Source organism: Salmo salar, chromosome 24, assembly GCF_965601325.2.
Source record: "Salmo salar chromosome 24, fSalSal1, whole genome shotgun sequence".
Classification (NCBI taxonomy): domain Eukaryota; kingdom Metazoa; phylum Chordata; class Actinopteri; order Salmoniformes; family Salmonidae; genus Salmo; species Salmo salar.
This window is the reverse complement of record NC_138314.1, coordinates 28,860,139-28,971,372: the sequence shown is the minus strand read 5'-3', so window position 1 is coordinate 28,971,372 and position 111,234 is coordinate 28,860,139. Positions and strand designations below refer to the sequence as shown.

Sequence of the window (111,234 nt, the reverse complement as noted above, 5' to 3'; positions counted from 1 at the left end):
AACACCCCCATAACAGGATACTGCCACCGTCTGGCTTTACTGTAGGCATGATGTTCTTTGGGTGTAAAGACCTATTGGGATTTTGCAAGAAAGTTCCATTGTGGTCTCATCTGACCACAGAACCCTTTGCCACAGCCTCAGAATCTACAATGTGTTTTTTGGCAAAGCTCAAATGAGACTTGACATGACTTTTTCTGAGTGTTTTTTTTCTTGCCACCCTCCCATAGAAGCCAGATTTGTGGAGCTTGTGATATTGTGGTCACATGCACACATTGACTAGTGTTTGCCAAACAGGCCTGAAGCTCCTTCAAAGTCAACATTGACTTCTTGGCAGCCTCTCTGATCAGTTTCCTTCTTTCCCAGTCATCCAGTTTGTAGGGACGGCCTGATCTATGCAGGGTCTGGGTGGTGCCATATACCTTCCACTTCTTAATAATGGTCGTAACTGTGCTCTGAGGGATAGACAAAGCCTTCAAAATCTTTTCATATCCATCCCGACTCGTGCCTTTCCACAACTTTATCTCGTAGATCTTTTGAAAGTACCTTTCCACCCATAGTGGATTCTTTGCTTTGAATTGCACTACTAAGCAATGGAGTCCTCTATGAACACTCTGCTTTTATTCTGAACGAATCAAAGTCACTACAATTGGTCACAGATGGAAGCCAATTAGCTTGATTTGTGATCTGGAATGTGATTGGTTATACCTCAGCATGTTTGCAATTACAATTCTAGGGGGGGGGGGTCACCTATCCAAATAGGGTATTTTACTATTTTACTTTTAATTAATTTTCATTTTTTAGAAAGAAAAATTTACTTGGATATTGTGGGCTACTGTCTGTAAATAATTGTATGTGTTTTCATTTCAGGCTGTAAAGCTACAACAAAAGGTGAACATTTTTAAAGGGGGTGGTGACTTTCTATACCCATTGTATTCGTTTTACTGTTTAGAAATGAAAACACTATGTATCTAGTCCCCCCATCTGGACAAATTCACTTAGTGTATTAAAGTAGTCAAAAGTGTAGTATTTCTTGCACGCAAGAACTACATCAAGCTTGTGACTACAAACCTTTTGGATGAATTTGCAGTTTGTTTTGGATTATGTTTTTCCCAACAGGAACTGAATGGTGAATAATGTCTTGTGCCATTTTGTAGTCTACATTCATCCTAATTAGAAAAATCATGAATGAATCATTCAGTCATATCCTTGAAGAAACATTAAGTGGAAGCTACCATGATTATGGATAATCATAAATGAATCGTGAATGTATGAGTGAGAAGGTTACAGAGGCACAAAAAATGCTTATCTCCCGTTATTGGTAATTGTGAGAGGGTAGCATTTTGTTGTAGCCTCTGAATGGCATCATTAGTCATGATTTTTCTTATCAGGATTAATTTAGAAGTGTTCAGAAACATCTTAACTCAATTAGAAATAAAATTACTCTAGTCATCATTCAGTTACTATTGGGCAAAACATAATCCAAAACACAACCAAAACAAACTGCTTGATTAGATAAGCGTTCAACCACCTGAGTCAATACATGTTAGATGCACATTTGGAAGAGATTACAGCGTGAGTCTAAGTCTCTAAGAGCTTTGCACATCTGGATTTTACAATATTTTGCCCATTATTATTTTTTAAATACTTCAAGCTCTGTCAAGTTGGTTGTTGATCATTGCTAGACAACCATTTAAGTCTTACCATACATTTTCAAGACAATTTAAGTCAAAACTGTAACTAGGCCACTCAGGAACATTCAACATCATCTTGGTAAGCAACCCCAGTGTATATTTGGCCTTGTGCTTTAGGTTATTTTCCTGCTGAAAGGTGAATTCATCTCCAAGTGTCTGTTGGAAAGCAGACTGAACCAGTTTTCCTCTAGGATTTTGCCTGTGCTTAGCTCAATTCCATTTATTTTTATCCTAAACAACCTACCTTGTCCTTTCAAATTACAAGCATACCCATAACATGATGCAGCCACCATCATGTTTGGAAATACTGAGCGGTACTCAGTGATGTGTTGTGTTGGATTTGCCCCAAAATAATGCTTTTTATTCAAGAACAAGTGTATTTCTTTCCCACAGTTTTTGTAGTATTACTTTAGTACCTTATTGAAAACAGGATGCATGCTTTGAATGTTTTTTATTCTGTACATGCTTTCTTCTTTTCACCCTGTCATTTAAATTAGTATTGTGGAGTAACTACAATGTTGTTGATCCATCTTCAGTTTTATATCACAGCCATTGAAGTTTTTAACGGTTTTAAAATCACCATTGGCCTCATCCCTGAGTGGTTTCCTTCCTCTCTGGCAACTGAGTTAGGAAGGACGCTTGTATCTTTGTAGTGACTGGGTGTATTGATACACCATGCAAAGTGTAATTAATAACTTCCCCATGCTCAAATGGGTATTCAATGTCTGCTTTTTATTTTAACCAATCTACCAATAGGTGACCTTTGTAAGGCATTGGAAAACCTCCCTGGTCTTCTTGGTTGAATGTGTGCTTGGGACCAACAGATAATTGTATGTGTGGGGTAGAGAGATGGGGTAGTCATTCAAAAATCATGTTAAACACTATTATTGCACACAGCAAGGGTCCATGCAACTTATGTAACTTGCTATGCACATTTTTATTCCTGAACTTATTTTGGCTTGCCATAACAAAGAGGTTGAATACTAATTGACTCAAGACATTACAGCTTTTCATTTTTAATTAATTTGTAAAAATGTCTAAAAACATAATTCCACTTTGACATTATGGGGTATTGTGTGTAGATCAGTGACACACAATCTCAATTTAATCATCCATTTTAAATTCAAAATATTGAAAAAGTCAAGGTGTGTGAATACTTTCTGAAGGCACTGTATGTATGAAAATACCCTCAAATAAGATCTGACATTCTGTACTGTCGCTTCATTTGAAACATTTGATCTCAAATCCAAAGTATAAAGTATGCAGTATAAAGCCAAATAAAAAAAAAGTTATTCAATGTCCAAATACATATGGAGGGGAATGCATGTAGACACATTTGAACAAATAGAAGAATCTGTCATAATCTTTGAAAATGTCAGTAAACTCGTACCTGGGTTTATTCACTGACCAGTTGTGACCCCTGGATTTGATACACTAGTTTGTAACACTCCCATTTTGTAATGACGTGGGGAGAAAATGCATGAGATGTTGCAATAATAAAGTAGCTTTAGGAAAAATAAAGCATCCCTAGGAACTTAAAGGCAAGTAGTGTCAAATATTTGAAAGGGATTGTGTAGGACTATGCACCATAATGTCGAGATAGAGTTCAATGTTAGCTGACAAACCCAACTAGTGAAATTGAAGAGCTCATGTCACACTAAGATTATACTGATAGTGTGACCAAATACAAATGAAAGAGATTAGTCTTGTGATTTGAGGAGTGATATGATGAGTGGCCTGTTTGGTTGAAGGGATATTTTTAGAATGGGCATGGGATATGGAAGGAATGAGTGTCACACACACTCTCAACTACTGTTGAACTATCCTCAAGCATAGTTCTGCCTGTGTACAAAATATCAGAACAGTCCTATAATCTGTACTGACCTTGAACATAATATTATTGACTGTAAGGCCAGCAGAAAAAGTTACTGACCCCACTAATGGGTTTTTGAAAGACATTCTACAACCCTTTTTCATATGGCATTGATATATATTTTAATCTTACAACACCTGCTTCACAATGGAATTTTAAATCAATGGATTTTTAAATCTCTAAATGTACTTCATTTACACTGACTTCTTGTCTAACATTTCAAATACAGACTGCAGTGTATTCATTTCATTTTATAAAATTATAAAATCCTCTTGACATATGTACACCAATATATGTATATACATACATAAAACGACACAAATCAAAAGAAGAAACATTCCGTTCCATCAGTCCAGCATACTTTCATTTTTCAGATGGGGGGACAGAAAGGTGAAGGCTAGCCCTGCTAGCTTAGAAAACAAAGGGCTGGAGAAGAAGAAAAAAAAACACACACTCAAGAAAAATGAGACCTTGTTTGATACAAGTGTCTCTATAGTGTCCTGGTAGAAGATCTTGTTCTCAGTCCAATCTATTGCCACACTGCAAAACGACAGGGCCGGGGGGGCGGTCACACACACACACACACACACACACACACACACACACACACACACACACACACACACACACACACACACACACACACACACACACACACACACGGCAACCAAGTGAATGCAGAAAAACAGTCTCTTAGCAGAGGGGCACTTAGGGTGTTTGTCTACGTCTCCTTGCTGTCACGGAACAGGTCGACACGCAGGGCCAGCTCCTTGAAGGAGGGCCGCAAGCATGGGTCTTTGTCCCAGCATTCCTGCATTATCTCATGCATCTGAGAGAAAGAACCAAAGATATGTTTATTTGGGATGGTCACAACAGGTAGCCTTCCTATGGTATATATTCATTGAAATCTGATTGTAACATAAACATGTTACCATTCACTCACATTGCTCAGTTAAGGTACTACGTTAACTGTGGAAACCGCAACCCCTCTTTTATACATGTTATGACACTGTATCATTAAGGAAGGCAAACACACTATAAAGACTGAACAATGCAATACAAAATGGACATAATGACTAGAACCCAGCCCTTACCTCCATGGGACAGCCCACAGGTTGAGGCAGCCTGCTGCCTGACTTGAGGAGCTCAATGAGATGATAGACAATCAGCTGGCCCTTCTTGTCATTACCCATCATGCCCATGAACATCTGAGGATGTGGAGAAAGGATGGTTGGTCAGGTGTGAAGTACAAATGATCAAACACGTATATGTAAACTAGGTCAGTGTAATGCAAGAAGTGCAGGGATGTTTGCAGTTTTTTAGGTCTCTATTGCACACATACAGTATACTTTCCTTTATGTGCAGGCTCATGTGTATACAAGTAGACTCAAGTAGAGTCTGTGACAATGTGTCTTAACATACAGTGCCTTCAGAAAGTATTCACACTCCTTCAATTTTTTCTTATTTGATGGTGTTACAAATTAGGATTAAAATGGATTTCATTGTAATTGTTGGTCAATGATCTACACAAAATACTCTAATGCCAAAATAAATAAAAATGCTAATATTTATAACAAATGTATGAAAAATAAAACACATATATCTTGATTAGATAAGTATACACCCCCCTGAGACAATACATGTTAGAATCCCCTTTGGCAGTAATTACAGCTGTGAGTTTTTTGGGGGTAAATCTCTTAAGAGCTTTGCACACCTGGATTGAACAATATTAAAATTATTTAAGCTCTGTCAAGTTGGTTGTTAATCATAGCTTGACAGCCATTTTCAAGTATTGCTATAGATTTTCAAGCCGATTTCGGTCAAAACTGTAGCTAGGTCACTCAGGAACATTCAATATCGTCTCGGTAAGCAACCAGTGTAGATTTGGACTTGTGCTTTAGGTTATTGTCCTGCTGAACGGTGTAATTTTCTCCAAATGTTGTCACGTCCTGACCAGTAATAGGGGTTATTTGTTATTGTAGTTTGGTCAGGACGTGGCAGAGGGTATTTGTTTTATGTGGTTCGGGGTGGTGGTTTGTTTAGTAGGGTATTTGATTTATGTATTCCGGGGGTTTTTGGGCACTGTTATATGTTAGTGTATTTCTATGTTCTGTCTAGTCTTTCGTATTTCTATGTTTTGTTAATTGGGGTTGGACTCTCAATTGGAGGCAGGTGTTTTCTAGTTGCCTCTGATTGACAGTCCTATATATAGGTGTGTGTTTGAGTACTTTGTGGGAGATTGTTCTGTGTATAGCCTTGTGCCTTACCAGCCTGTGAATAGTCGTTGTGTTTTCTTTGTGTACGTGTTTATTTTGGTTCTCCTTCTTGTCCGATTATAATAAAGAAGATGAGTGCACATTTCCCCGCTGCATTTTGGTCTAAATCCGACGACAGTCGTTACAAATGTGTTGGAATTAATTAGACTGAACCAGGTTTTCCTCTAGGATTTTGCCCGTGCTTAGCTGTATTCCATTTCTTTCTATCCTAAAAAACTCCCTAGTCCTTGCCATGACGAGCATACCCTTAACATGATGCAGCCACCACCATGCTTGAAAATATGAAGAGTGGTACTCAGTGATGTGTTGGATTTTCCCCAAATATAACGCTTTGTATTCAGGACCCAAAAATAATTTTGTTGCCACAATTTTTGCAGTATTACTTAAGTGTCTTGTTGCAAACAGAATGCATGTTTTGGAAAATGTGTATTCTGTGCAGGCATCCTTCTCTTCACTGTCATTGGCCTCATGGTGAAATCCCTGAGAAGTTTCCTTCCTCTCCGGCAACTGCGGTAGGAAGGATGCCTGTATCTTTGTGGTGACTGGGTGTATTATACACCACCCAAAACCCAATTAACAACTTCACAATGCTCAAAGGGATATTCAGTGTCTGCTTTTGACATTTTTTACACATCTACCAATCGGTGCCCTTCTTTGCAAGGCATTGAAAAACCTCCCTGGTCTTTGTGGTTTAATCTGTGCTTGAAATTCACTACTCGATTGAAGGACCTTACAGATAATTGCATGTGTGGGGTTCAAAAATCCTGTTAACCACTATTATTAAACACAGAGTGAGTCCATGCAACATATGTGATTTGTTAAGCACATTTCTACTCCTGAACATGCCATAACAAAGGGGTTGAATACTTATTGACACAAGACATTTCAGATTTTCATTTTTTATGAATTTCTAAAATGTTCTACAAACATAATTCAAATTTGACATTATAGGGTATTGTGTGTAGATCAGTGGCACAAATCTCAATTTAATACATTTTAATTCAGGCTGTAACAACAAAATATGGAAAAGTAAAAGGGTGTGAATACTTTCCGAAGGCACTATAGCTCCAACCTTGGTTCATAGCATGTTTATACTGTGTGAGCAACTTATTCTTATTTTTCTGTCCCTTTCTAGCTTTTGGGCATCATAGTTTGTTTTAACAGGCTATGTGATCTTAACGTAGCCTGTTAAAATTACCCTGATGCTGTAACATACACCATCTTTGCCTGAGGTCAGTAGGCTTGGCATATACAAGTAGCAAGTATTTAATGAGACAACATATTAGATGTATTTGAAGAAGAAAAAAAATCAGAAGGGAGAGAGAGAGAGATGAACTCACTGCAGGAGGGCTGCAGTTCTTGTCGCTGTGGGTGAACAGTTCATAGAGCACTACGCCAAAGCTCCAGATGTCAGAAGCCACAGAGAACTTGCTTTCCGTCAGAGACTCTGGGGCATACCTGCACAACAACACAAAAAAGTGTCCCAAATCTCTCTCTTATTTTTCTCTCAAAAAAGGATGACTATGAATTACACCGCATAGGAAGCCAAGGAAATGGGTGAAAATAAACAGCCAAAGCACAAATCTAACACAGGAACTAACAATAAAGTCAGGAACAAGATTGCACAGTTCATAGAACTCTAAACTAGGGCTGGACGATATGTTCAAAATACAGTATTATATCACAATATTATCCAACATTTTTTACAGAATGATGGCATTTAACAGTTGTTTTTGAATAATAAGTTCTAAATAAGCTTTGAGTAGTGCATGACCCTAGGGTGGCAACACAAATTCTAAGTGGATTTAACAGGGCCTTCTCTATTCTGACTGTTTTAAAACAGGGGTGTCAAACTCATTCCATGGCCAAGTGTCACACTCCGGCGCCGACAGAGATGGCCGCCTCGCTTCGCGTTCCTAGGAAACTATGCAGTATTTAGTTTTTTTATGTGTTATTTCTTACATTGTTACCCTAGGTAATCTTAGGTTTTATTACATTTAGTAGTGAGGAACTATTGGATATAAGAGCAACGTCAGCTCACCAACATTAAGACCAGGAATACGAATTTCCCGATGCGGATCCTCTGTTTTGCACACCACCCAGGACAATGGATCAGATCCCAGCCGGCAACCCAAAACAACGACGCCGTAGAAGGGGCAGACGGAGCGGTCTTCTGGTCAGGTTCCGTAGACGGGCACATCGCGCACCGCTCCAGAGCATACTACTCGCCAATGTCCAGTCTCTTGACAACAAGGTAGACGAAATCCGTGCAAGGGTAGCCTTCCAGAGAGACATCAGAGGCTGTAACGTTCTTTGTTTCACGGAAACATGGCTCACTCGAGACACGCTATCCGAGTCGGTACAGCCAGCTGGTTTCTTCACGCATCGCGCCGACAGAAACAAGCATCTTTCTGGTAAGAAGAAGGGCAGGGGGTGTATGCCTTATGATTAACGAGACGTGGTGTGATTATAACAACATACAGGAACTCAAGTCCTTCTGTTCACCTGACTTAGAATTCCTCACAATCAAATGCCGACCGCATTATCTACCTAGAGAATTCTCTTCGATTATAATCACAGCCGCATATATCCCCCCAAGCAGACACATCGATGGCCCTGAACGAACTTCATTTGACTCTATGTAAACTGGAAACCACATATCCTGAGGCTGCATTTATTGTAGCTAGGGAATTTAACAAGGTTAATCTGAAAACAAGGCTCCCTAAATTCTATCAGCATAACGATTGCGCTACCAGGGCTGACAAAACCCTAGATCATTGTTATTCTAACTTCCGCGACGCATATAAGGCCCTCCCCCGCCCTCCTTTTGGAAAAGCTGACCACGACTCCATTTTGTTGCTTCCAGCCTATAGACAGAAACTAAAACAGGAAGCTCCCGCGCTCAGGTCTGTTCAACGCTGGTCCGACCAATCGGATTCCACGCTTCAAGATTGCTTCGATCACGTGGACTGGGATATGTTCCGCATTGCGGCGAACAACATTGATGAATACGCTGATTCGGTGAGCGGGTTTATTAGCAAGTGCATCGGCGATGTCGTACCCACAGCGTCTATTAAAACATTCCCAAACCAGAAACCGTGGATTGATGGCAGCATTCGCGCAAAGCTGAAAGCACGAACCACTGCTTTTAAACAGGGCAAGGTGACCGGAAACATGACCGAATACAAACAGTGTAGCTATTCCCTCCGCAAGGCAATCAAACAAGCTAAGCCTCAGTATAGAGACAAAGTAGAGTCGCAATTCAACGGCTCAGACACGAGAGGTATGTGGCAGGGTCTACAGTCAATCACGGACTATAAAAGGAAAACCAGCCCCATCGCGGACCAGGATGTCTTGCTCCCAGACAGACTAAACAACTTCTTTGCTCGCTTTGAGGACAATACAGTGCCACTGACACGGCCCGCTACCAAAACCTGCGGGCTCTCCTTCACTGCAGCTGACGTGAGCAAAACATTTAAACTTCTCAACCCTCGCAAGGCTGCAGGCCCAGACGGCATCCCCAGTCGCGTCCTCAGAGCATGCGCAGACCAGCTGGCTGGTGTGTTTATGGACATATTCAATCAACCCTTATCCCAGTCTGCTGTCCCCACATGCTTCAAGAGGGCCACCATTGTTCCTGTTGCCAAGAAAGGTAAGGTAACTGAGGTAAATGACTACCGCCCCGTAGCACTCACTTCCGCCATCATGAAGTGCTTTGAGAGACTAGTCAAGGACCATATCACCTCCACCCTACCTGACACCCTAGACCAACTCCAATTTGCTTACCGCCCCAATAGGTCCACCGACGACGCAATCGCAATCACACTGCCCTAACCCATCTGGACAAGAGGAATACCTATGTGAGAATGCTGTTCATCGACTACAGCTCAACATTTAACACCATAGTACCCTCCAAACTCGTCATCAAGTTCAAGACCCTGGGTCTCGACCCCGCCCTGTGCAACTGGGTCCTGGACTTCCTGACGGGCCACCCCCAGGTGGTGAGGGTAGGTAACAACATCTTCACCCCGCTGATCCTCAACACTGGGGCCCCACAAGGGTGCGTTCTCAGCCCTCTCCTGTACTCCCTGTACACCCTTGACTGCGTGGCCATGCACGCCTCCAACTCAATCATCAAGTTTGCAGACGACACTACAGTGATAGGCTTGATTACCAACAACGACGAGACGGCCTACAGGGAGGAGGTGAGGGCCCTCGGAGTATGGTGTCTGGAAAATAACCTCACACTCAACGTCAACAAAACAAAGGAGATGATCAAGGACTTCAAGAAACAGCAGAGTGAGCACCCCCCATTGACGGGACAGTAGTGGAGAGGGTAGAAAGTTTTAAGTTCCTTGGCATACACATCACGGACAAACTGAAATGGTCCAACCACACAGACAGCGTGGTGAAGAAGGCACAGCAGCGGCTAAAGAAATTCGGCTTGTCACCAAAAACACTCAAACTTTTACAGAAGCACAATCGAGAGCATCCTGTATCACCGCCTGGTACGGCAACTGCGCCGCCCATAACCGTAAGGCTCGCCAGAGGGTAGTGAGGTCTGCACAAAGCATCACCAAGGGCAAACTACCTGCCCTCCAGGACACCTACAGCACCCGATGTCACAGGAAGGCCAAAAAGATCATCAAGGACAACAACCACCTGAGCCACTGCCTGTTCACCCCGCTATCATCCAGAAGGCGAGGTCAATACAGGTGCATCAAATCAGGGACCGAGAGACTGAAAAACAGCTTCTATCTCAAGGCCATCAGACTGTTAAACAGCCATCACTAACATTGAGTGGCTGCTGCCAACATACTGACTCAACTCCTGCCACTTTAATAATGGAAAAAAATGACGTAATAAATGTATCACTAGCCACTTTAAACAATGCCACTTCATATAATGTTTACATACCCTACATTACTCATCTCATATGTATATACTGTACTCTATACCATCTACTGCATCTTGCCATCTTGATGTAATGTATCACTAGCCACTTTAAACAATGCCACTTTTATATGTTTACATATCCTACCTTACTCATCTCATTTGTATATACTGTACTCTATACCATCTACTGCATCTTGCCTATGCCGTTCTATACCATCACTCATTCATATATTTTTTTTATGTACACATTCTTATTCATTCCTTTACACTTGTGTGTATAAGGTAATTGTTGTGAAATTGTTAGGTTAGATTACTCGTTGGATATTACTGCATTGTTGGAACTAGAAGCACAAGCATTTCGCTACACTTGCATTAACATCTGCTAACCATGTGTATGTGACAAATAAAATTTGAAGTGTCTGCTGGTTTTTGGTTTCACCTTTCAATTTGTGTCCAATTAAGATCTAGACAACCAGGTGAGGGGAGTTCCTAACTAATCAGTGACCCTAATTAATCTATCGCGAACATGGAAGGAGCGAAAACCTGCAGACACTCGGCCCTCCATGGAATGCGTTTGACACGTGTTTTAAACTGGTTTAGTCAACTTCAACCCAAAATAATTTTCAGCATTAATCAATTTTTGCATTTACTGCACTCGTTTGCTCTGTCTTTATCATCAAAAAGTCACTTTTCCCTTATTTTTCTCTGTAACCATGTTTCCAGCCACAGTTTTTATGCAAGTAAAGGCATACTGTATAAATAATCATCACGACAGCTTTGTTAGAAACAGGAAGTTTCGGTACAATTTTATAAATGCTGGCAGATGATTTCTTCATTCGACATGTTGCAATCCTTTAGTGTCAGTAAAATCGTGCGAGAAATGGCGGTGGAAATGCCTCAATACCGGTATGTAGTAAATATAAGTAAACCGCCTAGTCCTACTTTAAATGATTATGTTGGTTGACTTCAAGCAATATCATTGGTCACAATGAAAATAAAAACTGTTATTTCTGGCAGTGACCGAATAAAACTGTCCCTCCAGGATTTGCAGCGTTTTTTAACCTGTTAGGGCTAGGGGGCAGTATTTACACGGCCGGATAAAAAAACGTACCCGATTTAATCTGGTTATTACTACTGCCCAGAAACTAGAATATGCATATAATTATTGGCTTTGGATAGAAAACACCCTAAAGTTTCTAAAACTGTTTGAATGGTGTCTGTGAGTATAACAGAACTCATATGGCAGGCAAAAACCTGAGAAGATTCTGTACAGGAAGTGCCCTCTCTGACCATTCCTTGAGCTTCTTGACTCTTTTTATTGAAAACGTAGGATCTTTGCTGTAACGTGACACTTCCTACGGCTCCCATAGGCTCTCAGAACCCGGGAAAAAGCTGAATGATGTCGAGGCAGCCCCTGGCTGAAAAACATTAGCGCGTTTGGATAGTGGTCGGTCAGAGTACTATGAGACTGAGGCGCGTGCACGAGGCGACCCCATGTTTTTATTTTCTCTCTCTTTGTACTAAAACACAGATTCCCGGTCGGAATATTATCGCTTTTTTACGAGAAAAATGGCATAAAAATTGATTTTAAACAGCGGTTGACATGCTTCGAAGTACGGTAATGGAATATTTAGATTTTTTTTGTCACGAAACGCGTCGTGCGCGTCACCCTTCTTTACACTTCGGATAGTGTCTTGAACGCACGAACAAAACAGAGGATATTTGAACATAACTATGGATTATTTTGAACCAAACCAACATTTGTTATTGAAGTAGAAGTCCTGGGAGTGCATTCTGACGAAGAACAGCAAAGGTAATAACATTTTTCTTATAGTAAATCTGACTTTGGTGAGGGCTAAACTTGGTGGGTGTCTAAATAGCTAGCCCTGTGATGCCGGGCTATCTACTTAGAATATTGCAAAATGTGCTTTCACCGAAAAGCTATTTTAAAATCGGACATAGCGAGTGCATAGAGGAGTTCTGCATCTATAATTCTTAAAATAATTGTTATGTTTTTTGTGAACGTTTATCGTGACTAATTTAGTAAATTCACCGGAAGTTTGCGGGGGTATGCTAGTTCTGAACGTCACATGCTAATGTAAAAAGCTGGTTTTTGATATAAATATGAACTTGATTGAACAAAACATGCATGTATTGTATAACATAATGTCCTAAGTGTGTCATCTGATGAAGATCATCAAAGGTTAGTGCTGCATTTAGCTGTGGTTTGGGTTTATGTGACATTATATGCTAGCTTGAAAAATGGGTGTCTGATTATTTCTGGCTGGGTACTCTGCTGACATAATCTAATGTTTTGCTTTCGTTGTAAAGCCTTTTTGAAATCGTACAGTGTGGTTAGATTAACGAGAGTCTTGTCTTTAAAATGGTGTAAAATAGTCATATGTTTGAGAAATCGAAGTAATAGCTTTTCTAAGGTATTTGAATAACGCGCCACAGGATTCCACTGGCTGTTACATAGGTGGGACGATTTCGTCCCACCGACCCTAGAGAAGTTAAAATGATTTTCACATTTTGCAATATCCAATGATTTCAATGATGATAATAAGCAGGGAATTGTTAATTTTGCTAAAAAAGATAGCAGAATCCTGGAGGGACTGCTAAAGGTGTCTAACCAGAAGATGGGGCTCTCTCCAGGCTCCTTGACCATATAGTACTCCTTGTCCTGGGGCAGGACCTTGCTCAGGCCAAAGTCCCCTATCTTCACCCTCAGCTCACTCTCTACCAGGATGTTCCGGGTTGCCAGATCTCTGTGGATGTAGCGCTTGGTTGCCAGGTACTCCATACCCTGCACACACAAAAGAACAAAGACAAAAACGTTCAGATCTCATACATGCTTTACCTTTACTTCCCACTAGATTGCAGTCTGTATTAGTGTGTATTAGAATGTTATGAACTATCACCATATGGTATCAACATCAGGCATTTAGCTGAGGGTAGATATCTGGATATGGAAGAGTGAAACCATTATAATCAAAAGGTTAATGTTACTTTCATATCTGGTCACTATCAGTACCTTACATATCTGAGCGGTATAATGCACCAGTTTCATGTGGTCTATTCTCGGCTTGTTCTTGATGAGGTAATCTCTCAGACTCCCATAGGGCAGGTATTCCATGATCAGTCGCAGGTTTCTCCGGCCTGCAGACAACAAACAAATAGAGAAACATTCACCTCTGCACTGACTTAGGAATCTATGAATAACTTGCTGAACTTGTCTTGTCTTCTGACTGGATTAAAAGGATCTGTTGGAGTTACAATACTATTCACCTTCTGTGACTTCCAGAGAACATAAAAACACTGCCAACTTTCCTGCTGACTCAGAGTTCCCACATCAATAGTGTATTCTAGAGACTTGTCTTTTCAGAAGCAAACAGGTTACTAATGATCGGATCCTGGACTAACAGGTTACTGGAATTTTGACTTCCTGACGGGTGGAGCCCAGGTGATGAGGGTAGGCAACAACACCACCAACAACCCTTAACACAGGGGCCCCACAGGTGTGTGTGATTAGTCCCCTCCTGTACTCCCTGTTCACCCACGACTGTGTGGATACTTCAGGGTTTTGGCAATGAAGCGTTAGCGCAATGGCTGGAAGTTTATGGGTATCTTCTAGCATGCTAGTACATTGAACAAAAATATTAACGCAACATGTAAAGTGTTGGTCCCGTGTTTCATGAGCTGAAATAAAAGATCCCAGAAATGTTCCATATGCACAATAAGCTTCTTTCGCTCAAATTTTGTGCACAAATTTGTTTACATTCCTGTTAGTGGGAATTTCTCCTTTGACAAGATAATCCATCCACCTGACAGGTGTGGCATATCAAGAAGCTGATTAAACAGCATGATCAATACACAGGTGCACCTTGTGCTGGGGACAATAAAAGGACAGTCTAAAATGTGCAGTTTTGTCACACAACCCAATGACACATATGTCTCAAGTTTTGAGGGAGCGTGAAATTAGCATGCTGACTGCAGGAATGTCCACCAGAGCTGTTGCCAGATAATGGAATGTTCATTTCTCCACCATAAGCTACCTCCAACTTCGTTTTAGAGAATTTGGCATTATGTCCAACCGGCCTCACAACCGCAGACCACGGGTAGCTGTCCACCAGGACAGCTGATTAAACTGAGTATTTCCGTCTGTAATAAAGCCATTTTGTGGGGAAAAAATGATTCTGATTGACTGGGGCTGGCTCCCCAGTGGGCGGCCCTATGCCCTCCCAGGCCCACCCATGGCTGCGCCCCTGCCCAGTCATGTGACTTCCATAGATTAGGGCCTAATTAATTTATTTCAACTGATCGATTTACTCAGTAATATCATTGAAATTGTTGCATGTTGAGTTAATAGTTTTGTTCAGTATAAATACCCATAGATTTCCAGTCATTGCGTTAATGCTAGTTAGCATTGGCTCGCATAACTACTGTACCTCTAACTTCCTTCATACTGGACACAGAGACATAAGTTGTTGCCATATGTAGGACAGTGACTTGTAAAGTGAACTGAGGAGTTTGCTCCTCTCCTCGATTGCCTCCTCTGGCCAAAGATACTCAGGTGTATCCTATTGCAGAATTGTTTTGAAATCCACCACACCCCCTTTGAATCACCTGTTGTTTTCTCGGAGGAGAAAATCATGCACATGTAAAATGGTATGCTACTTATCCATGTATAGATCTATACATGGATGTACCCTACCACTTTACATACGTATTTTGGTATTCCTCCTCTGTAAACGTAATTTGCCTGATGATGCACTAGTGGAGAGTCATTTCAATTTGACCTTTTTCGAAAGGAGGAGAGGACACGAGGAATCAAGCCAATCCCACACGTCACACTGTACCTGCGCTGTAACACACTCCTTTGTATTTGACGATATTCTCATGCTGAAGAGACTTGAGGATCTCGATCTCCCGCTCAAAGTCCCGCATGTGCTCTTCCGTGCTGTGCTGAAGCTTCTTCACAGCCACGACCTCCCCCGTGTTGTCCTGGAGTGGGTCGTACCGGCACATCTCCACACTGCCAAAGTTACCCTGATGGAAGAAACCAACATGATTAAGTAGGGCGGAAGAGATTACATTAAAATCAGCTGATTACTTAATGAAGCGCTTTGGGATGGAATCAGAAACATCCACAAACGAGAACAGTGTGTGGTGTTCAAAGACCATGAATGATCATCTGTGGTCATCATTGTTCATGACAATGAGTGTGATTCCTTAGCTTGTGGCCATCATTGGCTGTGATACTGTGGTTCCTTACCTTGCCTAACTGCTGTAGGAAGATGAGGTGTCTTTCCTCAAACTGGACTGGCTCCTGGTTCTCAAACGCCCCAGTGACCCACGGTGACGCTGATGTTCTGTTTGGCAGGAGGTCACTCTCCACAATCAGCTCATATTCTGTGGGCAAAAACAGCACAATGTCAAATCACACAGACATGTTCAATAATGACAGTATTTTTTTCAGAGACTTGTATTTGTTCCATGTCTGCTTGGATTCTCCCCATCTCTTTTAAGCCCCTAGCAGCACTTGGTCCACCTAAAACACAAACACCGGTAACAGCCTGGATATAATATAGGCTGGTAATATGGCCACCATTACACCCATCATTTCCTCTTCCTATAACAACATGATGTGTGACAATTATAATAATCATGACCTCCTTGAGACAATCAACTCAATGAAGAGACCCTAGGACCCATCAGTATGACCCAGTTTAAATCTGCAATGACTGTAGCAATGCACTGACCAGGTGTGAACAGGCTGTTGAGGTCCCTGATGATGACCCTGAAAGAGGGTCTGAACGTGGGCTCATAGTCCATGCAGCTGGTGATCAGGTTAGCAAGCTCAGTCCACTTAGGAGCAGGCAGCTGGTGGCGGTCCTCGTAAAATAGGTTTTTCTGAACCAAAGAATCATTAAAAGGTACGTTAGTTTGAGACTCTTTGTAGTAGGACTGCATATCAAATTGCATTAGTGTAAACATACTGCTATATATTTCTAAAACATAACCTACTGGTATAGCTGATGTGATCCTCACCTTAGAGTTGTCCAGTGTCACCAGTGGTTTCTCCCCTCCACTGCAGATCTCCCACAGCGTTGTGCCAAAGCTCCACTTGTCTGCTGCAAGGCTCAGGTTGGTAGAATCCTCAATACATTCAGGAGGCACCCAGGGGATTCGCTCAACCAAAACTGGACCAGACCACAATATGTAATTAATGACAATCAATTCACACAGCATTTAGTGTTCAATAATCATAACTCTGAAATAGTACAATATGTTTTGAATATAATATCTAGGTTGTAATATTTTAAGATGGGAAAGGTTGTAAAAACTGAGGTATTCAAGGATTTTTGGAGGTGTGGCTCAGGTCATAGCTGGGGTAACTTTGTGCACACAACTGAGTTTTGATGGATAAACGTTGCCTCCTTCTGGCAGCCTAGTGGTAACACCGGTGTATCAGAGGAAGAGAGAGGAGAACTCACTATCTTTGGGCAGGACAGTGATACTGACACCAGGGTCACTCAGCTTGATGAAGGGTGGATTCCCAGTTTTCCGGTCCTCTTCCCGGATCAGCAGGACGTTCTTGGCACAGACGTTCCCATGAGCAAGGTTCTTTTCCTCCTGCGGGATTGAGGGGAGGGGACAGTCAGGAGGAGAGGGGACAGTGAGGAGCAGAGGTGCATCACACCAACTAACTAAACATTCACAAACTTCCTGCAGGGATTGATGGACTGGTGCAGTCTGTGGCGTGTAACGCTGAGAATGTATAATTATCCATAGAGTCCCTTTATCAATGAGCAGCCATGTCTGTAGCACAGGTTGGTTTCAGCCTTACCAGGAAGTGCATGGCCCAGGCAAGCTGCTTGGCCACTTCAAGCTTCCACAAGATGTTGACTGAGTTTTTGTTCTTTTTCAGGTATGTGTCCAGGGAGCCAAACTTCACATACTCCTGCACCATGATATCTGTAAGAGTTAACAGCATTTTTACAGGGGTTAAAACACAAGACATTTTCCCAAAGGATTAATCAAATGCCACTATTAATGAACCTTTTTGCAATAAAGCATAAATATCGCTATATCAGCTTTCATCGAATCCAGCCCTCCAGTAATGTAGCAGTACATTACATACCAGAGACAACATGGGCCAATCTAAAAGCAGCAGAGGAACACTCATAGGGCACAGAGGCTGGCAGATTAAGAATGGTCAGGTAAGAGGGTTTTGATGAAACAGCTCGGTATTGTAATCCCCCTAAGAATAGCCCACCTTGACTCTGCTGTGGTCTCTTCTTCAGGTTACACAGATTATTACAGCGGGTCAGAGGATCAGCAGTCACAGTAGGGTAGTGGACATTAAAGGATAATAACCTAAGCTTAAAAAGCAGGCAGGTAGTATGGATGGAGGGACACACTCATTCACTTGCTTAATCTGTTATATACATTTCCCAACTTGGACAGACTGATTGACTCACTCTCCTCCCCGCACACACACACGCCGTAGTTCAGCACCAGGTGCTTATGGGATAGCTGGCTCATCATGCTGGCCGCCTCAAAGAAAGACTGTAGAGAAGGAGAGACATAATCATCATTAATAAACACTGTCACCATTTATTATAGCCCACCATAGACAACGGCTGATTTAAGACAATAATGCCAATAAACATGACCACAGGCAATTGGTCACCTGCTCTTACTTTTTTTGTAGAAAGATTAAGTACTTTATTTTTTGCCAATCAACTCAGGAAAAAATGTAATGTCTGATATGTATATATATATATATATAATCTATGTGTATATAATCTTAGTTTCTTACCTCCGAGTAGTTCCTGTGGGCCTTGTCCAGGACTTTCATGATGACGTCTGTTTGGTGCATCTCCCCGTAGTCTCCCAGCTCCTTGCGGACCCCTTTGAAGATCTTTGTGAATGTCCCTTGGCCTTGACTCTCAGTCTAAAAAACACACAAACAAGACAGTGTCTACAATAAAAAGATGCATTCCTGAATCTTTCATTGATAAGAAACAGACACTGCATGCTGGTTATCCAAAACTGTACTAAACAGTGAGATGATGACATCTACAATTTTGCTGTATGAATGAAAATAAGACTGTGTGTCTGTGTTGAACGTGAAATGCTTACATATTCCAGGTCCTCTTTCCTGATCTTGTGGAACACCATTTGGTTGATGTTGCGTCTCTGTAGGGAGGGAGAGAGCGGCACGTCTGAGCCCTTGTTACTCCTGGATACCAGTAAACTGGACTTGTCTGTCAAGAAAGACAAGAGGACCGTATAAATCAGCCTTAACCATTGACAGTATATTGAGTTGAAGTGGAGCAACGCCTCAACATGTCAAAGAACTTCTCTGCCGATTTAGAGGCAATAAATCAAGATTTAAGGTGGCACTCCAGTCTCCTTTTCACCTCATTTATCACCTCATTTACTTAACAGAAGGCACATCTCAATAGCTGGTCTTGGTATGACATGACATGGCACAAGTGGGCAAGCAAGGGGGAGCCCGGTGACATCACATCAGACAAAACACTTGCATGGCCTACACCTTGAAGTTTCCTGTTTTTATTTTGTATTTTTTTATTTAACCAGGCAAGTCAGTTAAGAACAAATTCTTATTTACAATGACGGCCTAGGAACAGTGGGTTGAACTGCCTTGTTCAAGGGCAGAACGACAGACATTTACCTTATCAGCTCGAGGATTCGATCTAGCAACCTTTCGGTTACTGGCCCAATGCTCTAACCACTAGGCTACTTGCCGCCCCAGTTGTGTCTAGAAAAATTATATTTTGCAAAACCTATATTTTTACCATTAAGTGTGTGTACATTACTGTATTTATGCTTGGGATATTGTTTTTGTTTTTCAACAGGAACAATTCCAACATAGCTGGAGTGAGTCTTTAAACTCAGTTACCTTTGGATTTGGGTGGGCAACACTTGCTGAACTGGAAAATGATGCCATCAGAGCGCACAGTCTCCTTCTGATAGCAGCTCAGCAATTCCTGGAGGTTGCTGAAGTTCCTTTTGGTTCCACTTAGATTGAACTCTCCATTAGCAGCCTTAGTGATCTGGCAGTGCTTGTACTCAATGCCATCGTATACCTAAAGGAAAGCACAGGAGCAAGAAATTATAATCAAATCAGTGTTCCTGTGACATGATAGTTAAATATGTTCCAAACTGCTTATATTCTACACAAAGGTTTTCCAATATGGCAAAATTCATTCATTTATTTTTTTATCTGTTATGTACTAAAATTATAACTTAAAAACAGTACATACCCCCACGGTGAAAGTCAAAAAGTATTTGTTAAAGTCCTTAGGGCTGCATCGCAGGATGTACAGACCCCGCTTGTTCCCAGATTTTTGTAGTCTATTAATTGCAAAATCCATTCTGTGGAGAAGAACAGAGTGTATGTATGTGTGTGTCTCTGCAAGTTATTGATTCACAATCAGATGATGCATAGTGCTCTATAAGGGTAGGATTCCAAACTTCACTTACGAAATGGGACCATGACAGTGGCTTGTAATGGCCTCCACCAGTGCAGGAGGTGCCACTTCTTTACAGAGGTAGTGGTGTGCATCTGTCGTCAAACGATAGTAGCCATCAATCAGCGATATAAAGGACAGAGCTTCAGAGAGGCAATTGAACTCCAGTTCCTGAGACAGTGCAAAAAGGATGAGAATACAACTGTCAAGATATTTATCCAATCCAAGAAAAACTGGAGTTGATAGAATGAGGTTTCAATACTGTGGCCGTTTCAATGTGAATATTAAAACTTCTTAGGGATAGGGGGCAGTATTTTCACGTCCGGATGAAAAGCGTGCCCAAAGTAAACTGCCTGTTACTCAGGCCCAGAAGCTAGGATATGCATATAATTAGTAGATTTGGATAGAAAACACTATGAAGTTTCTAAAACTGTTAGAATAATGTCTGTGAGTATAACAGAACTGATTTGGCAGGCGAAACCCCGAGCACAATCCATCCAGGGATTTTGTTTTTTGAGGTCATTGTGTTTTCCAATGCTTTTCTATGGGAACCATGATTTATTAGGGCCCAGATTGCAGTTCCTATGGCTTCCACTAGATGTCAACAGTCTTTAGAAATTGGTCGATGTTTTTCTTTTGAGAAATGAGGAAGTAGTGCTGTTCTTTGTACGTGTCACTCTGAAGGCCTCTAGTATTTTGGTGCGCAGGAACAGGAGTGCGCTCCGTGTTATTTTTCTTCGGTATTGGAAACAGATTATCCCGTCTTAAATTTGATTGATTATTTACATTTTAGGATACCTGAGGTTGGATTAGGAACATTGTTTGAAATGTTTGGACCAAGTTTACAGGTAACTTATTAGATATTTTGTAGTCATGTTGGGCGAGTTGGAACCGGTGTATTTCTGAATCAAACGCGCCAAATAAATTGACATTTTGGTGATATAAAGAAGGAATTTATCAAACAAAACAACCATTCATTGTGTCACTGAGACATTTGGGATTGCAAAAAGAAGATCTTCAAAGGTAAGGCATTTATTATATCATTATTTCTGACTTTTGTGTCACACCTGCCTGGTCGAAAAATAATTTTCATGTGTTTGTATGTGGGGCGCTGTCCTCAGATAGTCACATGGTGTGCTTATTTTTAAGCTTTATTTTGATGTATTACACTTATATTTTCGTGAATGTTGAATATTGATATTTCTGTTTGAATTTGGCACTCTGCAATTTCACCGGATGTTGTCAAATCTATCCCGTTAACGGGATTGGCGCGTTAAGGGATCACTAAGAGGTTAAGAAAGGCTGGTGAAGGTGAAAGGCTGACGTCAGTCTTACCAGAGTCTTGCCGTCTTGTTTATTGATGGTAACCACTCGACTCTCCATCGAGCCCTCCTTATTGGCCTGTTTAATACTGATGTCAGTAACGTCTGGGAAATCACAGTAGGTCTGCAAGTCCTGCTCGGAAAAAGGTGGGAAAACAAGATGTAATTTCACTCAATCTAGAGGATATCATTCTTCTGAAACAAAGTAAAATGTGTTGATTGAATAACCTTTAGTGCCAAGAAGCAGAAAATTGCATGAAAATTGCATGAAATGACTAAAATGTAGTTCTAAGCCAGCAATGAGCCAAGTACAGTATTTGCTTTTGCCTATCTTCACTGGAGAAAATTAAGTCCTTGAATATTTTAAATTGTTAAACACCACAGACTGATCTGATGCAATCCATTGGCATTAGATTCAATTAGCAATGTAAGCCACTGTTGACCTACTGTAACAGCTCTTAAACCCATTAATTACTCAATTATACATTAACACCTCTAACCGTGGATTAGGAAAGAATAAAACGGCCAGGCCAAAGCTACAAAATAGCATGACTTTACCACCCTAAATATAAACTTCACAGTAAAACCCTCCTGACAACAGCATGAAACCATCTAAATAATATTGGATACATTTTGTAGGTAGCTAGCTAAATCACTGGGATTACTGTATGAAATTATTTCATAGGCTATACGAGGCAACCAGGAGTTCAGTCATGTTTCCACTAAGTAAGAGATTGCACTCAAATCATAGTGTACTCATTTACTGTATTGATCCTTCCACTTTCAAGGAAATATAGTCAGTGATAAGTCTGATAATTTATGACATTTCAGCAAATTCCCCTTAGACAAGTGAACATGAACAACCCGGACAACACTGCTGTGAGTACCTGCTCAGAGTCTTTGTGCCCGTCTCTGCACCACTGGATGCCATGATCAGCCGTCACGATGATGGTGACCTGCCCTGCCGAGGATTCCCTGACCTGGAAGCGTTCGGTGTAGAAGGCCTGCTCGAGAGACTCCATGTTGATGAGGTATTTGAGCTTCAGATCGCGTGCCGTAGCCCGGCACTGGCTGAACTGCTGGATGAACTTCTTGAAGCGGTAGCGGATCCTCTTCCTGGTCACGAAGTTGCAGTCCTGGATGTGAGCCCTCATGTCCTTGGGCAAGAAGGACTTGTAGCTGAGGTGACAGCGGGGAAGAATAGGATAAGTCAAGCCATATAGAATAGGTTAGTATAATAGGTACCTGTAGAATACCAAGATACACAATAGACCATAAATAATTTACATTGCCAATTCAAGTCATACTGTTGGCCATACTACTTACAGTATTGTTTTAGGTATGGCCTTATGGCATTGTTGTAAATATCCAGCGGAGACATTTGTCTCTAGCTACAACTGACCCCCAGTACTACCAGGTTAAAACCACTTAAGTGGTTGGACATGTATTTAGCTTTCCTCTGCACCTTATGGAATTGTAGATATCCAGCGGAGACATTTGTCTTTCCTTGGCTATCCTCATCATGTCCAATACAGCCATGCCAAGGCACTCCTCCTGAGTCTCATGTGTGTTGGCGATCTTCACCCAGCCATTCACAAAGTCACTCCTCCACTAAACACAGAGACAGAGGTGGGCTGGTTAATATATTGTAGTTGTCATGACTCTCCTGTGAGGATGCAAAGATCAGGTTACAATGGATCAACGTCTACAGATCCCTCTCACCCGCAGAGGGGAGGAGGGATTGGTGTAGGGGTTTTATGACACCTCACGACAATCGTAAATTGTATGCAGCAGACGACTCCTTTTGGTCTCTAGTATTGGGATTGGAATGTCCCTTTGTCTCCAGAAGATTTTGCCGCCCAGAAACTCTAAGTCCAAAAGTGAACACTGGGACAATATTTCTAGCATCTGGATGTGTGGAATGATGAGATGGGAAATTAATGTCTATTTTGTCTTGTCATTAAATATGGTATAAAAATATATATTTTTTAAAGTAACTTCTCCAACCAATCTCCTGATTCTGCCTCCTCAACCCTCCTCTCCTCCCTTTCTGCATCCTTTGACTCTCTATATCCCCTATCCTCCCGGCCGGCTCGGTCCTCCCCTCCTGCTCCGTGGCTTGACGACTCATTGCGAGCTCACAGAAACAGGGCTCCGGGCAGCCGAGCGGAAATGGAGGAAAACTATCCTCCCTGCGGACCTGGCATCTTTTCAATCCCTCCTCTCTACATTTTCTTCCTCTGTCTCTGCTGCTAAAGCCACTTTCTACCACTCTAAATTCCAAGCATCTGCCTCTAACCCTAGGAAGCTCTTTGCCACCTTTTCCTCCCTCCTGAATCCTCCTTCCCCTCCCCCCCTCCTCCCTCTCTGCGGATGACTTCGTCAACCATTTTGAAAAGAAGGTTGATGACATCCGATCCTCGTTTGTTAAGTCAAACGACACCGCTGGTCCTGCTCACATTGCCCTACCCTATGCTTTGACCTCCTTCTCCCCTTTCTCTCCAGATGAAATCTTGCGACTTGTGACAGCCGGCCGCCCAACAACCTGCCCGCTTGACCCTATCCCCTCCTCTCTTCTCCAGACCATTACCGGAGACCTTCTCCCTTACCTCACCTATCAACTCATCCTTGACCGCTGACTACGTCCCTTCCGTCTTCAAGAGAGCGAGAGTTGCACCCCTTCTCAAAAAACATACACTTGATCCCTCCGATGTCAACAACTACAGACCAGTATCCCTTCTTTCTTTTCTCTCCAAAACTCTTGAGCGTGCCATCCTTGGCCAGCTCTCTTGCTATCTCTCTCAGAATTACCTTCTTGATCCAAATCAGTCAGGTTTCAAGACTGGTCATTCAACTGAGACTGCTCTTCTCTGTGTCACGGAGGCTCTACGCACTGCTGAAGCTAACTCTCTCTCCTCTGCTCTCATCCTTCTAGACCCATCTGCTGCCTTTGATACTGTGAACCATCAGATCCTCCTCTCCACCCTCTCCGAGTTGGGCATCTCCGGCGCGGCTCACTCTTGGATTGCGTCCTACCTGACAGGTTGCTCCTACCAGGTGGCATGGCGAGAATCTGTTTCCGCACCACGTGCTCTCACCACTGGTGTCCCCCAGGGCTCAGTTCTAGGCCCTCTCCTATTCTCGCTATACACCAAGTCACTTGGCTCTGTCATATCCTCACATGGTCTCTCCTATCATTACTACGCAGACGACACACAATTAATCTTCTCCTTTCCCCCTTCTGATAACCAGGTGGCGAATCGCATCTCTGCATGTCTGGCAGACATATCAGTGTGGATGACGGATCACCACCTCAAGCTGAACCTCGGCAAGACGGAGCTGCTCTTCCTTCCGGAGAAGGACTGCCCGTTCCATGATCTCCCATCACGGTTGACAACTCCATTGTGTCCTCCTCCCAGAGTGCTAAGAGCCTTGGTGTGACCCTGGACAACACCCTGTCGTTCTCCAATAACATCAAGGTGGTGACCCGATCCTGTAGGTTCATGCTCTACAACATTCGCAGAGTACGACCCTGCCTTACACAGGAAGCGGCGCAGGTCCTAATCCAGGCACTTGTCATCTCCCGTCTGGATTACTGCAACTCGCTGTTGGCTGGGCTCCCTGCCTGTGCCATTAAACCCCTACAACTCATCCAGAATGCCGCAGCCCGTCTGGTGTTCAACCTTCCCAAGTTCTCTCACGTCACCCTGCTCCTCCGCACACTCCACTGGCTTCCAGTTGAAGCTAGCATCTGCTACAAGACCATGGTGCTTGCCAACGGAGCTGTGAGGGGAACGGCACCTCCGTACCTTCAGGCTCTGATCAGTCCCTACACCTAAACAAGGGCACTGCGTTCATCCACCTCTGGCCTGCTGGCCCCCCTACCTCTGCGGAAGCACAGTTCCTGCTCAGCCCAGTCAAAACTGTTCGCTGCTCTGGCACCCCAATGGTGGAACAAGCTCCCTCACGACGCCAGGACAGCGGAGTCAATCACCACCTTCCGGAGACACCTGAAACCCCACCTCTTTAAGGAATACCTGGGATAGGATAAAGTAGTCCTTCTAACCCCCTAATTAGTATTACTGTGAGCGTAGTTACAAGTGTATAAGTGTTGCCTTTCTTTGTCCCCTTTGTTTCGCTCTTTTCTGATAAACAAGCAGTCATGTTGTCGTTAGTCTCCTAGGGACCTGTTTTCATCGTATTAAGTTTCTAATCAATAACCTATACTGTGTGTATCCTGTGTCATCATTTAGTTAGCAAATAAATAATTACATCAATTTGTGTGGTACGGAATGATCAGTAACACTCGGGTTTGTGCAGATACAAGGAGTATGCGACGTTCAGAATTATGAGACTGATATGAGGTAATGATTAATAAATGACTGTTATCGATAAATATCTTATATCATCTACACTGCGTGCACAATTATTAGGCAAGTGAGTATTCTGATCTTATCATTATTTCTAGTCACATTTTCGAACTCCAAACCATATAAACTTGAATGCTTATTGGATTTAATCATTTTCAGGTGATATGTATATGTGTAATGAGGGAGGGTGTGGCGAAAGTGAATAACACCTTATATCAAGGTGTGCATAATTATTAGGCAGCCTCATTACCTCAGGTAAAATGGGCCAAAAAAGAGGTTTAACTGACACTGAAAAGCCAAAAATGTAAAATGCCTTTCAGACGGATGTGACACTCTTTAAATAGCTAAACTATTGAGGCGTGACCACCGGACAATCAAACGTTTTGTTGCGAATAGTCAACTGGGGCGCAAAAACGCATGGGGAAGAAAAGGCGCAAATTAACTGCAAAAGACTTGAGAAGAATTAAACGTCAAACTACCAGGAACCCATTGTCCTCCAGTGCCACCGTATTCCAGAACTGCAACCTACCTGGAGTGTTCAGAAGTACAAGGTGTCAAGTGCTCAGAGACATGGCCATGGTCAAGAAGACTGAAACAAGACCACCACTGAATAAGATTCACAAGTGAAGTGTCAAGATTGGGCAAAGAAATACCTGAAGACAGATTTTTCAAAGGTTTTATGGACAGATTAAATGAAAGTGACTCTTGATGGACCAAATGGATGGGCCCGTGGCTGGATCAGTAATGGACACAGGGCACCACTTTGAGTCAGGTGCCAGCAAGGTGAAGGAGGGGTACTGGTATTGGCTGCTATCATTGAGGATGAGGTAGTTGGACCTTTTCGGGTTGAAGATGGACTGAAACTCAACTCCCAAACCTACTGCCAGTTTCTGGAAGATTCTTTCGTCAAACAGTGGTACAGGAAGAAGTCCTCAGCATTCTAGAAGGCTATGATCTTTATGCAGGACAATGCTCCATCACATGCATCCACTGCTTGGCTAGCCAGCAAGGGCCTCAAAGATGCCTGAATAACGACCTGGCCCCCTTCCTCACCTGACTTAAATCCTATTGAGAACTTGTGGGCCCTTCTCAAACGTGAGATTTACAGTGAGGGAAGACAATACACCTCTTTGAACAGCATTTGGGAGGCTGTGGTTGCTGCTTCAGTGAAAATTGATCGTGAACAGATCAAGAAACTGACAGACTCCATGGATGGAAGGCTCATGGCAGTTCTTGAAAATAAGGGTGGCTATATTGGTCACTGAATATTTTTGGAAGGCCAAAAATGTTATATAATTGTCATTTTGTGTTACTTATCTGTTACACTTACTCTAAAAATTGAGAATCAACAAGTGAGTTGAGAATAAATTATTTTTGTAATTTAGTTGCCTAATAATTGTGCACACTAATAGTTGCCTAATAATTGTGCACACATATATTTCCCTGAGAAAGACAAAACTCACTTTTCCTTTGTTAAACATTCAGGTTTGAGGTTCAATAACATTTTGGATTGATTGAGAGCATTGTGTTTTATCAACAATAAAATTAATCCAGAGGAATACAATTTGCCTAACAATTGTGCACGCAGTGTAGAGTTCAATTCGGGAGATGGTTGGTAACTCGTTAAACAACTTCTTCGGTGGTACCCCAAATCCTAATGAGTTAGTTGTTACACGATTAATTTAATCGAGTAACAATTAAACCTAGTTAGTTGATTCGATACATAACAGTCATCAAATTAATGAAAGTCACGTCACGACATAGTTATACAATATAATGCTATAAAGGACAGATTATTATTATTTTTTATTTATTAACCTTTATTTTGACAGGGAGTCAATGCTGAGACCAAGGTCTCTTTTCCAAATGAGCCCTGTGTAGCACCACTAGTGGTGTAACGGACCGTAGTTGATCCGTGACCCGTACAGATCACCCCCCCACGGTTCGGCACTCATGTGAACCGCGGATCACTTGCAAAGTTTAACCAACATAGTGTGAAACAGTTTTACTGCTGCTGTTACGTATTTAAAGTAATAATTCCCTAAATCTCGATGCATTGAAAAGATAAAGACAAGACAGTTGTGTGCAATGTTTTACTCTGAAGCCTGATTTGATATATTTTTTAAATCAGTTGCGTGTACTGTTCACGTGAACGGGGCATGTCGAATCCCAACGAATCAATCCTGGATGCTCGCGTTGCAAAAAGCAAAGAAGAAAAAAGAGCAGTGACAGCCATGGCTTGCGGAGGAGCTGAAAAACTGGAAAAGCCTCCCGCTTCATTTAAGTCTCATGTATGGGAGCATTTTGACTTCCCTGTCAAATATGATGACGGAAGAAGGGTGGTGGACAACACCATTACGGTGAGGAGCCATTGTGCCACAAGAAAGTCGTATGATCATGGAAATACATCGAGCATGGCCACACATTTAAAGCGTCATCACTCTGGTGTGTCCGTGACGGGAGCCAACTCAGCCAAGATACAACAACTTCTCACCGCGGCATTTAAGAAGCCCTTTGCTGCGGAATCAGATCTGGCTAAAGCCATCACCAAATCTATTGGGATGTTTATCGCTGCAGACATGAGTCCATACTCTGTTATGGAAAACAAAGGGTTTAAAAATATGGTGAAAGTGCTTGAGCCACGCTACGAAATCCCCTTGTGCACCCACTTCAGTATGAAGATCATGCCAGATCTTTATGAACAGGAAAATATAAAAATTGTGACAAATTATCCAAGACATCCTAAGTTGCCCTAACTACAGACGGGTGGACCTCCAGGGCAACGGAAAGCTACGTGACTGTGACTGCTCACTACACCACAGAGGAGTGGGAGATGTGAACTCTGGTGCTACAGACACGCCCCTCTATGAGAGTTACACAGGCACAAATCTGGCACAGGTACTGCCTGGAGCAGTAGCAGAGTGGAAGGTAGAGAGGCCCAATAGCAATATCCCAGTCACCACAGATAATGCCAAGAACCAAGTAAATTCAGTGATAGAAGCTGGACTGAGCCACAGATAGCTTGCTTTGCAAGTGATCAATTTAGCATCCCAAAGGGGAATCTCAGTGAACCAGATGGACCGCCTTCTTGGGAGGATCAGGAAGCACAACAGCCGCTCATGTGCTTAAGACCAACCAAGAAATGCTACAGCTACCGACCCACAAGCTCATACACCATGTCACAACAAGATGGAACTCCACTTTTGACATGTTGGAGCGCTATCTTGAGCAGCAGGCAGCTGTATACTCTGCACTGACAGACAAGACCCTGAAAAAAAATAAAGACATCGTCACCTTGTCTGATGATGACGTGAAAGTGGCAGAGGAGGTCCTCCAGGTGCTCAAACCCCTCAAAATGGTTACAACCCTATTGAGCACTGAAACTGCACTGTCCATGATCCTACCTCTGAAAACAAGGATTCTACAATCCATGGTCCCAAGTGAGGAAGACAGCACCATCACTAGAGATGTCAAGGCTGCCATTAGAGAGGACCTGAACCCCAGATACCCCCCTAATGTACAGGACTACCTTCATAGATCTACTGCACTGGATCCAAGGTTAAAGTCCCTGTCTCACCTAGACCCTGCCCTATGCCAGAGGACATACAGTCATCTCACCACTGAGATTGTGGCCACTGAAGATGTAAAAAAAATAAAAAATAAGAGTGAATTACTTAAATAATAAATATAGTGCAGTCTAATCTTAGTCTATGCTATTGCTATTAGAATCATCCATTTTTTATTTGGAATAATAATGGATTTTATTAAATGTTATTGCCACAATTCTAGTTCTATGAAATATGGAAATATATAATTAGTTAGTTTAATAGATCAAGTAATTTCTTTCTGCAGGGTCAAGCCACAGAGCCGACAGAAGCAGACTCAGAGGCATCTCCACAAAATCATTCGGCCATGAAGGAGCTTTTCGGGGAGACATTTGCGAGCAAGGACACAGGCAAGACGTTTGCCAATACCATCAAAGAGGAGGTGGCATCAAGTGTCATTCCACTGGATGGTGATCCACTGGCATGGTGGAAAAGCAATGAGTGTAAATACCCTCACATTGCCATGATGGCAAGATGCTACCTGGCTGTGCCTGGCACTTCAGATCCCAGTGAGAGGGTGTTCTCCACGGCAGAGGACATAGTGACTGCAAAGAGGTCTTCCCTCTCCCCAGACAATGTAGACATCCTCATCTTTTTGAAAAATAATTTCAAGTTTCAGCTCAGGTCTGCTTTGCTTCTTTCTTTACTTTTTTTTATGATGTAGACACAGGCTATTGTTTCGTTCACTATTGTTCAAAGGAAGACGGTATCATGCCTCATATTACACTTTAATTTAACAATTGAGTATTGAATATTTTATTTAAACATTGAAAAGTTCCTTGCTTTAAGTAATAAATGGAAAGCAAAGTTATATTTATCTCCCTTTTATTTTTGCTGATCAGAAAACTGATCCAATCCGTGAGTTTTGTGATCCGTTGCACCACTAAGCACCAAAATACACATCAAAATATAAAAAACACATTAAACTACACATTCATACACACAATAAAATGCAAAACAACACACGAAAAGCAAAACAATCATAAAAACAGACACATTCTTCAGGAGAAAAGTTCCCCTAACAACCATCTGAAATGCCCTAGAGGCACCAATTCCTCCCATTTTAAAGTGTATTGTAGATCATTCCACACATAAGGTGCAAGGATATTAAAGACTGATTTACCTATTTCTCTAGAAACCAAAGGAGTGAACGGGTTTGATAACTTGTCATTTTAAATCTTAACAGTGATGTAATGTAAGTCGGAAGTTTGTAGATCAAGGCTTTGTAAACAAAAATAACGTAATGATGTGATCTACGTGATTTCAGAGGTCCAGCCAACCTTTTGGTAAAGAATACATATTCTTGCCCAGAGACTCTGGGTTAGAGCCCAGGCTCTGTCGCAGCCTGCCACGACTGGGAGGCCCATGGGACGGCGCACAATTGACCTAGCGTCGTCAGGGTTAGGGAGGGTTTGGCCGGGAAAAAAGTATTTGATCCCCTGCTGATTTTGTACGTTTGCCCACTGACAAAGAAATGATCAGTCTATAATTTTAATGGTAGGTTTATTTGAACAGTGAGAGACAGAATAACAACAACAAAAAATCCAGAAAAATGCATGTCAAAAATGTTATAAATTGATTTGCATTTTAATGAGGGAAATAAGTATTTGACCCCTCCGCAAAACATGACTTAGTACTTGGTGGCAAAACCCTTGTTGGCAATCACAGAGGTCAGACGTTTCTTGTAGTTGGCCACCAGGTTTGCACACATCTCAGGAGGGATTCTGTCCCACTCCTCTTTGCAGATCTTCTCCAAGTCATTAAGCTTTCAAGGCTGACGTTTGGCAACTCGAACCTTCAGCTCCCTCCACAGATTTTCTATGGGATTAAGGTCTGGAGACTGGCTAGGCCACTCCAGGACCTTAATGTGCTTCTTCTTGAGCCACTCCTTTGTTGCCTTGGCCATGTGTTTTGGGTCATTGTCATGCTGGAATACCCATCCACGACCCATTTTCAATGCCCTGGCTGAGGGAAGGAGGTTCTCACCCAAGATGTGACGGTACATGGCCCCGTCCATCGTCCCTTTGATGCGGTGAAGTTGTCCTGTCCCCTTAGCAGAAAAACACCCCCAAAGCATAATGTTTCCACCTCCATGTTTGACGGTGGGGATGGTGTTCTTGGGGTCATAGGCAGCATTCCTCCTCCTCCAAACACGGCGAGTTGAGTTAATGCCAAAGAGCTCCATTTTGGTCTCATCTGACCACAACACTTTCACCCAGTTGTCCTCTGAATCATTCAGATGTTCATTGGCAAACTTCAGACAGGCATGTATATGTGCTTTCTTGAGCAGGGGGACCTTGCAGGGGCTGCAGGATTTCAGTCCTTCACGGCGTTGTGTGTTACCAATTGTTTTCTTGGTGACTATGGTCCCAGCTGCCTTGAGATCATTGACAAGATCCTCCTGTGTAGTTCTGGACTGATTCCTCACCGTTCTCATGATCATTGCAACTCCACGAGGTGAGACTTGCATGGAGCCCCAGGCCGAGGGAGATTGACAGTTATTTTGTGTTTCTTCCATTTGCGAATAATCGCACCAACTGTTGTCACCTTCTCACCAAGCTACTTGGCAATGGTCTTGTAGCCCATTCCAGCCTTGTGTAGGTCTACAATCTTGTCCCTGACATCCTTGGAGAGTTCTTTGGTCTTGGCCATGGTGGAGAGTTTGGAATCTGATTGATTGATTGCTTCTGTGGGTGGACAGGTGTCTTTTATACAGCTAACAAGCTGAGATTAGGAGCAGTCCTTTTAAGAGTGTGCTCCTAATCTCAGCTCGTTACCTGTATAAAAGACACCTCTGAGCCAGAAATCTTTCTGATTGAGAGGGGGTGAAATACTTATTTCCCTCATTAAAATGCAAATCATTTTATAACATTTTTTACATGCGTTTTTCTGGATTTTTTTGTTGTTATTCTGTCTCACACTGTTCAAATAAACCTACCATTAAAATTATAGACTGATAATTACTTTGTCAGTGGGCAAACGTACAAAATCAGCAGGGGTCAAATACTATTTTCCCCTCACTGTATATTGGTTCCTTACTTCCCTGAAAAGTTGCATATCGCGGGGGCTATTCGATGCCAATGCAGTACACCACAGGATGTTTTTGTGCTGGTCAAGGGCAGTCAGGTCTGGAGTGAACCAAGGGAGAGAAGTTTTGACTTTTTATCTTATTATATCTGTTCTTAGTTCTACATTTTTTGAATGGGGCATGTTTATTTAAGATGGTGAGGAAAGCACTTTTAAAGAATAACCAGGCATCCGCTACTGACGGAATGAGGTCAATATCCTTCCAGGATACCCGGGCCAGGTCGATTAGAAAGGCCTGCTCGCTGAAGTGTTTTAGGGAGCGTTTGACAGTGATGAGGGGTGGTCGTTTGACAGCGGACCCATTACGGACACAGGCAATGATCGCTGGTTGAAGACAGCAGAGGTGTATTTATAGGGCAGGTTAGTCAGGATGATATCTATGAGGGTGCCAGTGTTTACGGATTTAGGGTTGTACCTGGTAGGTTCCATGATAATTTGTGTGAGATTGAGGGCATCTAGCTTAGATTGTAGGAAGGCCGGGGTGTTAAGCATATCCCAGTTTAGGTAACCTAACAGTACAAACGCGTGCTTTAGTGATCAAATCTTAACAAACATCATCACAGTGAATAGTGAGACAATTTGCTAGTTTGCTAGGTTCCGCATGTTACAGACTGACTCTTACCTGGGCAAAGAGGTATGCCATGACAAAGTCATCGAGGACAGGACTCTCGGAGCCCTTGGTGACTCCATACCGATATGCCCTCGTAGCCCCACTGCTGTACCAGCCAGGGAAATAGTACCTGAGAGACAGAGAGCGAGAGAGAGAGACAGAGAAATTAATAGTTTATTATTAGAGAGAGTGAGATCTAGCGAACAAAAATGCAGAAACCATGAGCACAGAAAACACTACACATACCTTATTCTGAAGACCATGTCCTCATTGGCATATTCATCTAGCTGGAAGACATGGTTCGGGGAGAACCACATGCCGTCTCTCTCTCTGAAGAGCCCAAACAGGCTGCAGTACAGAGGCGACACACCTAAAGAAGAGTGGAGACAGAGGATACATCATGAGATAGCATTCATTGTAGAACTGTCTTCATAAATACAGTGCTTATGAAGCACTTCCACGGTACACATTTTTAGTTTCAATAACTAGGTTCCATCCAATTGGCGACAGAATTTCATGTGAATATTCTAAAATCCTCATTAAGAAAATATGCACATTTTTCCACCAGTGGTGTTTCCACCAAACAGACTTGTTGTGAATAAAAATCAGTGTGTGAAGACCAATGCTCCGTGAAATATTTTTCCGGCACTGAGCAAATTTCAGGTCTGCTCTACGCAAAATTTTACATTGTGAAATTTCTGTGCAACTTCCAGCATTTACTGCGAACACTGAGGCTGTACCCGCTTTAAGTTAATGTTTTAATAGTGGCTATTTGATCATCATGTAGGCCTACCAGAGTTGCCTTCCATAAAAAAACTATGGAAAATGCACCCCATAACATCTTAACATGGAAATAACTGTTCTATCATTCAGCCTACAGTAGCAGCCAATGTGTGGTGTTCAATCTAGGTCTACATTTCAAAACATACAGGGCTTGACTGTTTATCCACTTGTCCTTCAGACAAGGAGGTGACTGACAATGCTGTTGTGTTGTTTGATGCAAGAAACCCCTTTACAAAATAAAATCCATTATTATTGTCATACCATTATTACAGAGAATCAGAAAAATGATGCTACCCTCTGCCTATTGGCTACTTAGCCTGTCTCAAAATACAATACTGCCCCTTTAAGACAAAAAAAAAGCTCTTTACCTGTGTCCCTTTTCAAAGGTGTCTAGAAATGTACACGTTTTGTGCTCTTGTAGGAAACAATCACTCCCCTTTTGCTGACTACAAATTATCTATAACTGGGCTAATAGCTCTCACTAACTAGTAAAGGATATTAACTAAATTTGCACATGTGGCTACATGCAGCTCTCGCTTTGCTCTCAAAACAAGCGCATCTACTCACGAACTCCCATGCTGTAAACAATCCAGTTCCAAGTAAATGGCACAGATCCATATATGGCAATGGTCTATTTGCATATAAGCTTACTGCAACTCTGATTGTTTATACCGCACCGGTCTGTGTAGTGTGTCAATGCAATAGAATCCTACTCCAATGCGTTCTGCCTGTATGTTGCATTGAAAGTGGCTAATATTGCGTTGATTCGATCACAATTGCCACATTAAAGGGAAACGTTGATAGCGCTAACAGGGCAAACTCTAGAACTGTGGTCACCAACCTTTTCTGACTCGAGATCACTTTCTGAGACAAAATGCAACCAGAGATCTACCTCTCAGATTTTTTTTTAACATGACTTAAAAAACGTAAGCCTTTGCAACATTAACCAATTAAAAACAGTACTGTAGCAATGAGGTTTGTGCAGTAAGCTATAGTCCCAACACATTAACACTGCATATTAGCTTTGCTTTAACTGCCCTGTCAATGCATTTTTGTTCTTGTTCGGGACACTTTTTAAATTATATTTCAAAATTTGAGGTAGGCTATATGATCACACCGGTACTAGATCTGTTGTTGTATTACTTGTGAGGCACAGCTGAGGGAGCATACATTTAAATAATTTGCTTTTTATTTTACTGGGGTGAGGGTCCTCGATATTAAAAAATACCCAAGCCGCTAAAAATGTTGAATACAAAGTGTTGTAAGAACTTAAACATTACCTAATTCATAAAAACAGCAACACTTTTCTGTATTCGTTGAGTGTCTCTCTCTAGTCACGGTTTTAAAAGTTTTGAAATCTCACAGTATCAATTTTGCTGTAGCCTGTAACATTACTGTAGACACGGTAATCTGAGCCATCCAATTGGCCAACGGTAAACCTATAGTGCACTTGATTTGCTCTTTGGGCCCACCGGGAAGAAAGAGTTTGTACCTTCAGATAAAATTGCAACAGTTTGCCTACCCGGCACGCAGCACAGCTGAATCAGGTGCACATACCGCCAACTGCCCGAGACTAATACAAAAAATAGAAACACAAGTCTTTATCATTGGGTTTTTTACAGACATTTTGGGCGATTGACTAGGAATGCATTGGATCAACCACTGCTCTAGAAAGTTGAGAGAAATTCAATCTCAGTGCTTCTTCTCTCTGTGAGCTGATATTTCTGCAAGGGCAGTCTCGGGGCACGTGCGCAGTTTAGAGGGAACATTGGTGATGACGTAGTGCACACAAATACATTTTTTTGCTAAAAATCTAAAGTTAAGTGTTTCCATTGCATTTTCAACTCTACCGATAGGTTAGTCACAAAAACAGTTATGTTAAATAGCAAATGTGCCAACTCTGGTCTTGGCATGTGTACGCCAGCAAACGGCTCGCAGACACAGTGCGGGTAGGCTGTGCAGGTACTGGATAGGATGGTCTACATGATGAGATTATTATGGATAAGAGTGACAATATTTTATTTGTCAAACGCCAGTCAAGCATCGATCACCATGTCACCAGAAAAAGACCCTTGATATTTATTGGAAAGGAGCATCACGCTCATCACCGTGAACTTTCAACACCCTGTGAAGTTCTTCATAATTTATATAGCCTAATAAACTGCATGGTTTCCAACTTCAAGACGTAGTGGGAGGACCACACTAGAGGTCGACCGATTATGATTTTTCAACGCTGATACTAATTATTGGAGGACCAAAAAAAGCCGATACGGATTAATCGGATGATTTTTATAAATATATCTGTAATAATGACAATTACAACAATACTGAATGAACACTTTTATTTTAACTTAATATAATACATAAATAAAAATCTATTTAGTCTCAAATAAATAATGAAACACGTTCAATTTGGTTTAAATAACGCAAAAACATAGTGTTGGAGAAGAAAGTAAAAGTGCAATATGTGCCATGTAAAAAAGCTAACGTTTAGGTTCCTTGCTCAGAACATGAGAACATATGAAAGCTGGTGGTTCCTTTTAACATGAGTCTTCAATATTCCCAGTTAAGAAGTTTTAGGTTGTAGTTATAATAGGAATTACAGGACAATTTCTCTCTATATCATTTGTATTTCATATACCTTTGACTATTGGATGTTCTTATAGGCACTATAGTATTGCCAGCCTAATCTCGGGAGTTGATAGGCTTGAAGTCATAAACAGCGCTGCATCAAGCATTGCAAAGAGCTGCGGGCAAACGCAGGAAAGTGCTGTTTGAATGAATGCTTACAAGCCTGCTGCTGCCTTCCACCGCTCAGTCAGACTACTCTATCAAATATCAAATCCTAGACTTAATTATAATAAACACACATAAATACGAGCCTTAGGTCATTATTATGGTCAAGTCCGGAAACCATCATTTTGAAAAAAAAAAGTTTATTCTTTCAGTGAAATACAGAACTGTTCCGTATTTTATCGAACGGGTGGCATCCATAAGTCTAAATATTCCTGTTACATTGCACAACCTTCAATGTTATGTCATAATTATGTAAAATTCTGGCAAATTAATTACGGTCTTTGTTAGAAAGAAATGGTCTTCACACAGTTTGCAACGAGCCAGGCGGCCCAAACTGCTGCATATACCCTGACTCTGCTTGCACAGAACGCAAGAGAAATGACACAATTTCCCTAGTTAATATTGCCTGCTAACATGAATTTATTTTAACTAAATATGCAGGTTTAAAAATATATACTTGTGTATTGATTTTAGAAAAGGCATTGATGTTTATGGTTAGGTACATTGGTGCAACGACAGTGCTTTTTGGTGAAGTAGGCTGTGATTCGATGATAAGGCACCACAACAGGCACCGCATTGATTATTTGCAACGCAGGACAAGCTAGTTAAACTAGTAATATCGTCAACCATGTGTAGTTAACTAGTGATTATGTTAAGATTGATTGTTTTTTTATAAGATAAGTTTAATGCTAGCTACTTACCTTGGCTCCTTGCTGCACTCGCGTAACAGGTGGTCAGCCTGCCACGCAGTCTCCTCGTGGAGTGCAATGTAATTGGCCATAATCGGCGTCCAAAAATGATGATTACCGATTGTTAATCGGCCATGCCGATTAATCGGTCGACCTCTAGACCACACAACATATCAAAGTAAACTTGGAGTCCCGCGATGAGATGATGGTTATTATACGATGGTTTCCACCACCCTTTCTCGCAAAATTAATTTTACCGACACAAAAAGATCTGACCATGTCGAACTAACAAATGATCTTTTGGTATTTATATAATTGTACCGAAACGTCCTGTTTACATCACAGCTGTCGTGATTTTTTTTTAATGTACTGTATGACTTTACTCGCATAAAAACTGTGGATGGAAACATGATTAATTTCACAACAACACGAAAATATTGTATCTATCATCAACATTTAGGAGACCAGATAATGCCTTGAGTCTTACTAAAAAACTTGAAAAGGATTCGAATGTTACGATAATAAAATGTTCTACCTACAGGGTCACCAAAAGGTCATTAAACACAAGACCTGTATTTGAGCCGTTGGAACTTGGGACATATTCCAACAAACGTACCTGTTGCCGTTTGCTTAAAGGGCAATTGTGAAATGTTTCAACCTCATATTCATTATCTCCTGCACCATGTGTCTACATATGTTAAAACAGCATGTTTGTATGATCTGTGATTAAAAAGATGAGAAGGTTGGTCTTAAAAATATGCTTCTCTGTGACATCACAGGGTAGGATTAAACGTTTTTTTAAACATAGAAATGTGCAGTTTTCACATACTGTATGTAGACACTTATTTCCAGCACACTGTTATTGTGCTGGAGATAATGAAAATGAGGTTGAAAAGTGGTTGAATTGTCCTTTAAAATGTCCCTCATGTTTTGCTTTTCAATAAATCTCTTGCGGGCATTTAAAAACATGCGGGTTTAGTTTCTCCTCGCTGACATTTTTATTGACCATTGGGAGTGCAGCTTATGTCACAACTCACTCAACCTTAGTTATTATACTTTTACGTGTCCATGGCAACAGCACATAAAGGTAGACAGGCTGGAACAAAGTGTATAATATAGTTTATTTTTGCAATCAACCAAGACCATAACCTCTGTGTCTAGTCCCCTATGTCTGAGCTAGTACCGAGTACATTAACTCAATGAGCATGTAAGTTACATGGGGATCCTAATAAATGGTGATCCTAATAAAATACTGTACCAAAATACCATTCAAACCCAATTCCTTCTATCCCTTTTCAAAGGAAATGTAACGAAACATTTTGGTGCAGAAAGGACACCTCATGCCAAACCCACAGGACCTAACCAAAACCTATGGTTTTAAGTTATTAAAGTTACAAGTCTATAACTAGAGTCCAGAGGTCTTCTTGGCCAGGTCACTAAGTGAGGACAAACTCATGACCGTTATCATGCTGTTTTGAAAGAATTTGACTGGTACTCACTGCACTCCTTCGCTGCATTGACACACAGTTGCTCGACTACGTAGTCCCCCGGTGGGTAGCTGAGGGGGGTGGAGTCTACCCCAGCCAGGCTGCTGTGGTAGAGGTGGACCCGCAGCACCGGAGCAGCGGCTGGCCTGGACCCCCGAGGCTCCCGGTGAGCAGTTCCGTTCTGGTGCACAGGGACCGGAGGGCATGAAGGCATCTCCATGTCCAATACAGAGACACCGGCCATCCGCAATCAGCTGCCTGCATTGAACAGCAGATGGGGAAAGAAGAAGAAAAGGGAAGGTGATGAGTTCTTTTGTCAGACAATACAAGACAGGTTAGTTAGAGCATTTTGAAAGCAGTACAGCCCAGTGTTGTTCCACCATACTGCCGAGCATCTCATGTTGTGATTAGCTTAGCAGGGAAACCGTGAAACAAATGTCTGCAGAGAGCTACAATACAGAGGGGCCCAAGAGAGGGGTTTCATAACAAACAAACATATAACCTTGAAACAAAGATGCCTTAGAGCAGAGGAGCGCCTTCTTCTGTTGATGACTGGATGTTTTGGCCTATTGACTACTGTAAATCCTCCACCAGTACCCTCGGAGTTCACACACACTGTACACACACACACAACCTCCTGACACTGCCTGTGGGCCCGGAGATGAGCAGCTCATGATTGGACTGCCCTACTCAATTAACAGAAACACTTCGACCAAAGCAGGAGTTAAGCCCTTGGCAAAGTTTTGAGCTGAGATGAAAAACTTCTGATCGGAAGAAGTAAATGACAAAAGCTGCCTCTGGGCAAAAGCTTGTAATATGATTACAGAGAGGAGCACAAGACCTTATAATGGGGCTGAATCAAAATCACAGAAGACTGGTGTATAACACCATCAAGAGTTTGTATAAGGCTATTACTTAGCAACTCATCAAAGGAAAACCTTTGTTAGCAGCTTGGAGAAACTGTTGTGAAGATGCAGGCCTTATCATTCCTTTACACAATATTACAACTTTCCACAGTATATCTGTGCTGGAAGCAATCTGAACTGGCTACAGCCTACAGCCCATCACAGACACATACACAAGGAGCAAATGTTCACCACACTGCAAAGTGAGTACATGTAATGTGAGCTAAAGGGAGGTTGAAATAACTGCCAATTAGATTTTAAAAGCATGGGCAAACCCAAATCCTTATGAGTGCCTATGTTGCATGAGTACATGCAGAATAGGTAATGTCATTGACTCATGGTCTCTTGGATCTTCATGGTGACAGGGTGGTGTATTGAGTGATTTCAGTGCAAACAGAAACTGTATTTGAATTAAATATTTTCAATGTGTACAAGATATTGCACTTCAATTCAATACATCGAATTTGTAATGCATAAATGTAATCATTGAATTCATAACATTAACTTGTATTTCCTGTTTTGAAAATGAATTGAATGAATATTGCATTCAGTTTTGATGAAGTGCAAATTATGTTTGAGTGAATTGTAGGCTGTGGCAGTGTGGGTGACCAAGAGACATCACCCAGGCCGACACTGCAAAGAATGTGTGAGTGACTCAAGGTGTCCGAATTACCTAATGTTCCACCTATTCATTACTAGATGTAAAAAACTAAGCAGTCCATACTTTACTGGGTATATACGTAGCTAGCTAGTTATCGCGCAAGAGTTACGCCCCACTTCCGGTAGAAATGGGAGCAATAACCTCTACATCAGCACAGAAAACTTGTGTAGAAACTGTTAACCACCATACAATTCAAACAGAAAACACATTATGCATAAAACCAAATGACAAATGTGTGCCTGACAACTTGCTTTCAAGCTTATTTAGTTGGCTAATGTTAGCGAAACAATTAGCTAGCTAACGCTAACTTAGATAGCGCGTTAGCTAGTAGCTAAGTAACCTGTTGACGTCAGCTAGTTAACTACACAAACTGGGCCTTGATTGCTAGCTACTAGCAAGTATATGCGATTGTAATTACAAATTAGCTACTTTTCTTAAGATATATAGCTAGTGGAACAAAATGTCGTCTTGCAATTCAACTTGAATATGGTAACAATATTCGCTTCGACTTTATCTTAACAACGTTAGTCAGCTAGCTTAATGTAGCTTTCTAGCTCGGGTCAACTCAATCTTACGGGCTGCACCTACAACTTCAGAAAACACAAATCCATACCATGTAAAGTTACTGTACAGTGCGTGACATTTTTATAGCTACGAGCGTTAAAAGTGTTGAGTTAGCGTAACGCGTTATAGAACTTACTCGGTTGTTGACGCCAGTCAGCTACCGTTAGCCCACTTAGCTAGCTAGTAGGGCGAGTTTACAGCTTGCTTGTCAACACCAGGTCCGATCCAATTCTTGTAACTCAATCTTTGCCAGATGAAAATTCATTTATCAATGTATCTCAAAATAGTATCCCTCTCCATTCTTCCCCTTCACGAAACAAAAAAAACTACAGTAGCGAGGACTAACGTTAAGCTAAAATGTTTTGTTCTTGTCGTCAGGCTAACTAGCTATCGATTCCATGTTGCTACACCAGTTTACCTGAAACGATTTATCTAGCATTAACAGTTAGCTAGCGATTATAGCTATCTAGTTAACCTGCATTGTTGCAGTACCGTTAGCTAGTAAACGTGACCAATAACATTAGCTAGCTGACTGGTAGTAAGTGGCTAGCAAGCCAGCTGGTCAGCTCTCCAAGTCTGATCCCCAGTGCCCATCCCCGGCTAGCTAAACTAGCTAACAGGCTAAGTTTTCAAAAGCAGGCACAACTTGTCAAGCTCCCACAACGCTATCAACCTCGTTAATAAAGACAACGTTATGTCGAAAACAGTTTATAAACTACAATTTAGTTATTATCAGAAAAAATAAGAATACGGCATAAGGTAACGTTAATAGCTATCCCAGCAAGTCAGCTAGCAATATTATGTCAGTTCTAGCTACCACCCTTATGGAGATCTGCATAACAGTAACACCAGCCAATTGTAGCTTTAAACTAAACTAGCCAGAGAGGACGAAATTGACGAGCTGTGAGTGAAGGCCATCTATGTCAGTTATTTGCCCTGCTTTGAAGACTTCTATTTCGTAAGTTTTACTTTGTTTCGATTATAAACCCTTACCATTCAATTTCTATATCTATGTCAATTTCAATGTAGTTTTTTTCTGAGGCTGGCCAAATGTTGGAACACATTTTGTCCAAAATGACCATTCAATGGAACTGATACCCATGGGAAGGAAACACCATTTTTCTAAATTGACAAATATTTTATAAAACAGTTTTGTTTTCATTAGCGTTCTGTGCCCTATATTACTGTGTTATATGTGTTATCCAATGACCAACGTTGTAATTGTTTAGTTCAGGATATAAAGGAATAGCTAAATGGCCTAATTGAGTTTCACAGTGTACAGTTACTGGCCTCTGCATTCCCAGCTGTTCCCCATAATTTGGTGGAAAGTGCAACATGAGTGTCATCACAGTCACTCTGGCCTTGTTGGAAGCAAGACCCGTTTTGTGTTGGCATTTTCAGCATACCACCTAAAAAGTGAAATAGTTATAAGTGTATTATCCCATTAGTGCACTTGGTATAACTATGGATTTATTGGTTCAAGCCCCAGAACCAAGTTGTTTCCCTTCTACAGATACACTCGTTTTCACACACTGTCTATGGATCTATTATGGGAGGACATTTCTTAAAAAAACTAAAATCATGGGCTATACTGACATTGAATGAACACTGACAAAATTATTAAATGGCTTTGTTAAGACCCACTAGAGGGAGCTGAAATTGTTTGGTAAAATGTGGGGCAGATTTGCTCAAGTACAATTAGACAAATACACAAGTTCCTTTTTTTTTTTTTCACCAGGCAAGAAGTTCCCTCAAGGGAAAAATAAAGTTATTCTATTCAAAATCTTGTTTATTGTTGATTTCTGGACCTGTGTATACAGTATAAATTGTGTATATTTGCTTACAGAAAACCTGAGATTTAAATAGAACGGTTTAATGATGTAAAGCGATGTTGAGTGGTCCAGCAATAATGTTAAGCAGGCCTCTGTTTTCCCTCAGGTAATAGGGTTATATTGATAGCTTCCAATTTCAACCTTCAAGACATTTCAACCCACTATCCCATATTAAATACGTGTGTTGTATTAACAATCATAACCTCCGGTTTTAAAAGATTCTTCATGTACAACACGTTAGGCAGTGGCGTATATGAGTAATATGACTCAGACCTGTATGGCAACAGTTCTCTGTGTATTCAATAGTGTTATTGTACAATACATGTATGTAAAGCAGAGAGCGAAACAGAAGACCCAGGATATGTAAGGGTGATGCGCTCTTATCTTGGTCCAGTATGATGGTGTGGAGTTCTTTAACCAATGTTTGCTGTTAGGTCCTTAAAAAGTGAGCAGATTGTATTATATAAAAAGCAGCACATAGAAACGCTCAGAAAAACCCCATTGCTATAGAAATGTTATTCTCATTTAATGTAATTTCTACTCACTTAATGTCCGCAATCAGAGCAGGGATCTGTATAAGTAGTAGAATAAAAACATGAAAACAATAAAAGGTGACATTTTAAAGCATAACATTTTTTGAAACTGGGACAAAGTTTATATACAGTTCAATGGCACCAGTCCAAGTCCTACGCTACTTTCAGTTGACAGTTTGTGCTGTGTTTGATCAGTCATATTTACCTACGAACAATGGGGTCAGAATGGAGTCTGCAGAGAAGCCCAGAGACAGAGAATAGTTTCTAAATCTCTCCACCAATTCTTTTCTCAGTGTTGGTGAGCGACCTTAAGAAAAACAGAGTGGGAAATAGTGAGAAAAACATACTTTTTTGATAATGACTAGAATAAATGTAGGAGTAAGGGGATCCACATGAAAGAGACAATTCTGTATGTAAATTATCTTTACCATAAAGAGACACCTGGGAGAATTCTTTCACAATCTTCTTGTATTTCACCACCAGACCATATTCAGTGTAATTGCTCTCCACCACGGTGATGTCCTTCAATATCTGATGACCTGTCAATTAGGTAACTTGTTAGTTAGAATACTTTATGGTTTGAAATTGTTTATCTTTACAGGCTCAGGACATGATACCATAAGGACACAAATGAAACTGCACAGCAACAAAAATAGCACAGATAATAGTGGATCAGCAACCTTCATCATACATTGAAACACAAATGGATTATGGGAAGGGTTGGGGTTAGAATCTAACATACATAGGAAATGGATGTCTGTACTCCCCCTCCCACTGCAGTGTCAACATCGGCGTGTCTATTTCTACATTTACCCCATGCTTTACTGTGTCTCCACTCTCATACCATCTACTCTAACCAGCTCGAGGCAGGAAGCATAACTTACGGTCACTAAAGTAGTTGAACTGGCCTGGGAGGTCAGTCTTCTGGTAGTAGTACACACGGCACATGCAACCTTTTAACCTCACAACAGGAAATTGAGAAAGGGGTTATGGGTTTGTGTGTGCTGCAAGTATTTATAACATGTATTAATAAGTATGAATACACATATAGTGTGTACTTTTACTACTTGAGTATTTAAGCATTTATAAACATCAATAAGCATTTACAATGGCCTATTACTGAAAGTCATAAAGTCAGTATAAAGTTTATCCCAGTGTTAACTTATTGACTGGTATGTGTAATGTTCCTAAAAACGACAATGTTTTTATTTGTTGGAGTGTAGATCTCATTTAAAAGACAAAATAGGGTAAATACCCTGTCCCCCATACGGTTAGGTTGGCATTGCCATCCATATCAGAGGTTATATTCCCATTGGAGACCTGCACATAACTTCTCCATGGCACAAATTCTGGCGAGTCATATGCCAGGCCAACACGATACCACTGTCCTGAGAACTGAGCAAATCACTGTAAGAATTTTTATAAAGACAATACATTATTCCCTACGACATTATTAAATAGGGAAATAAAATCCTTCCATCAAAATCCACCAAGTGTAGTAATAACACAATTCAATAACACAATTGTGTTTTTAAACATAGTGACGATAGGAACAGGATTGTTTAAAATGAAGAACAAATAATAATTGCTTTAAAATAATATTTCAGGGTACACGTTACAATAAATATGCACAAAACAGGATTCAAAACACAAAAAGACCAATCTTATGTAATGGTCTAAACAAACAACAACTAAGTTGAAATTCCGCTGTTCTTTGACCTCGCTACTGTTTGTTTTTCAATTCAGTAACGTTTCTGTTTCAAACAAGGTTTTCCATATACTATGGTTAGACACAGACATTTACCACAGATACATTTCGTTAATCAGATTTCAGAGCATAAATAAAATGGTCTAAAGCAGGCATTTAACAAAGCGTAAAACACGTAAAAATGATCAAAGAACCACAGTGCTTTTATCAGAAAAAACAGCCTACCACAGCACATTGACAAATATACCATTGTTCTCACCCTTTGTAGATCAAAGTCCTGTTGTGGCTGAATATCAGCATTGATACACTGAGTCCATAGCATCACGCTGAAGACGGTCACCACTAAAAACATGACGAACAAACAGAGAAACACAGACCCTGCTGTGAGACCAAGCAGGTAGAATCAAATAGATAAGAGTGGGAGGTCTCCTGGATGTGGACCTTTATATCTTCCTCTAAGTACTTGGAAATGTTCCTAATGCCGCCTTCACATTCACCAATTAGGTAATTGCACATTCCTGTACCCTGTGGGTAATGCATAATCACTTTTCAAAGGATAAAGTAGTGATGGGGAATACTGAAACATACCATGTTGTCCAACAAAAAAAAGAAACCTTATCAGAATGTAACTTCCACATTGTAATGATGCATCTGTCTTTTAACAGAGGTGATCAAATATGCTTAACATAATGGAGACTCATTCCTAACGCGAGAGGCCAGGAAACAAAGAAGCTGACATTTCCATTCAAAGTTGAAAGGATTTAAAACATGATAGACATACTGTAACATCTCAGAAAATGTTAATGACATTAAGTGTAGAAGTCAGTCTTACAAGTTTATACAAATTTAAGATGGGAAATAAGGCAGATAATTGCAGGTGTAGGCAATCAAAAGAAGACCCACCACAAGTTTGAGAAATCTCTCAAGGGTTAGTCACTCACACTCCTGTCATTGCAATAGTAATTTCATTTTTTTTTAAAAATAAATACAAATAAATTCACTTTATTCAATTATACACAAAGTCGACTTCTGCTTCTATCCCAACCCCTCCGACAGACACGCAGGTTGGAGGGGGATGCACACTGGGCACCCATGGAGCAGTTGTACTCAAGGGCACAACAGCAGGCAATGGCATCTAGGATTTGATACCAGCAAATCTCCGGTTGCCAGCTCACTTCCCGCCAGAATTTTCCCGTCAGACCTGGGTTTCCAACTGGAAACCCCTCTCACCGCTAGGCTTCCATACAGTTGAGTGCCCACTGAACAGACCCCATAACCCCTAGAACTATTCAGAATAAAAAAAACAAATAGAATGTCTATGGAGAAAGAAAAAAATGGACAGTGCTAGTATGGATGAAATAGACAAGTCTTTATTTAACATGATATGACCATTCACTACTGTAGCACATTTAGTTTCAATGTTTTGGCACCGGTAATAGTATACCACATATTAGTGTGCATTGATACTTCATGTGTAGTCACACAGCCATTCTTACCAAAATTATACTTTTCTCCCCCTTTCTAAAATGTTTCAGTAAAAACATTTAGTGATTTCAGAAGAAAAACATGACAAATAATTCCAACAGGACATTTGTGCACACTTACAAATGTAGACCCCCATGGTACAAAGAGAACATTAAATCAGTAAATTATCTAATAATCATTATGGGCCAAATTCTTACTTACATGCACAGAGCCTTAATTGTTCTCACATTTGAAAATGTAAACTGTTCTTGTACTGTAAACAAACAAAAAAATACATAAACATAATGAAATGCAAGCATTGTAAGTAGAATTGACCAATATTTCTGGAGCACACATATTTTGTGAATCTTCAAGTGTGATGTGTGACCTGAACTACTCCAGCAATTTTGTTGTAAAAGTACCCTTAAAAAAAAGGGGGCTTAAGAGGTCCAGCATTCATTCAGGATGGCCAAAAGGCCAATGGCTCAGAATGCAAGGCCCACTTAAGTCTGAGAGTATCAAATAGGCATAAGTCAGCCACAACCATTTATACCTTTTCAAGTCACAGAAAGCGATAGATTATCTTAAAGGACCATCCAGATAGGACTACCCAGAAAACTATTGACCACAAAGTATCATGAGATGCTCGAAACTGTAGTTCTGTCCTTGTTGATGTTATATTTGGGGTTGTCATTAAGTTTGTCTATTGTAGTTTAATTATTCTGGAGTCCCTTTGAATTGTGCCTGGATCTGCTCCAGACTTTTGCCTTTGGTCTCCGGGACAAAGAGGATGGTGAAGACTATGTTGAGCGCACAACACCCAGAAAACAGCCAGAAGGTCCCAGCACTGGTTAGAAGGTCCTGAAATACATTTATCATGGATTGTTATTACAATTCCCAAATTCATCCTTACAGTTACCAGTATTACCTCCGACATCTTAGCTGATCCTCTAAACTGTTTTGTCTTGACACTGCAGCGTAAACTACCTTGTTCGACACGTTTAGTGTCCAACTGTATACATTGCAATTTTTGTGTATCTGCAATAAAACATTGTTGAAGTTTACATATAGACATTTGTCTCTGCTAGGCTAAGAACATGCAAACCATAACTGCAAAATGGCTTCCTGCCAAGCCCTCTATCTGCCTGCTCAACATCCCTTTATCCCCCATGTCTGCCACATGATGCCCCAAATCAGCACCAGCTCACCATCAGGTCCTGGAAGGTCTTGGTGATGATGAAGGCAGAGCCCCAGTTGGTGAGGACACAAACAGAGCTGGCAAACCCCTTTACTCGCGAAGGAAAGATCTCTGACATCACCAGCCAGGGGATGGGACCCCAACCAAGAGAAAAACCTGAACAGACAACAGGGTATGCCGATGAGAAAACATATCACACGAGGCAAAAATGTCAGATCTGAACTTAAACTCACATTTTATGGTTAATAGTAATTTCAATTTTATAGACAAAAAGACATGGAAAAAACTTATAGGTGACTAAAGTGCATTTGAAAAGTATTCAAAACACTCAACTTTCTCCAGATTGTTACTCTACAGCCTTATTCTAAAATGTATTAAGTTGTTTTACCCCACAATAATTAAAAATGCAAACAGGTTATACATTTTAGCAAAACTGAAATCACACATTTACATAAGTATTCAAAGCGAAATGCTTGTGTTTCTAGCGCCGACAGTGCAGTAATATCTAACAATTACACAACATATACCCAATACACAAATGTAAGTAAAGGAATAGAATTAAGAATATATAAATATATGGACGAGCAATGTCAGAGCGGCATAGACTAAGATAGTAGAATACAGTCGTGGCCAAAAGTTGAGAATGACACAAATATTAATTTTCAAAGTCTGCTGCCTCAGTTTGTATGATGGCAATTTGCATATACTCCAGAATGTTATGAAGAGTGATCAGATGAATTGCAATTAATTGCAAAGTCCCTCTTTGCCATGCAAATGAACTGAATCCTAAAAAAAAAAAAAAAAATCCACTGCATTTCAGCCCTGCCACAAAAAGGACCAGCTGACATGTCAGTGATTCTCTTGTTAACAGGTGTGAATGTTGACGAGGACAAGGCTGGAGATCACTGTCATGCTCATTGAGTTCAAATAACAGACTGGAAGCTTCAAAATGAGGGTGGTGCTTGGAATCATTGTTCTCCCTCTGTCAACCATGGTTACCTGCAAGGAAATACGTGCCGTCATCATTGCTTTGCACAAAAAGGGCTTCACAGGCAAGGATATTGCTGCCAGTAAGATTACACCTAAATCAACCATTTATCAGATCATCAAGAACTTCCAAGGAGAGCGGTTCAATTGTTGTGAAGACGGCTTCAAGGCGCCCAAGAAAGTCCAGCAAGCGCCAGGACCGTCTCCTAAAGTTGATTCAGCTGCGGGATCGGGGCACCACCAGTACAGAGCTTGCTCAGGCAGGTGTGAGTGCATCTGCACGCACAGTGAGGCGAAGACTTTGAGGATGGCCTGGTGTCGAGAAGGGCAGCAAAGAAGCCACTTCTCTCCAGGAAAAATATCAGGGACAGACTGATATTCTGCAAAAGGTACAGGGAATGGACTGCTGAGGACTGGGGTAAAGTCATTTTCTCTGATGAATCCCCTTTGCGATTGTTTGGGGCCTCCAGAAAAAAGCTTGTCCGGAGAAGACAAGGTGAGCGCTACCATCAGTCCTGTGTCACGCCAACAGTAAAGCATCCTGAGATCATTCATCTGTGGGGTTGCTTCTCAGCCAAGGGAGTGGGCTCACTCACAATTTTGCCTAAGAACACAGCCTTGAATAAAGAATGGTACCAACACATCCTCCGACAGCAACTTCTCCCAACCATCCAGGAACAGTTTGGTGACGAACAATGCATTTTCCAGCATGATGGAGCACCTTGCCATAAGGCAAAAGTGATAACTAAGTGGCTCAGGGAACAAAACATCGATATTTTGGGTCCATGGCCAGCAAACTCCCCAGACCTTAATCCCATTGAGAACTTGTGGTCAATCCTCAAGAGGCGGGTGGTCAAACAAAACCCCACAAATTCTGACAAACTCCAAGCATTGATTATGCAAGAATGGGCTGCCATCAGTCAGGCTGTGGCCCAGAAGTTAATTGACAGTATGCCAGGGCAGATCGCAGAGGTCTTGAAAAAGAAGGGTCAACACTGCAGATATTGACTCTTTGCATCACCTTCATGTAATTGTCAATAAAAGCCTTTGACACTTATGAAATGCTTGTAATTATACTTCAGTATTCCTTAGTAACATCTGACAAAAATATCTAAAGACACTGAAGCAGCAAACTTTGTGAAAATTAGTCATTCTCAACTTTTGGCCACAACTACAGTATATACATAGATGAGTAATGCAAAATATGTAAACATTATTAAAGTGACTAGTGTTCCATTTATTAAAGTGGCCAGTGATTAAGTCTAAGGCATTAGCCTCTAATGTGCTAGTGATGGCTATTTAACAGTGATGGCCTTGAGATAGTGGTTTCAGTCGGTCCCAGTCGGTCCCAGCGTTGATGCACCTGTACTGACCTCGCCTTCTGAATGATAGCGGGGTGAACGGGCAGTGGCTCAGGTGGTTGTCCTTGATTATCTTTTTGGCACTCCTGTGACATCGGGTGCTGTAGGTGTCCGGGAGGGCAGGTAGTTTGCCCCCGGTAATGCGTTGTGCAGACCGCACCACCCTCTGGAGAGCCCTGTGGTTGCAGGCGGTGCAGTTCCCGTACCAGGCGGCGATACAGCCCGACAGGATGCTCTCAATTGTGCATCTGTAAAAGTTTGAGGGTGCCAAGCCAAATTTCTTCAGCCTCCTGAGGTTGAAGAGGTGCTGTTGCGCCTTCACACTGTCTGTGTGGGTGGACCATTTCAGTTTGTCAGTGATGTGTACGCCGAGGAACTTGAAGCTTTCCACCTTCACTGCGGTCTCGATGTGGATAGGGGGGTGCTCCCTCTGCCGTTTCCTGAAGTCCACGATCATCTTTGTTTTGTTAACTTTGAGTGAGGTTATTTTCCTGGCACCACACTCCGAGCCCTCACCACCTCACTGTAGGCTGTCTCGTCATTGTTGGTAATCAAGCCTACTGTTGTGTCATCTGCAAACTTGATGATTGAATTGGAGGTGTGCTTGGCCACACAGTCATGGGTGAACAGGAAGTAGAGGATGAAGGATCAGCGAAGTGGAGGTGTTGTTCTCTACCGTCACCACATGGGGACAGCCCGTCAGGAAGTCCAGGACCTAGTTGCAGACCCAGGGCCTCAAGCTTAATAATGAGCATGGAGGGTACTACGGTGTTGAATGCTGAGCTATAGTCAATGAACAGCATTCTTACATACGTATTCCTCGTCCAGATGGGATAGGGCAGTGTGATGGCATTGTCTGTGGATCTATTGGGGTGGTAAGCAAATTTAAGTGGGTCTAGGGTGACAGGTAAGGTTGAGGTGATATGATCCTGGACTAGTCTCTCAAAGCACTTCATGATGACAGAAGTGAGTGCTACGGTGTGATAGGGAGCGATTGAATATGTCCGTAAACACACCAGCCAGCTGGTCGGCACATGCACTGAGTACACGGCTAGGGATGCCGTCTGGGCCGGCGGCCTTGGGAGGGTTAACACACTTAAAATGTCTTACTCACATAGGCCACGGAGGAGAGCCCACAGTCATTGGTAGCAGGCCGTGTCGGTGGCACGGTGTTATCCTCAAGGTGTTTAGCTTGTCTGGTAGCAAGACGGTGTCAACGAGTCTTCTTGGGTATGAAGCTACAAGCTTGGCACCCCTATATTTGGTGAGTTTCTCCCATTCTTCTCTGCAGATCCTCTCAAGCGCTGTCAGGTTGGATGGGGAGTGTTGCTGCACAGCTATTTTCAGGTCTCTCCAGAGATGTTTCATCGTGTTCAAGTCCGGGCCACTCAAGGACATTGAGACTTGTCCCAAAGCCACTCCTGTGTTCTCTTGTTTCATAAGACCAGAGAAGCTTGTTTCTCATGGTCAGAGTCCTTTAGGTACCTTTTGGCAAACTCCAAGCAGGCTGTCATGTGCCTTCTACTGAGGAGAGGCTTCCATGAAACCACTACCATAAAGGCCTGATTGGTAAGGTGCTGCAGAGATGGGAGAACCTTCCAGAAGGACAACCATCTCCACAGAGGAACTCTGGAGCTCTGTCAGACTGACCATCAGGTTCTTGGTCACCTCCCTAACCAAGGCCCTTCTCGCCTGATTGCTCATTTTGGCCAGGTGGACAGCTCTAGAAGAGTCTTGGTGGTTCCAAACTTCTTCCATTTAAGAATGAGGCCACTGTGTTCTTAGGGTACCTTCAATTCTATAGAAATGTTTTGGTACCCTTCCTCCAGATCTGTGCCACGACACAATCCTACAGCAATTCCTTCAACCTCATGGCTTGGTTTTTGCTCTGACAAACAATTGAATTCGCCACAGGTGGACTCCATATCAAGTTGTAGAAACATCTGAAGGATAATCAATGGAAACATGATGTACCTGAGCTCAATTTCGAGTCTCATTGCAAAGGGTCTGAATACTTATGTAAATAATGTTTTTTTTTTTTTTACATAAATGTACAAAAAAATGTTTTTCGTTTTGTCATTATGGGGTAGTGTGTGTACATTGATGAGGGATAAAACAAAAAGTAATACATTTTAGAATAAGGCTGTATGTGGATAGAGGGAAGGGGTCTGAATTCTTTCCAAATGCACTGTACATTGCTGACAATTTGTTTTAAATGTGTTTATATAGGTCATGATAGTTTGCTGGGTAACAATAGTCACTGTTTTCTAGACTAGACAGAGCCCAATCTAAGTGTGGAGCTCACCTGTGATGAAGAAGCCCATACTGGCCAGTGCGAGCCAGGACAGCCCAGCCGCAGGGTCCTCTGCTAGGGGACTCTCTACTAGGAAAAGTCCTGAGGAGTTACCATGGGTTTCACTGGACAACTTGAAGTAGACACCAAAGGCAGCAGTGCTTAGGCACATAGAAACTCCTTTATATATATAAAAAGGGAGGGAGGGAGAAATTGACATTTTTCACAATGGTGAATGTGCATAACAATGGCAGAGTACAGACATGTCATTGTTCTAAAAACAGAGTTTTTAAAACTATGGCATGCGACATGGCTCAATCTACTTTTTTCCCCCCTCTTCTTTTTGAATTGCTAGTGTCTTTGGAGATTTGGATCGTGTACTGTGCTAATGGCGATACAAAAAAATAAAGTGTAACGGAGAGCAATCTACAATAGAGCAAACGAGGCATTTGTGGTAAGTGCATGAGGCCTCCATATTTATGCATGTCCGCCATCGAACAATTATTTTTAGGGAGTTGGGGCCCAGTTTGGGTGAGATAATCTGATGTCAAGCTTGACACTGCCTTATTTCCGCCCCCTACATTTTGAGTGGGATTGTCACAAAGGACTCAATTGATGCATCATAATCAGTGGTGGAGGAAAGTTAAGTCTGATATTACACAGACACGCTTGTGAGACATATGCACCTGAGAGGATGAGGAGAAGCTTTCTTCCAGCGCGGTCCATGACCAATGCTGCTACTGCAGTGAACACTACCTGGATTGCTGCTACTACCACCGTAGCAACATTGCTGTTCTGAAAAACAAAATCACCATCTGCCATTTAATACATTTAACCCCACTGGCATGTCAATATCCATAGTATCGATATGAATAGTAATGTGAAAAGACAAATAAATCTACACTGAACAAAAATAAACATGTAAAGTTTTGGTCCCATGTTTAATGAGCTGAAATAAAAGATGCCTAAAAAGCTGATCAAATTTTGCGCACAAATTTGTTTACATCCCTGTTAGTGAGCATTTCTCTATTTGCCAAGATAATCCATCCAGCTGACAGGTGTGGCATACCAAGAAGCTGATTAAACTGCATGACCATTACACAGGTGCACTTTGTGGGGACAATAAAAGGCCACTTAAATTAGCAGTTGTCACACAACACAATGCCACAAATGTCTCAAGTGTAGGGAGCGTGCAATTGGCATGCTGACTGCAGGAATGTCCACCAAAGCTGTTGCCAGAGAATTGAATGTTAATTTCTCTACCATAAACTGACGCCAACATCGTTTTCGAGAATTTGGCAGTACGTCCAACCGACCTCAAAACCGCAGACCATGTGTAACCATGCCAGCACAGGACCTCCACATCCGGCTATTTCACCTGCGGGATCATCTGAGACCAGCCACCCAGACAGCGGATTAAACTGTGGATTTGCACAACCAAAGAAGTTCTGCACAAACTATCAGAAACCGTCTCAGGGAAGCTCATCTGCGTACTCGTCGTCCTCACCCGACTGCAGTTCGGCGTCGTTACCAACTTCAGAGGGCAAATGCTCATCTTTGATGGTGTCATGACTGTCCTGTGAGGATCAGAATGGGTCAGATCAGCTTGGCAATGGCTGACAGTAACCAGGCCCGCTCTCACCCACAGAGGGTGGGGTGGAGCTGCTGGATGGTCGACAGTTCACACCCTGTTGTAAGTTACAGGAGAAGGGGACTCTTTATTCCCCTCCAGTATGAACAAAAGGAATGTCTTTGTAAACAGGCTTTTCCCACTGAAACTCTAAACAGTCAAACGTGACTACTGGAACAATAATTCTAACATAAGGTGGGGAATGTTCTGTCAGGAGCTATAGAAAACTAATGTCATGTTTTTGTGATGTCATTAAAAATTGTATGGACAAAATACTGTAAGTATATCCCCTTTATTTGTCAAGTTTCCATCAATATGTTGTGCATATAATAGTAGCAATTGTGAACTTATTTTTGTTAAGATAGGAATGTGACTTTAGGAGCTAAACTGGTAAAAAAAAGGACCCCGTCTTTCAAAGATAATTCGTAAAAATCAAATAACTTCACAGATCTTCATTGTAAAGGGTTTAAACACCGTTTCCCATGCTTGTTCAATGAACAATAAAAAAAAAAGTATGAACATGCACCTGTGGAACAGTCGTTAAGACACTAACAGCTTACAGACGGTAGGCAATTAAGGTCACAGTTATAAACTTACGACACTAAAGAGGCCTTTCTACTGACTCTGAAAAACACCCAAAGAAAGATGCCCAGGGTCCCTGCTCATCTGTGTGAACGTGCCTTAGGCATGCTGCAAGGAGGCATGAGGACTGCAGATGTGGCCAGGGCAATAAATTGCAATGTCCGTACTGGGAGACGCCTAAGACAGCGCTACAGGGAGACAGGACGGACAGCTGATCGTCCTCGCAGTGGCAGACCACGTGTTTGCTCATTCGGTGTGTGAATTCCTGCAAGTCAGGAATGTCAGTGTTCTGCCATGGCCAGCGAAGAGGCCGGATCTCAATCCCATTGAGCACGTCTAGGACCTGTTGGATCGGAGTGTGAGGGCTAGGGCCATTCCCTCCAGAAATGTCCGGGAACTTGCAGGTGCCTTTGTGGAAGAGTGGGGTATCATCTCACAGCAAGAACTTGCAAAGCTGGTGCAGTCCATGAGGAGGAGATGCACTGCAGTGCTTAATGCCGCTGGTGGCCACACCAGATACCGACTGTTCGTTTTGATTTTGACCCCTCCCCTTTGTTCAGGGACACATTCAATTTCTGTGGCACTTGTTCAGTTTATGTCTTAGTTGTTGAATCTTATGTTCATACAACTATTTACACATGTTAAGTTTGCTGAAAATAAACGCAGTTGACAGTGAGAGGATATTTCCTTTTTTGCCGAGTTTATAAGAGAATCTCTCCCCTATAAACTGCCTTAGTAAGTAGCCAGAGAGCATATCAGACTAACGGAACCGTCCCCTTTGGCCAGAGTGCATAAAAGGATTGCCAACAGAAATTAAAATTAGACCAGGAAATGTTAGGAGGGAGTTACACGTTTGAAATGGTTGGAACTTTAAACCTCAACACGAGGTGAAGAAAATACCTCACCTCCTAGACGAGACCAGAACATTGCCAGGTTGCAGCTGTGCATTAAAGTGGTCGGAATCCTGAACCCCGAGTATCAACACGAGGTGTTGGCGAGAAGTTCACCTTCCAGACAATCACTGTACGTTCTCATCACCCAGTGGGAACCATAGACACGGCTGGCTAGCTAGCAATCTCCCAGAGTGAATAACAGTAGAAGACGGGAAAGGGGAGACCCCTTTCAGACAATCAGAGCCATACAGCTTGCCGCTGAAAGGACAACAACCTTCCTAAGGAGGGCTGGTTCTGACAGATAAATGGCAAACTAAGGCACTCACACATAAATACATTCATGATTTCTTATTTCAAACGGGCGGTGGTTCGTGTGCAAACTATATGATTACGGAGAATAGTTCTGAAATGTATCCACGATAAGTATCTTTCGCTCCCCCTCCATGTCGTCGTGTAAAAAGCCACCATATTGTAAAAGTCCGCTAGGGACTTTTGTCTCATGTATTAAGTGTGCATGTTATCCTGCTATTATTTAGTTAGCTAGTAAATAAATAAACCAATTTGTGTAGTACTGAATCATGAGTAAGGCTGGGGTTTTTGCAGATGCATGAGATTACAACTGTTCAGAATGATGATATGAGGTAATAATTAATAAGAAGACTATCTTCCGTGGTGTACCAAATTCCTTCTGAGTTAATTGTGACATGATAATTTCAAATCGGGTAACAATTAAACATAGTTAGTGGATTAAATAAATAAATCAGATTAATGAAAGTAAAGTCACAATAGCCACTGGTAAGCTGGAGAAGACTGCTCTTCACAGATGAATCCCGGTTCCAATTGTACCGGGCAGATGGCATCATGTGGGCGAGGGGTTTGCTGAAGTTAACATTGTGAACAGAATGCCCCATGGTGGCGGTGGGGTTATGGTATGGTCAGGCATAAGCTATGGACAATTAACACAAAAGCATTTTATCAAATGGAGATTTGAATGCACAGAGATACCATAACGAGATCCTGAGGCCCATTGTTGTACCATTCATTCGCCACCGTCACCTCATGTTTCAGCATGATAATGCACAGCCCCACATCGCAAGAATCTGTACACAATTCCTGGAAGCTGAAAATGTCAGTTTTAATTTATTTAAATTGACTGATTTCCTTATACGAACTGTAACTGAGTAGATTCTTTGAAATTGTTGCATTTATATTTTTGATCAGTGTATTAAAACCTTTGTAATCATAAAAAATAACAATAAAGAATTGCTCATTCCAGCAGCCAAAATACCTCAAATAACACTTAATTCTTACCTTAAAATGGGCTTCCTCGAAGATAGTCTCAGCATAGAACATGATGGCGTTGATACCGGTGAGCTGTTGGAAGAGCATCAACATGATGCCCACTCCAAGGGGCTTGTATACTCCAGGGTCCTTAAGATCAGACATCCCCAAACTACCTCCCTGGGTTTAACAAAGTACACAGTCATCACACCCTCTTATTCCCATTTAGAATGAGTCAGATGTGTTAGCATGCTTCTTTGTTCCTGATTTTCCTCAGCCTATTTCCACAGAATGGATGACAACCGTTTCTCAGCTCTGCCAAGTTTATCTCTGCTCCCCTATAGTAGTGGGGCTGACCAGAATATGCTCACTCAGATACAAAACTATGCTAGTAAAGTTCCTTCAGCTAAAAGTTTTGGATTTTTCCCTCATGTTCTTATTGATTTGGTTAAGTGCAACAGAGGTGACTCAATATTTCACAATCCATACCTTTGTCCCTTGTATTATGCCATTGCACAATGTCTTTTTCAAAGCAAGTCTCATACCTCATGATTATTAGGGAATACACAAAGCTCACCTGGTTGTCAGAGGCTTCCTCAATGCGGGCACACTCCCACTCTGCAGGGGCATCTGGCCCCCTCAGAAAGCGCACTGCCTCCTCAGCTTCCCTCCGTTTACCCTGAGACAGCAGGAACCTGGGGGTCTCGGGCATGAAACACATGAACACCATCATCATGGTGGGTGGGATGGAGCAGCAGATTGCCAGCCAGCGCCAGTCCAGAAACATCCCTGGGATGTTAGTAGAGTAGAGAATGAGAGAGGACAGTAGTGGGATGACCCTAGTTGGATCCTTCCCTTTGAAAATGAACCCCTACTGACGTTCTGGATTGCACATACAGTGGTGTTGTTGATATTATGTAACTCCAGAAAATGAACAATGAAAATCTATAATATCGAGTATTAGTATCCATCACCCCTCTTCACTAAATTGAAATAAATGCATAATTGGAAGACCATATACAGACTATGGGATAATGAAAAGCCTCTGCCTTACAACATTCCTCAGCCAAAGACCATTCCTTCTAAACATAAGACAAAACAGCCTACCACGCCTGAAATAGTACTGTCTATTGAGGAAAGTATCTTGAGAAACAAGCATGTCATGTCAGTAACTTGATTAGGCATAGCGGTGGCTTGGGAGCCTGGCACAAATGAGAGCTCTCAGTTAGCAGGGTGGAATCTTTATCATTCCTGGTGATGATGATCACATGACATGATTATCAAGGTTCGGTTGCCAATACTGATTGGGATTGGAAAAACCTTGCACCACATCATTAAAACATGAACCTCTACCCGTATGACTACTGTTGTAACCTCAGTTGTACAATACTGAGAAATCCTTAGTGACATGGTCAGAAATCCTCTCCGCTGACCAGATACAGTATTAAAAAAATTAAAATTAAAAAAAGACTTTCTCATGAGATTCAAAACGATAAAGTCATAACATCCAAATACCGCTAACGAATGGACATCTACTGTTGCATACCTGCTATATATGCCCCCATGATTCCTGTGACCACCATGAGTTGAACACAGGAGCCCATTGTCCCACGGACACGCTCATGGGCAATCTCTGAGATGTACAGCTAGAGCACAGAGGAAGAGAAAAGTGAAAAACAATTACACAGGAAGAGTACGCAGCATGGCATATCAATAGAAATAATTAAACATTTGAGGTGCTATGTAAAATAGGAATGTATGGTGAAATAAGATCATTAGAATGCAGGCATTCACATAGTACACTTAACGTCATGCATCTTGGTCAATTGTAACTCCCTCTGACCTTCAACTTAAGCTGATAGCATAAGAGTAGACATTCCATATTACTTACTGGCACCACGAGTGACGTAACCCCACTTGCCAGTCCTGTGAGTACCCTCCCAAGATACAGCATCCAGACATTCTGAGCAGCAATGACGATAGTAAAACCAAAGATATAAGGTAGGGCGCAGAACATAAGACTCAGCTTCCTCCCGATCTTGTCCACCATCCAACCGCCGAGTAGACCTCCTATAGCAGCTCCTATCGTCACGATAGACTACAAAACAAAAACAGTCAAATAAGTGGCTAATGTCCACTTTCATCCACTCAGGAATGATTAGGGCTCTGAGTCCCCCCCTCCGCAAGAGTGGCGTGGCCTGACCAAGAAAAACTCTGGGTCCTTGTTATAGCATGACAAGGATTCAAAGCATATCCTGGTGGGGTTATGAGAGAGGGAAAAAAAAACATTCTTGTCATGGGGCCCAGAATTTATCTTACCCCAAACCACGAAGCCTCGTCATCGTCTAGTCGTAATCTTGGGTCAGTGATTGTGCTTAGTTCAGGGATGGCAGGGGAACTGTACCCCAATACAAACCCAAAACTCAACGGACCAAGGACTGCTGCAAGAGAGGCCAGGAACAACTTTCCATTCTTCACCTTGCTGTTGAAAGACAGAACAGGTGGGTTTACAAATCAGCATCTATTGTAACAATAACATTATATATAAGACTTCACCATCTCAACAAAACGAGACCATGTTTTTAGTAAAGAACAACATGTTAGGTGGTATAGAGCCACCAAAGACATTGGGTTAAAACTTGTCTTGCAGACACGTTTCTAACAATCAATAACAAACTTACTCAAGATATGCGTCCTGTTCTGATCTCACTCCTGTGTCTTCATCTTCTGTATCAAGCAATCGTCTTGACTCATTTTGGATTTCAATCATGGTTTGTCCTGTTCGCAGTCACTTGACAACCATGAATGTTTGACATGCAGAGCCAGCGACAGATAATTTAGCAAACCTGTGCAAAAAAATATACGCGAAGGGAAAACTACCACCGCGCGTGAGACTAGAACCCCTTAATTCAAAACGACAATGATCAGGAAAGAACAAAAATCATAATTATATTACAATTTTTAAAGCAATATATCCGTTTCAATGTTGTCAACTGACCGACAGACCAACCAGCGGATTGGCAAATCTGGTTTTATGTTTTCATATAATCAGCTGATGCGCATGCTAGCAATTAATTGCAATTTCCGGTTTCGTTTTTCAAAATAAAAGTGCATCTGTTCCCAGGACCTAGTTTAGTTCGTTTCACAGGGAAGGCGTTCCCTAACGGAAATATGGAAATACCTGCTACAACGCGCCAATAGGATCTCGCTAGCTCGTACATGGCTTTGCCCACATGCTTATTTTGCTCCAACTGTAAACGACACAGATTAACTATCTTGTGCTAGTTATAAATATTTTTGGCGTATACCACGGGTATGACAAAACATTTATTTTTACTGATCTAATTACGTTGGTAACCAGTTTATAATCGCGATAAGGAACCTCAGGGGTTTGTGATATATGGCCAATATACCACACTCGTGCCTTATTGTTTAAAGATCCTCTATCTAGCTCTAACAGGCACAGTTCTCATTTAAAGTAATAGTTTTTTATTGCCGAAATGCCACGTGCGTCCACTTATATCAGTACATTTGTAACAACCTAACTATTACGAAACGTATATTCGATCAAATACGCCTCATGAAGGAAATTGCCAAATAATAATTGTTGTTGACCAAATTCACTGTGGAGATTCGATTAATCTGACCCGGGTGAAAGTTGATTGTATTCGTTTCGAACCGGGCTGCCTCCTGGGCGTGTGCCAGGAGCCCCGTTCGAAGACCACGGCGAAATCGCTTCAAAACAAAATGTCCGTAATTAACCACGAGGAGTAATGATAAGGATGCTTATTTTCACATGATTGCCTTTGAAAAAACGTATTATCTGCCTTCCAATGAAAACTAGTTTGAAAATCCAAACATTTATTTAGAAAATAGATAGTGTGTTTATGAGCGGAGCAGATTACTGTTCGATTTGAGAAGGGCGCGACTCCCGCTTTTGCACGTCACGAGCAATATACAGGGGTCCCGGGGCTCAGCATAATCGAATCAGCCCACTCTCTCCTTGACTGCCATACAAAAATTCCTCACTTCGTGTGGCTATTTTCATGGACCGATTTTGGGCAGAGTAAAACAAATCGCTTCTTCTTTGCCTTTCAGGTTAAAGTTCGAAAGACTTCTCAAAACATAACATTTGTAATTATTTATGCAACAAAAGCTTGTGATCAGACAGAATGGGCGTGGTAAATCCACTAGCCGCTCATCCACATGTTGTTCGCTCCCTTGGTTACATGGCGCTATCAACAGTGACTGAAAGCAGAGAGAAAAACAACTGTGCAGAAACTTTTCGCACTAATAGCTAAGTAGCTAGCCTGTTATATGCAAATACTTTGGTACGTTAGAATTATGAAGTAGGCAATTTTGCGATCCCCTACATTAGCTATGAATTCCAACAAATTGCTAGCTAACGTTAGCTGCATAATATAAGGCATGGCTGTTCCTGCTCTGAAGATGGACCAACAGGTCGACGACGACAGGGTTTTGTTCCCCACTGCTGTGTCGGAGGAAGTGCTCGTTGAGGCTCGGCGTAAACAGGCCATCTGCCGGCTCTTTGGGTCCAGCAGCATTTTCCTATCATCTGAAAGCCGGAGAGGGGACCGGCCTGATCTCATTAACATTTTAACAAACAAAGCCATTGAACAGTGAGTTTGACATGGCAACAGATTGATGCAGCTTCGTTGACAATGTACATTCGTGGCCAAAAGTTTTGAGAATGACACAAATATTAATTTTCACAAAGTTTGCTGCTTCAGTGTCTTCAGGTATTTTTGTCAGATGTTACTATGCAATACTGAAGTATAATTACAAGCATTTCATAAGTGTCAAAGGCTTTTATTGACAATTACATGAAGTTGATACAACGAGTCAATATTTGCAGTGTTGACCCTTCTTTTTCAAGACCTCTGCAGCCCACCCAGGCATGCTGTCAATTAACTTCTGGGCCACAGCCTGACTGATGGCAGCCCATTCTTACATAATCAATGCTTGGAGTTTGTCAGAATTTGTGGGCTTTTGTTTGTCCACCCGCCTCTTGAGGATTGACCACAAGTTCAATGGGATTAAGGTCTGTGGAGTTTGCTGGCCATGGACCCAAAATATCAATGTTTTGTTCCCCGAGCCACTTAGTTATCACTTTTGTCTTATGGCAAGGTGCTCCATCATGCTGGAAAAGGCATTGTTTGTCACCAAACTGTTCCTGGATGGTTGGGAGAAGTTGCTATCGGAGGATGTGTTGGTACCATTCTTTATTCAAGGCCGTGTTCTTAGGCAAAATTGTGAGTGAGCCCCACTCCCTTGGCTGAGAAGCAAGGGAATGATCTCAGGATGCTTTACTGTTGGCATGATACAGGACTGATGGTAGCGCTCACCTTGTCTTCTCCGGACAAGCTTTTTTTCTGGAGGCCCCAAACAATCGCAAAGGGGATTCATCAGAGAAAATTACTTTACCTTAGTCCTCAGCAGTCCATTCCCTGTACCTTTTGCAGAATATCAGTCTGTCCCTGATCTTTTTCCTGGAGAGAAGTGGCTTCTTTGCTGCCCTTCTCGACACCAGGCCATCCTACAAAAGTCTTCACCTCACTATGCGTGCAGATGCACTCACACCTGCCTGCTGTCATTCCTGAGCAAGCTCTGTACTGGTGGTGCCCCGATCCCGCAGCTGAATCAACTTTAGGAGACGGTCCTGGCGCTTGCTGGACATTCTTGGGCGCCCTGAAGCCGTCTTCACAACAATTGAACCGCTCTCCTTGGAAGTTCTTGATGATCCGATAAATGGTTGATTTAGGTGTAATCTTACTGGCAGCAATATCCTTGCCTGTGAAGCCCTTTTTGTGCAAAGCAATGATGACAGCACGTGTTTCCTTGCAGGTAACCATGGCTGACAGAGGAAGAGCAATGATTCCAAGCACCACCCTCCTTTTGAAGCTTCCAGTCTGTTATTCGAACTCAATCAGCATGACAGAGTGATCTCCAGCTTGTTCTTGTCAACACTCACACCTGTGTTAACGAGAGAATCACTGACATGATGTCAGCTGGTCCTTTTGTGACAGGGCTGAAATGCAGTGGAATTTTTTTTGGGGGATTCAGTTCATTTGCATGGCAAAGAGGGACTTTGCAATTAATTGCAATTCATCTGATCACTCTTCATAACATTCTGGAGTATATGCAAATTGCCATCATACAAACTGAGGCAGCAGACTTTGTGAAAATTAATATTTGTATCATTCTCAAAACTTTTGGCCATGACTGTTTTACTTTGATCACATGTCAATAGGATCTCTGAAGATGAGTTTGCCAAGGGTCACTCACCTTATTTATCGATTTGCAGCTATGAGAATGGAGAAGAGGCAATGGCAGAGTCCCAATTTTCAAAGGCTGTGACATGCTTTGCTAAAGCTATCAATCTTCAGCCGAAACAGGTACAGAACCACATAAATTGACATCAAGTACCAAATCATTCTGAATGTCTACAGTAACTGCTGTTGGAAGGAGAACAGATGGGAGTGAGATTGATTGTTTAACTGAAATATAGTCAGATTTTTCTGAAAGAATTGTTTGAAGTTGTCATATGTGTCCTGACATCCAGACCCAGCTCTATGTGAGCCAGGCGGAGGCCTATTTACAGTTATGTGACTTCCAGTCTGCAGTGGTCAGCTACAGGCATGCCTGCCTCCTGGAGCCTCAGGCTAAGACCTTACACACACGTCTGGCCTTCATCTATTACCTACAGGTGAGAGTGAGGAGGGAGGTTGTCCCCCAAAGCGGCCTGCTGTGTGATGCTGTGAACTTCTTATAATAGTCTCAGATTCAAACAGGATGATCATTCCTACACAGTCAAGCAAGCATCCAGCACTATTGAAATACCTCTTGCTTTCACTTGAAAACAGTTTGTAATATATATATAAAATATTGTCCACTCCACAGGGCCAATGTTTGTATGATAAGGGCATGTTCCTGGATGCTCTGGAGTCGTTTGCCAAGGCTGCCGAGCTAAAGCCTAGCTGCAGGTCATATCACATGAGGAGGTCGGTGTGAAATACGAGTTATTCACATGGAGAGCTATGTGCATAAAAATAATAGATGTGTTACTGTTTCCCTCTATTTACAAACACTTTCTTTGGCTCCATATGTTATCTGCCCAACGCCTCATGCATACAGGTTACGTCAAACTGTAACCATTCCGGCAGACGTCCATTAATTTAATTTGGAGGCAATCTGCACCTCTGCAGCTCATCTGCGGGACTAGGTTGCGGTTCGTGGCACTGCATGCAGTGTGTCGCATGCGTTGGATTTTTAAAACTTGTGTGTTGCTTTGCCGTGTGGTGTCAGTAGTAAACCACAGAACAAGTCGCTAATGTGTGGTGTGAATCTTTTTGTTGTGATGCGGCACATGGATTGTGAAGACTACGTAAAATGTACCGTACGGCAATAACCTGTGTGGACGCGGCGTAAGGAGGTCATGTGAGATCCTTCGACCTCAGCCCTCTCTACAGATAGACAGACGCCTTGTACAGCCATGTGATGGTGCTATTCGCCTAAGATTTAAAGTGTGAACCACTGAAGTGTCCCTCTTTGTTGCTGTTGTAGCCTGGCATGTCTGACGGCCCTGGGCCGTTATACTGACTGTCTGAGGCTGGTCAGTAACTGGCTGGAGGCAGACTCTCAGACCGCAGATCTGTTCACCCTCAGAGCACGGCTCCACAAACAGCTCAACCAGGTCAGTAGTGCACTCTCACACTCCGTTACCTCTGTGTTAAACACTGGGCAATATCTGACAATACCATGCCAGAAAGAACAAAGGTGTGGCGATTTCTAGTTTTAACCCTAGGGATAAATAGCTTATGTACTAGCTCAACACGTGTGACGTCATTGCCACTTTTATCTATATAAATGATCAAAAGTCTCATTTACATGCATTCTAATGTAATGACAGCACAATTCTCTATACAGGTAAAAATGTGCTACCATGATCTGAGGTCAGCTTTGACTCTCAGTCCGTCGTGCCCAGAGGCAGGTGCCCTGCTGGGCCAGCTAGAGGAGGCCAGTGAAAGGGCCAGGCAGCAGGCCGTCAGCAGGGCCCTGGCAGGGGAGCTCACAGAGGCCCTGTCCAAGATCAACACAGCCCTGGAGAATTGCCCTGAGACTGGGCGGCACTACCTCTTCAGGTGTTGATGGCAGAGTATTTATCAGGTTCTGATACACCAACCAAGGGGGTTGATTGGGCCTGCTTATCTGATACATACCTGACCCCATTTTACCATACCATTCTCCGCTACCACTGAAGAGATATACATGTACTTGTTAGAAGCTTCTCTACCAATCTGTAGTAAATGAGGATACATACTGTCTATTATCCACTAATATGTAGTATTTTGCACCATAGGGGTATTCTGTACCGCAGGCTGAAAGAGTTTACTGCTGCCATTGAGGACTTGGTCCTGGCTGTGGAGCTGAGTGAGGCTGGAGACAAGGGAGACCAGGGGTCGGAGCTGAGCGGACACACCCAGGAAGACTGGAGGGCCGTGCAGGGGGAGGCCCAGGTCCAGCTGGTGCTCACCTACAATGACTTTGCTGTGCAGTGCTTCTCCCGTAGCTTCTACACAGAGGCAGTCCTGCTGCTCAACAAGGCCATCCAGGAGCAGAAGGAGGAGAGTGGCCTCTACATCAACAGAGGAGGTGAGAAGAGATGAGGGGAGGGGATAATAGAGGAGGGGAAGATCAGGGAAGTGAGGTATGTCTGAGGGGGTGGAGGCGAATGAGGTGAGTTTGGCTGAGGTGAAATTAGGTGAGGAAGGTTGTGGGCTCCCTCTTGAAAAAGGTGCAATTGAAGTCTGGCCCAGTGAAATAACAATATTGTGTGACTATAGATGGTGGACAGGAGTCTCTGAGATCAAAAGAGAATGTGTTTGAAGTGACTGGTGATGTGGTTTTTATATCTCCTCGTACAACTTGAATACGTTAATGCATAAAGTCAGTACCTATATCCATGGGAAGATGTTTAGGGGTCGGGGTGCTGAGAATAGTTTTTCTCCCTGCGCTGCTGAAGGCTATTTTTGTTCGCTCATACCGGAGTAATAAAGGGCCAGGGCACTAATTTTGTGGATTTCTTTTATTTTTTTTAAATTCGGATTTATCAGGGGGCGCTGCAGCACCCTCAGCACCCCTACCTTCTGTGGCTATGCCACATCCATAACATCCAATTTCAGGAATGAGTGCATCTGGGTAGACCGCACACATCACCTCTTATATTTATAAAGGTGGTTGTGGTTTCTGCAGACTGTTTCTTCAAGCAGGACGAGTGGGAGTTTGCCCTGGCTGACTACCAGCAGGCGAAGGAGATGTCTCCTGATGACCAGGTCATCTGGATCCGCCTCGCTGTCATCCACAACACCCTGGGAACACACTGCTACCAGGACCGGTGAGTGTCATCCACCACACCCTGGGAACACACTGCTACCAGGACCGGTGAGTCTCATCCACCACACCCTGGGAACACACTGCTACCAGGACCGGTGAGTCTCATCCACAACACCCTGGGAACACACTGCTACCAGGACCGGTGAGTCTCATCCACAACACCCTGGGAACACACTGCTACCAGGACCGGTGAGTCTCATCCACCACACCCTGGGAACACACTGCTACCAGGACTGGTGAGTCTCATCATCAACACCCTGGGAACACACTGCTACCAGGACCGGTGAGTCTCATCATCAACACCCTGGGAACACACTGCTACCAGGACCGGTGAGTCTCATCATCAACACCCTGGGAACACACTGCTACCAGGACCGGTGAGTCTCATCATCAACACCCTGGGAACACACTGCTACCAGGACCGGTGAGTCTCATCATCAACACCCTGGGAACACACTGCTACCAGGACTGGTGAGTCTCATCATCAACACCCTGGGAACACACTGCTACCAGGACTGGTGAGTCTCATCATCAACACCCTGGGAACACACTGCTACCAGGACCGGTGAGTCTCATCATCAACACCCTGGGAACACACTGCTACCAGGACCGGTGAGTCTCATCATCAACAACCTGGGAACACACTGCTACCAGGACCGGTGAGTCTCATCATCAACACCCTGGGAACACACTGCTACCAGGACCGGTGAGTCTCATCATCAACACCCTGGGAACACACTGCTACCAGGACCGGTGAGTCTCATCATCAACACCCTGGGAACACACTGCTACCAGGACTGGTGAGTCTCATCATCAACACCCTGGGAACACACTGCTACCAGGACCGGTGAGTCTCATCCACCACACCCTGGGAACACACTGCTACCAGGACCGGTGAGTCTCATCCACAACACCCTGGGAACACACTGCTACCAGGACCGGTGAGTCTCATCATCAACACCCTGGGAACACACTGCTACCAGGACCGGTGAGTCTCATCCACCACACCCTGGGAACACACTGCTACCAGGACCGGTGAGTCTCATCATCAACACCCTGGGAACACACTGCTACCAGGACCGGTGAGTCTCATCATCAACACCCTGGGAACACACTGCTACCAGGACCGGTGAGTCTCATCATCAACACCCTGGGAACACACTGCTACCAGGACCGGTGAGTCTCATCCACCACACCCTGGGAACACACTGCTACCAGGACCGGTGAGTCTCATCCACAACACCCTGGGAACACACTGCTACCAGGACTGGTGAGTCTATCATCAACCTGGGAACACACTGCTACCAGGACCGGTGAGTCTCATCCACCACACCCTGGGAACACACTGCTACCAGGACCGGTGAGTCTCATCCACCACACCCTGGGAACACACTGCTACCAGGACCGGTGAGTCTCATCATCAACACCCTGGGAACACACTGCTACCAGGACTGGTGAGTCTCATCATCAACACCCTGGGAACACACTGCTACCAGGACCGGTGAGTCTCATCCACCACACCCTGGGAACACACTGCTACCAGGACTGGTGAGTCTCATCATCAACACCCTGGGAACACACTGCTACCAGGACCGGTGAGTCTCATCATCAACACCCTGGGAACACACTGCTACCAGGACCGGTGAGTCTATCATCCACGCCACTGTTTCTTGTCTTCACCGCAGGAAGTACCAGGAGGCAGCTGACAAGTTCTCTGAGGCTATCAATTATAACCCTGGAGTTAGCCGGTACTATGAGAACCGAGCCAAAGCCCACAGTAAACTGCCCAACGTTGAGGGGGCCAAGCAGGATGCCATCAGTACCCTCATCCTGGACCCCACTAATGATCAGGCAAGACCCTCAACACCTATATGTCTCATCCACTCTATCCATAAAACTAACCTTGGCCTGTACAAAACTATGGACCAGATATTCTGAGCTTTTATGGCAAGTGCTTAACGTGACTTTGTCAGGAAATACGAAGGGCCCTAGTTATGCAAGTACAAAGCTCTCACTACTTGTTTCCTGATTGGGGGGGAAACCAAACATGTTTTTTTATAAATATATGAATGGTTGATTCTTTCTTTTAACCAACGTTTCATTTTATGTAATAAATGTTTCATAAAGTGGTGCGGAACTCCCACGGTGCAGAACTGACTGCTGTAGTAAATCTGTGTGTGTGTGTGTGTGTGTAGGTGGTCCCTCTGCTGCTGAGTCTATTCCCAGGCTGCTCCGTGTCAGATGTTCTGTCCAGTGAAACGGCCAGGACGGTCAAAGCCCAGCTGATGGACAGCATCCAGGCCTGCAAACAATCTGCATCCTCCGTGCTAAGGTTAGGCTAGCACTGTTTGTCTGCAACCCCTCCCTGTTACTGCTAAAACAGGTCAGACCTGAGTCAGAAAGATATATGTCCAATACTTAATCTTCACTTGGTTTAGTTTGCCAGGTACAATAGAACCAGTGGAATAGTTCCCAAAGTGCAGAAACCAAGCTAAATTAAGCACACTTCAGGTACTTTTTTGACATATTTTGTTTAAAGGGCAGTTGCACAGGTCCAGATGAAGCCTTTTCCTGGACTACAAATAAGCTTTTTCAACAGTCTCAATTGGAAGTGATTTGTATTTCTTTCATAGGCTAAATATGGGTGTGTTCACCAGTCCCAAAGTGTACAAACTAACTGTGGTGGATGCTAATTACAGATCTCCTTAACTTGTTTCCCCAGAATGTGCACTGGGCTTGACAAGATAACCCTGTCGCATGATGCAGACAGCCAGTCTGACAGCCAATCCTCAGAGGACCAGTTTGACCAGGGGGCGGAGCCTCTTAAAGCCTGTGTGGCCCCGCAGGAGGTATACCAGCAGATTGTCAGGATCAATCAGCAGGTACAAGACCAGGAAGACATCCAGACACTGGGACAGACAAACTCATGTAACCTCATCTAATGAGGTCACTCAATAAAGCCCTTCAATTCAAACTCTTTTCCATACCTTATTCACCAAATCACATAAAATGCTCATGCTTTCCAGTCACATTCACCATTGATCAATATTTGTTTTAGTTGGATCTTCCACCTGTTGAGAGCATCTCTCACACTGACCTAAGGTGCACTTCCTGTGTTGGCTGTGCCAGGTGAAGCGAGCAGTGCGATTGGCCCTCGAATGGCGGCAGCCTCTACAGTATGACGGGCCCCGTCTGGCCCCCGCCCGCACAGTGGAACAGGAGCAGTCTTCACTGGGCTCAAACGACAGGCCATACCACTGGAGGAAGTTTGGGGGGTTTGGAGTGAATTCCAAATGAGCAGCAACACTATGGCATTTACTACTGTTCGGTTGAAATGGTGGAACTGTTGATCCACTGTTGCTCTTCAACCCTCTGAGCTTGAGTAAAGCCATAGTAATGTAGAGGCTGTGATGGTACCATATTGTTCTTAATCCAATAGGTGTCAGTAGAGGCACAATTTTCCATAGTTCCACCTCACCTGTTTGGATTTAATTGATCCATTAATCTAGATTGTCAGGGCACAAGGATTTTGTTATGGTATTTTCCTCAAGTTTTTGTATTGTTTATGTCCATAGATTAACAGGCATATGTAGACGTGACGGGCGTGAATGACAAAAGGGAATAAGTGGGGCAGTTCAGTGATATGACAGACTTAAAGGACGGAGATACTGTACTGTAGCTCTATTGTGTCGATTCTATAAGCTTGAGAATTTAGTTGAATGGTAATACCATTGTCTGTTTAGCAATTTTTTTTAACAGTATACAGTAAATCTTTATTTTTAACAGATTGTTTTGCGTTGGAAATTTGTCTGAAAAGTATGTTTTGCCAAATTAAAAGATATTTATCCAGATTATAGACAATTGTATAGATTGAATTCATACTGGTCCTGTAAATAGATCTAGAGTTTAAAATATTTTATGCGTGGCAATAAAGTGGTTCACAGTGTGTAATAGTTGGGGATTGTAGCATATTGTACATGGGAGACTGGAGAGAAGTTGTCGTTTTGAGAGCGAAGCAGCTGCCCCCTCCCTGAACTGTAGTAACATCTGAGGAGAAAGAAGTTGTGACACTCAACCCTGGAGAAAACACCCCAGCAGTAGCTGATCACATGCACTCCATCCATCCATACCAGCTATTTCAATTGCTGTACAAACAATGCTTTATTTGTGACCAGAATGAACGAACAGTACAAACAAGCTCCCCTTGCAGGTATAAGAATTTGAGAGCAGTGGCATAGTCACATGCTGAGTGGAACAGCGGAGAAAGTAGTATAAAAGTACATGTTCATACACCGTATGCCAGGTACCACCCAAATCTTCTCAATGGTGTTCGTCCAATGTTGGTGCAGACGACCACGGAGCCCATGCCCAGACTGATGTCAATCCTCAGATGTAGTGTTGACTTTCAGTCGCTCCATTTGGAGAGCGTGGTCGGGCCGCCGCCTTACAATGTGGTGTCTCAGTGGGGATGGTGCTTGGTGCCTGGTTCAGCTCCCTCAGACAGTGTGTGTGTGTGGGCTGCAGCCCCTGAACAAAGTGGTCTGGGACAGACGGTGGTCGTAACGGAGCTGAAAGTGTTTGACACCCGCGTAATAAAAGTTTCAGGTTACTGTCCTGTCAGGAATGGGAAATGCGTCCAGGAGATCCCAGTGGCCGTCAGGTTTTACCTCAGACAAAAACGCCTTTCTCTGGGCACAGGAGCTGGTGGCTTGGCACCCTGTCAAAGAATTTATGGTGAACCGGAGAAGTTTCATTCACGTTTGGCTGGAAACTGTTTTGTCTAAGACATTCAGAACACGTTTGAACTCTTTGGGTAGTGTTCGGAGCAGGTGACGTGCAGCTAATGCACGCCACTATGTCATCCTGAAAGGGAAATGTAGCAGTCTTGCCGTTTTATGATGTGTAGGGCTTTAAGTGGATTAGCGCTGCTTCATTTATTTGCCAGTTATGGTGTATATCAATGGTGATACAAAATTACTCAGATACAGGTAGTTATTTTCCATTCACATGAGGTGTCTCTGCTCAAGGATGCAGAATCAGATCAAATGAAGCAAACACTTTATTTTCAAATATTTCTTACAAAAAATATTTACGTACATGATAGTGAAACACAGTTAGATACAAACCTTCCCATTACAATAAATAGGCATTATATAAAGTATAGTTCATCATGGTTAAAGAGAGTGAGGCTGCAAAGTAAGGAAATAAAGTGAAAGTTGCTTGTTCACTCACTTTACTGGAATAAATACCTGCCGCCTCAAAAACATTCTAAAGCATTGCAGTTGGTTTACAGCCTAGTGTCTGGACCGGATTCCGCTACACTCAAAAGTCTGATGCACCAGATGACATGTTTGGCACCTAGGGGATATATTAAAGCGAGTAAAATGTGCTTTCACAATCTTGTAATTTTCATAACCGTATTTAACTGCATATTTCCTTTCTCAGAGAGAGAGAGGAGCAGACATTAGGTTCTTCTGAGAAACGTTTGAAAGACAATTTATTCATCTTGGAGAGAGAAAATGTCTGCCGGTTTGTGCTACTCACAAATTTTCCAGTCAGTTTTACTGGTTTGCCTCAGGAACCCTCTCCCTGTCAGTCTCCCTGTGTTTTGAAGTAGAGGGCTGATCGCCTGTTTTCTGTACAGGGGGAAGAGACAGCCATACTCTTCAGGTCCTTGAGGGCACAGTACAGGGCTTGACCTTTGTAGATGTCTGTTTTCCCTGTAACCCTTAATTGTATGACATCTTTGTCCATTTGCTCTCTCTGGACATCACCAAGACCAATTGACTTATAAAAGTATCTGTCTTGTGGGGTCACTTCCAGCCATTCTGTTCTTTGAGCATGCTGATGTCCAGTCCTTTATGAACAGGTTTAGTGCTGCTGAAGTCCAGTCCTTTCTTACTAGGTGAGTTGTACAGAGAGAGAGTTGGTGAGCTGCAGGCCCGTGTCCAAGGCTTGTTCAGTGGGAATGGTCCAAATGGTTAGAGACGGGGTCTTCTTGTCCTCCTTCGTAGAAGCAGGAAAGGGTGGCTGATAGTAAATGACAGAGTGTGACAAGTTAGCGCATTGTTTCCCAAACTCGGTCCTGGTGACCCCTAGGGGTGAACATTTTGTTTTTGCCCTATCACTGCACAGTTGATTTGAATAATCAAAGCTTAATGATGTGTTATTTGAATCTGCTGTGTAGTGCTAGAGCAAAAACTAAAACGTGCACCTCTTGGGGTCCCCGGGACCGAGTTTGTGAAACACTGAGAGAAGGGAATAAGAGACAAGTAATATTTTTCAGTGCTGAGTTTAGAAACAAAGGTGTCTATTGGAGCTTACAGCACATTATATCTGACTAGCAATTTAGCAAGTATGTTTGTTCAACTGTAGACATGGCAGCTCTGGTACAAGCACCATTGAAGTCACTGTGAATTATTATCTAAGTCAGGGCTCTCCAACCCTGTTCCTGGAGAGCACACTCCTGTAGGTTTTCACTCCAAACCCAGTTGTAACTCACCTGATTCAGCTTATCAACCAGCTAATTATTAGAATCAGGTGCACTAGATTAGATTTGTGTGTATTAGGTAGTTGTTGTGGAATTGTTAGATTAGATGTTAGATATTGCTGCACTGTTGAAACTAGAAACACAAGCATTTCGCTACACTCACAATAACATCTGCTAACCATGCGTATGTGACTAATACAATTTGATTTGATTTAGATTAGGGTTGGAGTGAAAACCTACTGGACGGTAGCTCTCTAGGAACAGGGTTGGAGAGAACTGATCTAAGTGCAGTATAGGCACAATTCAACCACTCATTGAACAAGCTGAAATTAACTTGTTCTGTGCTTCCTGCAATATGTTTCCAGCACTGAAACCATGTGCATTGTTGAGGTAAAAAGTGTGTAGCAGCTGAGCTTGGCAGGGTCGTCTGTCCCTGCATAGCGTTTCATCTTGGGTAGCAGCAATACGAAGGACACAGCCACAGACAGGTGGTAGAAACTGTGGACATAGGCATATTCCCACTCGTGTAAAACTAATTGAAATCAGTAATAAAAAACAACAACTTTTTGATGTCAATGTGTTCACACTTGTGCAAGCCGAACACATCTCAACTAGGTTTGACATTTAGTATTGCCTTCATTGTGAATGGAACGGGGAAGGAGGGAGATTGCGTTGTGATGATACCTGAAAGTAGAAGCGGAGCATCAGAGCCAGGGCACCGAAGCAGCATCCTGCTCCGACCAGTTGGGTGTATACACGTCTCTGGTAGAGGTCCTTTATCTATTTCATTATCTGTAACTGAAATATGATACAGTACACAGGATCAGTTTAGAATAAAAGGTTCAGTTGAAGAGATAATCAATGCAATGTTGCTAGGCAGTACCTAAAAAACCAAGTATGAACTTTGGTATACATTTCACATTGACAAGATTATGAGATATCTATTAAATTACTGTAAATATGACAATTTTAGGGCATATTGTTATCAGTGTTTGTCATAGTCATATTGTAAGTTGTCCTCACACAACCCTGACAGTGACTATGAATACTGCTGGTCCTATTGGTCCAGAGTAGATCCCATCAGCCCAGCGGTCCTGGTATATCCCCACAGCACAGGTCAACACCCCAAACATGGTCGGAGTAGAACTTTGGCTCATCAAAATCCCTTGAAACTAATATAAAAATATATAGAGGGGGTGAACGTGTGTGTCCGCACATGCATGCAAGTGTTAATGTGTGTGTGTGCAGTAGAGAATGAGAGACAGACACAGCACATTCTTCCAAACAATTGTTCAGTGATACTGCATTGCAGAGCTCACTTGCCCTCTGAACATAGTTTTATGCCACTTAACAACGCACCCTGAGGATGGGCCATTACAGTGTCACGATACAATGCTGTTTACATTCACCTATCAGTGTGACCCAGATAGAGATGGCTGTTCCGTACACGATGAAGTACTCCAGGACACTTAATGAAACATGATGGAGAGGCCTGGCCGTCACATGCATGGTAAATCTAGGTGCGTCGTGGTAAATCTAGGTGCATTGTGGTAAATCTAGGTAGGTCGGGGTAAATCTAGGTGCATCGTGGTACATTTAGGTAGGTCGTGGTAAATCTAGGTAGGTCGTGGTAAATCTAGGTAGGTCGTGGTAAATCTAGGTGCATCGTGGTAAATCTAGGTGCGTCGGGGTAAATCTAGGTGCGTTAGGTGCGTCGGGGTAAATCTAGGTGCATCGTGGTAAATCTAGGTAGGTCGGGGGAAAATCTAGGTGCGTCGGGGTAAATCTATGTGCGTCGTGGTAAATCTAGGTAGGTCGGGGTAAATCTAGGTGCGTCGGGGTAAATCTAGGTAGGTCGTGGTAAATCTAGTATTAAACAGATCCCATAAATTTGAAGTACCATTGTATTACACGGTAACTTAATTTCTGTCCATTTCAATTCTGACAGGACACAGTGCCATCAACAAATACTGTCTCTGGTAGGTTAACAGTGATAGAAACGCAACATAAAGGTAGACCTACACTTCAAGTTGTAAACATATGTGCCCCTAATAAATGACACACATGACTCTACAATGCATTTTCTTCAGTATTAATATGATAATCATAACCTTTTCTTAGTTTGTATTGTATGGACAATGTTTTTCCAGAGGCAGTTGTGAAGTAGTGAATATAAATAGTGCATGGATCTAACTGAGTTAATAGAAAGAGTGGTAGAGAGGGTGAGCCCTTTAATTACTGCAGGGTGCTAAATCAGGGTCACAGTGTTTCTTGGTAGTCTTACACAAATCTACTTTAAAACAAAAGTATACACCTCACACACATGATTATGGGCTTAAAAAAAGAAGACACCTGTAACATGTCAGATATAGAGTTTTAACGTATTCAATTTTGAGTTTACATCCGAATATTCCACTTTAAATATACCATAGAGAACTGAAATATAACCAAAACGTTTGACATAGAAACACCAGATTTTTGGCTGTTTTTTTAAATAATGTTTATTAATTATGAAATGATGAAAAATATTAAACACACTCCCCCCATGAGGCCACTCGAGGGCAATTTGGTCATTTGACTGCAGGAAAGGGCTACGTCCTTAGAACTAGCTGGTGGTGGTCCTCATCTCTCCTCAATGGTTGCACTTGCCCTGTGGGGCTGATGAGAGAACACAAAGGGGTGCAGTGTAGTTGGGAACACACCCTCATGCCTCAGATTCCAGGAGGGGATGTGACATTAGCACTCGGCACACGACCAAAATGCCACTCAGGCTTAGCTTGGGGACCCCAGTGGGCGGGTCTGTGTCCTCCCCATACCAGCCCATTGTACAACCTTTGGAATTTGTAATGGCCCCTGGAAAGGGGCTGACCCCCAGAATTCTGAGGTTAAAGGTCATGGATTGAGCCTGTTGAGAGTGCAATGTGAGAGGAGGGGGAAAGCAAACAAAATGAAAGTGTATCATGCTTATTTTCACCTCAACAGGCCCATACCCCTGCTCTGTCCCTGTCTAAACATAGTCATGGATAGTAGTGTGGGAATGTGGCTGCCAGGGACTTCCTGTAAGCATCTGAGAAAACACTGGGCTTCCTTTTGATTTGCTCATAAATAGTTCTGCCTTCTGCCCTCCAGTTCTTTTACAAATAATAAAGAAGATGTTTTAGTTAGTCAACTCTGTGAACGCATAATACAACTAAAAACTGTTTTAAAGCTGTGGGAATATACCCAAAGTATATTTGGAAAGTGACTTGGAGATACATTGAGTATACAAAACATTGAGTTGAACCCCCTTTTGCCCTCAGAACAGCCTCACTATGTTGGGGCATGGACTCTACAAGGTGTCGAAAGCGTTCCACAGGGATGCTGGCCCATGTTGACTCCAATGCTTTCCACAGTTTTGTCAAGTTGGCTGGATGTCCTTTGGTTGGTGGACCATTCTTGATACACACAGGAAACTGCTGAGTGTGAAAAACCCAGCAACGTTGCAGTTCTTGACACACTCAAACCAGTGGGCCTGGCACCTACTACCATACCCCGTTCAAAGGCACTTAAATCTTTTGTCTTGACCATTCAACCTCTGAAAGGCACATATACACAATCCATGTCTCAATTGTCTCAAGGCTTAAAAATCCTTCTTTAACCTGTCTCCTCCCCTTCATCTACACTGACTGAAGTGGATTTAACAGGTTACATCAATAAGGGATCATAGCTTTCACCTGGATTCACCTGGTCAGTCTATCTCATGGAAAGAGCAGGTGTTCCTAATGTTTTGTACAGTCAGTGTACATACTGTATGAGTATAGAATAGTTATCTGTTAAACTCCCATGTAGAAAATATATCCAGGGCACATGCATGCTTTGTGTGTGTGTGTAGGTATGTAGTTATATTTTGTGTGTGTGACTGACTGTCTATGTGCTTGATGATGTGTAGGTCTGCCAATCTGTCTGGCTGTCTGTCTGTGAGCATGAATGTGTCTGTCTAAAGAGCCGTACCAGCCTGAATAAACTTGGGCTGTGAGCCAAGAGGACATCAGAGAATGTTATGACAGCTCCTCTCCTCTCCTGCTGAAGAGGAGCAGTCACTGTGCTTCTGAGCTCAGAGGAAGTAGGTGAGAACCATTGAAATGAACCACTAAAATGAATTTATCAAGTACCTCAATAGCTTACATAATTTTAAGAGAAGTGAGGCAGTTTCAAATAAACTGTTAAAGACACCTCAGAAATAAATAGAGCTTAACAATTCAGATAAAATGTGTTATAATTCAGATTTCAGACATATAAATGATGACTAAAATGAATGTAAATAAAACCTAAAAAATAGCCAGTATTGTTTATATCTCAGTTTTGGAATATACCTTTTTATTCTAGAATCTCTCTCTCACTGAAAGAGCGTCATTGACTGAAACAGTATATATTTATTTTCCAACATCTGTGGAGGGAAAAAAAACTCTGTTTCCTCTTGTCTGTGTGTACTAACCATACTGTCTCCAGACCGTTTCTCCACACAACACCAAACCTCAGGAGTATTGTTAGCCCTCCACAACACATTTCCTCTGTTTGCTGCCTCGTAATTTACACTTTTATAGGAGAAAGAGAGAGAGAGAGAGAGAGAGAGAGAGAGAGGGGGGGAGGGAGACAATATCACTCAACTTGCAGTATGTGCAGTTCTCTCTGAACTATGTCTATCACCATATATACACTACATGACCAAAAGTAAATGGACACCTTCTTGTTGAACATCTCATTCCAAAATCATGGACATTAATATGGAGTTGGTCCCCCTTCGCTGCTATAACAACCTCCACTCTTCTGGGAAGGCTTTCCACTAGATGTTGGAACATTGCTGCAGGGACTTGCTTCCATTCAGCCACAAGAGCATTAGTGAGGTCAGGCACTGATGTTGGGCGATTAGGCCTGGCTTGCAGTCGGCTTTCCATTTCATCCCAAAGGTGTTCGATGGGGTTGAGGTCAGGGCTCTGTGCAGGCCAGAGCCCTGACCGATCTCAACAAACCATTTCTGTATGGACGTTGCTTTGTGCATGGAGGCATTGTCATGCTGAAACAGGAAAGGGCCTTCCCCAAAATGTTGCCACAAAGTTGAAGCACAGAATCATCTAGAATGTCATTGTATGCTGTAGCATTAAGATTTTCCTTCACTGGAACTAAAGGGCCTAGCCCGAACCATGAAAAACAGCCCCAGACCATTATTCCTCCTCCACCAAACTTTACATTTGGCACTATGCATTGGGGCAAGTAGTGTTGTCCTGGCATCCACCAAACCCAGATTTGTCCGTCGGACTGCCAGATGGTGATGCGCGATTCATCCCTCCACAGAATGCGTTTCCACTGCTCTAGAGTCCAATGGTGGCAAGCACTCCAGCCGACGCTTGGCATTGCGTATGGTGAACTTAGGCTAGTGTGCAGCTGCTCAGCCATGGAAACCCATTTCATGAAGCTCCCGACGAAGAGTTCTTGTGCTGACGTTGCTTCCAGAGGCAGTTTGAAACTCGGTAGTGAGTGCAGCAAACGAGGACAGACGATTTTTACACACTACGCGCTTCAGCACTCGGTGGTCCCCTTCTGTGAGCTGGTGTGGCCTACCACTTTGCGGCTGAGCCGTTGTTCCTCTTAGACGTTTCCACTTCACAATAACAGCACTTACAGTTGACCGGAGCAGCTCTAGCAGGGCAGAAGTTTGACGAACTGACTTGTTGGAAAGGTGGCATCCTATGACAGTACCACATTGAAAGTCACTGAGCTCTTTAGTAAGGGCCATTCTACTGCCAATGTTTGTTTATGGAGATTGCATGTCTGTGTGCTCGATTTTCTACACCTGTCAGCAACGGGTGTGGCTGAAATAGCCGAATCCACTAATTTAAAGGGTTGTCCACATACTTTTGTATATATAGATTATCTGTGTGATTGCATGGAGCATGTGATTGAAGCCTAGCAGTGTAGTGTAGTAGAGGAATCCTAATGCACGTAGCAGACACAGAGGCAGCGTAGCAGAGAGAACATGTGGCTGCTGGGTGCAGACGTTGTGGGCAGGCATGGTGGTCCTCCCAGTCCCAGTCTCTCACTCTCTCTCTGCTGCTCGAGATATTCTAGAGATTCAACCTATCTCACTTTCGCCTTTTTGTCTCTCTCTCTCTCTCTCTCTCTCTCTCTCTCTCTCTCTCTCTCTCTCTCTCTCTCTCTTTCTTTCTCTCTCTCTCTCTCTCTCTCTCTTTCTCTCTCTCTCTCTCTCTCTCTCTCTCTCTGTGCTGCTCAAGACATTCTAGAGACTCAACCTCTTACTTTCTCCATCGTCTTTCTCTTTTTCGTTCACTCTCTTCATATCTGTAACTTTGATATGCATAATGCTTTCTAATTGAAATGTTTGTTCATGTATAGGGCCTTAGATATTCTGGATTCACCTCAGTGATATGTAGGGTCCTGCTCTGAAACTCATCACAAACTACTTCCTGGTGTGTTCTCTCCACATGGAAACAAGCACACAGGGCAAGATATCAGCACCTGAAGAGGAAATGGGAGAAAGGATGTTCAGGGGACTGAGAAGATGAGGGGAAGGGGTGATGGGAGGGGAGGTTGGGGGTTTAGGGGAGGGGGGTGTCCCACTGTTGGAAATAGCAACATCCTCCTCTGTCTGACCTGCAAGTGGAGTGGAGCAAAGTGAAGTAGAGGGCGAGAGCAGAGACAGAGTTGAGCTGCCAGGCTTGCGCTGGCCTGTCAATAGGACAGAGTCCCCACCACATACAGCAGCAGCAGAGGCAAGAGAGGCAGACCCCAGTGCTTGGCACCGTTCGGGAGCCTCCTGTTTGTAGGCGTTCCTCAATCCCTACTGCCACTCTCTTCCTGCTGCTGGGAGGAGAAGGGGGTGGAGGGGAGGAGAGGGGGTGAGGGAGGGAGGGAGGGGAAGAGGGATGCAAGGCACACACCTTACCTCTCTCCCTCTCTCTCCCTCTGCGCACACATCTCCACAGCAGCACCACCACCACACCACCCACTCTGACACAGCATCACACAACTCGGCGGCCCCTGGACTGCAGCTAGGTGAGTGGGTAAATATTTACACTCCTCCAGCCTGTCTGTGTGTAAAAGTGTGTGTGTGTGTGTGTGTGTATATATAATGTGTGTTCATAAGTGATTCTGTGTGTGTGTCTACCGTGAAATATGTTTTGTGATGTGGTAGTCGAGCCAATGAGACTTGTCTCCTGTTCCTGGCCAAAACAAATATGTGTGTGTGTGGTTGTGAATGTGTGTGTGGTTGTGAATGCGTGTGTGGTTGTGAATGCGTGTGTGGTTGTGAATGCGTGTGTGGTTGTGAGTGCTTGTGTGGTTGTGAATGCGTGTGTGGTTGTGAATGTGTGTGTGCTGATGGAGAGACTGATGAGGGGGAGGCTCTTTTTCATGCTAATTCAAGTTCTGAAACTGCACAATGAAAAAGTGATTTGAACAATAAACTATATAATGTGTTATAGCATTCTAAATGCATTAGTTTTGAAGATGTCATAGGTATTCTGTTAAACGTGTGAAGACGATCAAATCTAGTTCTCATCTGCTGCAGCAAAATTAGGATCTTGAGTAGAAATCTACACAAATTATTACTCAATGATTGTGGATCAATATTGTGAAAAGCACCAGTCTAAGATAGTCAGTGTACATTCTGTAATTATTATTTCTTAAACAATAGTGAAATTAAGTAAATTGCTTGGCGTTAAGAGTGGTGATTGTAGAGATTGCAGAATTTTGCACTTTCTTACATTAAAAATGTTAGTCATTTAGCAGACGCTCTTGTCGCATTCATCTTAAGCTAGCTAGTGACAGAAAGTTTACCTGGTAAAGGAGAAATCCCCACCAGCTGCTCTGAGGATGGTAGGCTCAGCTGTTTGAAAGTGCCTCAGTGTGAAGGAGAAGGATTTGGTAGCTAGACCATTACTCACGAAGAACACATCAATTACGGTTATGGTCACTGAGGAAAAACAATGCACAGAATGAGGCATGGAACAAACTACTTGAAGGCACTCTGGCACAAAGATGGCGGAGTCCCCAACGTGGTGGTTATTAGAAACAATGTCTAAAGTGTCACTCATTCCGCAAAGATAGACCACATGCACTCTCTCTCCACTCCAAAACGTGAGTGACCTCTACTTAACTTCTCTCAGCCTCTATGTGTCTGTCTGCCTGCGCTCCTCTCTCTGCACTTGGTGTAAGCAGAGCGAGGTTGAGGACTCGTGGAGAGCAGCGGAAAATTGAGTTGGAGCAACATACATTTTCCACTTCACATATGAACGTGAGAAGGCTTGCTAAGAAAGGTAGGAGGATGGAGGAAGGAACCCCAGTCTGGTTAAACAGCTCCTCCAGAAAGGATGAGTCTGCCTGGGCCTTCCATCCAGACCAGACAGCCCTGGTCGGAGCAGCCCCAGCTCCCCACAGCCTCCCCAGGGACTGTCCGCTGTCTGTCTGCTGCCAACGAAGGAATAACACCCCTCCTCCCCTGAGCAGTGGGCTCCAGGGGGACAGAGGGGAGGGGGATGCTGGGGGTGTGGCTATGGGGAGACACACAGGGCTGTGTTTACTCTTCTCTGTGGCCCTGGGACGCCTTATGTGGAGGAAGGCCTGTCTCGCGGGCGACAGACTGAGGGGTCTGTGAGAGACTGCGTTGTCTGTGTGGGGAGAGAGAGAGTGAGTGTGTGTTTGGCAGCTGGACGTACTCCAGCTGTGTCTGGGAGGATAATGAACTCCAGGTGTTCCAGTGGGTAGTTTAAGACACCTGTCACCAATATATAGTGCCAGAAAAAGCCAGACTGCAAACAGGGCTAGACGATCTGTTTGCTTATTTTAAGAAGTCTACCTAAGTGGAGCTGATGAGGAGGAGAGACGGGACAGGGGGATGTGCAAGGGGGCCTTTCCTAGAATCGGAGCGTGACTGGATGTTTATGTCACTGGTGTGTGTGTGCTTGCATAAATGTATGTGAGTGTGTGTTTGAATGTGTGTGTTTGTGTTACCTTACAGTAAGCACCTGGACCAGCGTGTGCATTCACACTGAGGTGGAGGAAACAAAGGCCTACCTGTGTGGAAGCCTAGGCCTCGAGTCAGGAAACGTACCTTAGTCAATCCAGCACTGAGACTTGTTTAACTTTTACATGCTGCTTTCATGGTCTAAATCCTGTCTCCAACACCTATGCTAACTCAACAGCCTGCCTGTGTCACCACCTGACTACCTCAAGGTTTTATCCAAGTATACAGTGATTGCCAGTGCACTAAAATGTTTCAAGACATTTACGTTGAAGCCAACCTGGGTCTGGCATGAATATGTTTCCTCTGAAACACCTGTAAGTGCTCTAATTTGGTCTGTTTAACACATTTGCATGGATAGTCGACCCCTGATATGTGATAGCTAAGGACTGTTATAAAAGCGTGCTTTATACCGCAGCAGAAGGATATCTGGAGTAAGTAAAAATGTTGTGTTTGAATTGGGACTGGTGAACTTCTGTGAACAGAGTTTGCTCTTATCTTATAGTGCATCAGTACATCACGGTGGCAAGCTTCCTGCCATCCAGGACCTATATACTAGGAGGTGTCAAAGACTCCAGTCACCAAAGTCATAGACTGTTCTCTCTGCTACCAGACGGCAAGTGGTACCGGAGCACCAAGTCTAGGTCCAAAAGGCTCCTTAACAGCTTCTACCCCCAAGTCATAAAACCGCTGAACAATTAATCAAATGGCCACCCGGACTATTTACATTGAAACCCACCTTTGTTTTTACACTGCTGCTACTCGCTGTTTATTATCGATGCATAGTCACTTTACCCCTACCTATATGTACAAATTACACTGACTAACCTGTGTCCCCGCACATTGACTCTGTACCGGTACCCCCTGTATATAGCCTCATTATTGTTATTTTATTGTGTTACTTTTAAAATATTTTTTTTTACTTGAGTTTATTTAGTAAATATTTTCTTAACTCTATTTTCTTAAAACTGCATTGTTGGTTAAGGGCTTGTAAGAAAGTATTTCACGGTAAGGTCTACACCCATTGTATTCAGTGCATGTGACAAATAACGATTTGATATGATTGTGCCCTTGCTAAGAGTCGACTGTATCAGATATACCAAGTGTTTATTGAGGATGTCTTTCAAAATCAAAGTGTTTTCCCACTCCATTTGTCAGTACCTGATGTAGGATCTTAATTTGAGCCAGTCTTATACAGCAGGAAAATAAGGAAATTATAATTATTATGTGTCTTATAACTTCAGAAGCCTTTTTAAACCTCACATGCATGGTAAATGTTCTCCTGCAACAGGGTGATCAAATTAAGATCTTACATCTGTAGTTAACATTTATGGGTGTGAGTCTTCAGCTCTTACTCTTCTGTCCCATTGAGGTCTCTCTGTATATTTTCTCTTGTCAGGATGCGGATCTGGTCGTGGGAACAATGTGGGGAGACCAGCCTGGTGTTACTGGGGTTCCTCACCCTGGCTTTGTCTGTAGGGAACCTCTCAACCAGGGGACAGGTACGCTCTCCACCTCTCTCTTACTTTGTCTATGTATATGATGGCCCATCTCCGGCCTCTCACTTACACACACACACCTCTATCACTGACCTAATATCAGTCCATCAGTCACGTTTGTCTTTCTTTCTCTCTGTTTTTCTCAATTTGCCAGTTGTTCACTCACGCACTCTTGCTCCGTCTTTCTGTCCCTCTCATCTTCCGACTGGTCCTTCTTACATGAGTTCTCTTATAAAAACCCACAGCTGTTTTCTCTCACTCCTTTTACAAGGAAAGCACAGTAGATATCATTTGTCTCCACTTCACTCAGATTGTCAGAGTGGCTAGACATGCTTATAATTAGTCCCACTATGTGTACAGGGCCCTGTCTGCTGTTGTTCTCTAAGGGTGCTGTGTTGTGTCTAGGAGGAAGGGGCAGCCTCCAACAGTCTGGAGGATGAGCTGGAGTCCACCACATACTGGTGGGGGGAGTGGGCCAAGTGGACCGCCTGCACGCGCACCTGTGGAGGGGGGGTCATGTCCCAGGAGAGGCACTGTCTCAAACAGAGGTCAGTCCACTGAAAGAAATACTCTATTCTATACTGTTCTGTTCTATTGTTATTCTATTCAATTATATTCTAACCTGTTATTTTCTATTCTATTATACTCCATAAAGTTATTCATTTAGCACATGTATTAAATGTATGTATTTTCTATCCAAAGAAAGAAAGCAGCCGCTGGTAGAGACAACATGACCTGCACTGGCACTTCGAAAAAATACCTCCTCTGTAACACCAAGGTTAGCATGCATCTAGTACTGCCACCCCTTTTCCTGTCGTTAGCAAAATGCGAGTTGACACAATACCCCACAACCTGAAGTATATGATGGAAAAGTTAGCACAGCTCTTTTTCTTATCATTTGCAATATAAATAGCTTAAAAGGGTAATCTGCAGGTATTATATACATTTCTGGACTTATAAATTAATGATATGTACCCACTGATTTTTGAAGAATATAACTTATTATCAGGGCACAAGGCGAGACCCAGATGCAGACACAGGAGGCAGATGGTTGGAGTCTTACAATGTTTATTAATCCAAAAAGGGGTAGACAAGAGAATGGTCGTGTACAGTCAATAGGTCTAAACCAGCTCAGAGTCCAATAGGTACTGAAGGGCAGGCAGATTCAAGGTCAGGGCAGGCAGGATGATCAGGCACGCAGGAAAGTAGTCCAGAGTCAGGCAGTGGTCAAAACCAGGAAGACTAGCAAAGAGAATAGAAAAGGAGTATGGGGAAAAACCACGCTGGTTGACTTGACTAAACATACAAGACGAACTGGCACAGAGAGACAGGAAACACGGGGATAAATACACTGGGGAATATAAGCGACACCTGGAGGAGGTGGAGACAATCACAGGGACAGGTGAAACAGATCAGGGCGTGGCACTTAGAAATGCTTCAGGAGCTTAGTTCAACTGTCGTACCAATCAGAACCCCAAATATGACATTGTTTAACTCCAAAGTTTGTTAACAAACACTGTCAGCCTATAGCCTCAAAACATGATTAAAACTATCATCTATGAATATAGTCTATGAATTTGAGTGGTTACATTTTTCCAGACCCATCCCTCAGCTTTTTACTGAAAGAGTGGAGGGGAACCCCCTTTTGTTATTGTTTCAACAGCGGATTGCCCCTTTAAGGTTTAGTGCTGTGGCCATTAACCCTGGTCCTGAAGAGCAACAGGGGGAATAGGCTTTTGTTCCAGAGTTGCCACACCCTGTCGCACCCTTTTATTACATATTGTAAAACCATTATAAAATAAAAAATACATGGAACAGACAGAAAAGTGTGTGTATATTTTCTGTCTTGTGCAGGACTGCCCTCCCTCTGGGAGAAGCTTCAGGGAAGAGCAGTGCTGGTCGTTCAACTCACAGGTCTACAATGGCAGGAACTACCACTGGAAACCCCTGTATCCGGGTAAAACAACCACATTAAACCCACTCAGCTCTGTGTCATTCCCTCCTGTGTGTCCTGTCCTCGAGGCTCGTTATTATACTGTGAACGCTGACCTTTGGGTCCATCCATCCATCCACAGATGACTTTGTCCATATCTCCAGTAACCCATGTGACCTGCACTGCACCACAGCCGACGGCCAGAGACAACTGATGGTTCCTGCTCGAGACGGAACATCCTGCAACTACAACAACTACAGAGGGGTCTGTGTGGACGGCAGATGTGAGGTCAGGGAACGCTTGTTTCTTCGTCTGCCGAGGAAATGGCTTTGCATATTCTGGGAGAATGGCCGAAAGGCTTATTTTCCTGGTCACATGATAAAAGTGTATCAATACTTCTTCAACTGGCTTTGCATGTGCTGAAATGATTCAAGAGGATAATCATCCTGTTTGTGTTAACATCATTTCTGCAGCCAATCGGGTGTGATGGAGTGCTCTTCTCGCCCAATACACTGGATATGTGTGGAGTGTGTCAGGGGGATGGCAGCAGCTGCAGCAGGGTCAATGGAAACTTCCGCCGCGGGGCCACAAGTTTGGGTACGAGTGTGTTCAACCTCAACCACAGACTCAGATAGCTTGGGTGTGTGGGTGGGTGCGTGGGTGTGTGGGTGGGTGGGTGGTTGGGTGGGTGGGTGGGTGGGTGGATGTGTGTGTGGGTGGGTGGGTGGGTGGGTGGGTGGGTGGGTGGGTGGGTGGGTGGGTGGGTGGGTGGGTGGGTGGGTGGGTGGGTGGGTGGGTGGGTGGGTGGATGTGTGGGCAAGGATAGAGGGTACTGATGGAGGAGATGTGGCTATCTATTCCAAACTTTGAACAGACCTATCAGGGACAAGCCCCCCCAAATATGCCACTGAAAGATAACTACAGACAGTTCAGAGCTGAGTCTGACAACAAGGTCTATGTGATTCTTAAGCCGACTCCTCTGATGTCCAGGCTATTTAGTTGCAGGTAAAATGGAGTCATCATAATGTTTCCTGTTTCCTGTCTCAAAGGTTACTCCTTTATCACAACAATCCCTGAGGGCTCCTGGGACATCCAGATCATTGAGAGGAAGAAGTCAGCTGACGTTTTGGGTGGGTACTTCCTTTTTATCCTGCTCCCTATGCCTCCAACATTTCTAATGTCTCCTGTTGGTACAGTGTGATGTCATTAGGATCCATATAATTTAATGACAAAAAGAAGGTGTAAAACATTTTATTCAAGATTTTCAGCAAATACAAAGGATATTTTCTCCCCCGCAAAGGGATAACCATTCATCTTGATAGTGGGACAGTGGGAAGTTAGTAAAGGAAGTACATTAATCAACTGAAATTAATCAGATCATCTATATACTTTCATTTCCTTCGTGATCTCTTGAATTGACTTTATAGTATTCATTTATGGTCATGTATGGGGAGTAGAAATTCCAGTTTACAGTGAACATCAAAGATATGACCTTTCCATAGAGTCAACCAACCGGTCCTCCTCCAATGGTCCTCCATCCCCTCCATGAGACCATGTTCTATCCTATCTCCTACACAGCTGTGACTGATCAGGCGGGGAACTTCTTTTTCAATGGAAACTACAAGGTGGACAGCCCCCAGAACTTCCATTCGGCGGGTACCGTCTTCAAGTACCGGCGGCCCATGGATGTGTATGAGACGGGAATCGAGTACATCGTAGCCAAAGGGCCCATCAACCAGGCCATCAATGTTCTGGTACTGTATCCTGCTGAGGTCTGCTCTGCTCCCTCCCCTCGCCGAGCAGCCAGGGCCTCTGGGTAATCTCTAATTTAGAAGTAGTGTACACGAATCCAGTAACTTGTAGGTGCAGGGTACAAAATCCCACGTAATTTCAACCAAAAAAGAATATGTGATGACGTTTAATCAACGTGGAAAACTGATTGAATTTGCAAAAAGTAATCAACGTAAGGGAATTGCTTCCTTTATATGTGCAATTGACTGAGTTTGGTAGGAGAGAGCAGGAGGGAATGGGTGAGCTCTCTGGTGCTATTTTGTCTGCTCATAGGTGTGGAACCAGAATGGTCGTATCCCTTACATTACGTACGAGTACACCGTCCTACGGGAGTCCCTGTCCCCCATCCCTCAACCCCCTGTCTACACCGGCCCCGACAGCACCGCCCCTGGGGTTTCCGTGGAGATGGGCAGTATGGTGGCCCCCAACGGGAGCACGTATGACAAGGCGATACCTGAGACTCAGCAGAACCGTTTGTTGAAGAAGGGGGCCGAGGTGGCAGGGGCCGAGGGCCAGGAGACCAATGAGGTGTATGAGGAGACAGCAGCTATTGACTGTGTCCAGGACAGCCCAACCCCACCACAATACACAGGTAACACCAATATACTACAAACCAATATACCAATACAATAACTTAGAGAGAGAGACAGAGAGAGAGAGAGAGAGAGAGAGAGAGGGGGGAAACAACACTGAGCTGCTGATGCGGGCCCCCGGCGCTCAGGACTATGTGCTATTGCTATCTGTAGCTGATGTGAGTAAGTTATTTAAGCATTTTAACCCCCGCAAGGCTGCCGGGCCATACGGCATCCCAATCCGCGTCCTCAGAGCAAGTGCAGACCAGCTGACTAGAGTGTTTACGGACATATTCAATCTCTCCATATCCCAGCCTGTTGTCCCCACTTGCTTCAAGATGTCCACCATTGTTCCTGTACCAAGAAAGTGAAGGTAACTGAACTAAATGTCTATCGCCCCATAGCACTCACTTCTGTCACTATGAAGTGCTTTGAGAGGCCAGTTAAGGATCATATCACCTCCACCTTACCCCACACCCTAGACCCATTACAATTTGCATATCGCAGCAACTCATCCACGGACTACACAATTGCCATTGCACTACACACTGTCCCATTCCACCTGGACAAGATAAATACCTATGGAAGAATGCTGTTCATCGACTACAGCTCAGCTTTCAACACCATAGTGTCCTCCAAGCTCATCACTAAGCTCAGGGCCATGGGTCTGAACCCCTCCCTGTGCAACTGGGTCCTGGACTTCCTGACAAGCCGACCCCAAGTGGTGGAGATAGGCAGCAACAACTCCGCCACGCTGATCCTAAACACGTGGGCCCCGCAGGGGTGCATGCTCAGCCCCCTCCTGTACTCCCTGTTCACCCATGACTGTGTGGCCTCGCACATCTCCAACTCAATCATCAAGTTTCCTGACGACACAACAGTGGTAGGTCTGATTACCAACAACGACGAGACAGACCACAGGGAGGAAGTGAGAGCCCTGTCGGAGTGGTACCAGGAAAATAACCTCTCCCTCAACGTCAACAAAACGAAGGAGCTGATCGTGAACTACAGGAGACAGCAGAGAGAGCACGCCCCCATCCACATCGACGGGGCCTCATCCGAGAGGGTCAAAAGCTTCAAGTTCCTCGGCATACTGAAATGGTCCATTCACGCAAACAGGTGCAACAGCGCCTCTCAAGCTCAGGAGGCTGAAGGAATTATGCCCCTAAGACCCTCACAAACTTCTACAGATGCACCATTGAGAGCATCCTGTCTGGAGTGGTGTAAAGCTCCCCACCATTGGACTCTGGAGCAGTGGGAACTCATTTTCTGGTGTGATGAATCACGCTTCACTATCTGTCAGTCCGACGGACGAATCTGGGTTTGGCGGATGCCAGGAAAACGCTACCTGCCGGAATACATAGTGCCAGCTGTAAAGTTTGGTGGAGGAGGAATACTGGTCTGGGGCTTTTTTTCATGGTTTGAGTTAGGCCCCTTAGTTCCAGTGAAGGGAAATCTTAACGCGAGGTCCACACAGAAATGGTTTGTCGAGATTGGTGTGGAAGAACTTGACTGGCCTGCACAGAGCCCTGACCTCAACCCCATCAAACACCTCTGGGATGAATTGGAACGTCGACTGCGAGTAAGGTCTAATCGCCCAGTGTTCAGTGTTCAACCTCACTAATGCTCTTGTAGCTGAGTGGAAGCAAGTCCCTGCAGCAATGTTCCAACATCTAGTGGAAAGCCTTCCCAGAAGAGTGGAGGCTGTTACAGCAGCAAAAGGGGGACCAACAATGAGATTTTCGACGAGCAGGTGTCCACATACTTTTGGTCATGTAATATATACAGTACCATTAAAAATGTGTGGGTCACTTAGAAATTCCCTTGTTTTTAAAGAAAAGCACTTTTTTTTTGTCCATTAAAATAACTTCAAATTGATCATAAATACATTGTAGACATTGTTAATGTTGATTCAGCACAACCATTTTCAGCTGTGCTAACATAATTGCAAAAGGGTTTTCTAATGATCAATTAGCCTTTTAAAATTATAAACTTGGATTAGCTAACACAACGTGCCATTGGAACACAGGAGTGATGGTTGCTGATAATGGGGCTCTGCACGCCTATGTAGATATTCCATTAAAAATCTGCCATTTCCAGCTACAATAGTCCTTTACAACATTAACAATGTATACACTGTATTTTTTATAAATTTTATGTTATTTTAAAATGGACAAAATAAATGTGCTTTTCTTTCAAAAATAAGGACATTTCTAAGTGACCCCAAACTTTTGAACGGTAGTGTATAACAAATACATACTGTACAAATAAAAATTGAGAAATTAAGAAATATCAGAACGAGCAATGTCAGATATTTGCTCGTTCTGTAACCGGAATATATATATGTTCTGATATTTCTTAATTTCTCAATTTTTATTTGTATGTATTTGTTATTTTTATTGCTAGGTATTACATGCACTGTTGGAGCTTGAAACACAAGCATTTTACTGCACCTGCATTAACATCTGCAAATCTGTGTTCGAAACCAATAAACTTTGATTTGATTTGAGAGAGAGAGAGATTACAGCACGGTTCACCGCTCAGATATCAGATGAGATCAAAAATAAATAAATGTAAGAGCATCTTCTCTGCTGGCCCTTTTGAGTCCTGCATTATTCACAGGCGTACATACAAAGATGAGCTAGGATAGATGAAAAATTTAGGGAGCCCCAGAATTTTCTCCTTTTTAAAAATGGCTGCATCACAAACATGAGCGGTAATGGGTGCAGGCCTGCCTGCCTGCTTACCTGCCTGCAGCAAGGTCTCAGACAGCCCCTCTACTCGGACTGTGGAACAGTTCTGCAGGGAGTTTGGCCACTGGGTGAGACTGACACCGAACCCAAACCGGCTGTGAGCGTGCGTCATTGTGCACCATCGTGCATACATTTATTTTGTCCCCCTACACCAAACGTGATCACGACACGCAGGTTAAAATATCAAAACAAACTCTGAACCAATGACATTAATTTGGGGACAGGTCGAAAAGCATTAAACATTTATGGCAATTTAGCTAGTTAGCTTGCACTTGCTAGCTAATTTGTCCTATTTATCTAGCTTGCTGTTGCTAGCTAATTTGTCCTGGGATATAAATATTAGGTTGTTATTGTCGCGACTTCCGCCGAAGTCGGCTCCTCTGCTTGTTCGGGCGGCGTTCAGGGATCGACGTCACAGCTTTCTAGCCATCGCCACTCCATTTCTCATATGTCCATTTGTTTTGTCTTGTTCCGTACACACCTGGTTTTCATTCCCCAATCAATCTACATGTATTTAGTCCTCTGTTCCCCATCATGTCTTTGTGTGTAATTGTTTATTGTTACGTGATTATTTTTGTCAGGCGCTGCACTTTTGTTATAGACCATGTTTGTGGCACTAGTATGCTTTATGTGCTGTCGTTGTTGACCGGTATTAAAGTGCGCCTGTTTAAAATACTCCGCTCTCCTGCACTTGACTTCGCCTCCCATATATACGCCTAACAGTTATTTTACCTGAAATGCACAAGGTCCTCTACTCCGACAATTAATCCACACATAAAAACGGTCAACCAAATCGTTTCTAGTCATCTCTCCTCCTTCCAGGCCTTTTCATCGTTTAACTTATGGTGTTTGGCATCTAAACTTTCATAGTATTACCACGACAACCGGCAACAGTTCATCTTTCAATCACTCATGTGGGTATAACCAATGAGGAGATGGCACGTGGGTACCTGCTTCTATAAACCAATGAGGAGATGGGAGAGGCAGGACTTGCAGCGCGATCTGCGTCAGAAATAGAAAGGACTTCTATTTTAGCCCTTGGCAACGCAGACGCTCGCGATCAGTGTGGGTGCAATAATTGAATTCTGCGAGCGGTGTAGTCAGGGTATGAGGCCCTCTCTACTACCGTTAGGAATGTGCAGAAAGGCTTTGTGTGTTGTTTTGTTGTTGTGCACAAACTGCACATAAAATGTCTCTTTACATCTATAAAAAGCACCAGGAGTTCTTCTTGACCACCTGACCAGGAAACACCTCTTGTTCGGCTTAGTAAACTCAGCAAAAAAAGAAACGTCTTCTCACTGTCAACTGCGTTTATATTCAGCAAACTTAACATGTGCAAATATTTGTATGAACATAACAAGATTCAACATCTGAGATAAAAACTGAACAAGTTCCACAGACATGTGACTAACAGAAATTGAATAATGTGTCCCTGAACAAAGGGGGGGGGGGGGCAAAATCAAAAGTAACAGTCAGTATCTGGTGCGGCCACCAGCTGCATTAACTACTGCAGTGCATCTCCTCCTCATGGACTGCACCAGATTTGCCAGTACCTGCTGTGAGATGTTACCCCACTCTTCCACCAAGGCACCTGCAAGTTCCCGGTCATTTCTGGGGGGAATGGCCCTAGCCCTCATCCCTCCGATCCAACAGGTCTCAGACGTGCTCAATGGGGATTGAGATCCGGGCTCTTCGCTGGCCCAGCGCAGAACACTGACATTCCTGTCACGCACAGAACAAGCAGTATGGCTGGTGGCATTGTCATGCTGGAGGGTCATGTCAGGATGAGCCTGCAGGAAGTGTACCACATGAAGGAGGAGGATGTCTTCCCTGTAACGCACAGCGTTGAGATTGCATGCAACGACAACAAGCTCAGTCCGATGATGCTGTGACACACCGCCCCAGACCATGACGGACCCTCCACCTCCAAATCGATCCCGCTCCAGAGTACAGGCCTCGGTGTAACGCTCATTCCTTTGACGATAAACGTGAATCTGACCATAACCCCTGGTGAGACAAAACCGTGACTCGTCAGTGAAGAGCACTTTTTGCCAGTCCTGTCTGGTCCAGCGACGGTGGGTTTGGCCCATAGGCGACGTTGTTGCCGGTGATGTCTGGTGAGGACCTGCCTTACAACAGGCCTACAAGCTCTCAGTCCAGCCTCTCTCAGCCTATTGCGGACAGTCTGAGCGCTGATGGAGGGATTGTGCATTCCTGGTGTAACTCAGGCACTTGTTGTTGACATCCTGTACCTGTCCCGCAGGTGTGATGTTCGGATGTACGATCCTGTGCAGGAGTTGTTACACGTGGTCTGCCACTGCGAGGACGATCAGCTGTCCGTCCTGTTTCCATGTAGCGCTGTCTTAGGCGCTCTCTCCGATCCAACAGGTCCCAGACGTGCTCAATGGGATTGAGATCCGGGCGCTTCGCTGGCCATGGCAGAACACTGACATTCCTGTCTTGCAGGAAATCACACACAGAACAAGCAGACACGTGGTCTGCCACTGTGTGGACGATCAGCTGTCCGTCCTGTCTCCCTGTAGCGCTGTCTTAGGTGTCTTACAGTACAGACATTGTCATTTATTGCCCTGGCCACATCTGCAGTCCTCATGCCTCCTTGCAGCGTGCCTAAGGCACGTTCACACAGATGAGCAGGGACCCCGGGCATCTTTTTTTTGTGTTTTCCAGAGTCAGTAGAAAGGCCTCTTTAGTGTCCTAAGTTTTTACAACTGTGACCTTAATTGTCAACCGTCTGTAAGCTGTTAGTGTCTTAACAACCGTTCCACAGGTGCATGTCCATTAATTGTTTATGGTTCATTGAACAAGCATGGGAAACAGTGTTTAAACCCTTTACAATGAAGATCTGTGAAGTTATTTTGATTTTTACGAATGATCTTTGAAAGACAGGGTCCGGAAAAAGGGACGTTTCTTTTTTTGCTGAGTATATAAGGCTTTCTCCCACTTTTAATCATTTCTCTAACTTTCCTCTCCCTTCCTGCCATCCCAACAGATGGCAACAGCAGTCACACAGGCGGTGTAGCAGTCCCTGCCCCGGCAGCCAACAGGCCTTTAGAGGAGGTGCCAGACCCAGAAAACCTCATCTGGAGAGTCTTGCTGGGTGAGCGGATTGGTCCAGACGCGAGAGAGGGACTGTTCTCGTCAGAGGTGGGGCCATTGGAGGTAGACCACAGCAGCGTGAAGTTCCCCCTCAAAAGCTCACTGGGGGAGTTCAGTCTGGGCCGGCGGAGTAATGATACTGGAGACCTGCTGTTCCCCAATAGGACGTTGCTGACAGGGATGAGGAGCAACAACCGTACCAACAGAACCAGGTAGAGTAAGGAAGGATCCACACAATGAGCAAAAGTAAATAGGCACATATTGTTATAGTTATAGCAGATATAGTTGAAAAGGAAAACCCAACGCTGAGCCAATGTTGGCCCAACATCAGCTTGTTATCAGGTATAGGAACCCATCCAAAAAAAGCACTTCAGAATCCCATCCACAACCCCTCTGATCTTCCTCTTCCATCTACCAGACACTACCTCTCTTCACTAAGGGATGCTGCTGCTGAGGAGTTAGAGTGAACACTACTCTCTCTAAGTGAGGACCAGAGTGAGTCATTTCAAGGTCCTGAGCAGAGGGGCATTTAAAAGTGCTGTATAGTCTCACTGGGGACAAGGGCCTGTGCTGCTGGCTAGGGGAATGGAATGTGCTCCATGCTGGCTTCTGGACCGATCCAATGCTAGCTTCTTTTTTCCTTCTGAGACATCCCAAGAATCGCATGGAGAGGAGACAGCTAAAGCTTAGAGCTGGCCGGGATTGCATTCCATCATATTTATAATTCATGTTGGCTTCCCTGCGCTGTGTCCAAACACCGCTTTGCCAGTTCTTCTGCCAGTGCCCCATAAAACACATCACATAACCCACCCTGTCTTCCCCTGCACTGGGGAGAAGAACGGATTGGACGAGGAGAAGGATAGGAGGTGGAGGAGGGGAGTAGAGGAAGAGAAGGACAAGTAGGAGAAGGAGGGGGACAGATTATTTGAACATACGCAGGAACTTTGAATCATACTTCACTGGCATATCTCAGTGTAACTGTGACTAATTTCTGCACATTTCTCCCAGAGGTGAATACAGTCTGACAGTATGTTTCTTCCCAGTCATATGTTTCACTTCGCCGCAAATACCTTGAATTATTTGTTTAAATGAAAGACTGTATCCCTTTTTCTCTTCTTCTCTGCCTCCTCCTCTTTCTTTTCCGCACCCAAATTCTTCCTTCTTTTCCTCATCCTCTTCTTCATGCTCTTCCTCCTAATCCTTCTCATTCTCCTCCTACCTCTCTCTCTTGGTCCCCCTTTTCCTCTAACATCTCTGCTCTGGTAATAAAAAACAGCCAGTGATATTTTGGGGTATTTTTTTTATTAGGATCTCCATTAGCTGTTGCAAAAGCAACAGCTACACTCCCTGGGGTCCACACAAAACATGAAACATGACATAATACAGAACATTAGCAGACAAGGACAGAACTACATCAATAAACATTTTGTAAAAGGCACACGTAGCCTACATATCAATACCAATACATACACACAAACTATCGAGGTCAAATAGGGAAGAGGCGTTGTGCCCTGAGGTGTTGCTTTATCTGTTTGTTGAAACCAGGTTTGCAGTTCATTTGAGAAATATGAGATGGAACAGAGTTCCATGCAATAATGGCTCTATAAAATACTGTACACTTTCTTGAATTTGTTCTGGATTTGGGGACTGTGAAAAGACCCCTGGTGACATTTCTGGTGGGGTAAGTGTGTGTGACAGACCTTTGTGTAAGTTGACTATGCAACAATTTGGGATTTTCAACACATGAATGTTTCTTATAAAAAGAAGTGATGCAGTCAGTCTCTCCTCAACTCTTAGCCAAGAGGGACTGGCATGCATAGTATTTATATCAGCCCTCTTATTACAATGAAGAGCAAGACGTACCGCTCTGTTCTTGGCCAGCTGCAGCTTAACTAGGTCTTTCCTTGCAGCACTCGACCACACGACTGGACAATAATCAAGATAAGACTAAACTAGAGCCTGCAGGACTTGCTTTTTGGAATGTGGGGTCAAAAAAGCAGATAATCTCTTTATTATGGACAGACCTCTCCCCATCTTTACAACCATTGAATCTATATGTTTTGGCCATGACAGTTTACATTCTAAGGTAACGCCAAGTAATTTAGTCTCTTGTACTTGTTCAACAGCCACACCATTCATTACTAGATTCAGCTGAGGTCTAGAACATAGGGAGTTATTTGTTGCAAATACAATGCTTTTAGTTTTAGAGATGTTTAGGACCATTTTATTACTTGCCACCCATTCCAAAACAGACTGCAACTCTTTGTTAAGGGTTTCAGTGACTTCATTAGCTGTGGTTCCTGATGCTTATATGGTTGAATCATCAGCATACATGGACACACATGCTTTGTTTAATGCCAGTGGCAGGTCATTGGTAAAAATAGAAAAGAGTAGCATGCATAGAGAGCTGCCCTGCGGTACACCACACTTTACATGTTTGACATTAGAGAAGCTTCCATTAAAGAAAACCCGTTGAGTTCTATTAGATAGATAGCTCTGAATCCATGATATGGCAGAGGTTGAAAACCCATAACACATATGTTTTTTCAACAACAGTTTATGGTCAATAATATTAAAGGCTGCACTGAAATCTAACAGTACAGCTCCCACAATTTTCCAATTATCAATTTCTTTCAACCAATCATCAGTCATTTGTGTCAGTGCAGTACATGTTGAGTGCCCATCTCTATAAGTCTGTTGTTGATTTGTTTACAGAGAAATAGCATTGTATTTGGTCAAACACAATTCTTTCCAACAATTTGCTAAGAGCTGGCAGCAAGCTGGTAGGTCTGCTGTTAAAACCAGTAAAGTCCGCTTTACCACTCTTGGGTAGCGGAATTACAGTGGGGGAAAAAAGTATTTGATCCCCTGCTGATTTTGTACGTTTGCCCACTTACAAAGAAATGATCAGTCTATAATTTTAATAGTAGGTTTATTTGAACAGTGAGAGACAGAATAACAACAAAAAAATCCAGAAAAACGCATGTCAAAAATGTTATAAATTTATTTGCATTTTAATGAGGGATTTAATCTGATGTTAGCAAGTTATTGATTTCATTAACATTATTTCTAAGGCCATATATATTAATATGGGCTATTTTCAGCCCTTTCCTGGGTAACTTATCAGAGATAGACATAATATGGAAAAGAGCAAATAAAGCAATGGAAAAAAATATATACATTCAGCAGTCCATTAATCAATTGATATGTGTGTGTGTGTGTGTGTGTGCTGCGGGGTTGAAGCTACAAACCCATAAGCTTGGCTCTCTCATCCCTTCTAGGCTTCTGGGAAGGAGGGTGGGTGGACAATGAGCCTGTCAAAGCGGATGTAAGCAATGTCCTCATGCGCTCTGGCAGCTTTCATGGCTGGGATAAGTTATTCCCTCTTCTGGCGCACAGCTTCAGGATAGTCCTCATTGAGGAAGATATACGTTCCTCTCAAGTTTTTGGCTCTTTCCAGAACAGCTACCTTGTCCTTGAACCTCAGGAACATGACCACTATTGGCCTGGGCCTGTCACCTGGGCCGGTGGTGGGTTTTCCATTCCTGTGGGCGCGCTCCACCTCAATCTTCCGGTGGTCCATCTTCAATTTCTCAGATATCAATTCTCTTACTTTGTCCTCAGGCTCCGTCCAGGTCTCATGTGGGGATTCTGCAATTCCATCCACAGCCACGTTGTTCTGCATTGATTGTCCCTCGAGTCTGATTTATCCGTCATTGTTATCATGATTCACACACAGAACTGATGTCCTCTCTCAATGATTTACAGTTTGCTGTCATCTTGCTCTTCTCCTGTTTCAACTCATTGAGCTGACCCTGGGAGAACTGCAAACTGTTCTTCAGGTCCCGGACCTCTCTGGTCAGGTCGTCCATTCTTTTATTAGTTGAATCGACCAGTATTTGGACAAAACACAAAGCTATTTTCTCGTTGTTTTAACAACTGCTTGTAAAACTCTTTTTTTGTTTAAAAGATCCTTCGCCTGTGATAGACACCAGTGTCCTCAACGGTACTCCCGCCGGCTTTGGTCTTTGTTATAGTAGCTAGCAACGTAGGTTACGCTGTTACTCTTCGCAGTTCCGACAGGGTAGGTCACAGGGAAGATTGAACACAACAAACAGCAAGGATCTAGACAGCCACAAACCCGGCACAATCCGCGGTCCCAGCCACAATGGCTAACCGCGTCGCAGGCTGCGTTCAAGCACTCAAGAAACCCCCCTAGCTTGATAGGCAGCTAACTAGCAGCTAGGCTAACTGCTAGGGCAAATAGCTCCTCAGACCCGGCCTTGGTCAGCAGGATCACTGGACAAAGAGAAGCAGTCCCAGCAACTGATGCCAAATGCGTCGCGGGATCCAAACTAAAAAGTTACCTAGCTACTAAGAAACTTTCAAAACAAGAAACTTTTCAAATCAACAAACCGAGCTCTCTGGATTGGACACAGCAGTTCCAGTACACGTATGGCAAGAATGTCACTGTTTAAAAAACAGAATGTCGCTGGTTGTTATGATTTTGATGGTGAGGTTAATCAGCCGTAGTAGTGATGCAGCAATGTGTGTGTGAGAGAGAGAGCTGGGGTTCAGTGGGCTCACTGTGAAGGCATGGTTATGTCGTGTTTGAGACCTTGTTGTCATGTCATGTTTGACAGGACAAATCGTCTGAGACCTTGTTGTCATGTCGTGTTTGACAGGACTAATCGCCTGAGACGTTGCTGTAATGTCATGTTTGACAGGACTAATTGTCTGAGACCTTGTTGTCATGTTGTATTTGACATAACCATTCGTGTGAGACCTTGTTGTCATATTGTGTTTGACATAACCATTCGTGTAAGACCTTGTTGTCATGTTGTGCTTGACATAACCATTCGTGTAAGACCTTGTTGTCATGTTGTGTTTGACAGGACCATTCGTGTGAGGTCTTGTTGTCATGTTGTGTTTGACATAACTATTTGTGTGAGGTCTTGTTGTCATGTTGTGTTTGACAGGACTATTCGTGTGAGGTCTTGTTGTCATGTTGCGTTTGACATAACTATTCGTCTGAGGTCTTGTTGTCATGTTGTGTTTGACATAACCATTTGTGTGAGGTCTTGTTGTCATGTTGTGTTTGACATAACCATTCGTGTGAGGTCTTGTTGTCATGTTGTGTTTGACATAACCATTCGTGTGAGGTCTTGTTGTCATGTTGTGTTTGACATAACCATTCGTGTGAGGTCTTGTTGTCATGTTGTGTTTGACATAACCATTCGTTTGAGGTCTTGTTGTCATGTTGTGTTTGACATAACCATTCGTGTGAGGTCTTGTTGTCATGTTGTGTTTGACATAACCATTCGTGTGAGGTCTTGTTGTCATGTTGTCTGACAGAACCATTCGTGTGAGGTCTTGTTGTCATGTTGTCTGACAGAACCATTCGTGTGAGGTCTTGTTGTCATGTTGTCTGACAGGACCATTCGTGTGAGGTCTTGTTGTCATGTTGTGTTTGACAGGACCATTCGTGTGAGACCTTGTTGTCATGTTGTGTTTGACATAACCATTCGTGTGAGGTCTTGTTGTCATGTTGTGTTTGACAGGACCATTCATGTGAGACCTTGTTGTCATGTTGTGTTTGACAGGACCATTCGTGTGAGACCTTGTTGTCATGTTGTGTTTGACAGGACCATTCGTGTGAGACCTTGTTGTCATGTTGTGTTTGACAGGACCATTCGTGTGAGACCTTGTTGTCATGTTGTGTTTGACAGGACCATTCGTGTGAGACCTTGTTGTCATGTTGTGTTTGACAGGACCATTCGTGTGAGACCTTGTTGTCATGTTGTGTTTGACAGGACCATTCGTGTGAGACCTTGTTGTAATGTTGTGTTTGACAGGACCATTCGTGTAAGACCTTGTTGTCATGTTGTGTTTGACATAACCATTCGTGTAAGACCTTGTTGTCATGTTGTGTTTGACATAACCATTCGTGTGAGATCTTGTTGTTATGTTGTGTTTGACATAACCATTCGTGTGAGGTCTTGTTGTCATGTTGTTTGACATAACCATTCGTGTGAGGTCTTGTTGTCATGTTGTTTGACATAACCATTCGTGTGAGGTCTTGTTGTCATGTTGTTTGACATAACCATTCGTGTGAGGTCTTGTTGTCATGTTGTTTGACATAACCATTCGTGTGAGGTCTTGTTATCATGTTGTCTGACAGGACCATTCGTGTGAGGTCTTGTTGTCATGTTGTGTTTGACAGGATCATTCGTCTGAGACCTTGTTGTCATGTTGTGTTTGACAGGACCATTCGTGTGAGGTCTTGTTATCATGTTGTCTGACAGGACCATTCGTGTGAGGTCTTGTTGTCATGTTGTGTTTGACAGGACCATTCAGAGGTTCCTGCAGAAGAACTTCAAGCTGAGCCCTGCAGACATGTACCGCTGGAAACTGTCTTCTCAGGAACCCTGCACCTCCACCTGCTCTATAGGTACACACACACACACACACACACACACACACACACACACACACACACACACACACACACACACACACACACACACACACACACACACACACACACACACACACACACACACGTATATGGATAAATTATGACATTTTAAGTTATTCCTTAGCTTGCCTGTAATAATTTCCGCTGCAGGAGTGTCAAAGTCCTTTGCCATGTGTGTGCGCTACGATGGAGCTGAGGTAGATGACATGCAGTGTGACAATATGACCCGACCTGAGCCTGTTCATGACTTCTGCATTGGGAGGGAGTGCCAGCCCAGGTATGCACCAGAAAATAACACGCTTTCAGCTTGATTCATTTGGTCAGTCTATGTCATGGAAAGAGCAGCTGTTCTTAATGTTTTATATACTCAGTATATAAGGACTGTTTACCAGTTGGACGATGTGGCAATCAAAGTTAATTGAGGACAATGTTTCTCTTTTCCACATTTACATTACATTACATTACATTTAAGTAATTTAGTAATTTAGCGACTTACAAATTGGTGGATTCACCTTATGATATCCAGTGGAACAACCACTTACAATAGTGCATCTAAACCAGGAACAATAAACTGGTGTTGGCCGCTACCATACCATTTACAGTAATACTATTTGATTTAATTGACTTTAGAAGATCACTAACTATACCTGAACTCTACTCTGTGTGCATTCCCTCACCCTCAGGTGGGAGGCCAGCAGCTGGAGTGAGTGTTCTCGTACCTGTGGTGAGGGCTTCCAGTTCCGTCTGGTGCGCTGCTGGAAGATGCTGTCCCCCGGGCTGGACAGCTCTGTGTACAGTGATCTCTGCACCCTGGCAGAACTGGAGAGGCCCCTGGAGCGCCGCGCTTGTAAGAGCCCCACTTGTGGCCCCCAATGGGAGGTGGCCGAGTGGACTGAGGTGGGTGGAGCTATACTGTGGGAGTTGACGGTGGGACAGGGCTTGTGTGTGTGTGTGTGTGTGTGTGTGTGTGTGTGTGTGTGTGTGTGTGTGTGTGTGTGTGTGTGTGTGTGTGTGTGTGTGTGTGTGTGTGTGTGTGTGTGGTTTACATTACAGGAATTACTGCGTGGGAACACTGTAGTAAGTACATTGTTGCATCCTACTTACAACTGTTTGGGCAGCTGTAGATGATATTAAAAGTGAGTCTGTCCTATGCCCTCTCCTCTCTCCTGTCCTGTGCCCTCTCCTCTCTCCTGTCCTGTGCCCTCTCCTCTCTCCTCTCCTGTGCCCTCTCCTCTCACCTGTCCTGTGTCCTCTCCTCTCTCCTGTCCTGTGCCCTCTCCTCTCTCCTCTCCTGTGCCCTCTCCTCTCACCTGTCCTGTGTCCTTTCCTCTCTCCTGTCCTGTGCCCTCTCCTCTCTCCTGTCCTGTGTCCTCTCCTCTCTCCTGTCCTGTGCCCTCTCCTCTCTCCTGTCCTGTGTCCTCTCCTCTCTCCTGTCCTGTGCCCTCTCCTCTCTCCTGTCCTGTGTCCTCTCCTCTCTCCTGTCCTGTGCCCTCTCCTCTCTCCTGTCCTGTGTCCTCTCCTCTCTCCTGTCCTGTGCCCTCTCCTCTCTCCTGTCCTGTGTCCTCTCCTCTCTCCTGTCCTGTGCCCTCTCCTCTCTCCTGTCCTGTGCCCTCTCCTCTCTCCTGTCCAGTGTCCAGCCAAGTGTGGCCGCAGGGCCCAGGTGACCCGGGAGATCAGGTGTTCAGACGAAACCAAGTTATGTGATCCCCTGACCCGCCCCCCAAACATCAAGAACTGCACAGGCTCGCCCTGCGAGCGCCAGTGGACTGTGTCAGAGTGGGGGCCGGTGAGTACACTGCTTTCACTACACTATTCCATCTCATTGGTACATTGATTACGGATAGGAATAGTGATCGCACTGACAGTAAGTCGCTCTTGATCACTAATACTTTTGCTGTGTCATTCCTGTTAACCTTTGACCTCTTCAGTGCTCGGGGTTGTGCGGCCAGGGGAAGATGGTACGCCACGTGTACTGTAAGACACCAGAGGGCCGTGTGGTGCCTGAATCTCAGTGCTCTCTGGAGAATAAGCCCCTGGCCATCCATCCCTGTGGGGAGAAGGACTGTGCCCCACACTGGCTCACCCAGGATTGGGAGAGGGTAAGGCAACTGGGTCCTGTTGATGTTCTCTTAATGCTCTGTTGGTGTTCTAGTTATGTTTTATTGATGGTCTGTTGATGTTATGATGAGCAGTTTGTCAATGTTTACCTGATGTTCTCTTGATGTTTTATATATGTTCTCTTGATGTTTTGTTTATGTTCTCTTGGTTAGAGATTCGTTAGCTGAGAGCAGTCTTATTTTCCTCTCAGTGTAACACGACATGTGGCCGCGGTGTGAAGCAGAGGATCGTGCAATGTGCCAGCATCACCGCTGGGAAGTTCCAGACCCACGACGATGAAGACTGTGGTGCCAGTGAGAGGCCAGAGGACGAGAACACCTGCTTTGAGAGGCCCTGTTTCAAGTGGTACACCACACCCTGGTCTGAGGTGAGATACCATTTCAACCATGATATTGTATCTGAAAACATCATGACATGAGCAATAAATTGTATTTACACACCTCACATATATGGTGTCCTATCAAATCGCAACTGTGAGCAGTGCTGTTGTGTTCATTCCTCAGTGCACTAAGATGTGTGGTGTTCATTCCTCAGTGCACTAAGATGTGTGGTGTTCATTCCTCAGTGCACTAAGATGTGTGGTGTTCATTCCTCAGTGCACTAAGATGTGTGGTGTTCATTCCTCAGTGCACTAAGATGTGTGGTGTTCATTCCTCAGTGCACTAAGATGTGTGGTGTTCATTCCTCAGTGCACTAAGATGTGTGGTGTTCATTCCTCAGTGCACTAAGATGTGTGGTGTTCATTCCTCAGTGCACTAAGATGTGTTGTGTTCATTCCTCAGTGCACTAAGATGTGTGGTGTTCATTCCTCAGTGCACTAAGATGTGTGGTGTGGGTGTCAGGATGAGAGATGTAAAGTGCTACCAGGCTAGGGAGATCGTGAGAGGTTGTGACCCCCTGACCAAGCCTGTGGCCAAGCAGACCTGCGCCCTGCAACCCTGTCCCACTGAACCCCCAGGTATGTAAGCAATGGCATGGTCCCAGATAGATATGTTTGTGCTGTCTTCCAACACCAATGACCATAGGAGTTGGCAAGACAGCACAAACAGATCTGGGATCAGGCTATACAAGCAGCACCTAACCACAGCCTATGGCAACTTTAGGAGAGTAACAATACTTATGTCAAGTCACAGGCAAAAGTAGACCGGAGAACACGGCATCGTCAAAGCACTTGTTTTTTATTGTATTATTTGCAGTACTTTTTTGCTTTTCACAACTGAGATAATTATTAGTGTGGGCAAGCCCCTCTTTCTTTCATAACAGCCCAAAGTCCTGAGTGTTTAGATTATTGAGGTAAAAAGGCAGATTGATTGATTCATTGATAGATTTGTCATTACAGTATTTCCTGATTGTGATGGGGCTACTTTTTCCATATGATTAAACATATCATAAATGTCTCTGTCATGCAGATGAGAGCTGTCAGGACAGACCCACCACCAACTGCTCTCTAGCTCTGAAGGTGAACCTGTGCAGTCACTGGTACTACAGCAAGGCCTGCTGCCGTTCCTGCAGGGCCCAGCACGCCTCTTAGTACTGCCTGACACCCCCAAAACCTTTCCCCCATAGTACACTACTCTACTTCACCACAGTAAGTTATTCTACTACACTACAGTAGACTACTCTACTTCACCACAGTAAGTTATTCTACTACACTACAGTAGACTACTCTACTTCACCACAGTAAGTTATTCTACTACACTACAGTAGACTACTCTACTTCACCACAGTAAGTTATTCTACTACACTACAGTAGACTACACTACTTCACCACAGTAAGTTATTCTACTACACTACAGTAGACTACTCTACTTCACCACAGTAAGTTATTCTACTACACTACAGTAGACTACTCTACTTCACCACAGTAAGTTATTCTACTACACTACAGTAGACTACTCTACTTCACCACAGTAAGTTATTCTACTACACTACAGTAGACTACTCTACTTCACCACAGTAAGTTATTCTACTACACCACAGTAGACTACTCTACTTCACCACAGTAAGTTACTCTACTACACCACAGTAGGCTACTCTACTACACCACAGTAGGCTACTCTACTACACCACAGTAGGCTACTCTACTACACCACAGTAGACTTGTCTACTACACCACAGTAGACTTGTCTACTACACCACAGTAGGCTAGTCTACTACACCACAGTAGGCTAGTCTACTACACCACAGTAGACTTGTCTACTACACCACAGTAGGCTACTCTACTACACCACAGTAGGCTAGTCTACTACACCACAGTAGGCTAGTCTACTACACCACAGTAGGCTACTCTACTACACCACAGTAGGCTACTCTACTACACCACAGTAGGCTACTCTACTACACCACAGTAGGCTAGTCTACTACACCACAGTAGGCTAGTCTACTACACCACAGTAGGCTAGTCTACTACACCACAGTAGCGTAGTCTACTACACCACAGTAGCGTAGTCTACTACACCACAGTAGGCTACTCTACTACACCACAGTAGACTTGTCTACTACACCACAGTAGGCTACTCTACTACACCACAGTAGGCTACTCTACTACACCACAGTAGGCTACTCTACTACACCACAATAGACTTGTCTACTACACCACAGTAGGCTACTCTACTTCACCACAGTAGGCTACTCTACTACACCACAGTAGACTACTCTACTACACCACAGTAGACTACTCTACTACACCACAGTAGGCTTGTCTACTACACCACAGTAGACTTGTCAACTACACCACAGTAGGCTACTCTACTACACCACAGTAGGCTACTCTACTACACCACAGTAGGCTTGTCTACTACACCACAGTAGGCTACTCTACTTCACCACAGTAGGCTACTCTACTACACCACAGTAGACTACTCTACTACACCACAGTAGACTACTCTACTACACCACAGTAGGCTTGTCTACTACACCACAGTAGACTTGTCTACTACACCACAGTAGACTTGTCTACTACACCACAGTAGGCTACTCTACTACACCACAGTAGACTTGTCTACTACACCACAGTAGGCTACTCTACTACACCACAGTAGACTTGTCTACTACACCACAGTAGACTTGTCTACTACACCACAGTAGGCTACTCTACTACACCACAGTAGGCTACTCTACTACACCACAGTAGGCTTGTCTACTACACCACAGTAGGCTACTCTACTTCACCACAGTAGGCTACTCTACTACACCACAGTAGACTTGTCTACTACACCACAGTAGGCTACTCTACTACACCACAGTAGACTTGTCTACTACACCACAGTAGACTTGTCTACTACACCACAGTAGACTTGTCTACTACACCACAGTAGACTTGTCTACTACACCACAGTAGGCTACGGTATATCCAAAGGGATATGATCTAAATAAGGAAGAAACAGTAGAATATGATAAAGGCTTCAGTCTGAACCAGAACCACATACCTTTCTTTCAGAGGTTGTCAACTGGGCACATGCAAAGACTGAAACCCTGAAGTATTAAGAGTCAAGGGGGGAGACGAGAGAGCAAAGAGTGAACAGGTGCATCTATTTGTCTTTTGAAGAGAGAATCCTACATCAGAAATCTCTTAAACCACACTTAAGGGCCATACTTATGTGGAAAGATGCATCAAATTATTTCCTGGTTGACTATACTGCATGTCTAGACTGTATTTAAGGTAAATATTGATTAGGAATATTATTTAATTATATTTTTAATAATGTCTGGCACAAGAAAGGTGGCCTTACTGAGTGATATCATTGGCTATGTTATAACAAATAGTACAATATGTCAAAGAAAAGCTTTAAAAAATGTCTCAAGACTCATTTCTGCTTCATCTCTTGTAACTGCCCCATTCTATTGTTATTCTGCCCATTCTATTGTTATTCTGCCCATTCTATTGTTATTCTGCCCATTCTATTGTTATTCTGCCCATTCTATTGTTATTCTGCCCATTCTATTGTTATTCTGCCCATTCTATTGTTATTCTGCCCATTCTATTGTTATTCTGCCCATTCTATTGTTATTCTGCCCATTCTATTGTTATTCTGCCCATTCTATTGTTATTCTGCCCATTCTATTGTTATTCTGCCCATTCTATTGTTATTCTGCCCATTCTATTGTTATTCTGCCCATTCTATTGTTATTCTGCCCATTCTATTGTTATTCTGCCCATACTGCTATTTCTATATTATTAGTTATTTTTGCAGGACATACAATTTATTTATTGCTCATCACACATGATTTTATCAATCATGGCATATAATTCTTGAAGTTACTAAATGCCAGTTAGCTAAATGTGAATGAGAGGGTAAGACAAAAGACATACAGTATGACCATACAGTCATCCCATTTATGAACTGAAAGATTCCTGACAGTTGAGAAGGTTGAAATACATAAGTGTGTCTCATTTTGACAATATCTTTATCTAGTTTACTGGTTTTGTTAACTGATACCTCTTTGTACAAAAAAGTTGACATTTTGTACTGTTATTAACTGAAATGCTCAATGTATCTACCTGTATTTCCATTAAAAGGTCTTAATTATAGCTGTTTCTTTGATTGCTATGTTGGGTTCAGAATATCAGGCATACAAAACACTTATTTTTCCAACAGTTCATTATTGACACTATTCCACATGTGGTTCATCCAAAGTAGTAGTATCTATGATGGGAAAAGCATGGATTAGGACCTGATGCCACCTGCTGGTTTCTGTGTGTTTTCCTTCTCACATTTACTGCTGAAATAACAAACAAATATCCTATACACTAAGAAGACAAAACCCTGTTAAAGCAAACAAGACATGCCATGTTACGTTTCTTCACAAATCAAAAAGGGTTAGGCCACCCATACTTGCCAAGTGAACATTACTCACATTACTGGAGAAACCAACAGTATCTCACAAAAGTGAGTACACCCCTCACATTTTTGTAAATATTTGAGTAAATCTTTTCATGTAACAACACTGAAGAAATGACACTTTGCTACAATGTAAAGTAGTGAGTGTACAGCTTGTATAACAGTGTACATTTGCTGTCCCCTCAATAACACAACACACAGCCATTAATGTCTAAACCGCTGGCAACAAAAGTGAGTACACCCCTAAGTGAAAATATCCAAATTGGGCCCAAAGTGTCAATGTTTTGTGTGGCCACCATCATTTTCCAGCACTGCCTTAACCCTCTTGGGCATGGAGTTCACCAGAGCTTCACAGGTTACCACTGGAGTCCTCTTCCACTCCTCCATGACGACATCACGGAGCTGGTGGATGTTAGAGACCTTGCACTCCTCCACCTTCCGTTTGAGGATGCCCCACAGATGCTCAATAGGGTTTAGGTCTGGAGACATGCTTGGCCAGTCCATAACCTTTACCCTTAGCTTCTTTAGCAAGGCAGTGGTCGTCTTGGAGGTGTGTGTGGGGTCGTTATCATGTTGGAATACTGCCCTGCGGCCCAGTCTCTGACGGGAGGGGATCATGCTCTGCTTCAGTATGTCACAGTACTACATGTTGGCATTCATGGTTCCCTCAATGAACTGTAGCTCCCCAGTGCCGGCAGCACTCATGCAGCCCCAGACCATGACACTCCCACCACCATGCTTGACTGTCGGCAAGACACACTTGTCTTTACTCCTCACCTGGTTGCCGCCACACACGCTTGACACCATCTGAACCAAATAAGTTTATCTTGGTCTCATCGACCACAGGACATGGTTCCAGTAATCCATGTCCTTAGTCTGCTTGTCTTCCGCAAACTGTTTGCGGGCTTTCTTGTGCATCATCTTTAGAAGAGGCTTCCTTCTGGGACGACAGCCATGCAGACCAATTTGATGCAGTGTGCGGCGTATGGTCTGAGCACTGACAGGCTGACCCCCCACCCCTTCAACCTCTGCAGCAATGCTGGCAGCACTCATACGTCTATTTCCCAAAGACAACCTCTGGATATGACGCTGAGCACGTGCACTCAACTTCTTTGGTCGACCATGGCGAGGCCTGTTCTGAGTGGAACCTGTCCTGTTAAACCGCTGTAGGGTCTTGGCCACCATGCTGCAGCTCAGTTTCAGGGTCTTGGCAATCTTCTTATAGCCCAGGCCATCTTTATGTAGAGCAACAATTCTTTTTTTCAGATGCTCAGAGAGTTCTTTGCCATGAGGTGCCATGTTGAACTTCCAGTGACCAGTCAGTATGAGGGAGTGTGAGAGCAATGACACCAAATTTAACACACCTGCTCCCCATTCACACCTGAGACCTTGTAACACTAACGAGTCACATGACACCGGGAGGGAAAATGTCTAATTGGGCCCAATTTGGACATTTTCACTTAGGGGTGTACTCACTTTTGTTGCCAGCGGTTTAGACATTAATGGCTGTGTGTTGAGTTATTTTGAGGGGACAGCAAATTTACACTGTTATACAAGCTGTACACTCACTACTTTACATTGTAGCAAAGTGTCATTTCTTCAGTGTTGTTACATGAAAAGATATACTCAAATATTTACAAAAATGTGAGGGGTGTACTCACTTTTGTGAGATACTGTATGTCAAATGTATTGTGGAACTTGAAGTATATGACTTGACAATGAACGACATGAAAATCTCGTCAAATATATATTTAAGCATATTTTCCCTTTAAATTGTCACTAAATTAGCTCTTAAAATAGTTCCGTTTCCACACTCTATTAAGAAGCTGTTAAGAGGACACTCAGAACTTTAACCAAAACACTTCAGATGATTGGGGAATCAGGTCATTTTCTGTCTACTCTAGTGGGACTAAAATATTACTTAGGGTTCTGGACGTATTTTAGCAGCTTTCAGTAGCTTATGTGTCATCACCTGCATAAACCCCAAGAGAATGTACAGTACGGGTATCACACAACATACACAGTACCAAAGTTATTCATCTGCCTGCTTAAGCTTCTCTTGAGAAAAAATGTCTCCCTCATAATCACAGATCCTATATGCCTATGATATTAAGCCCTTTAAAAAAAACTGTTCATGTGAATTCAGGAGTAGGTGTCCATATATCTGCATGTGACACCAAAAACCCTCTCTACATCATGTGAGCGAGTGAACGTATCCATCGGTTTGGTGAGGTGGAAAATATCTACAGTAAGTAAGAGCGCAATAAAATTCCCTTCAGCCAGGTCAGGTCTCTGACATTAGTCCTCCCAGCCACCAGGGGGCTACACATCGGTGCTGACACTGTGGCTGTGGGTGACCACCTCCCTCATGGTGACAGAGCGGATGAGGTTGAGCTTGTGGTTGAAGCTGGCCAGGTCCATTGGCAGGTCCAGCTCCTGCTGCTGCACAGTCCTGTAGCTGATGCGGCCGCCACCGTTATGCAGTCTCTCAGAGGAGTGCTGCAGGTAGAAGGGCAGGGAGTAGCGAGTGCAGGATGGGCAAAACCTATGGGAGCGTGTCATTGGTTTGCGGATCAGGGGAGGAGTGTAGACAAAGGCGGGCCCGTTGGGCTCAGAGGGGGGCGTGGTCATCATGTCCTGGTCATCAGCCGTGTGCACTGGTGTGGGGAGAGAGGACATGATGGTGAGGTCCGGTTGCTCCTCCTCCTCCATCTCTGGCTCCTCCCTCTTACAGCAATAATACTGCCAATGGAGCAGAGAGAAACATGTGACAGAGTGATCAAGCTGGTCACCGTAAAACCGTATGCACTCATCACAGCTAAGGTAGAAAAAACATGGCTACTTCACAAAATCAAATTCTTCATGGCAAGACTTTAGCCTACCTGCAACCTACAGTAGCACAGTACTGCAACAATAGTCAGTAAGATGACTGTAGCTAGAATTCCACCACAGATAACCACTGTCCCGGCTGACATTCGAAGTCCTCTCCATCAACACTCTACAGAGAGAAAAGAATAGAAGGAGAAAGGGGGACAGATTGAAGGGGGGTAGTGCTTAAACTTACATAACAGAGAGAGACGATATAGATTTGTATCCTTGACAACAGCCCTCATTGGGAATTTGATGTTGCTGCTTTTAGTGATCACTTCCACTCTTTGAAACAAAGGACCAGGGCATAGTGCAGTAATGGCAAATTCCTTCAAATCATCAGGTTATTTCACGGAAATATGTACATTAGAGGGGAATTGAAAAGCCATCGATATACTTGTTGGAGAGAATATTCAAGCTCAAGTAATGATGAATTTCAAAAGAATCTACTGGTCTACGCAGTGACATGGTAAAAGAGACAAATGAACTGCGGCTCATACTATAAATGCACACGTTGTATGGTTTTTAACACACGTTGTATGGTTTTTAACACACGTTGTATGGTTTTCTAAGTCCATCTTAGTTTACTTTCCTTCTTGTTGAGACTATTTGGCACTGTGGGAAAGGTCCCAAGAACGTGTCATTCAGTGTAGGACCATAGTGGAATAATGCATGGGAGTTACACAGCAGACATGACATCAAACCCAGAAATAGCCTCAACACTAAGGCAGAGACAGACTTCCAGTGAATTTCAAGTAGATACAGTGGAAAGAAAAAGTATGTGAACCCTTTTGAAATACCTGGATTTCTGCATAAATTGGTCATAAAATTTGATCTGATCTTCATCTAGGTCACAACAATAGACAAACACAGTCTGCTTCAAATATTAACAAACAAAAAATGATATGTTTTCATGTCTTTATTGAACAGACTGTGTAAACATTCACAGTGCAGGGTGGGAAAAGTATGTGAACCCTTGGATTTAATAACTGGTTGACCCTCCTTTGGCAGAAATAACCTCAACCAAACGTTTTCTGTAGTTGCGGATCAGACCTACAGTACACAACGGTCTGGAGGAATTTTGGACCATTCCTCTTTACAAAACTGTTTCAGTTCAGCAATATTCTTGGGATGTCTGGTGTGAACAACTCTCTTGAGGTCATGCCACAGCATCTCAATCGGGTTGAGGTCAGGACTCTGACTGGGCCACTCCAGAAGGCGTATTTTCTTCTGTTGAAGCCATTCTGTTGTTGATTTACTTCTGTGTTTTGGGTCGTTGTCCTGTTGCATCACACAACTTCTGTTGAGCTTCAATTGGCAGATAGCCTAACATTCTCCTGCAAAATGTCTTGTTAAACTTGGGAATTCATTTTCCCGTCGCTGATAGCAAGCTGTGCAGGCCCTGAGGCAGTAAAACAGCCCCAAACCATGATGCTCCCTCCACCATACTTTACAGTTGGGATG

General features: G+C 43.3%; 6 protein-coding genes and 1 pseudogene across 8 annotated transcripts; 2 read left to right on the top strand and 5 right to left on the bottom strand.

The window, feature by feature from the left end:
* Window positions 1-2,691: 2,691 nt before the first annotated feature.
* On the bottom strand, window positions 2,692-43,022 carry jak2b (Janus kinase 2b). 2 transcript variants are annotated; one of them, XM_014171549.3, is made up of 24 exons: window positions 41,255-43,022; window positions 39,001-39,246; window positions 33,480-33,603; window positions 33,246-33,363; window positions 23,027-23,172; window positions 22,449-22,740; window positions 21,575-21,694; window positions 20,253-20,410; window positions 20,033-20,144; window positions 19,669-19,855; window positions 18,885-19,009; window positions 18,562-18,696; window positions 18,221-18,308; window positions 17,587-17,714; window positions 17,234-17,372; window positions 16,788-16,939; window positions 16,499-16,649; window positions 16,012-16,148; window positions 15,596-15,785; window positions 13,771-13,895; window positions 13,370-13,542; window positions 7,181-7,298; window positions 4,659-4,772; window positions 2,692-4,393 (listed from the first exon to the last, which is right to left on the bottom strand). In XM_014171549.3, exons 2-24 carry the CDS (start codon window positions 39,230-39,232, stop codon window positions 4,286-4,288), a joined length of 3,372 nt encoding a protein of 1,123 aa, XP_014027024.1. In that variant the 5' UTR covers window positions 39,233-39,246; window positions 41,255-43,022; the 3' UTR covers window positions 2,692-4,285. The 2 variants fall into 2 exon arrangements, 1 of the variants encoding a protein (XP_014027024.1); XR_006761837.2 differs by lacking the exon at window positions 2,692-4,393 and having other exon boundaries at window positions 4,696-4,772; window positions 13,776-13,895.
* Window positions 43,023-43,232: 210 nt separating this feature from the next.
* On the bottom strand, window positions 43,233-45,622 carry lcn15 (lipocalin 15). The gene is made up of 7 exons (XM_014171552.3): window positions 45,451-45,622; window positions 44,739-44,878; window positions 44,368-44,444; window positions 43,912-44,022; window positions 43,689-43,790; window positions 43,496-43,521; window positions 43,233-43,387 (listed from the first exon to the last, which is right to left on the bottom strand). Exons 1-6 carry the CDS (start codon window positions 45,541-45,543, stop codon window positions 43,496-43,498), a joined length of 549 nt encoding a protein of 182 aa, XP_014027027.1. The 5' UTR covers window positions 45,544-45,622; the 3' UTR covers window positions 43,233-43,387.
* Window positions 45,623-46,543: 921 nt separating this feature from the next.
* On the bottom strand, window positions 46,544-59,958 carry slc2a8 (solute carrier family 2 member 8). 2 transcript variants are annotated; one of them, XM_014171555.3, is made up of 10 exons: window positions 59,562-59,954; window positions 59,200-59,362; window positions 58,772-58,978; window positions 58,427-58,526; window positions 57,458-57,669; window positions 56,911-57,060; window positions 53,181-53,289; window positions 52,507-52,674; window positions 47,864-48,009; window positions 46,544-47,516 (listed from the first exon to the last, which is right to left on the bottom strand). In XM_014171555.3, the coding sequence occupies exons 1-10, from the start codon at window positions 59,648-59,650 to the stop codon at window positions 47,373-47,375; spliced, it is 1,488 nt and encodes a 495-aa protein (XP_014027030.1). In that variant the 5' UTR covers window positions 59,651-59,954; the 3' UTR covers window positions 46,544-47,372. The 2 variants fall into 2 exon arrangements, with proteins under 2 accessions (XP_014027030.1, XP_014027031.1); XM_014171556.3 differs by lacking the exon at window positions 56,911-57,060 and having other exon boundaries at window positions 59,562-59,958.
* A 932-nt stretch (window positions 59,959-60,890) lies between these two features.
* On the top strand, window positions 60,891-70,240 carry ttc16 (tetratricopeptide repeat domain 16). Its single transcript, XM_014171553.3, has 12 exons — window positions 60,891-61,520; window positions 63,206-63,296; window positions 63,464-63,607; window positions 63,802-63,902; window positions 64,465-64,594; window positions 64,828-65,042; window positions 65,261-65,553; window positions 66,154-66,295; window positions 67,980-68,145; window positions 68,490-68,626; window positions 69,017-69,176; window positions 69,424-70,240. Exons 1-12 carry the CDS (start codon window positions 61,309-61,311, stop codon window positions 69,589-69,591), a joined length of 1,959 nt encoding a protein of 652 aa, XP_014027028.1. The 5' UTR covers window positions 60,891-61,308; the 3' UTR covers window positions 69,592-70,240.
* A 1,312-nt stretch (window positions 70,241-71,552) lies between these two features.
* Window positions 71,553-79,087, bottom strand: LOC106585303 (protein myomaker-like; annotated as a pseudogene).
* A 2,017-nt stretch (window positions 79,088-81,104) lies between these two features.
* On the top strand, window positions 81,105-106,590 carry LOC106585403 (ADAMTS-like protein 2). Its single transcript, XM_045706624.2, has 19 exons — window positions 81,105-81,430; window positions 83,200-83,302; window positions 83,705-83,847; window positions 84,002-84,077; window positions 85,154-85,256; window positions 85,375-85,520; window positions 85,706-85,829; window positions 86,282-86,362; window positions 86,811-86,986; window positions 87,297-87,615; window positions 93,359-93,677; window positions 99,813-99,916; window positions 100,094-100,220; window positions 100,627-100,840; window positions 101,574-101,729; window positions 101,872-102,042; window positions 102,252-102,428; window positions 102,875-103,019; window positions 103,471-106,590. The coding sequence occupies exons 1-19, from the start codon at window positions 81,105-81,107 to the stop codon at window positions 103,590-103,592; spliced, it is 3,132 nt and encodes a 1,043-aa protein (XP_045562580.2). The 3' UTR covers window positions 103,593-106,590.
* A 1,982-nt stretch (window positions 106,591-108,572) lies between these two features.
* Window positions 108,573-109,884, bottom strand: LOC106585326 (protein FAM163B). The gene is made up of 2 exons (XM_014171414.2): window positions 109,785-109,884; window positions 108,573-109,644 (listed from the first exon to the last, which is right to left on the bottom strand). The coding sequence occupies exons 1-2, from the start codon at window positions 109,875-109,877 to the stop codon at window positions 109,225-109,227; spliced, it is 513 nt and encodes a 170-aa protein (XP_014026889.1). The 5' UTR covers window positions 109,878-109,884; the 3' UTR covers window positions 108,573-109,224.
* Window positions 109,885-111,234: the final 1,350 nt, after the last annotated feature.

Coding starts and splice junctions, on each gene's coding strand:
- lcn15 (XM_014171552.3), bottom strand. CDS start 45,543: ATGTTTTTAGTGGTGACCGTCTTCAGCGTGATGCTATGGACTCAGTGT. Junction 44,879..45,450: donor AGGACTTTGATCTACAAAGG/GTGAGAACAATG, acceptor TGATTTGCTCAG/TTCTCAGGACAGTGGTATCG. Junction 44,023..44,367: donor GTTCAACTACTTTAGTGACC/GTAAGTTATGCT, acceptor CCTAATTGACAG/GTCATCAGATATTGAAGGAC.
- slc2a8 (XM_014171555.3), bottom strand. CDS start 59,650: ATGATTGAAATCCAAAATGAGTCAAGACGATTGCTTGATACAGAAGAT. Junction 59,363..59,561: donor GAACAGGACGCATATCTTGA/GTAAGTTTGTTA, acceptor GTCTTTCAACAG/CAAGGTGAAGAATGGAAAGT. Junction 57,670..58,426: donor CATGGGGGCATATATAGCAG/GTATGCAACAGT, acceptor CTAACATCCCAG/GGATGTTTCTGGACTGGCGC.
- jak2b (XM_014171549.3), bottom strand. CDS start 39,232: ATGGCCGGTGTCTCTGTATTGGACATGGAGATGCCTTCATGCCCTCCG. Junction 16,650..16,787: donor TGACACTGGACAACTCTAAG/GTGAGGATCACA, acceptor TCTTTGGTTCAG/AAAAACCTATTTTACGAGGA. Junction 16,149..16,498: donor CAACAGCCTGTTCACACCTG/GTCAGTGCATTG, acceptor TTTTGCCCACAG/AATATGAGCTGATTGTGGAG.
- LOC106585403 (XM_045706624.2), top strand. CDS start 81,105: ATGGAGGAAGGAACCCCAGTCTGGTTAAACAGCTCCTCCAGAAAGGAT. Junction 85,257..85,374: donor CTGGAAACCCCTGTATCCGG/GTAAAACAACCA, acceptor ATCCATCCACAG/ATGACTTTGTCCATATCTCC. Junction 102,429..102,874: donor ACACCACACCCTGGTCTGAG/GTGAGATACCAT, acceptor TTCATTCCTCAG/TGCACTAAGATGTGTGGTGT.
- LOC106585326 (XM_014171414.2), bottom strand. CDS start 109,877: ATGTCAGCCGGGACAGTGGTTATCTGTGGTGGAATTCTAGCTACAGTC. Junction 109,645..109,784: donor TGTGCTACTGTAGGTTGCAG/GTAGGCTAAAGT, acceptor CTCCATTGGCAG/TATTATTGCTGTAAGAGGGA.
- ttc16 (XM_014171553.3), top strand. CDS start 61,309: ATGGCTGTTCCTGCTCTGAAGATGGACCAACAGGTCGACGACGACAGG. Junction 63,297..63,463: donor TCAATCTTCAGCCGAAACAG/GTACAGAACCAC, acceptor CCTGACATCCAG/ACCCAGCTCTATGTGAGCCA. Junction 63,903..64,464: donor AGGTCATATCACATGAGGAG/GTCGGTGTGAAA, acceptor TTGCTGTTGTAG/CCTGGCATGTCTGACGGCCC.